The sequence below is a fragment of the Choloepus didactylus genome, chromosome 1 (genome assembly GCF_015220235.1).
Source record: "Choloepus didactylus isolate mChoDid1 chromosome 1, mChoDid1.pri, whole genome shotgun sequence".
In the NCBI taxonomy this organism is placed as follows: domain Eukaryota; kingdom Metazoa; phylum Chordata; class Mammalia; order Pilosa; family Megalonychidae; genus Choloepus; species Choloepus didactylus.
The window spans coordinates 206,142,723-206,286,901 of record NC_051307.1 but is presented as its reverse complement, the minus strand read 5'-3'; the positions used below and the strand labels follow the sequence as shown (position 1 = coordinate 206,286,901).

Here is a 144,179-nt window from a genome sequence, read left to right as displayed (position 1 = left end):
TAAATATATCACACCACTTCCTTCTGGCCTCCATGGTTTCTGCTGAGAGATCCGCACATAGTCTTATTAAGCTTCCTTTGTATGTAATGGATGGCTTTTCTCTTGCTGCTTTCAGGATTCTCTCTGTCTTTGACATTTGATAATCTGATTATTAAGTGTCTTGGCGTAGGCCTATTCATATCTCTTCTGTTTGGGTATGCTGCGCTTCTTGGATCTGTAATTTTATGCCTTTCATAAGAGATGGGAAATTTTCATTAATTATTTCCTCTATTATTGCTTCTGCCCCCTTTCCCTTCTCTTCTCCTTCTGGGACACCAATGATACATACATTATTGTACTTTGTTTCATCCTTGAGTTCCCGGAGACGTTGCTCATATTTTTTCATTCTTTTCTCCATCTGCTCCTTTGCGTGTAGGCTTTCAGGTGTTTTGTTCTCCAGTTCCTGAGTGTTTTCTTCTGCCTCTTGAGATCTGCTGCTGTATGTTTCCATTGTGTCTTTCATCTCTTGTGTTGTGCCTTTCATTTCCATAGATTCTACTAGTTGTTTTTTTGAACTTTTGATTTCTGCCGTATACATGCCCAGTGCTTCCTTTACAGCCTCTATCTGTTTTGCAATATCTTCTCTAAGCTTTTTGAATTGATTTAGCATTAGTTGTTTAAATTCCTGTATCTCAGTTGAAGTGTACGTTTGTTCCTTTGACTGGGCCATAACTTTGTTTTTCTTAGTGTAGGTTGTAATTTTCTGTTGTCTAGGCATGGTTTCCTTGGTTATCCAAATCAGGTTTTCCCAGACCAGAACAGGCTCAGGTCCCAGAGAGAAGAAATATTCAGTATCTGGTTTCCCTGTGGGTGTGTCTTAGAAAATTGCTCCACCCTTTGATGCCTCAGGTCACTGTGCTTTTCTGCCCAGCAGGTGATGCCTGTTAGCCTATAATTCTTGACTGGTGTGAGGAGGTATGGCCGTGTTCCCCCAGGCTCTGGGGTCTGGTTCTGAATAGAAAGGGCCCCACCCCTTCCCTCCTAGAGAAGACAGACCCCCCAGGTGGAGGTCATTAGCATTTCAATGGTCTCACTCTCTGCTTGTGGTGTCTCCACCCTTCCCAGAGTCACAGCCCTGGAAACTGAAAATGACTGGGGCTTTCTCCACTGAGCCAAAAAAGAAACAGGTAGTCCCCTTCAGACCCAGTCCAAAGCGACCCTCCGGCTCTCCCAGGTCAGTCGTCACCCAAAGCCTCTGTCTGTTTTTTGGGGATGCGTACCTGTAGTGAGCAGTTCACACTCGCTACTTAAAACCCCAGTTGGAGCTCAGCTGAGCTATATTAGCTTGCTGGGAGAGAGCTTCTCTCTGGCACCACGAGGCTCTGCAGCTCAGGCTATAGGGGAGGGGGTCTCACGACTTGGTTCCGCAGGTTTACTTACAGATTTTATGCTGTGTTCTCAGGCATTCCTCCCAATTCAGGTTGGTGTATGATGAGTGGATGGTCTCGTTTGTCCCCCCGCAGTTATTCTGGATTATTTACTAGTTGTTTCTGGTTTTTTGTAGTTGTTCCAGGGGGACTACTTAGCTTCCACTCCTCTCTATGCTGCCATCTTGCCCGAGTCCCCTACTTTTCCTTTTAAAGAGCTTATACCAAGATTCACATCTGTTGATGTGGGGGACATCATTCCCATGTGATGTGAGATTTCTCTGTTTATTCCCCTCCAGCTCCCAATAAATGGTTCTGAACAAAAGCATTTAGAGACCATTCCCACAGTGAACTTATGTCCCATTGAATGGAGGCCATTCCCACAGTAAATTTATGTCCCACTGAATGGAGGCCATTCCCATAATGAACTTATGTCTTATTGAATGATCAACAGGAATGATGACAAATCAATTTTTTGGGAAGGCTTCCCTGCTTCTTGTTTAGGGACATTCAACCCTAATCTCTTCAAAACAAATGTCTAAGTGAGCTTTATCATCCCTATATTAACTTAATTTAGATAAATATTAGTCACCAGAAATTTTACATTATAAATTTGGCTATGGCTGAATGCTCCAAGAAGGCCCTAATGTGCTGCAGAAATCAATGAAATGTTAACAAGCACTGACAACTTAGGAGGTGCCACAGAGGAAAGTAGAATCCCAAAAAGAATTGCACTACACAAGGCATCTCTATTACACATCAAGGCATATCTATTATAACATCAAGTTTATATTCTTGCCACTCATCTACCTACATTTACTGACTCAGAGGCACAGCCTTAGCCTAGATAGATTGTGAAATTCCTCCATATTTTAAACCTTTCCCCTCCACCCTTCCTATTCAGCATCTCTTCCCATGAAAACCTCTGCCAAGAAAGAATTGAGACTCATTTACTCAGAGGTAAAATGAACTGATACAGATCCATTTTCTCTCACTAGCAGCTCCAAAAACTCTGAAAAACAAACAAACAAACAAAAAAAAACCCACACAAACAACTTTTTCATTTGGCAGCATACCCTGATCTGAACTGACAGGAGGCTCTTTGTAGTTTTTATCCCATTTAGTGTAAATATTCATCTGCTTATGGAGAGCTGCTCCAGACCCTGTTGGTAGTATTAAATAATGTACAGTACATTCAATGCATCACCTTTCTAAAATCAAAAAAATGCCTGAATTCCAAAATATATCTGGCATCAATGATTTTAGATAAGGGGTTGTGAGTCTGAGCTCACTAGAATGACAATTGTATCAATTTGTAGTAGGTGGAAAAAGCAAGCAACATGGTAGCTCCTGGGTCTCTGCCACTGATGACAGAGCAGGAAGTGGGGTACACCTGCCCTGAAGTACTCTCCTGGACTCAGAATATCATTCTTGTAAGGGGTTTACATTCCAGAAGACCCAAATCCTGGGATCCACAGGTCAGTCATGACTTTAATCTTCAAATGGAAACAATTATTAGGATATGGCCGGGACATACTCCTTGCCTCAAAGGAAAGGCCCCAATGCAGAGCTCTGAGGGAATTTTTGCAATCCTGACTATAGAAACAGAATCTTTCAGAATGACCATGGCTGTGTGTCCTCTTCAAAGCAGCAGGTCAAGACACTAAATTCGGGTTCCCATTTAAATACCCCAGTTTGTTGATAACATGAACACATATTTGGAGGTTGAAATGAATGTTTACTTAATACGGAAGTATAACAAACATGCAAAACAGTGCATGTATCTTAAGTGCACTACAGGATGAATATTCTCATATTGAACACATCCCTGTAACCAGGACCGAGATCAAGAAACAGAACATCCTAGCCATGCAGAAGCCTCCCTCACGTTTCCTTCAAGTCATTACCATCTCCTCCCATTACCAGGAGTCTAGTTTTCCCAGTTGAATTTTTAAATTAAATTCACCCAATATTTTGCCATTAGACAGACTCAATTTCAGTGACAGTCAGGTTTCCTTCCCACCTTCTGAGAGTAGGATAGTAAAGCTAGCTGGGCAGTTGAGCCGTAACAACCAAAGTATAGGTTCTGGTACAACTGTGCGTTAGATGTACCCTAACCCCCAACTGGAAATCAAACCCTAACAGAAATATCTTTTAAAAGCAAAGCTTGCTTGTAATAAAGAGCATAGTAACTTAATTTAAACAAAATGATTCAAATGTATGTATCACTTAAAGCTTGTTAAATGTATTTTTAATTGAGATAAAATTCATATAACATAAAATTCACCATTTTAACCATTTAAGCATACGATTCAATAGTTTTTAGTATATTCACATAGTTGTGCAACCATCACCGCTATCTAATTCCAGAACATTTCCACCACCACAAAAAGAAACCCTTATCTGTTATCAGTGACTCCCCATTCCTCCCTCTAGCCATCCCTTGGTAACCATTAATCTACTTTCAACCTCCATGGATTTGTCAATTCCGCACATTTCATATAATGGAATCATGCAATAGATAGCCTTTTGTCACTGGTTTCTTTCACTTAGCAAAATGTTTTCAGGGTTCGACTATGTTGCAGAATGCATCAAAACTTCATTCTTTTTTATTGTTGAATAATATTCCATTGTGTAGACATACAATATTTTGTTTATCCATTCATCAGTTGATGGATATTTGGGTTGTTTCCACTTTTTGAGTACTATGAATACTGCTGCTTTGAGCATTCATGTACAAGTTCTTGTGTGAACATATTCTTCAATTCTCTTAGGTAAATACCTAGGAGTGGAATTGTGGGTCAAAGGTTTAACTCTGTGAGGGACTGCCAAATCGTTTTCCAAAGTGGCTGCACCCTTTTACATTCCCATCAGCAATATATGAGGGTTCCAATGTCTCCACATCCTTGCCAACACTTGGTATTTTATTTTGGGGGTTTTCTTTTTAACTATGACTATTATAGTCATCCTGGTAGTGAGAAGTGTGTATCTCATTGTGGTTACTAGTTGAACATCTTTTCACGTGCTTATTGGCCATATGTGTATCTTCTTTGGAGGAATGTCTATTCAGATCCTGTGCCTATTTTTAAATTGGATTGTTTGTCTTTTTTATTGCTAAATTGTAACAGTTCTTTGTATATCACGGATATTAGTCTGTTATCAGATATATAATTCACAAAAATTTTTTCCATTTTGTGGGTTGTCCTTTCACTTTCTTGATAGTATCCTTGAATACACATTTTAAATTTTGATGAAGTCCAATTTATCTATTTTCTCTTTTGCTGCTTATCTTTTGGTTTCATATTTAAGAAACTGTTGCCTAATATGAGGTCATGAAGATTTATACTTGTCTCCTTCTAAGAATTTTATAGTTTTGTAAAATGCCATATTATTAAATCATGCATCAATTTATGTAAGATGACTATTGTGCCAAATCTCTTTTATTATTAAGATCACAAAAGTATAAAGAAAATACACAAACTATATTTTACTTCTATCTTCTAAAGAATAATGGTTAAGAATGTAGTCACTGGCCCCACCCTGATCAAGATGGTGGAGTAAGGGAGTTCAGGGCTCTGTCTACCCACAGAAGCTTTGAACAACCAGCAAGAACTGGCAGATGAATCTTTTTTAAAGCTCCAGAAAACAGTTAAAGGAGTGCAGTAACTGGGTGAGCACTGAATCAAGAAACAGGCTACTTAAAAGCAGTAGGACCAAGGGTATAAGTCTCCCTGGCAACATGGGACATGACTCCCAGGGGTGAGCCTGGCCTTGGCATCGTGGGATTGAAAAAGCCTTCTTAACCAAAAGGGTGAAAAGTAATGAAAGAAAATAAAGTTTCAGCAGCTAAGAGATTTCAAGTAGAGTGGAGAAGTTATTCTGGAGATTACCCTTATGCAAGCTTCAGCTAGATATTGCAAATTGCCATGGTATGCCAAGCCCCAACCAACAGTATTCCTGAAAACCCTAAAGAATACCCTGGGCCCTATCTAAGACTCTATGAAAATTTTACTTAATAAGTTTATTTTTCTCAGAATCTTAAGTCTTCCAGATTGTTCCTAAGCCAGATAAGCCCTGAAACCCAGTGGTACCAGTCTCTCCAAGAACATCATCCAGGATCATTCCTCTACCCCATAAGGACAACACTCCTTTCCAGTATGAAGAAGTTAGAATGGTCATTGCCCAGATATCCCTAAAGATTGAGAGAATGATCAAATGAGAGGGAGGAGGTGTAACTGAGAAATTAGGATTTAGCAAATGATTATGACTACTGACTCATTATATGGAGGTTTCTTTTTATTTGCTAGTGTACTGGAATAGCCAGAAGGAAATACCTGAAATTGTTGAACTGTAATCCAGTAGCCTGATCTTTAATAATGATTGTTTAACTATATAGCTTGGGGTTAGTATTATTTTTACAACTATCTGGTAAGTTTGAAATTATTTCAAAATAAAAAGTTTAAAAATGAAATAAAATACAAAATAAAATAAAATTGGAGGCAAAAAAAAAAAAAAAAGAATGTAGTGAGTGTAGTCACTGGAGTAAATTCTAGATTAAGTTTCTAGTCACTAAGTCTAAAAAGATCCCTTGGAGATTTTTTCTGTATCCTGACTGAAAATCAGTATTCGAAATTATATGTGTGCATTCATTCTACTACTACAAATCATTAATATGGGGGAAAAAAAAACAGAAAACTTTGTATAGGCTGATAGAGTTTCATACCCCTAAAGCCATAGAGAAGCAAAGGGCATATGAGTGGCAGGAGAGTGTCCATCTAATGTTGAAAATATTTATTTAAGCCTGAAAAAAAAAACAATTCCAGTTACCTAATCTTTCTAAGCCTCAATTTTTCCTCTGTCATATGGAGATGGCAATATTGCCTACCTCAAAGGTTATGAGGATTAGATGTGATAATGAATACAAAGAAATAACAGCATCTGTCACACACAGTGCACTCAACAAATGTTAGCTATAAAAATTTTTATTTTAATGTACATTAAAATTATGCTTGTATGTAATTTTAATTTTTTTAATAAGACATTCCTAGGCCTTCTCTGTTCTCTCTTGCCCATAGAAGGATATAAGGTCTATATAATCAAATAATGGGTTGTGCTAAATATAAATGGCCTTGCTAGAAATCTACAGGGTTAAAGGGATGAACTGGAAAGTTTAGAGTGGTAAAGAACAAAGAAATGTTAATTTTTCCATCTCTTGGGTAATACTCTGCCAACCTGTCCACTGAGGTTTTGTAGTCAACTTTTCCAAGATATTAATTGGATACTTTCCTAACTATTCCCTTGTTTACTAAGGAGGCAGCACAATGTATTGCAAAGAGTAAGAATTCTGATTGCCACTAACCTTGTGACCCTGAAGATGTGCTTTATTTCTCTGGCTCTTGGTGTTTTATTTGTTAGAGAGAGAGAGAGAGAGAGAGAGAGAGAGAGAAGGAGTATTGGAGGCTTCCAATTTTTAAGTCTACAATTGTTTGGAACTATATTTAGACTCTCTTTTTATCTCTGTTGGTAGCAAGCAGGATTGTTCAAGCCAGCTTTCAAACTATCTGTGTGTGCTAACCATTGTGATAGCACTTTTATCAGACTTGGTTTTGGGAAGTAATCCTTAGACCCCAAAATAATTTCCCTTTCCTTATTTGACATCTTTACCCAAAAGCCAAGCACACATACATCAGGAGGGAAAGAAGGCTCTGTGCCAGGGTCACAGATGGGCATAAATGTTGACTCCCCAAGGACACCGTAAGAAATGAAAGGGGAAGAAGTGCTGACTAAACATCCAGTAGGGATCACTATGAGCCCATAGCTCAGAGGAGTTTGGGGAAGGAAGCAGAAGGCCCCTACCATTTCATAGAGCTGGTCAGCTTACATCAAGCAAAAGGTAACTAAAATAATGTTTTAAAGTTTCTGCTCTTGCCACTTGTCTCTGACACAGAGAAAAGTATTCAGATAATGTATTCACTCATTCAGTCAATATTTATTGAGAGTTACAATGTGGCAGGTACTATTCTAGGCACTGGGGATACAGAAGGGAAGAAAACTCAGCAAGCGTACATTCTAATGGGGAAGACAGGCACTAGACAAGTAGGTACGTGCATTCATACATTATGTTTTTGTATACATCTGTTAAGTGGTTTGAAAAAAAGAGAGGAGAGAGTGGCATAGAGAATTTGGTAAGTGGGTGGGGTTCAAGTTGCTTTTAAATAGGGTGGTCAGAGTGGGCTTCATTAATTAGGTGACATACATACAGAACTGAAAGAGGTAAGGAATTGAGATAACTGAATAAAGAGCATTCTGGGAAGAAAGAACAGTGAGTACAAAGGCCTTGAAGTGAGAACATACGTGCTGTATATGAGGAATAACAAGGAAGCCAGTGTGGCTGAATCAAACAACTTCAGATAAAGAGTATCAGGAGGTAGATGTGATGGGATGAGGGCTTGTGGGACACACTAAGGACTTTGGATTTTATGCTGGGCAAGATGGGGAACCATTGAAGTTTTGAGCAGGAGAGGGGAATGATCTGACTTACGTTTTAAAATTATCTCTCAAGTGACTAAGAATATTCTGTAGAGGGGTAGTAGCAGGGACACCAATCAGTAGTTCACTGCAGTTATCCAAACAAGAGGTGACAGGGACTTAGACAAGGGTGGCAGCTGTAAAGGTAATGATAAGGAACTGAATTGTGAATATATTTTGAATGAACAGCCAACAGGATTTGTCGATAGATGTGACATGAAGGGTGAGAAAAAAACAGCAGCCAGGCATGACTTCAAGTTTTTCTGGCCTGAGCACTGGAATGATGGAGTTGCCATTTCCTGAGAGAGGGAAGGTGGTTGGAGGAGCAAGCTGGAGGAGTAAGTTAGAGGGCAAGAGGGTCCAGTGACTCAGGAGTTCAATTTTGGACATAGTGATATTGCAGTGTATATTACACATCCCAAGAGGAGATGCATATATAGCCCAGGAATTCAGAAGGTCCTGGTTACGGATGCAAATGTAGAAGATGATGGCATATAAATGGAATTTAAATCCCTGAGATGGGACGGAGATCCTAGGGAGTGAGTACGTAAAGAAGAAAAGTCTGATGTCTAAGCCCTGGGGCTCACCAACATTAGGAGCATGGAAAGATAAGGAGGAAGCACCAAAGAAAACAGAGAGGTGCAGCCAGTGAGGTAAGAGAAGCTTAAGAAGGTGTCCTTAAGTGAAGTTAAATGAAGAAAGATGCTCCTAATAGTGAAGGTGAGGACTCGTGATCCATGCTACCACATAGATGAGACTTTCTGGTAAGTGAAACAAGCTAGATGCAAGAGCTACATGTTGTCTGATTCCATTTACATGAAATGTCCAGAATAGGCAAATCCATAACACCAGAAAGTAAATTAGTGTTTGCCAGGGGCAGCGGGAGGGAGGGAATGGAGAGTGACTGCTAATGAGTATGAGGTTTCTTTGTGGAGTAAATAAAATGATCTGGAATTAGAGCATGGTGATAACTGCACAACTTTGTGAATATACAAAAAAAAAAAAAAAACAATTGGACACTTTACAAGGGTGAATATTATGGTCTATGCATTATATCTCAAGAAAAAATTTTCTTAAAAAGAGACGAGGACCCTGAATTAACTACTGAATTTAGTAATGTGGGAAGCCAATGATAATTTTGACAAGAGTGGTGAGGGTTATTGAAGTGGGAATGGGAAAATATGAGCATCAATAAGGATAATAACTGTAAAAGATTGAAACACAATATGTTTAAATACATGACTTCATAATTACATTTGAAAAAATAACTCAAAATCATATTGGGGAATGCTAGGGAACAACTCTTTATTTTGAAACTAGTAAGTAAAGAATCAAGAATTTATCCTGTCCTTCCTATACAAACTGTACCATTGGGTAAATAAATAGTATATGGTAGTAAATTTCTGTTTTACAAGGTATCCCAGCTAATAAATGAAAAGAGAGTGATCCAATAGAATATCACCATTTTGCACCCCTAATAAATTAATGATCATCAACAGCTACTAACATCTCGAAAAGAGAGATAAAGAGACTTTATAAGCCTTCCGATGGAAAAACACACTACCACCTACGAAGTCGTTCTGCCCTGATGTTCTGCCCCAAATCAAACCCGTATTTGGTCAAGCCTCTAGATTTAGCTACTAATTTTTAGGAAATACAAAGGACAGGAAAATCATGCTACAGTGATGCAATGAGCAAACTACAGACTGAAAAATGCTAAAGTTTTTCTCATGGTTTCTTCAACAACAAATTACAAGTGGGGAAAAAAAGAGAGGAGAGAAATATAATAATTGCAATGAACAGACCTTATTTGTTTCAAACACTGTAAAAAATGAAATTGGAAATTTCAACATTGTCTAGATATTTGGTGGTGCTAAGGAATTATTCATACTTAAGGTATGATCATGATATTGTGATTATGGTAAAGATCCTTTTTCTTTTTTTATAGAGAAGTTGTAGGTTTACAGAAAAAGCATCCATAAAATACAGAGCTCCCACATAGCACCCTATTATTAACACCTTGCATTAGTGTAGTACATTTGTTAAAATTCATGAAAGAACATTTTTATAATTGTACAATTAACTACAGTCCATCATTTACAATAGGATTTATTGTATTGTACAGTCCTGTGTTTCCTTTATTTTTATTCTAGTAATATAATACAACCTAAAATTTCCCCTTTTAACCACATTCAAATATATATAATTCAGTATTGTTGATTATGTTCACAATATTGTGCTACCATTACCACCACCTATTACCAAAACTTTACCATCAACCCAAATAGAAACTTTATAATTTAAGTATTAACTCTCCATTCCCTACCCCCACCCTGTCCCCTGGTAACCTATATTCTAGACTCTGACTCTGTAAGTTTGTTTATTCTCATTTCATATCAGTGAGATCATACAATATTTGCCCTTTTGTGTCTGGCTTATTTCACTCAACATGAGGTCTTCAAAGTAGCCATTATCTTTTTTTTTTTTTGTAGCCATTATCTTTTTTTTTTTTTTAATCATCATTTTATTGAGATATATTCACATACCATGCAGTCATACAAAACAAATTGTACTTTCGATTGTTTACAGTACCATTACATAGTTGTACATTCATCACCTAAATCAATCCCTGACACCTTCATTAGCACACACACAAAAATAACAAGAATAATAATTAGAGTGAAAAAGAGCAATTGAAGTAAAAAAGAACACTGGGTACCTTTGTCTGTTTGTTTACTTCCCCTACTTTTCTACACATCCATCCATAAAATAGACAAAGTGGAGTTTGGTCCTTATGGCTTTCCCAATCCCATTGTCACCCCTCATAAGCTACATTTTTATACAACTGTCTTCGAGATTCATGGGTTCTGGGTTGTAGTTTGATAGTTTCAGGTATCCACCACCAGCTACCCCAATTCTTTAGAACCTAAAAAGGGTTGTCTAAAGTGTGCATAAGAGTGCCCACCAGAGTGATCTCTCGGCTCGTTTTGGAATCTCTCTGCCACTGAAGCTTATTTCATTTCCTTTCACATCCCCCTTTTGGTCAAGAAGATGTTCTCCGTCCCACGATGCCGGGTCTACATTCCTCCCCGGGAGTCATATTCCACGTTGCCAGGGAGATTCACTCCCCTGGGTGTCTGATCCCACGTAGGGGGGAGGGCAGTGATTTCACCTTTCAAGTTGGCTTAGCCAGAGAGAGAGGGCCACATCTGAGCAACAAAGAGGCATTCAGGAGGAGACTCTTAGGCACAAATATAGGGAGGCCTAGCCTCTCCTTTGCTGCAACCATCTTCCCAAGGGTAAAACTTATGGTAGAGGGCTCAACCCATCAAAACACCAGTCCCCTATGTCTGTGGTCATGTTAGCAACCATGGAGGTGGGGTAGGCGAATACCCCTGCATTCTCCACAGGCTCCTCAAGGGGGCACTACATCTTTTTTTTTTTCCTTGTTTTTCTTTTTTTTTTTTTTTTTAACTTTCCCTTCTTTTTTAAATCAACTGTATGAAAAAAAAAGTTAAAAAGAAAACAAACATACAATAAAAGAACATTTCAAAGAGACCATAACAAGGGGGTAAAAAAAGACAACTAACCTAAGATAACTGCTTAACTTCCAACATGTTCCTACTTTACCCCAAGAAAGTTACATAATATAGCAACATTTCTGTGAACTTGTTCCTACTATATCCATCAGAAATTAACAGACCATAGTCATTTCTGGGCATCCCCAGAACGTTAAATAGCTTATCTGTTCTTCTTGGATTATTGTTCCCCCTTCCTTAATTGCTCTCTATTGCTAGTTCCCCTACATTCTACATTATAAATCATTTGTTTTACATTTTTCAAAGTTCACATTAGTGGTAGCATATAATATTTCTCTTTTTGTGCCTGGCTTATTTCGCTCAGCATTATGTCTTCAAGGTTCATCCATGTTGTCATATGTTTCACCAGATCGTTCCTTCTTACTGCCGCGTAGTATTCCATCGTGTGTATATACCACATTTTATTTATCCACTCATCTGTTGAAGGACATTTGGGTTGTTTCCATCTCTTGGCAATTGTGAATAATGCTGCTATGAACATTGGCGTGCAGATATCTGTTCGTGTCACTGCTTTCCGATCTTCCGGGTATATACTGAGAAGTGCAATCGCTGGATCGAATGGTAGCTCTATATCTAGTTTTCTAAGGAACTGCCAGACTGACTTCCAGAGTGGCTGAACCATTATACAGTCCCACCAACAATGAATAAGAGTTCCAATTTCTCCACATCCCCTCCAGCATTTGTAGTTTCCTGTTTGTTTAATGGCAGCCATTCTAACCGGTGTTAGATGGTATCTCATTGTGGTCTTAATTTGCATCTCTCTAATAGCTAGTGAAGCTGAACATTTTTTCATGTGTTTCTTGGCCATTTGTATTTCCTCTTCAGAGAACTGTCTTTTCATATCTTTTGCCCATTTTATAATTGGGCTGTCTGTACTATTGTCATTGAGTTGTAGGATTTCTTTGTATACGCAAGATATCAGTCTTTTGTCAGATACATGGTTTCCAAAAATTTTTTCCCATTGAGTTGGCTGCCTCTTTACCTTTTTGAGAAATTCCTTTGAGGTGCAGAAACTTCTAAGCTTGAGGAGTTCCCATTTATCTATTTTCTCTTTTGTTGCTTGTGCTTTGGGTGTAAAGTCTAGGAAGTGGCCGCCTAATACAAGGTCTTGAAGATGTTTTCCTACATTATCTTCTAGGAGTTTTATGGTACTTTCTTTTATATTGAGATCTTTGGTCAATTTGAGTTAATTTTTGTGTAGGGGGTGAGGTAGGGGTCCTCTTTCATTCTTTTGAATATGGATATCCAACTCTCCCAGCCCCATTTGTTGAAAAGACCATTATGGCTCAGTTCAGTGACTTTGGGGGCCTTATCAAAGATCAGTTGGCCATAGATCTGAGGGTCTATCTCTGAATTCTCAATTCGATTCCATTGATCTATATGTCTATCTTTGTGCCAGTACCATGCTGTTTTGGCAACTGTGGCTTTATAATAAGCTTCAAAGTCAGGGAGTGTAAGTCCTCCCACTTCGTTTTTCTTTTTTAGAGTGTCTTTAGCAATTCGAGGCATCTTCCCTTTCCAAATAAATTTGATAACTAGCTTTTCCAAGTCTGCAAAGTAGGTTGTTGGAATTTTGATTGGGATTGCATTGAATCTGTAGATGAGTTTCGGTAGAAGTGACATCTTAATGACATTTAGCCTTCTTATCCATGAACATGGAATATTTTTCCATCTTTTAAGGTCCCCTTCTATTTCTTTTAGTAGAGTTATGTAGTTTTCTTTGTATAGGTCTTTTACATCTTTGGTTAAGTTTATTCCTAGGTACTTGATTTTTTTAGTTGCTATTGAAAATGGTATCTTTTTCTTGAGTGTCTCTTCAGTTTGTTCATTTCTAGCATATAGAAACATGACTGACTTATGTGCATTAATCTTGTATCCTGCTACTTTGCTAAATTTGTTTATTAGCTCTAGTAGCTGTATCGTCGATTTCTCAGGGTTTTCTAGATATAAGATCATATCATCTGCAAACAATGACAGTTTTACTTCTTCTTTTCCAATTTGGATGCCTTTTATTTCTTTGTCTTGCTGGATTGCCCTGGCTAGCACTTCCAGCACAATGTTGAATAACAGTGGTGATAGCGGGCATCCTTGTCTTGTTCCTGATCTTAGAGGGAAGGCTTTCAGTCTCTCACCATTGAGTACTATGCTGGCTGTGGGTTTTTCATATATGCTCTTTATCATGTTGAGGAAGTTTCCTTCAATTCCTACCTTTTGAAGTGTTTTTATCAAAAAGGGATGTTGGATTTTGTCAAATGCTTTTTCAGCATCTATTGAGATGATCAATTGATTTTTCCCTTTTGACTTGTTAATGTGTTGTAATACATTGATTGTTTTTCTTATGTTGAACCATCCTTGCATGCCTGGAATGAACCCCACTTGGTCATGGTGTATGATTTTTTTAATGTGTCTTTGGATTCGATTTGCAAGTATTTTGTTGAGGATTTTTGCATCTATATTCATTAGGGAGATTGGCCAGTAGTTTTCCTTTTTTGTAGCATCTTTGCCTGGTTTTGGTATTAGATTGATGTTAGCTTCATAAAATGAGTTAGGTAGTGTTCCATTTTTTTCAATGTTTTGAAAGAGTTTGAGTAAGATTGGTGTCAGTTCTTTCTGGAAAGTTTGGTAGAATTCCCCTGTGACGCCATCTGGCCCTGGGCATTTATTTGTGGGAAGATTTTTGATGACTGATTGGATCTCTTTGCTTGTGATGGGTTGGTTGAGGTCTTCTATTTCTTCTCTGGTCAGTCTAGGTTGTTCATATGTTTCCAGGAAATTGTCCATTTCTTCTACATTATCCAGTTTGTTGCCATACAGTTGTTCATAATATCCTCTTATAATTTTTTTAATTTCTTCAGGGTCTGCAGTTATGTCACCTTTTTCATTCATTATTTTGTTTATATGGGTCTTCTCTCTTTTTGATTTTGTCAGTCTAGCTAGGGGCTTGTCAATCTTGTTGATCTTCTCAAAGAACCAACTTTTGGTGATATTTATCCTCTCTATTGTTTTTTTGTTCTCTATGTCATTTATTTCTGCTTTAATCCTTGTTATTTCTTTTCTTGTACTTGGTTTAGGATTGGTTTGCTGTTCATTTTCTAGCTTCTTCAGTTGATCCATTAGTTCTTTGATTTTGGCTCTTTCTTCCTTTTTAATATATGCGTTTAGTGCTATAAATTTCCCCCTTAGCACTGCTTTTGCTGCATCCCAGAGGTTTTGGTATGTTGTGTTCTCATTTTCATTCGTCTCTATATATTTAGCAATTTCTCTTGCTATTTCTTCTTTAACCCACTGATTGTTTAGGAGTGTGTTGTTTAACCTCCAGGTATTCGTGAATTTTCTAAGTCTCTGATGGTTATTGACTTCTAATTGTATTCCATTGTGGTCAGAGAATGTGCTTTGAATAATTTCAATCTTTTTAAATTTATTGAGGCTTGTTTTATGTCCCAGCATATGATCTATTCTGGAGAAAGTTCCGTGAGCACTAGAAAAGTATGTGTATCCTGGTGATTTGGGATGTAATGTCCTGTAGATGTCTGTTAAATCTAATTCATTTATCAGATTGTTTAGGTTTTCAATTTCCTTATTGGTCTTCTGTCTGGTTGATCTATCTATAGGAGAGAGTGATGTGTTGAAGTCTCCCACAATTATTGTGGAAACATCAATTGCTTCCTTTAGTTTTGCCAGTGTTTCTCTCATGTATTTTGTGGCACCTTGATTGGGTGCATAGACATTTACGATTGTTATTTCTTCTTGCTGAATTGCCCCTTTTATTAGTATGTAGTGGCCTTCTTTGTCTCTCAAAACATCCCTGCATTTGAAGTCTATTTTATCTGAGATTAATATTGCTACACCTGCTTTCTTTTGGCTGTGGCTTGCATGAAATATTTTTTTCCATCCTTTCACTTTCAGTTTCTTTGTGTCCCTGTGTCTAAGATGAGTCTCTTGTATGCAACATATTGATGGTTCATTTTTTTTGATCCATTCTGCGAATCTATATCTTTTAATTGGGGAGTTTAATCCATTTACATTCAACGTTAAAACCGTGAAGGCATTTCTTGAATCGGCCATCTTATCCTTTGGTTTATGTTTGCCATATTTTTCCCTCTCTTTATTAATATCCTTTATTGTACCCATACCGAATCTCTTTAGTACTGAACCTTTCTCCAAGTCTCTCTGTCCTTTCTTTGTTTCTCTGTCTGTAGGGCTCCTTTAGTATCTCCAGTAGGGCAGGTCTCTTGTTAGCAAATTCTCTCAGCATTTGTTTGTCTGTGAAAAATTTAAGCTCTCCCTCAAATTTGAAGGAGAGCTTTGCTGTATAAAGTATTCTTGGCTGGAAATTTTTCTCACTCAGAATTTTAAATATATTGTGCCACTGCCTTCTCGCCTCCATGGTGGCTGCTGAGTAGTCACTACTTAGTCTTATGCTGTTTCCTTTGTATGTGGTGAATTGCTTTTCTCTTGCTGCTTTCAGAACTTGCTCCTTCTCTTCTGTGTTTGACAGTGTGATTAGTATATGTCTCGGAGTGGGTTTATTTGGATTTATTCTATTTGGAGTTCGCTGAGCATTTATGATTTGTGTATTTATGTTGTTTTGAAGATTTGGGAAGTTTTCCCCAACAATTTCTTTGAATACTCTTCCTAGACCTTTACCCTTTTCTTCCCCTTCTGGGACACCCATGAGTCTTATATTTGGACGTTTCATATTATCTATCATATCCCTGAGGTCCATTTCGATTTTTTCAATTTTTTTCCCCATTCTTTCTTTTATGCTTTCATTTTCCATTCTGTCATCTTCCAGGTCACTGATTCGTTGTTCAACTTCCTCTAGTCTTGTACTATGAGTGTCCAGAATCTTTTTAATTTGGTCAACAGTTTCTTTAATTTCCATAAGATCATCCATTTTTTTATTTAGTCTTGCAATGTCTTCTTTATGCTCTTCTAGAGTCTTCTTGATTTCCTTCATATCCCGTACTATGGTCTCATTGTTCATCTTTAGTTCTTTGAGTAGCTGCTCTAGGTGCTGTGTCTCTTCTGGTCTTTTGATTTGGGTGATTGGGCTTGGGTTATCCATATCATCTGGTTTTTTCATATGCTTTATAATTTTCTGTTGTTTTTGGCCTCGTGGCATTTGCTGAACTTGATAGGGTTCTTTTAGGGTTTGTAGACCTATTGAAGTCCTTATCTCTAATTTATCAGATCTACAGCTTCGTGGAGTACACTTTCTCTAACTAACCAGCAGGTGGCGTCCACGAGCCACCTGTTCTCCACAAGCCAGCTCTCCCCTGCTTAGCCTTTTTTTTGGTGAGTGGGGGAGTGAGTCTTGTGGGGCCCAATTGGTGTACCAAGCTTGCGTGTGTAGTTGGTGTTGCCTGCCCTGTATGTGGGGCGTGTTTCTGGGCAGTCGGGGAGGGGGGGTGGCCCTAACAATCAAATCTCCCTGATGATCCTAGAGTTTTAAAGCTGCTGCAATAGTCTAATCCTTCAGTTCAGTCCTGCCACAGTTTGTCTCTGCCACTGACCCACAAGTCTTTGGTATTGGCGTATGGCTCCTGAGACTTGCAAGTGGGCCCCTCTTCCAGGCCGTGCACCCCGGGTCCTCTGTTGAGGGATGACTGTGCTATGTCACAGGTGAGTGCCGTCCCCCCAGGGCAGTTCTGGGCTGCTGGGCTGTGTAGGGAGGCTCCCAGTCTGCTGAAATGATGGCTGAATGGGGCTTTGTTAATTACACTGCTCCACCTTCCCAGCTCTGGGACAATCAGCTGAGGTTGCAGGGAAGGCTAATGTCCACGCCCAGTTTTGTGGTGTGTGCCTGTTATTTGAAGCACTTCCGTCACACTGGGTTGTCTGGGGCAGCTCTGGGCTATGGGGCTGGTGATGGGCAGGAGTGTTTCCTGTCCATCAGGATGGTGGCTGTGAGCGGACACCCCCCTTTTCTTGGGAAGTTGTGGTGTTTAGTGAATTTTCTCAGCCACTGGATTATTGCCTTTTGTCTCAGAGCTCTCTTAGTTCTGCTCTTGACTTGATGTGCCCAAATTGCAATTCTTTGAAGCTTTCTGTATTGGGCTTCTTAGAGTAATTGTTTTAGAAAAAGAAGAAAGGATTAAAAAAAAAAAAAAAAAAAAGGGCCCTCCTCAGAGATCTAATGGGTTATTGAAATGCTAAGAGACAAAGCAACCAGGGCCATTAAGGAAAGGTCCACAGGGCAGAGAGATCAGCTTTTCTTCGGGATTTGCATATGCGCCTCAAGGCCTGAGCTCCGCCCTTCCCCTTTCTGTGTTCACCAGAACTCCAAAAATCCTCTGCTTTTATTTTGGAGTTTTTCGTGTTATTTTTTTTTTTCTATGCCTGTCTCCTCTCTGCTGGGCTGGCAGCTCTCAGATTCTCTGGTGTCTGGTCTCAGTCTATCTATGGTTGGAGTTTGAATCAGTAGAATGAGTTTCTGAGAAGGGCTACCACTGCAGTTCTCCCTTCTCCTTCCCAGAGCTGGCAGCCCCTCCTCCCACGGGACTGAGCCTGGCAGGGAGGGGCGCGGGTCCCCTGGCCGCAGAAACTTACAGATTTCACTGATCTCAGCAGTTCGACATTTTCATGAGTGTTGTATGAAGTATGCCCAAAGACAGATTGCTCTGTGGTGTCCAGTCCACGCAGTTCCTGGCTTTTTACCTACTTTCCTGGAGGAGTAACTAAAACTTACAGCTCACCAGTCTGCCATCTTGCCCCGCCCGCCATTATCTTTTAATAAATAATTTGCACTGAAATATTTATGGATAAAATGATATGATCATGGGATTTACCCCAAAATATAGGAAAGGAGAAGTGAGTAGAGATGTAGATGAATCAAAATTGACCATGACTGATAATTGTTACAGCAGGTGAGGAGTATCTGGGGAGTTGTTATACTACTTTCCCTACTTTTATATCAGTTTAATACTCACAATAATAAATAATAATAATAATAAATAAGGTAGAAAGAGAGAATGGGGAAAGGACCTGGACAGAGGTAATGCAGATTACTCTTTTGCAGAGCCAGTAAAGGGAAGTAGAGAAATGAGGCAGCCATTAGAAAAAAATCTGGGATCACAGGAGACTTTTCTTAAAATGGAAGAAATTCACATAGGTTTGTATTCTGATGAAAATGATCCAGTAGAAAGGGTGGGGGTAGGGGGTGGGTAATTTGGGAGACAGACATTGCTTGAACAAATGTTCTAGTGCAGGCAATATGTAGTTACCTGCAAATAAATCCAGGAACAAGGTTTCACTAACATAATGCCAGGGACAGCTTTCTTTGAGAGGAAAACCATCCTTGAGTTTGTTCTATTTAAGGGAACTGAAGAAGTGAATTAGGGTTACTTCTTTATCCTTGGTGGCGCATCTTCCTGAAAACACCCTTCTTTCTATGATCAGGCCTTAAATCAAACATGATTACTCTTCATTAATAATAATTCCACACAGCACCTACACAGTACCCTTTTCTAAAGGTCTTTCATTTTCATTTTAAAAATTATTTTCAGTTTTTTTAAGAGTAAATAATAAAAGAGAAAACAAAAATAATCAATAATCCTACTGCCCAAATACACCATTAATATTTTTAATAGAAGTAATAAATTGAAAAATAGAAGCTTCCTTCCATACTCCTATTTTTATTCCCTAAAGACAACCACAGTTTTGTTTATCTCTAGTAAATAAAATGCATATAACAGCATTTATTGTTTGAATAAACATTTATATGCAAAAACCATCATACTATAACTACAATTCTGCACCTTGCTCTTTATACTTAATAATATATTTGACAAATTTTATCAGCATATTTATTTTAATGGCCACAGTGCCATTAAAAAGAATTTGCTGTCTGGCATATTTTAGTGTCATTGAAACACATTGAGAAAGGAATGTCTCTGTTTTATAGGTAACAAAAGTGGCCCAGAGTGGGCTCTAAGACTCCATAAAAGCTTTACTTATTAAGTTTATTTTTTCAGAAACTTAAAGCTTCCAGATTGTTCCTATGTCAGATAACACCTGAAACCCAGGGGTACCAGTCTCTCCAAGAACATCAATCAGCTGCATTCCCCTACCCCTGTCAACACCTCTTTTCAACATGAAGAAGTTAGAATGGTCATTGCCCAGATATCCCTGAGGATATGACCAAAGGAGAGGAAGGAATTATAACTGAGAAATTGGGATTTAACTAATGATTATGACTACTGAATCATTATATAGATATTTCTTTTTAGTTTCTAGTGTATTAGAATAGCCAGAAAAAAAATCTGAAATTGTTGAACCCAGTAGCCTTGATCTTTAATAATGACTGTATAACTATATAGCTTTTATCTTATGACTGTGTGATTAAACCTGTGACTGACAGCCCCCTTATCCAGAGTATGGTTAGATGAGTAATAAAATATAGACATTCATAGAAAAAATAAAATTGGCCCAGAGTGAGATGAATGACGTGGCCAAGGTCTCAGGAGTTGGAAGTTGAGGCAACAGTAGAGGCTGGGTCCTTTCACTCCCTGTAGCACAGTGCCTCCCGGTGGATTTCAGAGGCTTGGATCCAAACACGTCCAAACACCCCACACGTTCTCAGGAAATTTTTCATTTGAATTAATACCATCCCAGACCCAAAGATAAGGTGTCTCTTTTTAAATCTTTTTTAGAATCATTGCATTGGGATTTTAGATTCTAAATAGAATGTTAGCATTCCAAGCCTTCAGTGTGGAAAGAGAAGACATGGATGCTCAGAGAATGCTTTTTTATTTAGTACAGTACTAAGCATTTTTAAAGGTTTGTGGTTCTTAACTTTGGGGGAGGGGGGACATGGACACTTTTAAGAATATGATAAAAGCTAACAATCCTCTTGTGAAAAAAAAGCACAGACACACAAAATCTTGCTTTTAATACCAGGGTATACGAGAATTTCTAACGGCCATCCCCAGGCCCCACATTAAAACCAATGTAATAATGATTTCATCTCCAGATTCCATAACACCCAGGTATTTCTACATTTTAAGCAATGTTACAGCAGGCTTTTAATCCACTCTAACTTTTAACAAATATTTCAAATCTTCTCAGCCTGACTGATTATTTAGGGATATCTCAGTATAAGCACAACTATCACAGACAATATGAAAACCATAAAATAGTTTGTTTCAGATTTTTAAAATAGAACAGAATTAAATTTTCCATAGGAAAAAAAAGTTATTAAATAAAAAATATATTTAAAATAAGAATTGACCTAGTTTATATAGTAATCACTTGATGCTCAAAATTTACTTACCACTGAACACAAGACCAAACAAAACGCCCATTTTGGACATGGTGGGGAAGGGTTGAGAGGATACGGTTTCTTCAGAAAATCAATTAATCATTACCTTCTGAAATATAATGAACCTCAGGGGTAGGCAAAGTTTTCCCTTTGGCTTTTGGGTGGACAAAAAGAACCCCTTACAGAAAATCCTTTCTTCTACCACCTTTTAAATCTTCTCTTCTAATTAGGATATATTTTTCTGAGGTATCTTAGGACATCACCTTCTTTGAAAGGCATAGGCCCCTACTGAAATGGAGTCTGCATATAGCACCATCATTACGTAATAACATACTGTATCAAATTGTTCTTCACATAGGAAAAACTCCCTTTAATTTCCCTTTTCTGCCAGGAGACCACCCTACTTTGCAGTCCAGAGGCTACTCTGGACTGAATGAGAGTTTAGTCAGTTGCCTAAAACATTTTTGCGGGACACTGATTACGTGCTTCAACTTGGCGGGCCTGGGCTGGGGGACCTGATCAGCCCCTGGGGAGGGTGGTGGGCACGGGCGACAGCGCCCTCCGCAGCCCCCCGGGCCTGGGAAAGTGAGGCTGGAGGCAGGCCCCATTTCCTCACCCAAAATAACACTGTTAGGGGAGGCTTGCCGGAGGGAACCGCCTTTTCCCCACCCCCTTATCTTGCCCGGACACTCCCCGTTGCCAGTGCAACTCCCATTACCACCAGTGCGCATACATTGTTGCCAGACACCGTTACCGGAGCAACTCTCGCCCCTTTTCAATCAACCTCCGCGCCCTCTCAGAACCAATCCAAGCCTTTAACCTCTACAGCTACCCCGCCCTCTAAACGCCCGATATAAGCTTGTACTCTCCCCTAATAAAGCTCTCTCTCTCTTGGTTTCTTCACCCTAAAAAGAAACGTGTCCCGCCTGTTCCTTTCTCGCCGCCCTCCATACTTTGCACGCCACCCCGCCGGGGACCTGGCCAAGTCCCCCGCCTCGCCCTCGCCTCCGGGAAAGAGCCCCCGCCGCCGGTACCCTCCAAGCAATCCTGAGAGCCTAGGATTTAGCAACCGGCCGCCACCCCCCCCCCCCCGACGAATCAACTGCGACCGCAATTTTTAAAAGGCTATTTTCAAAAATGACTCTTTTAGAATAAAAATGTATTTGCAAAGCCCATCTGAGGCACTGGGGGAAAATGCAGAAATATTAAACTTCCCACCTGGAGAATTACTGATAGTCTCACAAGCACTGGGGACTACCAATTTAGAAGGCCAAACCCTCGACCTTGGGGCTTGCCCTTATGAAGTTTGTTACCACAAAGGAGAGGTACTTATACTTGTGTCTAAGAGTCTCCCCCAGAGAACCTCTTTTGTTGCTCAGATGTGGCCTCTCTCTCTAAGACAACTCAGCAGGTAAATTCACTGCCTTCCCCATATGTGGGACATGACTCCCAGGGATATAAATCTCCCTGGCAACATGGGAATGACTTGTGGGGATGAGCTTGGCCCTGGCATTGTGAGATTGAGAAAGTCTTCTTGACCAAAGGGGAAAAGAGAAATGAAACAAAATAAAGTTTCAGTGGCTGAGAGATTTCAAATAGAGTCAAGAGGTCATTCTGGAGGTTATTCTTATGCATTATACAGATATTCCTTCTTAGTTTCTAATGTTTTTGGAATAGCTAGAGGAATACACCTGAATCTGTTGAACTGCAACCCAGTAGCCTTGATTTTTTAAGATGATTGTGTAACTAAGCAGCTTACACGATGTGACTGTGCAATTGTGAAGACCTTGTGGCTCACACTCCCTATATACACTAGATAGTGTATGGACAGAAGAGTAGAAAAATGGGAACAAAAATTAAATTAATAATAGGTGGGATGGGGGGATTGGATGTTTTGGATGTTCTTGTATTTTTATTCTTGTTTTTATCTTTTATTTTTTGGAGTAACGAAAATGTTCAAAAACTGAATTTGGTGACGGATACACAACTATATGATGGTACTGTGAACAACTGATTGTACACTGTGGATGACTGTAGTTTATGTGAATATATCTCAATAAAACTGAATTTTTAAAAAATGACTTTTTCCCCCACCATTTAATGATAAATTTAGCTAATAACTGAGGTAAAAAGAGGGAAAGATGGTAGTAGCAATAACACTACTGCCTCACTCTAAGATCTTCCCTTCCCCATTCCCAACACCAACCCTACCCTCATCTCCTAAAGAAGAAACACATGAATCCCCCTTCTACTGAGTTACCAAGTGCTAGAGCAAGAAATAGGGAACAGAAGGCCCCTGTAAACTTGAGAGATGGTGACCTTGCTGTGCAGTAGATACAGTTGAAGCAAATCCTTGAAGTCGCAAAATTCCTCTCTTCCAGTGTAAGTAGCACATGTTAAAATAGTTGGTTTTACATTTTTGTTGTTGTTTTTTGTTTATTTTGCCTCAGTTCCATTTCTCTGACTGGAAGTATTTTCTCATTTGTTGTTATTGTTCTTCGCATTATTAATTCAGTAGAAACCCTGGAGCATTAGGACTCATAGCTGTGTACTTGATTCACCCTGAAATTAAATTTAGCTTGTAATGGCCTGTAATAACACACAGGTTTCTAGGCTTAGAACAAGCTCTAAAACCAGATTCTCCCCCCTCATGGTGGCTGTTTCCTAATACAGTATTTTCCTTAATTAAATAGAGCACACAAAAAGCCACTTCTCCTCTCTAGTTGCTAGTCGAGGACAGGCTTAAACAATGTATCTGCCCCATCTAATTGCACTACTATAAGCTCTTAGAAGGCCACCTAAGAAAATAAATGTAAGAAACTTCCTATAGCTCAATGCTGGACTAGCTCACTGGGAAACTTCTGATTAACCAGCAATAGGTACTTGTCCTTGGCTAAAAAATGCCCTCACTTTTTAACATATATTCCTGGCCTCAGCATTTTTAAGTCCTAAACTCTGCTGTCCTTTAATCTTCTTGATAGCTGGCATGTGCTTAAGGATTCTTTCATGTTGTGGATGGCAATGTACCAGAAAGTGTGAACCATGGAGCCACCATCCATTTCCCAGACAGGAATGAGAGTCCCTGGCCACCAGAGAGGCCAGGCTTGGGCTTCCAAGAAGGCTGAATCAAATTCCAGAGACAAGCATTTCAGCAAAGGTACCATACTCTTTGCTTGCTGCCAGGAGCTAGACTGGTTGCTCCCTACTCATAAAACATAATCTGCTGTATATGGCCTATGAGGATGGAAGAAACCCTCATTATTAATTGAGGTTTACTATGGGTAAGGCACTAGGTTAAATTTGCCCACATTTTCTTTCTATTCTGTCTATAAGACTGGGAAGCATAATCAAACTGATGGACAATCTTAATATCTCTCTTTTTTCAGATGACAAAATAGATCCAGAAATGTTAAATGGTTTCTCCCATGGTGGATCAACTATCAAGTGGTGGAGCCAAGACTGGAGTTCATGATTGACGTACCAATTTAGAATGCTCAGATGTTGAGTGTCTTAAAGCTATCCAGGAGTTACTGCTTTAGCATATCACTGCTAAAGGGAAAGAAAGAACTTTCCTTGTTCTAAGAGCTATTACTCCAGATTGCAACCTCAAAAAGATCCATATGTTTTTCCCTGAAACAAAAACATATATAAAAGAATGGGATTTAGAATCTTCTCCCCTCATCCCAGCCTATCATAACTGTATCCGTTCACCAAGGCACAATTCCAGTTCTGTCATCTCCATTATGGTTTCTCTGAGTGGGCTTCATCTGAACACTTAGCCGTGACTACCAGTACCATTTATATTGCTTGTTTCTGCTCTTCTAACTTACCTTCTCAACTCCTAATAACCTGATGGAAATGCTAATCAACAGAGAAATGCTAAGGGGAAAAAAAAAAATGGAAAGTTCCTGGGCAGTACATAGACTGGAGCATTAGCCCCTGAGTTATCCAGCGTTGACTCTATTAAGCATCAAGGCCTCGCTGCATCCCACCTGCAGAGGAAGCAGCAACAGGTCTTCTACAGACCATTCCTCTGGCAGTGAATGTACTGAAATGTTCACCAGTGAAGCAGCAGGAGACGAAGAAGCCAAACAAGGCATGCTCCAGCCACAAAATTAAAAGCTTAGTTAATCATAAATGTCTTCCAAAAATAGTTCCCCAAATGTTTATGCCACCTGATAAAATTTTATGGGTACCAGAATTTTTATGCGTTTTTCCCTTCTTGCTTCACCAATCAGTTTTATTACCCTACTAGCAAAAAACCATCTTTCATACTTTCCTACAACATCCACCATGAAAGCTGCTAGTGGGATATCTCAGGTAAAGTACATATTACCTGCCAATGGCCCTCTAGACCAACGTTAGAACATTAGCATTGTTTATAGGGGCTGAGATCCCAGAAAAGTCCACAGGATAGAGAGGCGGAGCAGGCTTGTGGAAGGAGCACTGTGGTGACAGTTGTTGCCTCCTGCTCTATGGGGACAGTCTCTGTCACTTCATTTACCTGAGTGCCCATTTTCTCCCAGATAAAATAAGGATAGACATCTTGCACTGTCCATATCACAGGGTTGAGTAATAAAAGAGGTAATATAAATGAATGTTCTATGTAAGGGAGCATATTAAGGATCAAAGAACCAGAAACACAGTGCTTTGGTCATCATGGCAGAGTTTTATGCAGCTTATCCATTTTCTTATCCATGTATCAAGCCCTGGAACTATAGGGCTAAAATTGCCTGGTCAATTAATTTTTTACAAAATTAAACTGCCTAAATACTTATTGGAAGAAATGCGACTGTGTCCTCAAAGGTTTGTTGCTTTTATTTTCAGTTTAAAGTTAAAAATAAAGTATTTTAGTGCACCATACATATATTTGATGGTGATGATTTTAAAGAAAAACTGGACAGAGAAAAGAAAACTAGGTCTGTGTTTTTCCCTCAGCTTTTAAAATGCTATTTTCTTCTATCTGTGTCTTGGGCGACAGGTGACCCCGAAGAAAGAGGTGATGATGAGGCTACCGCCGTAGCCACAACCATGAAACTGTGCATTTGGCAGTCTGCTCTGCTCAGTTATGGAATACCGAGGTCTAACAGATGCGGCCTACCCCATATTTTCATAAAAGGTCATTTCTCCTTTGTTTCACAATATTAATACATTTACCCTCCAACAGACTAAAAAGAATGACATTGGCTTTGCCTCTGAAACCAATTCTGCACTACCAGTCTCCACTTTGAAAAGACAAAAACCAAACACTTCTTTTTTATGGTCAATGATAACACCCTTTTAAAAAGATCTTTCTAGTGAATATCAGGAAAGATTATGCTATTCAAAATTTTAAAAATCAGTCAACTTATTTTCTTTAGGGGGAAGAAAAGATTCCTTGCTTATTCTAAGATATAGCAAAATATGACATTAAGATTGCCTGTCAATTTGATTCAACAGGTATATTTCTAGCAAATACAAGCTACAAGGCTCTGTTTCCTTGGTGTGATAGGCCTTTCAACAGATCTCTTGTCTGCTTTCTATACATGAGGTAGCTCAAACCTCAGAGATTCACTGACTAAAGAGTTTAAGAATTTTAATCACATATATTCTATTGTTGTGAATTGTGGATGGGCACTTACTCCTCTCAAGTCTTGAGGTTTGGTAGATTACTTTAAATGCAAGAATCCGTAGAAAGCAGGAAATGTCCATACTGTAATGCTGCACCTGAGTAAACATATTTCCATTACCTTTACTAAACCACAAGGCAATTTAGATCAAAAACAAATAAAAGGGAATGCAGGGGTGTTGGGCTTCCCCACCTTGGTGGTTGCTGATGTGCTCACAGACATAGGGACTGGTGGTATGATGGGCTGAGCCCTCTACCACAGGACTTGCCCTTGGGAAGACTGTTGCTGCAAAGGAGAGACTAGGCCTGCCTATAATTGTGTCTAAGAGTCTCCTCCTGAATGCTTCTTTGTTGTTCAGATGTGGCCCTCTCTCTAGCTAAGCCAACTTGGCAGGTGAAATCACTGCCCTCCCCGCTACGTGGGATCTGACACCCAGGGGAGTGAATCTCCCTGGCAATGCATAATATGACTCCCGGGGAGGAATCTAGACCCAGCATCATGGGATGGAGATCATCTTCTTGACCAAAAGGGGGATGTGAAAGGAAATGAAATAAGCTTCAGTGGCAGAGAGATTCCAAAAGGAGCCAAGAGGTCACTCTAGTGGGCACTCTTTCACACAATATAGACAACCCTTTTTAGGTTCTAATGAATTGGAATAGCTAGCAGTAAATACCTGAAACTATCAAACTACAACCCAGAACCCATTAATCTCGAAGACGATTGTATAAAAACATAGCTTATGAGGGGTGACAATGTGATTGGGAAAGCCATATGGACCACACTCCCCTTTGTCTAGTTTATGGATGGATGATAGAAAAAATGGGGGAAGGAAGGAAAAAAAAAAAAAGGCACCCAGTGTTCTTTTTTACTTTAATTGTTCTTTTTCACTTTAATTTTTATTCTTATTATTTCTGTGTGTGTGGTAATAAAAATGTCAAAAATTAATTTTGGTGATGAGTGCACAACTGTGTGGTGGTGCTGTGGACAGTTGAATGTATGCTTTTTTGTATGGCTGCATGGCATGTGAATATATCTCAATAAAAATGAATTAAAAAAAATAAAAGGAAACTGACACTGTATGATCTCATGTGTTTCATTATTAAAGAATGAAAAGCCATCAGTGGAAAATGAAGATAGGAAAGAAGTCACTAAATAAAAATCAGAAAACATTCTACATGAAAGCATCCATTTAAGTCATCAATACTTAGGAAATACATGATTTTTAAAAAGTTTTAAACAAAAAGCCCCAATTTCCCCCCACAATCCCTTAAAACTAAGTTAGATCTATCACTAGACCACTTACACTATTTTTCACCATTTCCCTAAGCATCATATTCAATATACATCCTTTAAAATACCTTACAAAAAAAAAAAAAGACTTAGCAATGTCTGAAAGGTTAAAAAGACTTTAACAGATAGCCTTTCAAAACTAGATATAGCTCTTTAGCAAGCAGTTTGGCCACTAGAAGATTTCATATAAAATACTGTCTTTTTCATACAATTTTACCCAGAAAGACATTTGTATTGTATGATATGTTTTAATGCTACATCTTTTATTTTGCTCTTTTTCCTTGTACTTATCTACAATCTAAGTAAAATAAAACTATGAATATACAGACTATACAAAATGAGATTCCATTTGCTTCACATTTTAACATTACCTTTCTATACCATCTGCCTCCGGATTTTCCATAAAAAATCTTTTGGTTTGTAAATCTTCATCTTTGTCAAAAGACAGTTTCTAGAGCTTCAGAAAGTTGTCACGCTAATACAATCACAAAATGAAATGCCATAGAGCAGCTTAGGAAGACATAGGAGAGCAGGTATTTTATTACATTTCTGTACCAGATCATTGTTTCTAGGAGGTAATCCATAAATTTTTAATCTTTCTAGTATTCTTAAGCAATGTAAAAGAATTGCTGTTGACCTAGTTAAACAACTTCTATCACAGTAGTGGCAACAATTTTATTGTGCAAGAAAAACTGGTTTTTCTGTTATCTTTGGGGTTAATGCTTATTGAATGAGAAAGCATAATTTAAGCTGTTCTCTTTAGATAACGAACATTGAGTTCTCCTTCAAGTCCCAGATAAGGTAGTATTCCTTAAATTCAAGGCTGCAGGAAACATACAGATGACTGAATGGGTTTTCATATTGTGACAGTTGATCTACAGTAACTTACACAGTTTCAGCAATTCAGAATGATTTTTAATGTATCCCATTTAACACCAATTTCTATGTTATAAGTGAAATTGAGTGGAAAAAGACTTTTTAAATACTTGGGTCCTCAGGATAAAAGAGTTCAAGTTATTCCACAAATCACATCAGTGGTTTATACAAGAAAGATTCCCAATGAATCCAAGGTTGGTTTTGTTTTAAGTAGACCGTATGTTGGAGATCCAAGTTAAGACAATGTGCAAACAGAAAAACAGAAAGCAAATGAATCTTTAAGTATGTAACATTGTGGTTTTACCTCTAACTGAGAGGGTACATAATAAATAATTCATCCTTAACGGTTGTTTCCATGCAAATTCAACCATAGGCATTCAATAGCTTATCAATATACCCAGCCACTGAACAATCAACTTTGGTATTTGAGGGAACTAAAACTAAATTAATTAAATGCATATGTAAGAATGATTACAATATTAATTTTACCAGATAAATATATATTAGTAAATGAATAATGGTAATATAAGACTAGAAGCAACCCAGAACTAAAACTGGGAAGATACAGAAAAAGTCTATAGGTTCTGATATCAGTACTTCTTACATTTTCACATGAATCTGGAAAGTCAACAAAGGTTTAAGGTTTCAGAGTCGACACAGCAGACATGTCTTTAATCAAACTCTTCTTATTGAATTGGCCTAAGAAATACTTGTACTTTAGAGAGGCAGAATTAAAGGAACTTTGAGAGTTATCTGTGGAAACATTCATGGAAAACTGCATTTTAAATGGCAGCCTCCCATTTCGACTTAGCAGGTGCTATGCAATTGCAAAATCAATTACCTAATGGTATAAGCAAAAACATTTTTGGTCTTTAGCCACTTTGTGATTCTGCAAATTTGTGCCTATAAGTGATTACAAATGTGCAGCACTGGCTGGAGTTCTTCTAAAAATTGTGTCTTATTGTCAAAACACAAAGCAGTGTGTTCTGGTAATTCATATGCTTAATTTTCATTTTATTTCAGGAGACTGAAATTTTATTGCTGACTTTCTAAAGGATCTGGAGCAATGTAATTAGTTGGGATAGGTAGGACGTGGTAACAAAGAGACCCTAAGGTACATAATCTCTCAAATTCAACAGTCTCCTTCTCATTCACATAATCTCAAGCCCCTGGTCAGCAGGCGGCTTTCTTCCGTGTGGTGATTCAAGGGTTCAAGCTCTTTCCTTCCAGTGGCTCTCCCAGTTGGAACAGCCTTGCCCTTGTCTGTACCCAGCCAGTAGTAGGGGAAAAGAAAACGGTGAAGAGGCAATCTGCTTGGTAAAGCCTTGGCCTAGAGATAGCACACAGCACTTCCATTAACATTCCACTGGCCAGAATTGGGTCATAGGGCCATACCTAACCACAAGGGAGCTCAGGAAATGAAGCCTGTGCATCCAAGGCAAAGGAAAAAAAGATAAAAGGAATGTTGGTGAATAGCAAACATCTCTGCCACAGGCCAGTCAACTAATCTTCTGTGCCTCTGGGCTCCTTCATTTTCAAATGGGTGACAATTATATACAACCAATACCAATCTTAAGAGGTTGTGAATATTTATACAGATTGTGAATATCAATACCTATGAAACACTTTGAGTTCCATGGATAAGCATTTTATCCATTGAATATATTGAGATTGTTTATGCCATTGCTGCGCTATTGTTACTTAAAACGTTACACTGGGTTAAAAAAACAACAAAGAACTTTCTACCTAAGAACATTATCAAGAAAGCTATACTAAATGCAATCCTGCCTGGCAATAATGAACTAAATGGTGTTCTCGTCTCATGTTCTTTTATTCAAGTTACATTACACCAAATGAAACCAGCTATTTCTTTCTGCCTGGTTGGAATCTTTAGTATTTTTCCTGTAGAACTGTCCAACTAAACTAGTTCACCTATCAGAAATGTAATTCTAGAAAACTACCAGCATCTTTTAAAATACTTTTATAAAGTAATATTTTAAAGTACAGAAATTTGAAACCTTTCTGGAGAAACTGAAGGAAAGTATTACCATCCTAAGTATCTGATAAAGACCAGGTAATGAAATTTATATGAAGTCCATAACTTTTTGGATATCAATCATGTAAAATAAATATCGATGATGAAACAACAGCACAAGGATAATGAATGTCATTTACGTGTAGCCAGTGTAATTTAAGAGTGTATCAGGCAAAATGATAGTAAGATACATGATCTGCCTGGAAGCCAAGGCTAGAAGATGCTAATCCCAACCAGCAAATGAACCATTATATGACCTTGGGAAAATTAGTTTATTTTTGGTTTCTCCGCCTAAAAAGGAAAATAGTAATAAGCAGGTAACTTTTCTGGAATAAATCTTAAAAATCAGAGAGAGAGAGGGACGGAGAGAGGAAATCAGACATGGCAAAAGATGCAAGATTGAAAAGGTGCTGAATGACGGTTCTGGGGCTACACTAAACTAAAAACGTGTTTGCTTCAGGAAGCATAGAGCCTAAGAATCAAAATATACTAATACAAACAAGTCAGACATCATTTTTTTTTAGCACTTATGACAAACAAATGCTTTGCTAGATGTGGAGTTGGAACAACCATCCCTTTTTTCAGGTGTATGAGACTAATTAAACAAATATGGAGCACCATGGCGTCCGGCTGCAAGATCGGTCCATCTATCCTCAACAGCGACCTGGCCAACTTAGGGGCAGAGTGCCTCCGGATGCTGGACTCTGGGGCCGATTATCTGCACCTGGATGTAATGGACGGGCATTTTGTTCCCAACATCACCTTTGGTCACCCTGTGGTAGAAAGCCTCCGAAAGCAGCTAGGCCAGGACCCTTTCTTTGACATGCACATGATGGTGTCCAGACCAGAACAGTGGGTAAAGCCGATGGCTGTAGCAGGAGCCAATCAATATACCTTTCATCTTGAGACTACTGAGAACCCAGGAGCTTTGATCAAAGACATCCGGGAGAATGGGATGAAGGTTGGCTTGGCCATCAAACCAGGAACTACAGTTGAGTATTTGGCACCATGGGCTAATCAGATAGATATGGCCTTGGTTATGACAGTGGAACCAGGGTTTGGAGGGCAGAAATTCATGGAAGATATGATGCCAAAGGTTCACTGGTTGAGGACCCAGTTCCCATCTTTGGACATAGAGGTTGATGGTGGAGTAGGTCCTGACACTGTCCATAAATGTGCAGAGGCAGGAGCTAACATGATTGTGTCTGGCAGTGCCATTATGAGGAGTGAAGACCCCAGATCTGTTATCAACCTGTTGAGAAATGTTTGCTCAGAAGCTGCTCAGAAACGTTCTCTTGATCGATGAAATCTCAGCGAGTCCAGTGTTTCTGCTCATGAAATCTCCTTTTTATTGGAAAACAAGAAGGATGTCTACTAAATCATATTGCAGTTGAAACTGTGCTGCTTTTCTGAGAAATTAATTCCACTGACTAAAATCTATTGTGCATAATGTTCTAAGAGGTTAGAAATTCATGTGTATATTATAACTACATTTTTTAGTGGAGAAATTTAAAGATTAGTATGGTAAATACCATTTTTACTGGGAGGCTTGATTTTTATAAAGAGTAAAAGTATGGCTGCATTATTGTTTTAAACAAAAATGTGTCTAATGCCTAAGGGAGGCATATTAGCTACTATAAAAAAAAGGATTTTGTGCATTTCTCAAAGAATTTTCTATTTGTCAGCTATTTTCCAGAAGCAAAAGAGGTCTTTATGTTTTTACTGTTTCATGTCATTTGTGATTTGTGTTTATGCTTAATACTATGACTAGAATGGAACTTATGAAAAATATAAGCATGGATCTGGCTGGAATGGGATACCATATTCTTATGTCACTTAAAATATCTATTTTTCACTTTTCCCCTTATACTTGATGCATCAAAACAATTTAAAAAAAAAAAGTATTAAGTCCAGGGTTTTCAGGTGGTCTGTGATCTATTCTAAAATGTAAGCATAGATTTTATTGGGGTTTTTTCCCTCTGGGTGCCGAAGGTGCAGGCTATAACGCAGTGATTTTTTTTTTCCCCTTTCTTAATCTCATATACCGTTCTTAAGGACATCAGATAGTGCTGTTATGTTAACACTGAGTAGAAAGGAAAAGGAAAGCCTCTATTTGGAAGTAATATGGACTTGAATCCTGATTCTGCCCCTTTCCAGGTATTTGACCTTAGCAGGTCAGCCAGTCTCTTTGAGCTTCTGTTAAGTCAGTTGTGAAATGAACTTAATTAAAACCTTGGCAAAGTTGTGTTGAGGATTAAGAGGTAATGATTTATATATAAATATTCCAGTAATATTCCTAGAACTTACATGCATAATATGATGTAGCTATCGTTACATCAGTTTAAGTTTTGTAGGTTACAAAGTATGTTGATGCAATGTCATTAAATCTACAATTCACTCCTAAGAATGGTAGAACAGGTATTTGTTCCCCTTTAAAAAATGAAGAACAGGTGGTACCCTGGAGAGGCTCCATTAGGGCACAGGATTTCTGGTATGTACTGTTTTAACAAATGGAACCCTTGGGAAGTGGGTTAGGAAAAGGAAGCTTCTTTTACTTAGCAGTTTTATTTCTGGTCTGGCTTTACCTTGTAGCAGAATCAGATGGCTGAGAATATTCTGGAACTAGAGATCCTGGACCCAAGGATATATATTTTATCACTCCAAGACAGACCTTGTGGGCTAAGAGATAACAGAGGCAAGAGCTAATCCATAAACAAAAAGTTTTACTACTGTTTCCCAAATCATACTTAGACAACAATATATATCAGTCACTTGCTGTGTAAAAATATGGCAAGAAATAATGGGACCAGTGTCATTAAACTTTGTTACTATGAACTTTAAGAAATAAGATATGAAAAACAAGAATGTTAACATTTAAGCGTAGAATAGAGCTTGCTTTTGTTTTTTGAAACAAGAATTTGTTTCATAATTTTTGTTTGTATTTTGGCTTAGGAAAGGGTTGTGCTATATAGGTGGTGGTTTAATCAAATCAGACAACACAGGGCATATAGAAATAACTTTAATTAAAAACTTACATAGAAGATTATAATATGTGACATGACAGAAAGATTTGAGTTTATTTGCCCGGACAACATGGGTTTGTCCGGCTTTTGTTTTCTTTTTCTTTAAAAATAAATATACAGTGAAACTACAAGCAGAAATTTGTCAGTTTTGAAATTTGAATTTTTTTCCCCTTTAAAGGGACCAGTATAATATCCAATCCTTAACAAAAACTTAGTGTTAAATCCCACAGACTAGGCCAGCTGGCCAAGATTGTCAGTTACATGTGTAATACAACTTGAATAACATTTTTTACATGAGAAAAAGTGATTCATATAAAGTTGCCCTCAACTTCCACATAGAAAAAATGGTATAACTTCAAAAAGGATTTTCTGTAATATACATTCTTCAGTATCCAATATTGAAGCATTATTTGAAAAATTTTAAATCTCTAGGATGCAAGTCGGAATACATGTTTATTTGAATAGAATAATATGGCAAGGAATGACCAGATGAGCTAGAAATATAACATTTTAATTTTATACTGAAAAAAAAAAAAAAAAACAAAACAAAAAAAAAAAAAACAAATATGTATTAGGTCTGGCCTCTGTGGCAGGCACTGTGCTAGGCACTGGGAATGGGATGATAGATAAGACAGACATGGTCCCCATTTTCATTGAGCTGATGAGACAGACAAAAGATAAATAATTAAAATAAGAACAACTTGCAGATAAGTTCTGTGAAGGAAGTGAGGAAATGAGCCATAAGGATATCAGAAGGCTATCAAAGGGCAGAATGTTCAACAAGGGGGGGAACAGAAAGTACAAAGGCCCTGAGGCAAGAACAGTTTGGTATATGTACAAGGAATAGCAAGGAGGCCAGTGGGCTGGGATGGAATAATTGAGGGGCAAGTCATAGAAAATGGGAAAGACAGCAGGAGGTGTCTTAGTTAGGGTTCTCTAGGGAAACAGAATCAACAAGAAATATCTATAAATTTAAGATTTTATAAAAGTGTCTCATGCAACTGTGGGTATGCATGAGTCCAAATTCTGTAGGGCAGGCAGCAAACTGGCAACTCCAATGAAGATGTTCGATGAACTTCTCAGGAAACGAACTGGCAACTTTGATGAACTCCTCAGGAAACGCTTTGCTGGCTAGCCAAAGAAGTAAAGGTCCTCTGTCTCGCTTAAAAGTCTTCAGCTGATGATTGGATTAAATCCAGCTGGCTGCATTCTCTCATTGTGGAAGACATGCCCTTAGTTGATGTAATCAGTCACAGGGCAGCCAACTGACTGATGATTTAATAAATAAGCCTTCTGGTTTATTAATCAGCCACAAATGTCCTTGCAGTAACAGGCCAGTGCTTGCTTGACCAGACACCTGGACACCATCACCTGGCCAAGATGACACATGAACCTAACCATCACAGGAAGCTAGACTCAGCAATGTCTTACAGGCCACGACAAAGACTTTGAACTTTACTGAGGAGAAACTGGAAGTCTGTGATTAATTGACAAAGTTATACAGCTAGTAGATTTGGAAAAAAACACCGATCGCCTGACTTGAATTCCAGTGTCCTTTTCACTGGACTCCATAGTTTTAAATGGCAAGTTTTATTTCTTACCACAAAGCCTCTCGAAGTGGGGAAGAGGGGGTGGATTGATTGGATTTTTAGGTATTCATTTTTTTAATTATTTTTAATTTTTTAAAAAATTGACATACATGGGACACAACTCATAAGTGACTGAGGGTTACTCCTCAAAATCAAAAGCTTCTGTACCTCAAAGGAATTTGTCAAAAAGGTGAACAGGCAGCCAACCCAATGGGAGAAAATATTTGGAAACCAAGTATCTGATAAGAGTCTAATATGTTGCATATATAAAGAAATCTTACAACTCAATGAGCATAGTACAAACAGCCCAATTATCAAGTGGGTAAAAGATACGAAAAGATTTCTCCAAAGAGGAAATACAAATGGCTAAAAATCACATGAAAAAATGTTCATCTTTACCAGCTATTAGGGACCACAATGAGATATCATCTCACACCAATAAGAATGGCTGCCATCCAACAAATAAGAAACTACAAATACTGGAGAGGATGTTGAGAAATTGGAACTCTTATTCATTGCTGGTGGGACTGGTACAGCCACTGTGAAAGACAGTTTGGCGGTTTCTCAGAAAACTAGATATTGAATTACCCTATGATCCGGCAATTCCACTCCTTGGTATATATCCAGAAGATGTGAAAGCAGTGACACGAACAAACATTTGTACACCCATGTTCATAGCAGCATTGTTCACAATTACCAAGAGGTGGAAACAACCCAAGCATCCTTCAACAGACGAGTGGATAAACAAAATGTGATATATACATACGATGGTATACTATGCAGCAGTAAGAAGCAACAAGGTCTTGAAACATGGCAACATGGATAAACCTTGAGATATAATTCTGAGTGAAATAACTCAGAGGCAAAAGGGGAGATATCATATGTTACCACTTCTGTGAACTATCTGAACAATGTAAAATCAGTGTCTTATAATGTAAGCATATTGAGGACCTAGTGATAGACAGTAGCTAGTAAGGGGGAATGATAGTCTAAAATGTTCAGATATGCTAATGATAGTAAATTCAAAGGTGTGGTAACGGATAGGGGTGATGATTGTTTGTTAATAGGATTATAAGTATCAGAGCTGTATTGAAGGTAAATAGGAATGAAAGGGGTTGTTTAAAGGCATGTTTTTCACAGATCAGCACCACAAATATAGACAGGTGCTTGCATGATATACCTCTAAGGTATGACACTGGCACAGAGAGTTGACAACAGAAGGGTACAAGGGAAAAATCTACACATTGTGTACTAGGGACTATAATTAATAGGAATACCATATTCTATAAAAGTTCCACTCACTAAGTTTATTCGTAAGAAACTTAAATCCTTCAGAGTGCCCCTCTGCCAGCTAAGTTTCGAAACCCAGAGGCAATAGCCTCTTCAAAAACATCAACTAGAAATGTCCCCTTTGCTCATAAAGTTGACACCCCTTTTCACCATGAACTGGTTAGGGTGGTCATTGCCTAGACATCCCTGAAGATCAGGAAAGTGAGTAAACTAGAAGAAGGGGTAGTGTGCCAGTTTGGTGTATTATGTCCCCCAAAATGCCATGTTCTTTGATGTAATCTTGTAATCTTATTTGTGTTGATTAGATTGTAAGTCTTTGATTGAGTGTTTCCATGGAGATGTGACCCACCCAACTGTAGGTGATAACTCTGATAGGATAGTCTCCATAGAGGTGTGGCTCCATTCATTCAGCATGGGCCTTGATTAGTTTACTAGAGCAGTATATAAGCTCAGACAGAAGGAGAGAGCTTGCTACAGCCAAGAGGGACACTGAGAAGAACGCATAGGATCTGAGAGAGGAGCTGCAGATGAGAGACAGTTTGAAGACGGCCGTTGAAACTAGACTCTTGCTCTGGAGAAGCTAAGAGAGGACAAATGCTCCAAGAGCAACTGAGAGTGACATTCTGAAGAGGAGTTGCAGTCTAGAGAGGAACTTCCTAGGAGAAAGCCATTTTGAAACCAGAACTTGGAGCAGACGCCAGCCAAGCACCTTCCCAACTAACAGAGGTTTTCTGGACACCATTGACCATCCTCCAGTGATGGTACCCAATTGTTGATGCATTACCTTGGATACTTTATGGCCTTCAGACTGTAACTGTGTAACCAAATAAACCCCCTTTATAAAAGCCAATCCGTTTCTGGTGTTTTGCATTCCAGCAGCATTAGCAAACTGGAACAGGTAGCAACAGACAAGATGGAATTTAACAAAGGATTATGAATACTGAATCTTTACATAATTTTCTTTTCCTTAGTTGCTAGGGTATTAGAATAGTTAGAAGCAAAAAACTGAAATGGTGGAACTGGAACCCATAACATCCTTTGAAATCTGTTCTGTAGCTACTTGTTAAATTGTAATTTGAAAGTTACACCTTTTTATAAATACATTAGTGTGCCAGTTTGTACATATTGTGTCCCCCAGAAAAAGCCATGTTCTTTGATGCAATCTTGAGGGGGCACACATATTAGTAATGGTTCAGTGTTTCCATGGAGATGTGGCTCAATCAACTGTGGGCAAGACCTTTCATTGGATTATTTCTATGGAGGTGTTGCCCCACCCATTCAGGGTGGGCCTTTATTGGATCACTGGAGTACTTTAAAACGAGCCACACAGGCCCAGACGCAGAGCAGCTGTGAGTGACATTTTGGAGAGCAATTGAGAGTGACATTTTGAAGAGCAAGTGCAGCTAAGAGAGGACAAAATGCCCCAAAAGCAACATTTTGGAGAACACCATTTTGAAACGCCACCTGGGAGCAAGCAGACACCAGCCACACGCCTTCTGAGCTAACAGAGGTTTTCAGGACACCAATGGCCATCCTTCAATGAAGGTGCCCAATTCTTGATGCCTTGCCTTGGACACTTTACAGCCTTCAGACTGTAACTGTGTAACCAAATATACCTCCTTTATAAAATCCAATCCATTTCTGGTATTTTGCTTAACAGCAGCATTAGCAAACCGGAACATTTAGATTTCACAGTAAGTAGATGACTGAAACTATGGTACTATAACTCCTAAAAACTTTGGAAATTTCCTATATATCTACTAGTAGTTAAATCATACTTTGAAAGATAGTACTTTTTTGGATATATATTTCATAATAAAAAAATAACAGAGACAAAAAAAAAGTGACTGAGGGTTATTCAGTGTAGACAAATCTCCCTCCCACATCTGACCTCAGCCATCCACCTCCCCTCCCACAAGTCTCTTGTGTGGCCTTAAAGGAGTTGGGTTTTAAAACAGCATTTGTTCAACAAATTTACTGAGGGTCTACTTTGTGCCAGGAGCTGTGCTAGGTACTGGAGACCTACCAGACTAAAATAAAATCTTTGCTCTTTCAGAACTTATTATCTAAAAGACACAAGAAAGGGCTTAAGGTTTGATTCACAAATATAAGGCAAAATTAGGCTTCAGGGTAAATGAGGATGGTTTTCATCTCCAAAATATTCACTCTGTCTTTAATATATCTTAAGAACTATATCAGTAAAGGGCATGAAAGTCAATATTAACATGTTTGGAGGCATGCAAACATGCTTTATGAATGACTTTTTATTCAAAATATGAAAACCCTGAAAATAGCTGGATGTTCTTCTCTAGTGCAACTGAAAACAGTAAACAAAAAGGAAATGTCTTATTTTAAGAAATGAGTGTGTGAAAAAATACTAATCTGTTTCAGGTAAGCCTTCTGAAATTTGTAACAGGTGAATGTACTTTTATATTCTACCTATTCAAAAATATATACTTTTTTTAAAAAAATTAGGGTACAGATTTTTAAAACAGTTGATTGAAGGCAGGTAAAGGGGCAAAGGGCTTCTAGTCACTGAGAGAAAGAAAGGTAGCCAGGCTGTGGAGGAAAGGATCCTGGTATAGGAGGCAGGAGCCCTTGGATTCTAATACTGGATCCCCTCTGACCACTGGGTGACTTTGAGCCAACAATTCCTCCTCTAGGGCCTCAATTAAATCATCTGTCAATGAGGGTGACCACATTTTCCCTACCTCACCACTGGGTTGTTAAATGAAAGGGAGTCCTTACCTTTTTCTCTGGTGAATTCCTACTGATCCCTGATGCTCCAAATCAAATATCATTTTCCAGGCCAGATGGAGTTAGTGGCTCCATCCCCTGGGTTTCATAAAAGTCTCTAGCATTATCCCTGTTTCCTTGCATTGTCCTACTTCTTTCAGTTTCTCCCACAGCCAGAAAGTTGTCTTAACAGACTTTGGAACTCCCAAGGGGAGCCAGTTCACAATTGGGAGTTCAATAAATACTTGCTTAATGAAGGGTGACTGAAGGATACATGACCCATTGTCCGCATTTGTACAGGCTTCTTACAGGATTCTGCACAGAATGTTAAGACATAAAGCCTCTTTCAATTAACACATGATCCTGGGATGTAAACTCATAAATAACAATACAGATATTTATAGTGCTATTTTGATGAAATTATCTTTTTTTTTTCCTTTCAAAATTTTTCCTCAATTCCGTTGGGATATCTTTTCATTAAGAAACAATGTTGCTTTTAAACAAGTCTGGGCGACAGAGCTCACTGTGGTCTCTGCGCCTTATTTTATTCTTTCGCTACCAACAACACGTGACTCTTTAAAATGCCTTAAAATGTTCAACAGATGTTTGCCAAAAGAATGAGTGATCTTTTGAATCCTCTAAATGATGCACGATAAACTCACGCCTTTATGTGGTTCTTCCCAGGACCAGATAGAAATATTTACGTGGAACCCAGACGAGGAAAATAGGGAGCAAAAGTAAGCAGGAATAGAAACTTCTGTGAAGTTTCAGGAGGAATAGTTTGGGTTTTTTCAAAAATTTCCTTCAGAAAACACCAAGCTGTTAACGGTGATGATCTGGTGAGAGTTGGGGTAATTTTCGGGGTCTCCCGAAAATTGTGTGCTTCTAAACAGCCCGTGGCATTCCGCATTTCCACTGCCGTGTATTCGCTCTGTGGCCCAGGAGCCCTTCCCGCGCGCGAGCCCAAGGCGGGCTGGGGTCGGTCTCGGATCTCGTCTGGAAGGAGCCCTGAAAATGCACACAGGCGTCCCTGATCCTCGCGTAGGGACGTTTTTAGACCTCGGAGAGGAAGAGCCCGGGAACCCCGCCCGTCAGTTCCGTCGCACTACGTTGGACACGGCTCCGAACGGTTGGATAAAGGGAATCTGAAGAAGCCGGAACCTGGGGCCCGGAGTGCGCGCGCAGCGGAACACAGTGGCTGCCACCCCGCACCGCAACAATTAGAGGCGGAAGTCGAAGGTACCGACGCACCTGGGGAAATTTGCCTCGACGGCACCTTCCGGTCCTCGACTCCGCCCCCACCGGAGGGGCTCAGCTCCAGGATTCAAGATGGAGTCGTTGAGTCGAGCTGGGCAGGAGATGAGCTTGGCGGCTCTGAAGCAGCACGACCCCTACATCACCAGCATCGCAGACCTCACGGGCCAGGTTGCTCTGTACACCTTCTGCCCTAAGGCCAACCAGTGGGTGAGTGTGGTCTGGCCGCGGAGGAGGCCCTCTCGGCCCCCGCCGCTTCTTAAAGGGGCCGCGCAGGCCGCCGTCGTGGGAAGGGGGTCGATGAGGGAGGCCAGGGTGGCGTGAGCCAGGACAGGGACTGGCGAAGTGCGCGGCGGGAGCCGGAGTCCGGTCAGGGGCGCCTGGGGCTGTGGGAAGAGGAGCGAGGAAAGTAGGCCCGAGACATCTTGGGAAAAGCCCGATGGAGGGAAGGGTTACAGCAGGGTCGAGATCTTGGGGATGGGTCCGAGGATGTGAACAACCTGCCTTCTTTGAGGTTGTGTGGGGAGATACGAGACCCGTGGAGTCAGAGAGGTGCCTGAAAGGTTGTCTGAGGCTTTGAGGAATATTAAATAATTTACGTATACTTGATAATAGGAAATAAACACTCCTTTCCTCCTTGCAACACACAAAAATGAGAGCCCCCTCCGCAAAGGTCATTTGGATTTAAAGCTTGAAATCCAGTTAGTTTCAATTCTTGGAAGAGGAGGGTGGGAGTGAGTCCAGCTTTGATCGAACTACACTGTATTTCCAGAGTTTTGGAAAAGATTTCAAGGCAAGAGAAGGACTTGCATGTTATCTGGATCCCCTTGAGACCTTTGGAAAGGAGAGCCTGTAAATATGTTCTTTTTCCAGCTGTGATGCTGGTGATGTCACCTCTGAGTATACATTTTGGTTTCTTTGCACGGGAGGGGTTCAGAAAGGTTCCATTCATTCTAACTGACTTTCCTTTGTTAGCCCCTGCTTGAGGCTTTGTTTATTTAAATAATTCTCCATTTTCTTATAATTGATCCTTCCTAATTAACCCAGTTATAGGCATTACACCTAGAAAATAGTCTGTAAATATTTGTTGGATTGAATTCATCTGTAGCTGGCATTCATATTTGCAATTAAAAATAAGACTCTAGGATTCTGGGAAGATGGTGGCATAGAGAGAAGTGGAAGACTTAGTCTCCCCCAGAACAATTTATAAATGAACAAAAAAACAGTAAATAACCTGGAATAACAGCGGGAGACAAACTTGACTGCCCACTCATCATCCACCAACCTGAATTGGGAGGAATGTCCGAGATCATAGCATAAAATCTGTAATTAAAACTGCGGACCCGTGCTGAGAGCAGAGAGCCTAGAGCCGAGAGCCGCTCCTTCACGGAAGCCGCGCTGTGCACTCTCTCAGCCCAGCTCCAAGTGAGGTGTTAATATTAACTGCTCAATGCAGACAGCGAATCCTCAACAAACAGACAGAGGCTTTTGTTGACAACTGACCTTGGGAGAATCAGGGGACATATCTGCCTCAGGATAGGGAGCCCAGAGGATCGGGTGCTATATCTGGCTGACGGGTGAACCTGGGAGTTTTTCTGTCTCTCTCTCTCTCTCTGGAGAAAATCTCAGCCCGCAAGGCATTGCAGTAAAGACAGCCTCAGACATTCTGCATTCTGAAACGAGCTGAGAGCATGCCGCAGCACGGCCCGGAGGCCCAGGGCTTCCTTTGAGGGATGGCGCGCACTGGTGACGTAGCACGGTATTCCCTCGGATGAGCTCCTGGAGGATCGTGGCTGGGAGGGGGGACCTGCTTGGAGAACCCAGGGGTGCTACGCCAAGTCCAGTGGTTTGTAGAGCAGCGAGAGAGGGTCTGGGGCTGAACTAAAATGAAGGCTTAGACTCTTGCGGCGGCCTGGAATCTCCTGTAACCAGGGGGATTTGAACATTAGAACTGCCCTTCCTCCCTGGCCGCCCGTACACACACCCCACATTCGAGGCCGACAGCTCCAGCAACACACCCAAACTGAGTTCTTCAACTGAACCCACAAGAATCATTTCCCCACACACCGTGGGAACAAGGTTGTGAACTGACTTGAGGGATATAGGTGACTCACCAATGCTGTCTGCTGGTTAGTTAGAGAAAGTGTACATCACCAAACTATGTCTCTGAAAAATTAGATCAATAACCTTTTTTTTTGTTACAAACTTGAAAGAACCCTATCAAGCAAAACAAATGCCAAGAGGCCGAAAACAGCAGAAAATCTTAATGCATATGATAAAACCAGATGATATGGAGAATCCAACTCCAAACACACAAATCAAGATTTCGGAAGAAACACTCTACCTCACACAAGTAATCAAAGAACTACAATCGAGGAACGAAAACATAGCAAAGGATTTAAAGGACATCAAGAAGACCATGGCCCAGGATATAAGTGCCATAAAGAAGACCCTAGAAGAGAATAAAGAAGACATTGCAAGAGTAAATAAAAAAATAGAAGATCTTATGGAAATAAACTGTTGGCCAAATTAAAAAGACTCTGGATATTTACAATATAAGGCTGCAGGAAGCTGAACAACATCTCAGTGTCCTAGAAGTCCACAGAACAGAAAATGAAAGAACAAAAGAAAGAATGGAGAAAAAAATCAAAAAAATCGAAATGGATCTCAGGGATACGATAGATAAAATAAAACGTCCAAACTTAAGACTCATTGGTGTCCCAGAAGGGAAAGAGAATGGTAAAGGTCTAGAAAGAGTATTCAAAGAAATTGTTGGGGAAAACTTCCCACACCTTCTACACAATATAAATACACAAAGCATAAATGCCCAGTGAACTCCAAATAGAATAAATCCAAATAAACCCACCTCAAGACATATTCTGATCAGACTGTCAAATACTGAAGAGAAGGAACAAGTTCTGAAAGCAGCAAGAGAAAAGCAATTCACCACATACAAAGGAAACAACATGAGACTAAGTAGTGACTACTCAGTGGCCACCATGGAGACGAGAAGGCAGTGGCATGGCATATTTAAAATTCTGAGAGAGAAAAATTTCCAACCAAGAATACTTTATCCAGCAAAACTCTCCTTCAAATTTGAGGGAGAGCTTAAATTTTTCACAAACAAATGCTGAGAGACTTTGCCAATAAAAGACCTGCCCTACTTCAGATTCTAAAGGGAGCCCTACCAACAGAGAGATAAAGAAAGGAGAAAGAGATACAGAGAATTTTAACAGACATATATAGTACCTTACATCCCAAATCACCAGGACCCTCATTTTTCTCTAGTGGTCACAGATCTTTCTCCAGAAGGGACCATAAGCTGGGACATAAAACAAGCCTCAAGAAATTTAAAAAAAAAAAAAAAAAAAAAAAATTGAATATACTCAAAGCACATTCTCCAACCGCAATGGAATACAAATAGAAGTCAATAATTTTTGAACTGTAATCCACTATTTACTTCCTACATGATAAAAATTACACAAACTCTAAGGACAAATCAGTGGTTTTGAACTCAATGTAAAATATGTAATTTTAGACAACTATATAATGGTAGGGGAATGAAGGAGTATAGGAACATAGTTTATGTGCCCTATTAAAGTGAAGGTGGTATCAAAGAAAAAGAAGATTGATAGGGATTTAAGAGGTTAATTTTAAGCCCCACAGTAAACACAAAGAAATTATCAGAGAATATAACCATAGAGATGAAAAGTAGAGTTTGGGTTAAGAGAAATGGGGGAAGGGGCAATGGGGAGTTGAGAAATGAGTGTAGGGTTGCTGTTTGAGGTGAAGGGAAATTTCTAGTAATGGATGGTGGGAAAGAGCAGTACAACATCCTAAATGTGATTAATCCCACTAATGGAAGTCTAGGGAGGGGGTGGAATGGGAAGATTTAGGCTGTATATATGTTTCCACAACTGAAAAAAGACAGTCTAACTAGATGACAATTGAATGCTAAGGATGAACTTGGATGGGATTGGAGGACAGAGGACAGGTGCCTCAAAGAGACACAGTTGAGACATAAGGAAAAGGAAATATAGAATGTAAGCTTTGTATCATGGTTGAATCTCTTATACTTCTTAGCTGCGCTTAATGGAATTACATAAAAGAATGTTCTTGTTCATGGGAAGTATATACGTGAATTATAGTGTATGTTCAAGGATGTGTGCAGCTAACTCTCATATGATCAGAAGACAGAGCAATAAATGATGGATGATAGGGAGGGAGGGAAAGAAATAGCAATGTGACAGCATGTTAAAGTTGGTGATTGAGCTGTCGGGGGGGGGGTCAGGGTATGATGGAATTCTGTGTATGGGGCTAGTATTGTTTTTGCAACTATTCATGTAACTTTGAATTTATTTCAAAAAAAATTAAATAAATAAAAAAAATAAGACTCTAATCTTAGCAAAACTCTGAAGGGTTATCATTGTAATGTGCCCCTTAAAGTATAGTACTGATGCAGAGTATAGTTACCACTAATTTTGTGAAAATTATTTGACATTTGTAAAGTTAATTGGGAAAAAGAGAGGTTTCAAAATCTTGGTTTAGTTTATTTTCTTTCATCCGCCTTCTGGAAGAGAAGGACATATGGAAAGCCTCAAAGAACAAAATTATAGATTTTTTTTTCTTTTTTTAACAGTAGCTGTTTTAGACCTTGCCTTAGTTTGGATTGTTATAGATCATTTTTCTTTACTTAGTCTACATATACATTTGTGGTCAGGCACAAATGTGGATTGCAGAAAAGTGGTGAAGACTTTGGGGCTGGAACTTTTTACTAACAAACTTTTATTTCTAGTTTTTCACAAAGATTTTCGGTACTTTGGAATTTTAATTGTGGATTTCTATTTTAAATATGAAATACAAGCTATAATAACCTGAATTGAAAAATAAGCTGCCATTGTTTATTTGAATCATGGCACTTAGAGTATAACCAAAATCTTTTCTTTCTCAAGTGGATTTTAACTTTGCACAGTGGAATAAGATGAGCAAGTCTTCTTTTAATGAAAGACAGTTATAAAAAAAAAAAAAAAGTCTTTAGGAAAATCTCATAATGATATTTAAGCTAGGGCAGTGTTACTGGAAGAAATCAAGATGGTAGTTTTTTTAATCCCAACAAGTTGATATGACTAACATTTAAAATTTTTCTAATAGTTTGTTGATTACATTAAAATATTTAGGTTTAACCTAGATTGTGAACTGCAGGCTTATATGGTTATTTCTTCTTTAAACAGTGTAACTGTATTTAAAACCTAAGTATGCTCTTGTCTAAGCAAATGAAGATGGTAATGAGTTGTACTTCCTTAAAACATTTTCACTTTAAGCTAAAAAATTCTGTTAATTATTTTTAAGAACCACAGTAATTACTTTGTGGTTTCAATGTTTATGATTCTTCAGCAAAGCTCTAAAATTAGCAAACTGTGTTTCACAGTAATTCTTAACTAACCACAAAATTTGTTGCTCTTGAAAATATATCAGAATCTCCAGTGATGAAACAAAGTATCCTGTGAACTAAAAACTTTCTCTTTTTTACTATTAACTTGGATAAACTTTGAAAGTGTAGAAACTGCTGTGCACGGGACCTTGGCTTTAAGATTAAAAATTCTTGCTAAAGTATTTTAGCTTAAAAAAAAAAAAGTGAAAACTAATTCTATCATATTCTCCTTTAAAAACTAAAAAAGAAAAAAAAATGCTGCAGATACAGACTTCTTGCTAGATAAACATTGCATAGGCTTATATATGCATCAATCCCATCGAAAAGAAACATAAGAAACTGGTAACAGTGTTTGGTAGAGTGAGAGGGAGACTTACTTTACCTGTTCAAAGGTGATTAATTTTTAATTAAATAAAATAACTTGATCTGGAAAATGAAACAGTTCTTCCCTGTTGGGACTATTTGGGTTGGATGATAGGGGGTTGGGGAGGGGCAGTGACAACTACTAATAGACTTATTGTCTATTATAGGAGAAGACTGATATAGAAGGGACCTTATTTGTCTATCGAAGGTAAGGTTTTGTTTTGAAAATATTGGTTTTTAAAAATCTAGTGGTAAACACTGTCATATGAAATAGTTCAGTTCTCTCATACAATTTTCTTTGGAACATTCCTGTTTGTCTCTTCAGGTTTTCACCCAACCCTAGCTGTGACATCCTAACCAAGTCACCTCCTTTCTCTGAGCTTTCCTATAATTGAGAATAAACAGAACCAGAACTTACTTAGGAGCCTAGCAAAACCATCTCAAATAGAAAGCATTTTCTAGTAATTGAATCTTAAAAAAGATGCCTCCCTTCCTCCTTCCTCCCCGCCCATATTAAAAAGAAAGGAAAGATATGGTATATGGTTAAGAAAATATGGTTAAGAAAAATATAGTACATAGCCTGGCTCTATAAAATAATGTAGTTGAGAACAAGTTTGTCTTCTATGATTCTGATTCTGGTGCTGTCCTCTTTTCATCTCACCCCCAAAAGTTCTGGATGTGTACAATGTCTTTAGCAATTGAACTTTTAGTTTGCTCTAGTGTTCTTTAGAAAACCTGAATTATTCATAACTGTATGTTATTTTCAGCTTCTCTGAGCATTAATTGCTATCTTAAAAGTGATCAGTTTGTAAATTGCAACTTTGTTAGGCAACTTTTGTGGCCTAAAGGTGACATGGTAATCATGAATTACTTTTTTCCTGTATCCCTTTAAGACCCCTTGGTTCTAAAGCCTTAGGGAATCAGCAGGAGTTATTACTGAAACTAGTTATTTTCCTTTCCTTTTTTTTTTTCCTTATTTCTTTTTTTTTCCATATTATGTGTACGTTGTCTTTTAAGAATTTCCTTTCTCCATTGATGCTAATTTAAAAGAATTTGTCAGTTCCTAAATTTTGATATAAAGCTTTGAGATCTCATCTAAACACATCTTTTTCTTCCTTTAAATGTAAGTGCTTTGGTATTTGTACAACAAGCTCTTCTTTCTTAGGTATTTTGTTCCCTCTTATTCATTATTCTTTTTTTAAAAAAAAAGTCTTTATGCTTCACCCACTTCATTACATTTCATTACTAGTTTAAAGAAACTAGTATAAAGAAATATTTCAACTGTTGTTAGAACCTTGATATCTATAGTATTTGGAAAGTACTTTCCTGATCTTATTGTTATAATGCAGATCCACTGATTGTAAAAATTAAGATTTGGTGTAAGTGACTTAGTAAAATTCATGTAGTCTAATAAAAGACTAATAGTCTAATATTACTATTATGGTGTTAGTCTAATAAGAGAAGACCAAGGAAGTTCTGTCTGGGAAATGTGAGAACATTTTATGTGCTTTGGATACAGGTATACCAGTATCTCAGAATATCACTTTTTAGAAACCGCTTAGTATAGAATAAGCCTTGGTTTGGAGTCAGAAAACCTGAAGCTATGACTCTGGGCACAGGCCTTAATCATTCTGAGCTTTTTTTCCTGATATATAAAATAGGATTCTAATATCTCCCCTATGTATTTCACAGAAAAATGAGAAAACTGAAGTCCTATGTATGTATGAGGAGTGTCTAAAGGATTGTGTGCTGAATCCCCCTGATCTGGGAACCCAAAGATGTCTTTACTGTAGGAGTCAAGGCATTATCCATCTAATTCAGGAAGACTATGTAAATACCTGTTTGGTGCAAGAAAAATAATTATTGTACTGGTGGGCAGTATTATTGTAACCATTCCTATACCATATTTTATATAAATGGTACTTTCATTCAGCACGTATTTATTAAACATTTACTGTGTCAGTTCTAGGTTCTTTGGCTACATCAGTGAAAAAATAAGACACAGTCTCCACCCACATGGAATTTCCAGGGGACTGAAGGATGGAGGAAGACAATAAATATAAAAAATATTCTAGTTCTAGTGGGGGAGAAATCCAATAAATATAAAAATAATAAGTAGTATGGAAAAAGAAGGTTTAGAGTTATTGAACTTGGGTTCCAGCATTAAATAGGGTAGCCTAGGCAGGCCTCATTGAGGTGATCTTGAACAAAGGCTTGGAGGAGATGAGATAACTGTGCAGATTCTGGGGGGGCAGTCCAGGCAGAGGCCTTCAGGTGGAAGGATTGGGGGAATGGCAAGGAGCCCAGTGTGGCTGGAGGAGGGAGGGCAAGGGAAGAAGCACAGGAGATAGGTCCAAGGGAGGCAGATCAGGTAGGGTGATTGTAGCCTTAGGAAGGACTTTGGCTTTCACTCTGAGGGAGTGAGTCCTTTGAGAGTTCTGAGCAGGGGAGGGACATGACTTAAGTTTTCTGTTTATATTTTTAAGTGCTTGAAGTATTGTGTAATGTACTAATGTATTCATTCTGTTTGAAATGAAAATTGAAGCATTTCTGCAAATTAAACAGGAACTATAGATGACTTCTCTGTTTTTTTTCCTTCTATTAAATTTAAGGTCAGCTTCACCTTACCATGGTTTTACCATTGTGAATCGACTGAATATGCACAATCTAGTTGAACCAGTGAATAAAGATTTGGAATTTCAGCTCCATGAACCATTTCTTCTATATAGAAATGCAAGCTGTGAGTATAACTGTTTTATTACAGTTAATATATTTACATTTAAGTTGAGTGACTAGTTTCTGTCAACACATTTTTAGAGTTTCAAATTATAATAAAAAATATAGTCTGTACTTTTTTTATTTAGAAATGAGTTTCTTAATAAAAAAAGAAAACAAGCCTTTTATATATGACTCTGGACTGGATCTAGTAATGGAGGAGAAAAGAACATTATTGGCATACACAAAAAAATTGGAATATGGACTGTAAGGTTTATATCAATGCTAAATTTGAACCTGATAACTACTTGAAGTGGTTACATAAGTGAATATCCTTGTTCTTAGGAAAAGTACATGGAATATTAAGTGTTCAAGGAACATGATGTCTAGAAAATAGATGGATGGGTGGAAAGAAAGAAAGGTGGGAAGAGAGGAAGAAAGGAAAGAAAGAAACATAGGTGTAGCAGGATGGAGCTGAGTGTCCCTGTGGGCATATGTTGGAGTTCTCTGTATGGGTTTTGTATTACTTCTGCAACTGTCCTCTAAGTTTGAAATTATTTCAAAATAAAAAGCTTTTTAAAAAACTTAAACCAGCTTCTAAAATTGAAAGCACTCTTTTGCATATAATAATTTATTATTTTAGTTAACTAGACTGATTTAGTATCATCATATTCCTATTGTTTGTTTTATGAAAATAAGTTTCACTCTTTTGTTTTTGTTGTGACACTGAATTACTCAGTGTTAATGATATAATAACTTATGTGGGGTAAGCAGGCAGTTAAGTTGATAGAGATTCAGAGGTGAGTAACCGCTACTCAACTGGTGAGTTAGGATTATAACTGTTTCTTCTGCTTTCTAGCCCAGGGTCCTTTCATGCATTTTACAGACTCTAATTATGATTGGGTACAGTCAGCGATGCCAGAGTGGCCCTTTCAAGGAAGTACAGTACTTCCTTGAAAGTAGTTGGTTCCTGTATTTCAGTATGGGTACACAAGGACAGAGGAAAATCAATTTGTTTGTCATTGACTATAGGAATACCAAAACCAGTAATGGTAGCTATTGTCTAAAGCAATTGCTGGGGAAATGTTGCTTCTAATTTAAAAAGTTACTGCATTTGAATTTCACTTGACTAGGAGGTAGCTAGAAGGAGCTGCCTTCAGTATAAAATATAAAAACTACTAGAAATTATACTCTCTTAATTCCCTGAAGGAAAAATACAAGGACTTGTTTTAAAGCTGGAAGCCCCAAATTCTTCTCCCTACCTCACTTTTAAGTATTTAATTGAAATAGGATCTATCTCTTCACTTCTCAGTAAACTGTCCAGGTAATTACCTCTCTGAGATTTTAAATTCTGTGGGCATATTAGGAAAGACTTTTAAGTACCTATAAGTTCAGGTGGATTTTTTTAAGCTAATGCTATTCTATTTTAATGAAATCAGAATAACTTCAGATGACTGTTCATCTTTGTGCAAAACATTCCATTAAAGGAGAAACACAGATCCAGTTTTTTTTAAAAGTGAAATTTGCTTAGGTCTTCTCTTCACTACCTGGAAGCTTAATCTAGATATTGCTCCTGGGGTAAGTTTGATTGTTGAAGTAGTCAATGGGGAAATTTATCGAGGCCCTTGGACCTAACCACCACTTAGTATAAGCCTGAATTGATCATACTGTATTTCACAAGTACAGGTTCTTGTGAAGTTCAAAGTATTTTAATTGAACTATGATTAGTCAGAACTTTTAACTAGTCAGACCTAAATTGTCTAGAAATATTTCTGTAATCCATTTGTGGAAGAAATGAAGACAAATTATTAGAAAACAGGCTAGTGTTAGGTTTTGTTTTGTGAAAATCTAGCAAATATCTAGAGTGTGACTGGAGTCCGCATCAAAATCTCAGTGCTCTGTAACTTCAGTGCCACTATAGTATCGTAGATTAATTTGTTGTAATGATGAGATAAGACTTTAAATATTAGGAGTATTTATTATGTTAGACTAGTGTTTGGCATAAAAGTGAACAAATGCATTTTATTTTAGAAAGGTTGAAACAAAGGTTTCCTTAGTTGAACAAAACATTTACCCAAGTCATTCTGTTCCCTGGTTAATTGAGGGCACTGAATCATCTCCTAAGGCCCATCCAGTTTCTAATATTGTTAACTAGAAACTTAAGAACACATCAGCTTGTTTCAGACTACAGAAGGGCATGGAAAGGTCAAGAACAACAGTGTGGGTGTGTTAGAAACAGACTAGGAAAGAAGCTTGGGAAAATAGAGTATTTAAAGGAATAGCTATATCCTGGGAAAGTGACCAGACAGCATGAAGTGATTCTCTTGAATGTTTCGTCTGCCTAGTCTTAAAAGTAGAAAATGATCTGTCAATTCAGCAAGCTACAGACTTGTTTAGAGATTTGTTCTTTTAAATAAAAAGTTAATTAGTGCCTGTACATACAGGTAATTATGTCTGATTTTGTGGCTGCTCCCCTGTTATTCTCTTGTGCAAATTACCACCACAATCCCTGACCCATTTAATTTAAGTTACACCTTCAGGTCCAACTTTGTCATTCAAACCAATTCTTAGAATTAATGTAATTAAAAAAGTGAAGGTATAACTTTTTACAGTTCTAGTTTTTTGTTTTTGTTTTTGTTTTTGTTTTTGTTTTAGTTATTCGTTATTTATACAAAATGCCCATCCCCTGCTCCTCCCCAAAAGGTAAAATCTTACAGAGAAAATGCTTACATTAATCAAGGGCTTAGGTTTGGTGACTGTTGAGAATCTTTCAGAAGCCATATATTTTTATTCTGTTCAAGGGCCTTTTGCCTTTTGACAACCACAAGACCCCAGTGAGGTTGCATTGAGGGTTGGGGAGGCTGCAGATTCTGTAGTTATTGAGCAACAATGATGTTCCTAGCACCTTATTTCTAATTCCTGCTTTACACATGAGGAAACAGAAGTTAGGAAAAATTGCTTATGAATCACAAAATTAATAAGTAACAGAGACAAAATTCAAATCTAGGTCTGTTGAGCTTTGAAGCCAGGGTTCTTTACAATGTTCAACAACAATAAAATGACATACTTCATCAATCCATATTCTACAGCAGTGCAGTCCAGTAGAATGCTGCAATGATGCCCAGACACATATGGCTATTGAGTACTTGAAATGTGGCTAGTGTGACTGAGGAATTGAATTTTTAATTTAGTAATTTTAAATTTAAATAACCATATGTGGTTCGTGGCAGTCGCCATGGAGATCTAGAGCATGAATTTGTGCTCTAACATACCCTTGGCTGTGCCATACCTGAAGTGAACAACCACTTGGGAAGTTTTGGATAAGCCTCCCATTTAGTCATTCCTTTTTGAAATTTAGAAATGATTTCTAGAGACAGTGGCTGCAGCAGATATCCCCAAGGGTGACTTTACCATGGTAATGCGTTCTTGGCATGAAATTTAGCTTGCAGACAGAAATTCTCTTCTAGGCTTTGCCATTTTACCAACTGTAACCTTGGATAAATCACTTAAACCATTGACCTGACTTGCTTCTTAAAAGGGCCTCATATATGTGAAGGTATTTTGTCAGGCACAAATATAATTATTGTAGATTGTGTCTCCATCTTGGACTGAAGCCAAATTTGGTTATTAGTGAGAGAGTCATAGGGACTTCAGTATTATCTAGGTTCTCTTGTAACCCTGGCCTGTAATGTGCTTCTTCCCATCCCTTCTTACCAGCACTATGGACAAGCTAGAAGCTATTTGTTTCACTTTACAAATATTATTTTCAAACATTGTAAGGGCCTTTGCCTGTGGTATGATAAGTCGAAAAAATATGTTTGTTAAAAACGAGAAATCTTGTTACTATGCTTTGAGGGGACAGATTTTTTTAAGCCCTTCGTGGGAGCAAGTCTAATCAGAGGCACATGGTGTTACTTTTTATCAGAATACTGAAACACATAGCACCCTTCAGGTTAAAACTTTTCATATTAATATGATATTCTAATCTATGTACACTTCTTCCTAAGAAACACTGGTGTTAATTTTTATCTTATCTGTGATTAGTTTAAAACCATAGTTCTGCTGTGTAAAGAGGCTTTACCATTAATCTACTGATTAATTTTCATTTGTAAATAGAATCCATTTTACTAATTAGGTTATAAAACCATTCTTAGGAGACTCTTAAACATCTAAGACTTCAGTGGCATAGGCACATCAAATCTCCCCCCTTCAAACATTTAAAATGCTATATAAAATATTAAATGCATAACTTAGCCAAAAAGGGATTAGGGGACATTTCCAATGGGCCAGGAACAGAGCTAAACTTTTTGTAAAAAAAAGCGAAAACTGAAAACTAAAATAGAAAGCATATGAGATGCATCAGGCAAATATTAATCAAAAAAGGCTCATACATGATACATTTTAAGGCAAAAAAAGCATCACAGGGTTAAAAGTCACCATATAATAAGAGAAATAAATTACCTAGAAGATAAAACAGTTCTGAACTGGTGTGTACCTAGTGTATACCAGAATTACAAATTGAAATGTGAAAATCTATAATTATACTGCAAGATTTTAACAGGCCTCCTCGGTAATTGACAGATAATGCAGATGATTTAGTAAGGTTATAGAATATTTAAACAATATAGTTAATAAGCTTGATCTAGATAGACATGTAAAGAACCCTCCTTCCAGCAATCTGGAATTTTTCATTTTTTTCAAGTGCATATTAGAACTTTTACAAAAATTACCACATGTAGACCACAAAGTAAATCTGCCCAAATACCAAAATATCAATATTACATAGACCATGTTCTTTGTCCTTAGTGCAGTTAAGCTAGAAATCAGTAACATAATCAAAACAACCCATAGATGTAGAAATTTGAAAACATTCTTCTAAATAATTCATAGGTCAAAGAACATGTTCCAATAAAAAGAAAATATTTAGAATTAAATATTCATGGGAAATCTTATATATCAAAACTTGAAGTTTCTGCCAAAGTTATATTTAGAGGGATGTCTATGATCTTAAATACTTAGGTTAGAAAAGAAGAGTGAATTAATGAAGCAAGCATCCAGCCCAAAAAATTAGGGAGGAAAAACAGTAAAACTGAGTAAGGTTGAAGGAAAATAAAAATGAGTAGAAATTAATGCAATAGAACAATACAATGGGTCAACAAAACAAAAAAACTTTTATGTATACCTTGATTGGTCCAATAAAACGAGTGAGAGGAGGTATAATAGGCAATGTTAGAATTAAAAATATATATATGCAACTACAGGTAGAGAATATACATTTAAAAAAAAAAAAAAAAACCACTGTAAAGAACTTTTGGCTTGTAAGTTTAAAACTTAGATGGTATAGACAATTTCTGAGAAAAACATACAGTGTAACAAAACTTATGAATAAGCGGATCTGAACAGACTTAGAAACTATAAAATAATTTGTTTGCTAATTTAAAATCTCCTCCATTACATCTAATGAGAATGCTGAGAGGAATGTTATATTCAGTAAATGGTACTAGGACAGTTAGTTCTCCGTATGGAGAGCAGCTTCTGAAAAACCAGATAAAAGATTTATACTTTTCATCTTATCATCACAGGAAATTTACTAATCTCTACAGCCCACTCTTCTGTGGTGAGGAGATTGTTATCCACCATTCCTTCATCAGGTGTTTGGTGAGCACCTGCTATAAGCAACATACCTCATTAAGTATGTTTCTGTTAGAAAGTGAAATATTTTCACCAAGACAAGTGTCAGAAGTCCCTTGATTTCCCCTTCTATAAATACTTCCAGGAGTGAAAGTAGTAACCTGGAATCTGTTCATTGATATATCTACTTACCTTGTCACTTAATTACGGAATGCCCCAAGAATATTCTGTAAGGTTGAATTTTGAGCAGTTATGGTGTTTGTTTTTTTTTTTGATCTGAACCTGGATATGTGAAAAGCAAACAACTTTTTTTCTCTCTCTTACAGCCAGCAGTCTATAATATAACCTATTTAATTGAACATATAAAGTTTCATAGTACCATCAAGCCCTGCAAAATTGATTCTGGCATTTAATGAATTTCCTTTGCAATAACTATTTCAACATTGCCTTCTACTTTGTTTTTAACCAGAATGACTATTTAACCAGATGCATGCCTTCATTCAGCAATATTTATTGAGTATCTGTCAACTTGCTAAGCATTTTACCAGGTGCTAGATGGTATAAACTAAAACTACAATGTGCTTTTTAAGAATTTTATTTTTAGTCCTTCATTCCTGTTGGGGTTTTTTAGAAAATTATAAATAGACATCATTAAAGTGTTTTAGAGCTACCGGTGTCAGAACTCTGCCTTCCTGGTAAGCGTCAAGACTCTTAGTGATATATACCTTTAAGTTAAGCCCAGAACTATGCATATTTATTTTCAAAAACAACCCTGTTAATGGATGGTAAAGAGTAATCATTTAAGGTCTGTGATTTAAGAGTTATCAGTTGTAAATTTGAATGATTACGGTAGTAAGAGTGAAAATCTGATCTTCAGAGAGACAGTGAGTGTATTTATTTACATGCTTTTTTTTTTGTCCTGGTTTTTGCAGCAGCAATACTGATCCATTAATTAGAAAAAAATATACATTATAGAGTTGCTTTTCTTAGACAAAACTTTATTTAGACTTACATTATGTCCTCTGGTTGCTCTTTTTACTGGAGGGTAATTATATTAACAAGGACCACGCTTTGTGTTTCCTCCACCTGGCACCTTAAAGCACGGATCCCTCACTAAATATCACTGCTCATATTTTAAAATGTTTCACATAACCTAAAACACTTCTGGAAAAATGAGCAGAGCCCTTTTGTTTTCCAAAAGAACAAATATATCCTGAATTTTATTTTTACCTTGACATTTTTAAACAGTAATGTAAAACAGTTTCAAAATGATTATATGTAAGTAAAATCTAATCTGAAATTTCTTGAAGAAAATGTTAATGCCATAGCAGTACAGTATATTGTTCTTTAGTCTCCTTAACAGGAGACAGTTATCACAAGTACAATTGAAAATAAAAATATTATTGCTCATTTTTAAGAACTTACCTCCAAAGGCCTGCGAGAAGTACCTCTTTGTTTCTGCTTCACTTACAACTTTTCCTTTATATCGGGCATCAGTCTCTTGATAGAGAGCATTTTTAATTAAAGTTAGGTCACTAGAAAAAGTAGAGAGATTCATTTCCATAGTTTGAAAATGCAGCTGCCAATGGAAAGTTTTAGTGAAATAAATACTGTAGTGTGTGCTTTTTTGTTCCTCTCCTTGTTCTTTCTCAGTTCACGGGCAAGACTCTGACCAGTAGAGTTGATAGGTGACTGTTCGCGTTTGGTGTGGATCTTCAGGCTTAAAGCACAGTGCAGGAAATTTCCTTCCAAGATAAGTTATGACTTGTGAAGTCAAAAAATGTGAGCTCTACCTCCATACTGAAACTGAAATTTAAAAACAGTAAGGAAAGTTCCACAGTTCATTCTTTGTCATCTTTGATTTCAGAAGAGTGCTTCTTAATTAGCCTGAAGAGAAACCACCAGTCTTCCACCATCAGCTGCAGCACTGATGTGGTTGGTATGATTCTGTAATCAGTGAAGGAGTAAAGGTCTGTGGCAACTGCATTAGTCTGGTCTTTCTGGACCAAGATAAGGAAAGAGACTTGCTGTTGTCACATTTGTCGATTGAAGAGGTCAAAACACCATGAAAACAAAGTGGCTTAGGCTCCAAGGCTTACCCGGTGACACTTGTAAGTCAGATGTTTTAAAAATGTGTTGTGTTTTCCATCTTGTTATAGGCTGCTGCCTAGTATTCTAGTAAATCCTCTCTCAGGTACCTCCTGGGCAACATTGTGAGGCCATGAACATTTCATTATGATTTACTAATGATTACAGGCATTTTTTCCCCCTAATGTAGTGGCAGTTTTTATCTAACCTCTGGGTGATCTTAATTGTAAAGATTTAAAAACTTAACTGTGCACAGTTCATCTCTTTTGGATAATTGTTATGATAAGTACTTAATATTTTAATGCTTTTTCTTTTGGGAATTCACACAGGAAAGCTAAGTGGCAGAATTTTTTTCTTTAATTATTGTAAGAAATTTGTTAAATATGTATGTATATAGGTTTTCACCTTGTGTTTACACAGTAAAGTTCAGTGTAGAAATACAGATTGAAACAGAGTAACCACTGGTCCAGAGAGCTGAAGTCACTTGAGAGCAGGCAGAATAAACCTTAGGAGTTTACTCTGAACTTTGAGGTCCAGTGCCCTGGAGGATCCACACAGTTCTGAGCACCTTGCAAAGTCATTGCTTCCAGGCTTGCTCACCTTTTTCTTTTTAGCTAAAGGAAGTCATGGGAAAGTATTTGTTACTAACATTTAAAAATTAGGATATTTTATACACACACACACACAAAGCTGGATTTCTACGTTCTTTTCTCATGACAACATGGCATACCTGACCACACAGTACTTGCATACCTGCAAACAATTAAGAGTCAGCTCGAGTTCTGGTGGGACATGCCTGCCACTGCCCATCACTGATCCCACCATTCCCTGAGGTCTCTTACACCCCTGTGGGCATCAGAGTTTACCCTGGTTTAGATGATCTCTTGGTAAACTGGTAGAAAAATAATGTAGAAGAGGAGTTATGGAGAGGAGAGGACATAGTTTTTACACTACTATCTAACCTAACTATTCCCCACAGCCCTAAATGTAGATTTCTGGAAGCCCAGGTAATAGGAACTCAGCTCCATGGAGGCCAAGGGTCATACTTTCCAGCCTTTTGTTGTCCCCAATAGTACACAGAAAATAATAATATTTATGTGGGACACTGGAGTGGATGGAGCACCAGTCGGGGTTGGGCAGCATTTTGGCACACCCATAAACATTTGCAGCACACACTTACGAAGCACTGCCTTAGGGAGTGGCATGTACTGGCTATAAATTCTGACGGCAGAGGTAAAACCCTAGTGTGAATAACCATTTTATTTGGTGCTGCCCATCATTTAAGAATAATAATTTAATGAATAGGGATGATCAATTATGATATTGTAAGGTTTATTCTTCTAATCTCATTGAAGAAGTTCAATGGTTATTTCATGTGTCTGAATCTTATACTGAGATTAGTGAGCTAAAAGAGGGGCTATGGAAGCAGTTTTGCTAGTATTTTCCAGACTTGATTTAAATAAGAGAATGGTACCAAATTTTAAAATAATAAACTGAAGAACTTGCAGAATAGCATTTTAAAATTGCTTGGCCTGCTTCTTTTGATCAGTGTTCAGTAAACAGAAAACACATTTTAAATTTTATAAATTAGACTCTTTCTACCATGTTAGTATTCAGTGGTGTCTGTTCGAACTGATAAGCTTCTAAGTTCATCATGTCACATTTACCAGCCATGCTTATAGGTACACAGCATCTCCTCACCTGCCTAATTGTTTGCCACCTACAGCAATCTCCTGCTGTAATCCCAGGTCAGTCAGTGTGTGTGTTCCTGTACCCAAACCCTCCACCCCTACAGCCTTTCTTCTCGCACTCTTTCCCAACCCTTTGATGTTCGTGGGAGCCGCAAGCTTATGCTTGCTTGTCTTAAAGGAATTACGGGTCAAGGCAGAGACATTTGCTTTTTTACTTGTCAGGGCAGACTTATGTTTATGTAATCTATTCCATTTTTTAATTACGCTTACAACACTTTTCATTATGTCTAGAGTAGATATTGTTGGCTATATTCAAAGCCCATTTTCTTGTTTTTGTTTCCTGGGGTAAGGGGATCTTTGTCAGAATCATCTTTAGAGCCTTCATAACTCTTCACACTCACCAGGCTTTTTCAAGCCCCTTATTCTGCTTGGCACCATACTGAGAAAATCTCCAGTATCCTTATATCCTTTTAGAAAGTAGGTTGGATCTAAATAAATTTTCAAAAAGGCATCATGTGCATGAGAGTGATTCCCAGCTCTTTTTGTGTCATTTCACAGCATCTCTAGAAGTCTCAAGAGGTTTTACAAAGTTTCCTAATTAATTTGGATTTTCTTGATCTTATGTATGCCATATACCACTAAAGATGAGAAGCTGAATAAAGTGTAGCATCAAATCATAATAGGCTGTTGGGTCTTCACACAGAGCTCCCTGGGGAAATGGCACACTCTTGCCTCTCAGCCTTCAAAACGTTCTCCATATTAAATAATCTAAATACCTTTAATCTTTGTCATTGGTCTTATTCTTCATATTTTCTAAAGAAAAGGACCTTCATTTCAAAAGCCAGGGAAACATTTAATTTTGAGTAGTCTATCTACATCTTGCTATTTTTTCCACAGAAGTACAACGTAAAGGCCGTTAAATGTCCTATCACACCTGGTGGCTTTTCAGTGACTTGTTTATACAGCATGACTTACTTGGGTCAACCATTAGTGGTTCTGCTGTATGGTGGGTGTCCAGTAACTATTTGTTCATGTTCATCTTGTGAAAAGCCATTTATAAAACAGAGTGCAATCATTACTTACCATGGTAAAATAATAATGTATCACCAAATCTCTTAATCCCCTATGGTATAGTTAATCAGGGAAAATTATTTCAGGATGTTTCAGCAAGTGATTTGTTGGTAGAATATGTTGGGCCTTAGAGTGTAAGTTCTCTTAAAGGAAGAACACTCAGCTTTGGTTTAAAGACAAAGTCCTCTGAGGTTTTAGCTATCTGGTGAACTTGTCTGTCTTTCTTCACAAGTGACAATGACAGGCTCAATGGCAGCTCCCTGGACCTTCTTGCCACTTGCCTGCACCGAGCATTTGATATGCTGGCAGACAGAGCTAATTCTTGGATGCGTGTCTGAACCTCTACAGGTCTGCTTTTGGCAGAATCAAGTGTGACTCTTATCCTTTACCCATTAAGCTATCATTATGGCTTTCTTATCTTTATTTCTTCTGCAAACATGCCTTTGATAGTGTTTGGCTCTTTTTTGGCAGTTTATTTGATAATATACAAAGGTGGAAGGCATGTGTCTTGTTTCTAAATTATATTGTTTCTTCAGAGGAAAAGGGGGGAACTTAAGATTTGTCATAATAAGCTAACAGCTATGATGGACTTATTTCGATTATCAATATAGAGTTCTTTCCTAAGTTCAGTTTAGAATTCCCTATGATACAAATACTTAATTGCCTCTGTTTGGCACTAAAAAAATCTGTGTGCTCCTCTCTTGAACCTCATTTATTGCATATCATAAACTTTTTCTCATCACTGTAAGTTGTATGGATGTGTTCAAACATATGTAGTTTATAAGGGGAGAACCAGAAACTTTGGCATTTGGATTTTTTTGTTTATGGGGTGTTCCTTAGCCAAGATTGGAAGAGGCATACTTAGAAAACGGTGGTTGTGTGTAATTGCCATATATGGAATCTTTTCAAAGCCCCAATCTGATTTACTTTATGTTGGAGCAAGCCTTAGCTGCTGTGAACATAAATAAGACCCTGCAGTAGATAATGCTTAATAATTTTCTCCTCTGTAACAAGAATGATTCTGCACTCCTTCCACTGAGATGTCAAAGCTAAGTTTAAACTTATGTCATGTAAAATATTCTGAAATACTTGTTCTTCATTAGGCTTTGATTCTCTGTGAAGCATTGGTAACATTTTGAAGTTGTATTTTCAGAGGAAGCACTGTGAAATGGGTTCTGAGTATGGGCAGCATTTCACAGCAGGTTGAGGGCTCAGAGACTGACCGGGGTGCCTTAGCATAGTGCAGTCACCTGGACCCTTTGTGGACAGCAGGGCATGTGGCCAGACATGGGGTCCTATTGTCAATTTAGGGTAGGTTGTGATTAGAGATTTTCCTGCCAGAGAAGCCCCCTAATGAACAAGATTGGGAAGGGGGGGGGGGTCTTCATTCATTAAAATAAAGCCACTCACTCTCCATATCAATAATGTTTTAACTAATTCTACAAGGATAAGAAAAAAAATCAAATTAAACTTTTATTTCTATTGGAAAGGGGACTTTTAAAGTTGTGGTTTTTCTGTGAATTTTTTTGTGGCATAATGGCCTTGATTCAGGGTTAGGCAAATAATTTGCCATTAAAATAGCTCTTATTAATAGTGACTTTCTTTATCAAGTTCAAATATTAGTTTAAAAAGGTTTTTAATTTATTTAGAATTTCATGTGCTAGCATGTATATTTTCTATAGGCTGTCATATCCTTTTAGTGTGTAATTTCTAACTTACTCAATTTATAGAAAAGAGATTTATTTAAAGAAAGCCTGTAATTATAGGCTTGCTTTTATGTGTTGTTTTAGTCCTTGAGCATAGTTGAAGCACTCATTGACTTTCTTTTTCCATGAAAAATTTCATGTTATTTCAGCTAATGAGGAAATGGGTATATAATGGCAATATTACTGGCCTAGAAGTGAGAAGATCTGAGTTCTAACTAGAGTTCTGAGACTAATTTTCTCTTTGATTTATTAATAAGTTATTTAGTCTTTCCCTGAGCTTCAACTTTCCTTTCATAAAAAAGCATAATGAGACTTATGGTCCAAACAAGATAGCACAGGCTTGTTTCTCCCTGCTAAGAGCAGCTATAAAACCTAGAAAAAAAATGTTAAGAGACAATCAAAGGAAAACTCTGAAAAATGGAAAGAAGGAGATGATCTTGTTAGGGACCCAGGCCTGGAGGCAAAAAGGAAAAACACAGCAGTGGATATATTACAATCCCCCACTCAACAGAAGGTGACCCAGGACCAATATTTCTTGACCCCCAAACTAGCAATAGAAGGCAGCCCAGGCAGGTTCATTTCTCCCCTGGAATCGAGTATGAGTCATGTCAGCAACACCCGGCAAGCCCAGCAAAACCAAGCCCAGCAGGAATTGTTGGAAGTCCTGCTAACAGTAAGTGGCTACCAAGGGAGTGCACTCCCTCCCTACCATGAAAGGTAGGGGGTAAGGAGGAAAAGCAAGGGGGATCACATCACTACAAGCCTGCCTGACCTGGGAAGCATTCATTCTTCATCACTGCAGGCCAGCGACTGCCCCACATAAAGGCACCAGGCATCCCAGCCACAGGTAACTTCTTCACACCCCTACAAGCAATGGCAGAGAGTTCTACTAAGTTCCCACCTCAAGATAATAGAAAGTGAAGAGCAGAATAAACCCAAATCAAGCAGAAGGAGAGAAATAATAAGGATAGGAGCTGAAATCAGTGAAATTGAAAATAAGAAAATAGAGAAAATCAATGAAATTTAAAGCTAGTTCTTTGGGAAAAAATAAAAATTGATAAGCCTTTAGCAAGACACAAAAATAAAGAACAGGTACAAATACCAGTATTAGGAATGAAATAGGAGATATAACCTCGTATCAGTTTTCATGCAGCCATTAAAAGGATACTAAGGGAATGCTGTGAACAACTTTACACTCAAATTTGACAACTTAGGATAAATGGACCAATTCCTTGAAAACAACAAACTACCAAAACTCATCCAAGATTAAATCGATAACCTGAATAATCCTACAACCATCAAAGAAATTGAATTCATAATTTAAAAGCCTCCCCCCAAAAATTCCAGGGCAAATAGCTTTCAATTGCTTCCTGAAAATAAGAGGAGGGAACCTTCCCATGATATCAAAATAAGATGAAGACTGTATGTAGTGGTTTGGAGTTACATACTCCAGAAAAACACGTTCTTAAACTAAACCAGTTCCTGTGAGGTGAAACTATTATAAGTAGGACCTTTTGATGAGGCTACTTCAGTTAAGGTATGGCCTAACTCGATCAGAATGGGGCTTAATCCTATTACTAGAGTCCTTTATAAGCAGAATACAATTCAGAGAAAAGTCACACAGGGAGGAGCCAGAAGCTAAACACCAATGGAATCCAGAAGAGAAGGGAGAGGCCAGGAGAGGCTGCCAGGTATGTACATAGCTGTGTGACAGAGGAGTCAAGGACCAAGGATCACTGGCTGTCGGCCCCAGAATGTAAGCCTTTGGGAAGAAGGCATGACCTTAATGATGCCTTGATTTGAACTTCAACTAGCCTCAAAACCAAGAGCCATTAAATTCCCACTGTTAAAGCCAACCCATTGCAAGATACTTGCTTGAGCAACCAAGGAAACAAAAACATGGTACCAAGAAAAAACCCTACAGGCCATTCTCTCTCATGAACTTAGCTGCAAAAATCCTCAACCAAATATTAGCAAATCAAATCTAACAACCTAAAAAAAAAAGAATTATGCAGCATGACCAAGTGGAATTTATTCCAGATTTACAAATCTGGTTCAATATTCAAAAATTAATGAATGTATCCACCATATTGGTGGCTAAAGAACAGTTCATATGATCATGTCACTGTGGTATTAGCAGAGGAATGACACATGAAGAAATGTGATAGGATAGAGAACCCGGAAATAGGCCCACACAAATATGCCTAGCTGATACTTGACAGAGACAGAAAAGCAATTCGATAGAGGAAGGATTAAAAACTTTTGCTCTGGGAAGACCTTATTTAGAAGATGAAAAGACAAGCTACAGATGAGAAAATAGTTTCAAAACTCATATCTGACAAAGGACTAGTATCTCAAATATATTTAAAAAAACTCTCAAAACTCAGTAAAATGTCCATTTAGAAGGAGCAAGTGACATGAACAGACATGTCACTGAAGAGAATATACAGATGGCAAAGAAGCACAAGAAAAGATGTTCAACATCATTAGCTATTAGGGAAATGCAAATTAAAGCCACAATGAGATGTGATTACATAACTATCAGAATAACTAAAATTAAAAATAGAGACAACAACAAACTTTGGCAAGGATGTAGAGAAACTGAATCACTTATACAGCCATTTTGTAAAATATTTCAACAGTTATTAAATTAAATATGCAACTACCATATGACACACAGCATTTGCACTTTTGGGTATTTAACCCAAAGAAATGAAAACTTATGTTCACATAAAAACCTGTACACAAATACTCATAGCAGCTTTATTGATAAAAGCCAAAAACTGGAAACATCCTAGATGACCTTCAGTGGATGAACAGTTAAACTGGTACATCTGTACTAGGGAATACTAATCAGCAAAATAAAAGAAAGAACTATTGAAACACGCAACAACTGTGATGAATCTCCTGGGAATTATGGTGAGTGAACAAAGCTAATCCTAAAAAGTTACATACTGTATAATTCCATTTATAGAACATTCTCAAAATGACAACGTTATAGATATGGAGAACAGATTAATAGTTGCCAGAGGTCAGGGGCATGGCACGGGAATGGAGGAAGGTGGTTGTGGCTGTAAAAGGGCACCAGGAATGCTTTGGGTGATACTGTTCTGTATCTTGACTGTATTAATTGTACTGTAGTTTTGTAAGATGTTACCACTGGGAGAAGCCAGATCTCTCTGCTTATTTCTTAAAATTGTATATGAATCTGCAGTTATTTCAAAACGAAAAGTTTAATTTATTCAAAAAATGTTTTTTAAGGGCTTTCTTTGTGCTCGACACTATAGCAGGAATAAAAAAATGATAGGGAAAGTATGATCAACCTAGCACTTCAATTTTCATCTGTAAAAAAAGTCGTTCATAGGATGGATCTGGAATTGTATTTTTTAAAGCTTTATTTTTGCTGTAACATAATTTTAATTCTAGATTTTAGGTATTATTAAAGACTCACAAAGATTTTGGTATTTGATCAGCCAGTTAACTTGATTTTCATTAATTAAAACGTTTTTTCACTTGGCGCACATCATACAATCAGTGTTTAGCTTTAGTTTAGTTGGCAACATTTTTTCTTCCTTAATGATACATAAAATAATGGTGTATTTTAGATCTCGTGGAGTCTTAGGTTTGATGGGATCCAGTAATAATGTCTAAAACCAACTTATTTTTGCATTCTTCATCTGAGTATTTTACCTATCCTGATTTTATTAAACAGAGTTTTGGGGGGGAGGCTTTTTTTATTCCTGTAGAGGGACTGTTAACAGTTTAAGGGTCCGCTGATAAATTCAGTGATATTCCATGGTGATAATATATTCTTTGCATAGACCCAAATGTTGAAACCTCATTTCCCCTCATCTTTATTTTTCCTTTGTTTTTCAAGTGTCAATATACAGTATCTGGTTTTATGACAAGAATGACTGCCACCGCATAGCCAAACTCATGGCCGAGTAAGTATATTACTCCATAGATATAATGAATGGTATATGAGGTGAAAAAAAATGACTTTTTCTCCTACTTTTCTTTGTTAACAGAGTCTGATAACTTATTACCCAGTGACTTCCTATTTGTCAAAAAGTTGGAAGACAGAAAAGCTTAAAGAAATCTAAAATCATGCGTAAGCCTTTACCCCCAGCATTAGCATTTCGATCCGTTTCCTTCCAGTCTTTTTCTCTATGTGTTCATTAGGTTGATGTGTGTAATTTTTTTTTTTTTACAAAAGTAAGATCATATTGTACATCCTGCTTTTCTTGTCAGCAGCATTGTTCCAGGACATTAAATAGTTCTCTAGAGTATTTGTAATGACTGCATTGTTCCCACTCCTATAGACAGATCATAATTTAGCCACAGCTTTGCTGTTGAACATGCGTGTTAGGACTGCTAAGCTCCCCAGCTCTAGAAGATATCCTCTACGTCCAGTTGGTTCAACCTCACCACTAGATACAGTGTCTCTGGTTTAGGGTCTGTCCAAATTTCCACTGTAACAAGTGGTGCTGTGGTAGCCTGATAGAAAAATCCATGGTTAATTCCTTGAAGTGTACTTGTTTTTGACACAGACTCTAGGTTTAGCAGTCCCACAATTCCCACTAATGGATTGTGTTCAGAAGATTTTGTGAGTCAACACCGTGGGAGTTGAAAAGCAATTTCCATTGAAGTAATGTTCTGAATGGTGGCTCCTTTCTCAAGCTGGCCTGCAGAAGCAGCTCCTCATGTGGCTTGTCTGTGTTGCTGATACTTCCAGTCTGGGTTCAGGAATCCTAGGACCCTGTGGTGTTTGTTAGAAGGGCCTGTGTTGCTAAAGAGCTCTGGTCAAATGCTAAAATAGTGTTTTCTTGAGCACTTCTGTTTCCCTTTAAGTTATTGCTTGATCTTCCTCAGAAATGTGGACCTCTCTTCCCCCTCTGTCAAATCAAAATTCCCTTTTTTCTCATGCAAGGTTTTTGTCTACATGTTTGGATGAAAACCATTTTAATTTTTTCAAGCAGTCTAATTTTAAACTAATTCCTGTAAAAGTATAAATGAGTGATTAACTCCAAAACCTCAGTTCCAGATTTATTTGCATTTTAAAACAAGGTGCTTATGGCTAAGACCAAATTTCAATCCAGGACAACAAACATGTCCAGGCTGGATGTATACCAGTCTCCAGCTTTGTTGCCTTTTCTCTTCAGAGCACGCAGGGTAGGCCATGCCATGATTATAAATGTGTGTGCTACTGAGGGCATTATTCCATATGAACTTGTAATTACTCATATTTCCAAGTGTGTTATCTCATAAAACCACACTTTCTTTTTAGAACACCTTTTCTGAAAGATAAAAACCTGTTTTAAACAAAGCCATTTATTTTTGCAACTGTCTGATTTTGTGTTTTGGGGTGAGAATTTTTTGTAGTTGTGAAGGTGGCAGAGAAGGCAACTTGCTTCTGGTTATTTGGAAGTTGTGGATTTATTGATTCTTGGTTATCCAGAAATCCAGAATATTTTTTTAAAATATCTAGCTTCACAATATATTCATATATAGCCCCCTTTTCCTGCAAATTGCAAATCTAGTTCTTACAGCTAGTAACAGATATTCAAAGGAAATCATTTTGAGCTTTTTTTCTCTATTACCCTGATAGAGAAATGCACCCTTAATGCATGGTAAATGTAGCTGGAGACTGACAGCCTGTGAAAATATTGTATTGAACTCAAATTGGAATGGAGAAATAGAGGCAAGAAGCAGAGCAGGAAAAGAACAGCATTTAGGGTTCTTTGGCTAGAAATGCCCCAAGGAGGACCATTTGCTTAAAATTTCAGCTTGTTTAACTAGAAGCTAGAGAGGAATTAAAAGTGATTAGAGAATGCTCCCCTGAAACTGTTGAAAATTGAGTTTTCAGGTGTCTGGCCTATTTATCGCTGGAGAGAATACCTTGTATGTTTAACATTAACTTTGTGATGACTTTCTGGTCATCAAAGATAAAATGACTACTTTTTCTTTGGTATAAGTCTTATGGCACATAGCTTTTGTTTGCTATATATATTTCACAGTCACCTCTGCTAACCAAAAATGTAGGTAAAACTCTTTGGCATATTGTGCCTCTAAATAAATGTGCCTGTCAGTGCCCATTTGATTAAATTCACTTTTTTGATAGCTGCACTGTAATAAAAAATTCTTCAAGTAAAATATTGATTCATTCCAGAAGATGTTTATAAAAACTAGAAGCTATGTAGGAGAGCAAGTGAGCCTCTAGAGCTTCTAGACCTGTGCTGTTTCTAAATTTGGAAATTGTTTTTGGGTGACTGGCAGTGGCAAAGTTGAAAATCCACTAAACTTAGAAAATGTTAGCTCTCCTTTTGGAGAAAATCCTGTCTGCAAGAAACAGTTTTTAACAATGACACTGTTTAGTGATTTGCCTACATGGACTGTAAAATTTGGAAACTTGTGGAAGTGAGCTTTATTCCTAATCTTACATTCTTAGAGGAATAATTGGGTGTTTGAGAGGAAGGGAGAGAAGCAAGGTCATTGTCCACAGAGTATGAACCCAAAGGGGCCTAGATTCCAAGCTTACTCAAGTGAGAGTCAGTCCCATGCCAACCCGATAGCTTCTGCTTTCAGCAGTAGTAGGCTTTGTAAGGTGGCCTGTTCCACAGGCAAACAGCAGTGATGATTAAAAATATTCTTCTTTGAAGCCAGAATCGCACATCCAGTCCATGTTCAGGGCAGAGTTGAGTACCAGCATGGACAGGGCAAGCAGCATGGCAGGAGGTGGATGGAAAAGGTTATGTGACAAGAGTCCTTTTGAAGCTGGGTTCAGGCTGGTGTGGCCTATGACTGAGTATTAAATAAGTCATTTTAAATAGTTTTTTTTTCCTGTTATGTTATCATATAGTGTTATGTTAATTGTGGAACATGCAGAAAAGTACAGAAAAAGAAAACGAAATTTATCAAGAAATAATCAATGCATATCTCTCTAGTCTGTCTTTTCTTTCAAACAGGTCTAGTTGTGACAATATAGTATTTATTTTCCAAGAATTGATTACCAATATGGATATAAAATACATTACATTTATTCCATTTGACCTAATCCTCATATCCATACCAGTCTTCTTTCAGTCTACCATAATGTCTATGATTCTACACTGGTTTTAGAGGAAATAATCCTATTGAAAGCTGTAAGAATCTAGAGAAACTACACATTACCTTAAAAGTGTCATTTTCCTAATGGAATCCTGCTTCAAGGGAAGATTCTCTGGTCAAATAAAAGTTGGGAAAATCAATAAGACCACCCATCTTGGAGAATCACAATACACTTCAACGTGTTAAAAACTCAGAATGGTTCTGTTGTGGAGATGTCTGTTCAACATTGTTTAAGCCCTTGTTTTCAGTAAAACAATCTAGCTGTGCTCCACCACCCTCCACTACCCCCAACTGTAACACCTCCACAGGAGTTCCTGGGCAGTGAACTGACACTGACTGGTGTTTTCTTTTTCTATTCCTTTTCCTGTTATTCCTCAAAAATAAACCTTTCCCTACTGAAGTTTTTTTACTGCTTGTCATCATCACTGTCTAGAAAGTTCTTAGTTAATACAGATGTGGCTATGTCCCTAATGTTTTATGGCAGGTAGGCCCATTCAGTACACTTAGGACTGAAACCTGAATGAATCCTTTTAGGGAAAAAAAAAGTTGCCTTATTAAAAAATTTTTGTAAATGATTTCAAGCTTGAAGAAAATACAAGAAACAATGTAACAAATATCCATGTTTCTTCCTCTTCTCTTTACACCCAGCTTTCTGCTTTGCTATATAACATTTTGATACATTTCACTCTACTTCATTCAGACCTTTGTTTGCACTAGAGAGGGTATATCCTGAGAAATGAAACCCCACAGGGAGATTTGAAGACCCCAGCCCTATCAGTGGCATTCTTAACCTGTGACTTTTCTTGCTTTATTTATTTTCAAATGAAGAATTAACTTACACAGCACCAATCAAAACAAAGAGCATACCCATGAGCACCCCAAGCTTTGTCGCCTACTTAATGATTTTTAAGGGGGTGAATGAGGAGACCTTTTGTTTGCCTTTAGTGTTTTCGGTAACTTTTGAAGATTTTCCAGGAATCTACTCTTTCTTTCTCCTTGCTAGTCCATTTTCAAATTTATTTCACCAATTACTTTGACTGATTCTGATATTTCTTCTAGGGAAAAAAAAAAGAGAAACCTTCAGGAGTTTTTAATATACCTATTTCCACCAACCCTAAGAAAGAATTCTGTATTTTTTTTCTTTTTTGTCCTTCTAAAGATGAATATTGATTGGCACTGTTTTAAATGAGAATGGTGAAATGGTAAGTTACGTATTCTTGGGATGAAGTAACGAAGGCTCTGTATTTTGTATTGTGAGGAAAATGTCATCTTGTGACACTGTTATTGTATCCTTGGAAGATAGATACTAAAAGAATTCTCAGGTCAGATTATGTCTAACAAGGCCTTTCTAAAACATGGTTCTCCTCCTCTAGAGTGGTAGAAGAGGAGACACAGCGATCCCAGCAGGCTGCTCAGGATAAGCAGAGTCCCAGTCAGGCCAATGGCTGCAGTGACCACAGGCCCATCGACATCCTGGAGATGCTGAGCAGAGCCAAGGATGAGTATGAAAGGGTGAGACTCTCTGGGTGCTGACTAGGGAAGATGGGGAGGGGAGGAGGAGGCAGGTCATGGACTGGGGGTCACCTCCAGGGCAACAGAAGTATTTGCTCAAACAGAAATCATGTGTTGTAGTAAGCCTAAGAGATAAGGAAATAAATCTGCTTATCTCAGAGTAGTTGATTTTGTCAGGAAAAAGGATGCTCTTTTTTTCTTCCTGTAAAATCACTACAGGAGAAAGTAGATTTGGAATGCCGAAGTTAGACTGCTACAGGTAGTTCTGGAAAAGCTTCATGCCTCTTCTTCATTCCTGCAGTCTCTTTTAATATGCTCACTGGGCTGAGGAATTTGTGTAGGTATCTACACCTTTGACTTTATTATGATTTATACCCCATGATATTAAAAGAGACATTTATGGTCTTTCATTGGTGATGGGTGCACACCCTTCTTTAAGGAACTTTACCCAAATGAGAAGCTTCTGAAATTCCATTTTTTCTTCCTCTTCTCTTTACATTTTATCTTGTTAAGTTAACTGATAATATTGTCTTCCAAAAGCTGTATAAAGTGGATGCTGGAGTACATTTGTTAGTTTATTCAACAATGTATTTATAAGTTGTCTACTTTGTGCCATGCACTCAGTGGTTTTCAAAACCTTGTGGCTATGGAATTGTCCTAGCTTTTGACTTGACATCAGCACCTTGAAGTCCTACACTTTCTTGGAGTGAGACTGAAGGTTTCCACTGCACTGTTTCAGCAGAATTAAAATTGTCACCTGACTTCACTGAACATTAGGTTGATTGCTTTTCTTTCGTTTCTTATTTAATCCTTTCTTCAACAAAAGTAAAAAGAGCAAAGTTTGGAAAGCACTATCTAGGGTTATATTGTCCAAACAGTTTTATTATGACACTGGCTTCAAGGTTACTAACACAAATGATCCTTGAAAAAAGTTCCTTGGTCAAATGAGTTTGGCTTCTCCATTCTACATACTTTTGGGTCTTTACTATGGTCAGTACTCTGGGAAGTTCCACAGTAAAAAAAAAAAACGGTAACTCTAGTTCCCAGATTTATTTGACCACAGAACCATTTTTCATCCACTACCCAATCTGTCTGGTAATGGCCTGAGGGACTTGCTGTCCCAAAACTTGTCCCACATGTAGAAGGCAGTTCATGGCTCTGTCCTACGGAAAGCTGTGGGAGAACAGTCAGGCCATGCTGCCTGAGGCACAGGATTGCTGGCCATTGGACATACAGTGCCGTGTCTGGGACCATGAAAAGTTGTTTCCTAGAGAAGAGGGGATATTTGTATCCATATAAGCAGAGGAATTCTTAGTGCCACATGTACAGCCCAAGATAAAATGCATGTGCAGAAAGGATCGAGGAGACCCTTATGCCTTAGACTGGAGCTCTTCTCCAAACTCACTGTATGGATAAGCCCTAAAGGAAAGCACTTGCACAAATCAGTCTGCAAAGGTGGGGAAAGGTGTTTTGTTTTGGGTTTTTTTTTTTTCCCCTTTTTTGTTTTTTGGTTAGCTCCTGGCAGTCAAGGAAAGCTCTGTCAAAACACTAACTGGATACAAACTTAAGGAACAAATGCCTTAGAGTCTAAATGCCAGGATGACACATTAAAATATCAAAATATCCATGTTTCAACAAAAGATTACAAAAAGCGTTAGAAACCATCAATGAGGAAGACCACACCTGGGCCATACCAGACAAAGACTTGGAAAGAATGGTTCTAAATATGCTCAGAGAGCTAAAGGAAAACATGGACAAAGAACTAAAGGAAATCGAGAAAACAATAGATGAATGCAAAGAGAGTACCAATAGAGAGGTGGAAATTATGAAAAAGAACCAAACAGAGCTGAAGATAATAATAACAGAAACTTAAAATTCCCTAGAGGATTCAACAGAAGTCTGGAGCTAGCAGAAGAAAGAATCGGAGAATTGAAGATAAGACCATTGAAATCATTCATTCTGTGGAGCAGAGAGAAGAAAGAATGAAGTAAAGTAAACAGAGCCTGAGAAGCCTGTGGAACACCATCAAGCATACCAATAGATGCATGTTGAAGTCCCAGAAGGAGACAAAAGAAAGGGGCAGAGAAAATAGTCAAAGAAATAATGGCTGAAAACTTCCCCAATTTAATGATATACTTGAATGTATACATCAAGACACTAAACGAACTCCAAACAGGATAAACCCAAACAGACCCACAGCATGACATATAATCAACCTGTCAAAATGCCAAAGATAAAAGAGAGAATTCTTAAATCCCCAAGAGAAAAACATGTCATATACAAGGTAGCCTCAATAAAATTACGTGCCGATTTCTCACCAGAAACCATGGAAGCAAGAAGGCAGTTGGGGTGACATACTTAAAGTTTTAAAGGCAAAAAAATTACCAACTAAGAATTCCATACCTGACTACACTGTCTTGCAAAAATGATTAAGACTTTCTCAGATAAACAAAAGCTGAAGGAGCCATGACCACTAAACCAGTCCTACAAGAGATGTTAAAGAGACTGCAGGTTGACAGAAAAGGACAGTAGACAAGATTGGAGCCACATGAAGAAATAATGATTTCTGGTGAGGGTAATGACATAGGTAAACATGAATGCCAGGACCTTTGTATTTTTGGTTTGTAACTCCACTTTTTACTTACTATAGGATCTATAAGGCAAATGCATAAAATGTAATGATTAATCAGTAGTTTTGGACTCATGACTGAAATTCCATACTTTGAGTAGGGTACTTAAAGGAATTAAAGACTATTTGAAAATAAAATCTCTCTATAGTAAGCATTTTCTTTTTAGATGCTAAAGTTTGTTTTGACCAACTTTCCCTATTTTTAATGTAAAGAAAGGCAGTTGAAACTACATTCCTGTGCAGTTGGCCCATTCTGAGTTGCTTCTAGCCACAGGAGGTAATTCTAGACTTGAGGGAATGGGAGGGGCAGTGTTGTTTGGTTGATTGGTTTCAGCTGAATTGCAACAAATTAAGAAAAGCCAGATTTCTCTCTTCATAAAAAATAGGAGCTGATAGTTTTCTTACTATGTAAGCAATACATATTAATTATAGAACATTTTATATTTAATAATCACAGTGAACAAATAAGGGGAAAAAAACATAATTCTACCATCTAGAAATAATCACTGCTAATACCTCATGTATCCTTCCAAAAATATGTAAAAGTATGTCCTACTGTGTGTGGTATGTTAGTTTTATTAAATGCTTTTTTGTAACCTTTTTTCCCCCATAGAACAGTATCTTTTTATGGACAATAACTATTTGTCTCTACCACTGATTTTTCAAATTATCACTGCAAGGGTTCTATAGTGGTATGTGAGGGGTTGGCCAAGGGGACAGATTTGGGGCTTCATCTCCCACTTCAACTGAAGCTTTTCTCCGTTATCTACCTTATTGTTGTTACCTGTCTCACTGGGAACCCCTGTAAGGTTTCATGTAGGAAAAAGAAAGATTTTTGAGAAAAATAATATGATGTAATAGCTGTGCTGTATTTTTCCTTCCATGGTTTATATAAATGATACCCCAGGTTTTTCTAATTCTTTTTATTAAGAATATGGCAATATATTCTTAATGCTGATCTTCATGTCCTAATGCACTAATATTTTCTTAACATAAATTACTTGAAATGAAATTGGTAGATCAAAGAATTTTGACATTTTTAAGGTTTTCATCAAATATTGTAAAATTATTCCCCAGAAACTTGGTCTGTGATTGTCTGTGTCCCCTAATCCTTACAAACACTGTGTACTATTATTAACAAACATATTTAAAACCTCCCAAGAAAGACTCTGCACAACTGTTAAAAAAAAAAAAAAATTGAAATTCTTGAGAACTTTTAAAGAATGAACAAGTGTCAAAGCTTATGTTTAAGTTAGGTATGACATAATACTCAAATGCCCCATGAGCCAGGTAGGTCATGTTAGTAAAAGAAGCCAGGATCGAACTAGAGCAAACTGAGACCTTGTACCCTGTGTGAAAGGATCATCTGCAGCCCAGCTCCAGCCAGTTACTGACAGATGAGCTAGTGTTGCCAAGTCAGCCAGTTTCTCTCTAAAAATGACAAATCTGGGTTTTTATGTGAAACTCTCAATGTTTTAAATGGTTCTGAGCATTTGTACCTCCTGTTTTAAGAATTTGTTACAATGTTTTGAGTTTATGTTTTCTGTAATACAATGTAATTGTTAATATTGGTTGATGGTGATGTGGCACAAAGGAAAGTGTGTTAGAGCATTACGATATTTCATAGACTTTCACAGACTATTTCATCTCTGTTCAAATGAGTAACACTGAGTAAATGATGTTCTGAAATGATAAAGATTAAGTCAATTAATAGAAAAAAAAAAGCATGTTCTCCAATAGATGAACATTTAAGTACATATTTCCAGGCTAAGCACATACTGTGTAATCTCAAGAAAATCTCTCTTTCCAGACTGTGGTTCAGGGGGGTTTTTTGTTAATAGCCTTATCTCTTGATTTTCTTAAACTGTTTTTGGTGTCTGTTAAAACAAGGATAATGCTCACCAGATGCTAGGTCTGTTAGCCATAAATAACTTAGTTGCTGAAAACTCATAATCCCATATCCATGTAGTGATCATTTTTTGAGGATTCCTTTTTTTTTTAATTTCAAACTTACACAACAGTTGCAAAATAATAAAACCAATATAAAGAACTCCAATATGTCCCCTCCCCAGGTACCCAGATTTGCTCATTTTAACTTTGTGCCACATTTATTATATCATTCTTTCTGTCTTCTAAACATTTGAGAGTAAGTTGTTTATATTATGCTCTTTGAGATGTAATATTAACATGTATGTTTCCTAAGAACAAGGATATTCACTTTTGCAGCTACCTTAAGTACAGTTATCAAGTTCAAATAATTTAACATTGATATAAAGCTTATAATCTATATTCCAGTTTTTTCATTTTCCCAGTAATATCCTTTCTTCATTATTAGATCCAGGATCATATATTGCATTTAATTGTCAATGTCTCTTTAGTCTCTTTTTTTAATTGTGGAAACATATTCCACATGAAATTTCCCATCTCAACCATATAATTCAGTTGAATTAATCACATTCACAGTGTTGCACAGCCCTCACCGCCATCCATTATCGAAACATCCATGTAGTAGCATGTATCAGAACTTCATTCCTTTTTATGGCTAAATAATATTCCGTTATAGGTATTTATCACATATTGTTCATCCATTCATCTTTATCGACATTTGCTGCTATGAACATTGGTGTATGAAGATTCTTTTTAAGAACAAAAATATTTTCACTTTTGGGGTCATACAAGTTAGGAATTTTTAAGTACTGTTTAACAACTATTTTGTCATCTCTGGCAAAGTGTAATTTAATTTATAAAAATATATGTTGATTTTAACAAATGGTGTTAAAACTTTTGGACATGTGATGAATGCACATTTATATGACGATACTGTGAGCCATTGATGGTATTCCTTTAATGGATTATATGGTGTGTGATGTATCTCAGTAAAATTGCATTTAAAAATAAAAAGCTATTGGACATCCATCTGCAAAAAATTCAACCTCAATCTAAATATCACACCTTATACAAAAATCAACTCAAAATGGATCATAGAGCTATATGTAAAATATAAAACTATAAAACTTATAAAAAGAAAAATATATCATATGACCCAGCAGTATCACGCATAGATGTTTGCCTTAGAGAAATGTAACTTTTTTGTCCACCCACACAAAAACCTGTACACATGTGTTTAGGTAGCTATATTTATAGTCAAAAAAACTGAAAACACCATAAAGTCCTATGGGCGAATGGTTGAAATGAACCATGATACATTCATACAGTGGAATAATACTGAGCAATAAAAAATAATAAACTATTGATATCGTACAACAGCTTGGATGAATCTCAAAGGCATAAATGCTGAGTGAACGAAGCCAGTCTCAAAAGATTACATGCTATATGATGCCATTTATATGACATTTTCAAAAAGACAATATTGTGGTAATGGAGAACAGAGCTGTGGCTGCCAAGAATGGAAGGGGAGGGCATGACTAATACATGGGGGGTGGGAGTTGACAGGATGGAACTGTTTTGTATTCTGATTGTATGATGGTTACACAAATAGAACTGCATACCCCCCCAAAAAAGTTAATTTTACTATATGTTAATTTTAAAAATAAAGTAGAAAAGAATATGTGCTAATGCCATCAGCTTTTCCTTAAAAGTGTGATAAAAATAATTTTGCTAACTGTTGTATGAAATCAAATGCCAACTTTCCAGAAATTTTATTATATAAGCTATTTACATGAGAATCCAAAGCAAACATTTCAGGAATTTTTTGCTTGTTTTTAAAAAATAACGTCTCTGATAACCTCAAATACTGTTTTGTAAACCAAATGATAGCAGTTTTTTTCATGTGATAATAATACATTTTGTTTCTTTTCTTTTCTGTTTTAAAGAATCAGATCGGTGACTCAAATATCTCCAGCCCTGGGTTACAGCCAAGCACTCAGCTCTCCAATCTGGGAAGCACCGAGACTCTAGAAGAGACACCCTCTGGGTCACAAGATAAGGTTTGTACAGCTAAAGCCCTAGCTTTGTCCAAGTTAACAAAACAAAGACTGATTTTTTTTAAGGATTTTAATGCAATGTAACTTTGATTTGTCACTTATCTTTCAAGGTACATACATGCAGCAACATCATGATGTGTACCCTTTTCCTGTTGCGCATAATCGTCATTCATCTCAGTTTGCAGGAGCCTCCTATCTAGTCTCCCAACTTTTACTTTTGCCTTAGCCATTCCCTGACCTGTTTTTGTTTTTAAATAGAGTATTTGTAAGTTTACAGAAAAATCATGCAGAAAATAGAGTTCTCATATAACCCCCCACACACACACACATGTATGCAGTTTTCCCTATTAATAACATTTTGCATTAATGTAGTACCTCTATTACAATTGATAAGTTTTATTATAATTATACTATTAACTGTAGTTCATAATTTGCATTAGGAGTCATTCTTTGTATTGTACACTTCTTTGTTTTTTTGGGTTGTTTTAAATTTTTATTCTAGTAACATATAAACCTAAAATTTCCCATTATATCTGCTCTCAATTATACAATTCATTCATGTTAATCTCATTCATAATGTTGTGCCACTATCACCGCTATCCATTACCAAAAGTTTTCCATGACTCCCAACAGAAACTCTAAAGGATTAGCTCCATGTTCCCTACCTCCGTTCTTTTTTTTTTTTTTCTTTTTTGGCGGGGGGGTGGGGTGTAGGGGTAGTGGTAACATATAACACAAAATTTCCATTTGTATCACTTTCTGTGTACAATTTGGTGACATTAATTAACCTTACCTATCTTAAACCCAGCAGCAAAAATCAATCTGGAAAATCATAAGTCAGATCATGACATTCCTCTGCTCAAAATTCTCCACTGGTTTCCCATCTCACTCAAATAAAAGCCAGGATCGGGACAGTGGTCATGAGGCCCTGATCTGACCCCACTACCTCAGGCCTCAGCTCCCTCTCTCACTTAGCACCAGCCTCATTGGCTTGCATGCTCTTTTTCAAATGTGCCACGCATGCTCCTGCCTCAGGACAGACCTTTGCACTTGCCATTACTGTAGCCTGTAATACTTTCCTCCCATATGTGTCCTCCATATAAGTGAGACAGTCTTCTGACCACCCTCTTTAAAATAAGAATTCCCCACCCCACCCCCTATTCCTGTATTCCTGCTATGCTTTGTTTCTCCCTAAGACTTCTAGGTTGACATCATTTGTATTTTTCTTGTTTATTCATTGTCTTGTCTTTCCCTCACCAGAATGTAAGCTCCATGAGAAGTCAGTTTTGATTGCTTTGTCTGTCATTGCTGCATCCTCAGCTCCTAGCATTTTAAATATTTGTTGAATGAATGAATTCTCTTTATAACTGATGGCCTGATAAACATATTTTTCATGATCAAGTAAAACCCATAATTTTTATATTAAACTTTATTTTGAAATGATTTTAGATTCATATGTAATTGTAATAAATAATTCAGGGGGACCCCATGTACAATTTAACCATTTTCCCACTGATAACATCTTGTAAAATATAGTACAGTATCACAGTCAGGATAATGGCCTTGATCCAATCCCCTGGTCCTTGGTCCAATTCCCTGCCTGCTTTACAAGTATTCATTTGTGTCAGGGTGCATGTGTTTGTAATTAGTTTCTTTAACCATTCAACTGATGAAGGACATATGGGTTGTTTCCAGTTTGGGCTATTATGAATAAAACTGCTGTGAACATTCATATACAGATTTTTGTGTGAACATAAATTACCATTTTTGGGGGATAAATGCTCAATACTGCAATTGCTGGGCCATAGGGGAATTGAATTGTTTTAGTTTCATAAGAAACTGCAAAACAGTTTTCCAGAGTGGCTGTATCATGTTACATTCCCATCAGCGGTGTATTTTATTTTATTATTTTTTTTTTTTAATCTTCATTTTATTGAGATGCATTCACATACCATGCAGTCATACAAAACAAATCGTACATTCGATTGTTCACAGTACCATTACATAGTTGTACATTCATCACCTAAATCAATCCCTGACACCTTCATTAGCACACACACAAAAATAACAAGAATAATAATTAAAGTGAAAAAGAGCAATTGAAGTAAAAAAGAACACTGGGTACCTTTGTCTGTGTGTTTGTTTGTTTCCTTCCCCTATTTTTCTACTCATCCATCCATAAACTAGACAAAGTGGAGTGTGGTCCTTATGGCTTTCCCAATCCCATTGTCACCCCTCATAAGCTACATTTTTATACAATTGTCTTCGAGATTCATGGGTTCTGGGTTGTAGTTTGATAGTTTCAAGTATCCACCACCAGCTACCCCAATTCTTCAGAACCTAAAAAGGGTTGTCTAAAGTGTGCGTGAGAGTGCCCACCAGAGTGACCTCTCGGCTCCTTTTGGAATCTCTCTGCCACTGAAGCTTATTTCATTTCCTTTCACATCCCCCTTTTGGTCAAGAAGATGTTCTCCGTCCCACGATGCCAAGTCTGCATTCCTCCCCGGGAGTCATATTCCACGTTGCCAGGGAGATTCACTCCCCTGGGTGTCTGATCCCACGTAGTGGGGAGGGCAGTGATTTCACCTTTCAAGTTGGCTTAGCTAGAGAGAGAGGGCCACATCTGAGCAACAAAGGGGCATTCAGGAGGAGGCTCTTAGGCACAATTATAGGGAGGCCTAGCCTCTCCTTTGCTGCAACCATCTTCCCAAGGGTAAAACCTATGGTAGAGGGCTCAACCCATCAAACCACCAGTCCCCTATGTCTGTGGTCATGTTAGCAACCATCGAGGTGGGGTAGGCCAATACCCCTGCATTCTCCACAGGCTCCTCAAGGGGGCACTACATATTTTTTTCCTTGTTTTTCTTCTTTTTTTTTAACTTTCCTTTCTCTTTTAAATCAACTGTATGAAAAAAAATTAAAAAAAAAAAAAACATACAATAAAAGAACATTTCAAAGAGACCATAACAAGGGAGTAAGAAAAAGACTACTAACCTAAGATAATTGCTTTACTTCCAACCTGTTCCTACTTTACCCCAAGAAAGTTACTTAATATAGCAACATTTCTGTGAACTTGTTCCTACTATATCCATCAGAAATTAACAGACCATAGTCATCCTGGGCATCCCCAGAACGTTAAATAGCTTATCTGTTCTTCTTGGATTATTGTTCCCCCTTCCTTAATTGCTCTCTATTGCTAGTTCCCCTACATTCTACATTATAAACCATTTGTTTTACATTTTTCAAAGTTCACATTAGTGGTAGCATATAATATTTCTCTTTTTGTGCCTGGCTTATTTTGCTCAGCATTATGTCTTCAAGGTTCATCCATGTTGTCATATGTTTCACAAGATCGTTCCTTCTTACTGCCGCATAGTATTCCATCGTGTGTATATACCACATTTTATTTATCCATTCATCTGTTGAAGGACATTTGGGTTGTTTCCATCTCTTGGCAATTGTGAATAATGCTGCTATGAACATTGGCGTGCAGATATCTGTTCGTGTCACTGCTTTCCGATCTTCCGGGTATATACCGAGAAGTGCAATCACTGGATCGAATGGTAACTCTATATTAGTTTTCTAAGGAACTGCCAGACTGACTTCCAGAGTGGCTGAACCATTATACAGTCCCACCAACAATGAATAAGAGTTCCAATTTCTCCACATCCCCTCCAGCATTTGTAGTTTCCTGTTTGTTTAATGGCAGCCATTCTAATCGGTGTTAGATGGTATCTCATTGTGGTCTTAATTTGCATCTCTCTAATAGCTAGTGAAGCTGAACATTTTTTCATGTGTTTCTTGGCCATCCATATTTCCTCTTCAGAGAACTCTCTTTTCGTATCTTTTGCCCATTTTATAATTGGGCTGTGTGTACTATTGTCATTAAGTTGTAGGATTTCTTTATATATGCAAGATATCAGTCTTTTGTCAGATACATGGTTTCCAAAAATTTTTTCCCATTGAGTTGGCTGCCTCTTTACCTTTTTGAGAAATTCCTTTGAGGTGCAGAAATTTCGAAGCTTGAGGAGTTCACATTTATCTATTTTTTCTTTTGTTGCTTGTGCTTTGGGTGTAAAGTCTAGGAAGTGGCCGCCTCATACGAGGTCTTGAAGATGTTTTCCTACATTATCTTCTAGGAGTTTTATGGTACTTTCTTTTATATTGAGATCTTTCGTCCATTTTGAGTTAATTTTTGTGTAGGGTGTGAGGTAGGGGTCCTCTTTCATTCTTTTGGATATGGATATCCAACTCTCCCAGCCCCATTTGTTAAAAAGACCATTATGACTCAGTTCAGTGACTTTGGGGGCCTTATCAAAGATCAGTTGGCCATAGATCTGTGGGTCTATCTCTGAATTCTCAATTCGATTCCATTGATCTATATGTCTATCTTTGTGCCAGTACCATGCTGTTTTGACAACTGTGGCTTTATAATAAGCTTCAAAGTCAGGGAGTGTAAGTCCTCCCACTTTGTTTTTCTTTTTTAGAGTGTCTTTAGCAATTTGAGGCATCTTCCCTTTCCAAATAAATTTGATAACTAGCTTTTCCAAGTCTGCAAAGTAGGTTGTTGGAATTTTGATTGGGATTGCATTGAATCTGTAGATGAGTTTGGGTAGAATTGACATCTTAATGACATTTAGCCTTCCTATCCATGAACATGGAATATTTTTCCATCTTTTAAGGTCCCCTTCTATTTCTTTTAGTAGAGTTATGTAGTTTTCTTTGTATAGGTCTTTTACATCTTTGGTTAAGTTTATTCCTAGGTACTTGATTTTTTTAGTTGCTATTGAAAATGGTATCTTTTTCTTGAGTGTCTCTTCAGTTTGTTCATTTCTAGCATATAGAAACATTACTGATTTACGTGTATTAATGATGTATCCCGCTACTTTGCTAAATTTGTTTATTAGCTCTAGTAGCTGTATCGTCAGTTTCTCAGGGTTTTCCAGATATAAGATCATATCATATGCAAACAATGACAGTTTTACTTCTTCTTTTCCAATTTGGATGCCTCTTATTTCTTTGTCTTGCCGGATTGCCCTGGCTAGCACTTCCAGCACAATGTTGAATAACAGTGGTGACAGCGGGCATCCTTGTCTTGTTCCTGATCTTACAGGGAAGGCTTTCAGTCTCTCACCATTGAGTACTATGCTGGCTGTGGGTTTTTCATATATGCTCTTTATCATATTGAGGAAGTTTCCTTCAATTCCTACCTTTTGAAGTGTTTTTATCAAAAACAGATGTTGGATTTTGTCAAATGCTTTTTCAGCATCTATTGAGATGATCATTTGATTTTTCCCTTTTGACTTGTTAATGTGTTGTAATACATTGATTGATTTTCTTATGTTGAACCATCCTTGCATGCCTGGAATGAACCCCACTTGGTCATGGTGTATGATTTTTTTAATGTGTCTTTGGATTCGATTTGCAAGTATTTTGTTGAGGATTTTTGCATCTATATTCATTAGGGAGATTGGCCGGTAGTTTTCCTTTTTTGTAGCATCTTTGCCTGGTTTTGGTATTAGATTGATGTTAGCTTCATAAAATGAGTTAGGTAGTGTTCCATTTTCTTCAATGTTTTGAAAGAGTTTGAGTAAGATTGGTGTCAGTTCTTTCTGGAAAGTTTGGTAGAATTCCCCTGTGAAGCCATCTGGCCCTGGGCATTTATTTGTGGGAAGATTTTTGATGACTGATTGGATCTCTTTGCTTGTGATGGGTTGGTTGAGGTCTTCTATTTCTTCTCTGGTCAGTCTAGGTTGTTCATATGTTTCCAGGAAATTGTCCATTTCCTCTACATTATCCAGTTTGTTGCCATACAGTTGTTCATAGTATCCTCTTATAATTTTTTTAATTTCTTCAGGATCTGCAGTTATGTCACCTTTTTCATTCATTATTTTGTTTATATGTGTCTTCTCTCTTTTTTATTTTGTCAGTCTAGCTAGGGGCTTGGCAATCTTGTTGATCTTCTCAAAGAACCAACTTTTGGTGATATTTATCCTCTCTATTGTATTTTTTGTTCTCTATGTCATTTATTTCTGCTTTAATCCTTGTTATTTCTTTTCTTCTACTTGGTTTAGGATTGGTTTGCTGTTCATTTTCTAGCTTCTTCAGTTGATCCATTAGTTCTTTGATTTTGGCCCTTTCTTCCTTTTTAATATATGCGTTTAGTGCTATAAATTTCCCCCTTAGCACTGCTTTTGCTGCATCCCATAGGTTTTGGTATGTTGTGTTCTCATTTTCATTCGTCTCTATATATTTAGCAATTTCTCTTGCTGTTTCTTCTTTAACCCACTGATTGTTTAGGAGTGTGTTGTTTAACCTCCAGGTATTTGTGAATTTTCTAAGTCTCTGATGGTTATTGACTTCTAATTGTATTCCATTGTGGTCAGAGAATGTGCTTTGAATAATTTCAATCTTTTTAAATTTATTGAGGCTTGTTTTATGTCCCAGCATATGATCTATTCTGGAGAAAGTTCCGTGAGCACTAGAAAAGTATGTGTATCCTGGTGATTTGGGATGTAATGTCCTGTAGATGTCTGTTAAATCTAATTCATTTATCAGATTGTTTAGGTTTTCAGTTTCCTTATTGGTCTTCTGTCTGGTTGATCTATCTATAGGAGAGAGTGATGTGTTGAAGTCTCCCACAGTTATTGTGGAAACATCAATTGCTTCCTTTAGTTTTGCCAGTGTTTCTCTCATGTATTTTGTGGCACCTTGATTTGGTGCATAGACATTTACGATTGTTATTTCTTCTTGTTGAATTGCCCCTTTTATTAGTATGTAGTGGCCTTCTTTGTCTCTCAATACATCCCTGCATTTAAAGTCTATTTTATCTGAGATTAATATTGCTACACCTGCTTTCTTTTGCTTGTAGCTTGCATGAAATATTTTTTTCTATCCTTTCACTTTCAATTTCTTTGTGTCCCTGTGTCTAAGATGAGTCTCTTGTATGCAGCATATTGATGGTTCATTTTTTTTTATCCATTCTGCGAATCTATATCTTTTAATTGGGGAGTTTAATCCATTTACATTCAACATTAAAACCGTGAAGGCATTTCTTGAATCGGCCATCTTATCCTTTGGATTATGTTTGCCATATTTTTCCCTCTCTCTATTAATATCCTTTATTGTACCCATACCGAATCTCTTTAGTACTGAACCTTTCTCCAAGTCTCTCTGTCCTGTCTTTGTTTCTCTGTCTGTAGGGCTCCCTTTAGTATCTCCAGTAGGGCAGGTCTCTTGTTAGCAAATTCTCTCCGCATTTCTTTGTCTGTGAAAAATTTAAGCTCTCCCTCAAATTTGAAGGAGAGCTTTGCTGGATAAAGTATTCTTGGCTGGAAATTCCTCTCACTCAGAATTTTAAATATATCGTGCCACTGCCTTCTCGCCTCCATGGTGGCTGCTGAGTAGTCACTACTTAGTCTTATGCTGTTTCCTTTGTATGTGGTGAATTGCTTTTCTCTTGCTGCTTTCAGAACTTGCTCCTTCTCTTCTATGTTTGACAGTGTGATCAGTATATGTCTCGGAGTGGGTTTTTTTGGATTTATTCTATTTGGAGTTCGCTGAGCATTTATGATTTGTGTATTTATGTTGTTTAGAAGATTTGGGAAGTTTTCCCCAACAATTTCTTTGAATACTCTTCCTAGACCTTTACCCTTTTCTTCCCCTTCTGGGACACCAATGAGTCTTATATTCGGACGTTTCATATTATCTATCATATCCCTGAGGTCCATTTCGAGTTTTTCAATTTTTTTCCCCATTCTTTCTTTTATGTTTTCATTTTCCATTCTGTCATCTTCCAGGTCACTGATTCGTTGTTCAACTTCCTCTAGTCTTGTACTATGAGTGTCCAGAATCTTTTTAATTTGGTCAACAGTTTCTTTAATTTCCATAAGATCATCCATTTTTTTATTTAGTCTTGCAATGTCTTCTTTATGCTCTTCTAGGGTCTTCTTGATTTCCTTCATATCCCGTACTAGGGTCTCATTGTTCATCTTTAGTTCTTTGAGTAGCTGCTCTAGGTGTGTCTCTTCTGGTCTTTTGATTTGGGTGCTTGGGCTTGGGTTATCCATATCGTCTGGTTTTTTCATATGCTTTATAATTTTCTGTTGTTTTTGGCCTCGTGGCATTTGCTGACCTTGATAGGGTTCTTTTAGGGTTTGTAGACCAGTTGAAGTCCTTATCTCTAATTTATCAGATCTACAGCTTCGTGGAGTACACTTTCTCTAACTAACCAGCAGGTGGCATCCACGAGACACCTGTTCTCCACAAGCCAGATCTCCCCTGCTTAGCCTTTTTGGTGAGTGGGGGAGTGAGTCTTGTGGGGCCCAATTGGTGTCCCAAGCTTGCGTGTGTAGTTGGTGTTGCCTGCCCTGTATGTGGGGCGTGTTTCTGGGCAGTCGGGGAGGGGGGGTGGCCCTAACAATCAAATCTCCCTGATGATCCTAGAGTTTTAAAGCTACTGCAATAGTCTAATCCTTCAGTTCAGTCCTGCCACAGTTTGTCTCTGCCACTGACCCACAAGTCTTTGGTATTGGCGTATGGCTCCTGAGACTTGCAAGTGGGCCCCTCTTCCAGGCTGTGCACCCCGGGTCCTCTGTTGAGGGATGACTGTGCTATGTCGCAGGTGAGTGCCGTCCCCCCAGGGCAGTTCTGGGCTGCTGGGCTGTGTTGGGAGGCTCCCAGTCTGCTCAAATGATGGCTGAATGGGGCTCTGTTAATTCACACTGCTCCCCCTTCCCAGCTCTGGGACATTCAGCTGAGGTTGCAGGGAAGGCTAATGTCCACGCCCAGTTTTGTGGTGTGTGCCTGTTATTTGAAGCACTTCCGTCACACTGGGTTGTCTGGGGCAGCTCTGGGCTATGGGGCTGGCGATGGGCAGGAGTGTTTCCTGTCCACCAGGATGGTGGCTGTGAGCGGACACCCCCCTTTTCTTGGGAAGTTGTGTTGTTTAGTGAATTTTCTCAGCCACTGGATTATTGCCTTTTGTCTCAGAGCTCTCTTAGTTCTGCTCTTGACTTGACTTGCCCAAATTTCAATTCTTTGAAGCTTTCTGTATTGAGCTTCTTAGAGTAATTGTTTTAGAAAAAGCAAAAAGGATTTAAAAAAAAAAAAAAAAAAAAAAAAAAACGGCCCTCCTCAGAGATCTAATGGGTTATTGAAATGCTAAGAGACAAAGCAATTAGGGCCATTAAGGAAAGGTCCACAGGGCAGAGAGATCAGCTTTTCTTCGGGATTTGCATATGAGCCTGAGGGCCTGAGCTCTGCCCTTCCCCTTTCTATGTTCACCAGAACTCCAAAAATCCTCCACTTTTATTTGGAGTTTTTCGTGTTGTTTTTTTCTATGCCTGTCTCCTCTCTGCTGGGCTGGCTGCTCTCAGATTCTCTGGTGTCTGGTCTCAGTCTATCTATGGTTGGAGTTTGGATCAGTAGAATGAGTTTCTTATAAGGGCTGCCACTGCAGTTCTCCCTTCTCCTTCCCGGAGCTGACAGCCCCTCCTCCCATGGGACTGAGCCTGGCAGGGAGGGGTGCGGGTCCCCTGGCCACAAAAACTTACAGATTTCGCTGATCTCAGCAGTTGGACGTGTTCATGAGTGTTGTATGAAGTATGCCCAAAGTCAGATTGCTCTGTGGTGTCCAGTCCACTCAGTTCCTGGCTTTCTACCTACTTTCCTGGAGGAGTAACTAAAACATACAGCTCACCAGTCCACCATCTTGCCCCGCCCCTCAGCGGTGTGTTTTAAATAGATGATAATTTAAACCAGATTTTGTATATTACATTCCCAAGTTCCATTTTTACTGTATTCAGATTTAGGATCCTGAAGATAAAACATATTAAAAGTGGTGCTATGTAAAATTTAATTTCTTAAAAATACATGTTTTTGTTTTTGTTTTTGTTTTTAAAAAAGACCAGGGTACTTATCTTCCATGGATGTTCAGTGGGCCAGTTTATCAGCTGTGGATGTTCAGTGGCCAGTCACTTCCCCTTCTGAATCATGAATCACTTCTCTCTTCTTTTCTGAATCGTGAGGTTAAAGGTTCTTACACCACCTAACTCACAAAGTTGTGAGACCCAGATGAAGAAATGAACAAAAAAAAAAGAAATGCCCTAAGCCCATAAGCACTGTCCATTAGGAGAAAAGTGAATAATGCAGCACACAAGCCACAGATGCTCAGCCTTTTGACAAAAGCACGGGTGATGGATCTGTGGACATACAGAATTCAGTGTACTAGGGAAGTGACCCATCTAATCCCAATAGAATGATGTTGTTGATAGTCTTCATTTCTCACATACTTTTTAAAAAACATATTTATTGTCTTACGTATATACAACATAGAATGTCCCATTTGAACCACTTTCATATGTACAAGCCAATGATACTAATTATTCGCAGTTTTGTGTTACCATCACCACCTCCCATACCAAAACATTTCTTCACCCCACACAGAAACAGTGTACCCATTAAGCAATAATTTCCCATTCCTTCTATCCATCCAGCCCCTGATAACCTCCAATCTACTTTCTGCCTATGAATTTGCACATTCTAGCTATTTCATGTAAGTAAAATCATAAAAATATTTGTCTTTAGGTATCTGGCTTATTTCACTCAATATGATGTCTTCAGGGTCCATTCATGTAGTAACATGTATCAGTACTACATTCATTTTTATGACTGAATAGTATTCCATTGCATGTATATACTACTTTTGTTTATTTTTGTGGGGTTTTTTAAAGCAGTTTTATTCACACACCATATAGTCCCTCCAAGGTGTACAATCAGTGGCTCTCAGTATCAGTGACTTTCAGTATATAATCAGAGAGTTCTGTTTTCTTCACCACAATCAATTTTTTAACATTTTCATTGCTCCAAATAGAAAAACCCCATCCCTCTTACAGCCTTCTGTTCTTGACACTTAGCATTGGGCTAGCACCTTCATTACAATCAATGGAAGAATATTAAAATATTACTGTTAACTATAGTCCATAGTTTGCATTTGCTGTATTTTTCCCCATACATATCCCTTTTGTTAACACCTTGTAATAATGGTATACATTTATTCTTATTCATGGAAGAACATTTGTATCTTATTTGTACTATTGACTACCTTTGTCATCCACAACAGGGTTCACTGTATTATACGGTCCCATGTTTCATCCTCTAGATTTCCTTTTAGTGGCATACGCGACTCCAAACTTCCCCTTTCTACCACAATCTCACACATAATTCAGCGCTGTTAATTACACTCACAATAATACCATTATCTCTATCCATTTCCAAACATTTGCAAACAACCTTAATAAAAATTCTGCACAAGTTAAGAATCATCTCCCCATTCTCTACCCTTATTCTATCTTCTGGTTACCTATAGTCTAGATATTAACTCCTTGCGTTTGCTCATTATAATTAGTTCATATTAGTGAGGTCATACATTACTTTTCCTTTTGAGTTTGTCTTATTTCACTCAATTATGATGTTCTCAAGGTTCACCCTTATTGTCACATGCATCAGGACTTCATTTCTTCTTACAGTTGAATAGTGTTCCATTGTGAGTATATACCACATTTTGTTTAGCCATTCATCAGTTGATGGACACTCGAGTTGTTTCCATCTTTTGGCAATTGTGAATAATACCACTGTGAACGTCAGTTTGCAAATGTTTGCTCAGTTCCCTGCTTCCAGTTCTTCTGAATGTGTACATATAGATATAGATATAAATTAATACAGATATAGATATATACCTCGTAGCAGGATTACTTTAGTAATGCTGCCATCTGTTGCTGAGAAGCAAATAATACTGTCTAGCCTTAATATTAAATTCCATTACAGTTTCAAAATTCACTTATTAAAACGCACTGTGGGACTGTTTCCCTGTTGTTTGGCTTGGTTTGGTTTTTTGCTTCAGTGTGTTCAGTCCAGTGACGAGGTGGGAAATCTGACATGGACATCATAAATCCAAACAGAAATATGAAAATCTCTAAACAGCAAGAGCTGTGAGGTGAGGAAGGACCTAAGTAGTACCTGATAAGATGTATAAGAATTTTGTTGTACACCATACATACTGTTAACTCACTGTGAATTCCATTTCCCAAGGGAAATGGTCAGACCAACACTTGATTTAAGTGAGGCATTACAAAACCTAGAATCCAGTCTTTGAGCATATTCAGACATGAGGAAAGAATAAAATTTCATTTTTTCTGTGATTAATGGAAAATGAATCTGTGAATAATTATGCCCAGCTATGGAAGAATGCATTCATTTTTCTGAGCATAGGGAAAGAAGAAGTATAGGAAGTGTCCTCTCAAATCCAGAGACCTATCTGAAAATCTTCGAGGGCTTGTATGGAGAGGTATACTCTGTTCACCCAGGCTCTTGTGGCTGTAATTCAACTAGGTAGGTATTTCCAAAAGCTCATGAATTTTGACCTGTAGCTACCTCTTAGTTTTTTAAGCCTCAGCTGCACCTCTGATTTCCAAAAATAAATAGCGCCATCTACTTGATTCGTAGCCTGAAATTTGCTTAATTGCCATCTCAGCACGGTAGCATAATGGTTAAGAATGTGGACTGTATTGCTAGAACCAGGTTGGAGTCTGGTTCTGTCAGTGTGCTTGGGTATATGATGGCAATAACAATCATGCTTACATGATTAATCAGATTAGTCATGAATTTAAAGTTTTTAGTGTAGAGCCACCTTAGTATGTAGGCAACTGCCCTACACGGTGAGCACTCTGCTATGATGTCTCCTATTGCCATCACAACTTCATTCCTTCTCATGTGTGAGAAGACATCTGAAACCCTAATGGATTACTACACACCCTATTCTATAGAAGGTTTGAGAATCTGTTCCTGGCCTGGTAGAAGTTGTTGAGAAGCAGCATGAAGTATTTCTGTGTAAATGCTGATATGTGTATTACATATACATACATATATAAAACAATGTGTGGTGAACAAGATCCTCATAATTTGCATAATAAAAATTACTGTGGTTTTCCTATACTTTTTTTATTTTGCCAAGCAATGTTGACCATTTTGTTCTAAAATATGTATAGAAAGAAATTATCTCTGTGCTCATCAATAGACATTTGGTGCCAGGGATCCAAAAGTGAGTAAGTCTCAGGTCAGCAATGGGGAGACAGAACCTGTGCACCTCACTAGAGTTTTATATGACCTGGACGGAGGGAACAAGAATTCTGTCCCAAGTGAAAATTCATTGTCTATGTTGACTTGCATTGAATGTGTTTAAAATGTTACCATTGGGGTTTAATCGACAAACAGCTATGTGCTTGATGATTCCTTGCATCAGGGAATGACAGTGACTTTTTTTTTTTAATTCAAATTTATTGAGATATATTCACATACCATACAATCATCCAAAATGTACAATCAGTTCACAGTACCATCATACAGTTGTGCATTCATCACCCCAATCTATTTTTTGAACATTTTCCTTGTACCAGAAAAAGTAAAAATAAGAAATAAAAGTTTAAAAGAACACCCAAATCATATCCCCCCCACTTCCTCCCTATTTTTCGTTTAGTTTTTTGTCCCCATTTTTCTACTCATCCATCCATACACTGGATAAAGGGAGTGTGATCCACAAGGCTTTCGCAATCACGCTGTCACCCCTTGTAAGCTATATTGTTATACAGTCATCTTCAAGAGTCCAGGCTACTGGTTTGAGTTTGATGGTTTTAGGTATTTATTTCTAGCTATTCCAATGCATTAAAACCTAAAAAGGGTTATCTATATAGTGCCTAAGAATGCCCACCAGTGACCTCTTGACTCCATTTGGAATCTCTCAGCCACTGAAACTTTATTTTGTTTCATTTCGCATCCCCCTTCTGGTCAATAAGATGTTCTCATTCCCACTATATCAGGTCGATACATTCCTGGGAGACATATCCCGCGTTGCCAGGGAGATTTACCCCCCACCCCCACCCCAGGAGTCACATCCCACGTAGGGCAGTGAGTTCACTTGCCAAGTTGGCTCAGCCAGAGAGAGAGGGCCACATCTGAGCAACAAAGAGGCACTCAAGGGGAGGCTCTTAGGCACAATTAATAAGCAGGTTTAGCCGCTCCTTTGCAGTAATGAGCTTCATAAGGGCAAGTCCCATGATAGAGGGCTTGGCACATCAAACCTCCAGTCCTCAGTGATTGTGAGATCAGCAACAATCCAGGTGAGGAAGCCCAACACCTCTGCATTTTCCCCCAGCTCCTCAGGGGGCCACTGCATATTTTATTCTCTGTCCAAATTACTTTGGGATGTGACAGGGTCATTTTTAAATAGCCCAGCCTTGGTATCCCACCAAGTGATTTTGTTGTTGTTTTGTATTGTGGAGGTATGATATTCTAGAAGGACTCAATGAATTCTTAATATCCCAACAGAGATTATTTGGCATTTTTTTAGAAAGCATCCAAACATTTTTCGTAATTGCTATTAAGACTTCATGGTGTTCACATAATGATGGTAATAGCCAGTTCCCATTTGTTAAATGATTTTTGGTCACCAGACATTAGATTCAGAATTTAATTTTTACAACATCCCTATGAGGTAATTACCACAGTGATCTTGATTTTTTAGATGAGGAACTAAATAGAAAGATGATGTCATTTTCTCAGGTAACAGAGCTAGAAATTGAACCTAGGTGTCTTTGATTCCAGACCCTGAGCTCTAGTTTTTCAGAAGTAAATTGGGAGGAAATGGAACCTTGTAAGATCTTTGCATATTTTTACATCCACAGTTTGTGAATAAATGTTACTAGTGCCTTAAATTTGAAGTGAGATTCTAAATGTGGAAAATCCTTTAAAGTGCTAGAAAGTATTGTGAAAAGACAGTCTTACTAGGTCACTCTACAAAATTATTGGTGGAGACTAAATTTGCTTTTTGGAAATTCTTTGCCTTAAACAAAAGCCATTTGTCACATTAACTTGCCATGGTATGTTATGTCAGCTTTTTAATATTAATAGAATTCTCTTTATTGAATATTTTCTAAGATATAATGGTCGATTGAGCATGCAGTTACAATTTTTGCGACTTGAGGAGGCTGCTGCCTTTTCCTCTACAACAGTTATTTCAAACTGCCCTGCCCCCCCTTCACCTAGCAGATACTGTCCCCACGCCAGAGAGAAAATACAAAATGGCACTCCCCTAACTTTGTGTCCCTCCTGCATGCCATGGAAACTCTCCTGTGTCCTTAGTCCGTGGTGCTAGTCTCCTTTCCCTCTGACTTGAGACCCTCCTCGACAAAGGGGATTCCTTTCCCTCCACCCCTACCCCTCAAGTTCACTGCCCTGCAGGTGAGCTCCCTCTCTCCTGTATGCTAACCTTTCTCCCTCTGGGAGACCTTTGGGAGACAGCATTGTCGAGCCTCTGCTGAGTACTTACTGAATCTGCGTTACAGGGTGGTGGTGCCATTGCTTGGGCAGGCAAGTCCAGGCAGGAAGGAGGGCAGGGATCAGGGAATAAATAAGAAAGATGGTCTTGGAGGAATTCACTCTCTACTGTTGTTATGATGAGAGCCAATGCAGAACAGACACTTCGTATGTGCTGGGTTCTGTACATTTAAGCATCCCAATGATCCTCCCTACTTTACAAAGGAGCTGAGACTCCACAAGGGGAATGACATTCCCCAGTTACAGGACTCAGAAGGAACAGAGTCTGGCTGCCCTTGGTGCTGCTTGAGGCCCCACCCCTTTGTGGTCCCTGCCATCTTTGTCTTGTCCCCGCAATCTTCTGACACTATGCCTTTGCTCCTTTAACTTTTATTACCATTTTTGTGTCTTAACTTTCATATCAGTACTTCTGGGTCACTTTCTACAGATTCCAGAGGTCCCACAGAGACCTCCACTTCAATATGTTCTAAACTGTGCTCATCTTCCCCCTCTCTCCATCAACCTAGCAGCCTTCCTGGTCTTATTTACCCAAGCAATGGCACCACCATTCTGTACCCGGAAAAGAGGTTGTCTCTTGGCTCCCTTCCCCCAGCTGGCTTGCCACCAACTCTCTCCCATTCTAACTCCTCAGTTTTATCCTCTTCTGTGCCAGAACCTTAGTGCAGACTCCATTATTTCTTTGTTGGATGCCTATACTGCCCTCAGTCTCACCCCTCCAGTCTGTCCTTGACATGACCATCAAAGTACGCATCCTAAAATATAAAACTGAATGGGTCATTTCCTAAGTGTGCTGCATTGCCCTCTAGATAAATCCAGATCCCAAGATGCGTCTCAAGACATTCTGTGGTCTGGCCAGTGCTTCTGTCTTCCCTCCATTGCCTCTCCTCCTCCCCAGCCTCTCTGACCCTGCCCTGCTGAGATACTTGCAGCTCCCAGGGTGGCTGTGCTCTCCAGCCAACTCATCACATCCCTCCTCTCAGCTTAAGGTCCTCGTTGCTGTCTGCCTCCTTCCCTCCCATGGGGCCCTGCAGCTTTGCCTTTGGAGAGCCTTTAGCACTAGTTGTTCTTCCTTGACTCTTTTCTTCACTCCTACCCATCACAGCACAATGGCTGGCATCTGGTAAACTCAGTAATTATTTGACAAACAGAAGAAAAAACATTTGCCTAGGGGTGGGTGGGTGGAGTATGGTTTCCTGTAGAAATCTGATCATACTATAGTGCTATCACCATTAAAAGGCAGTGTACCTTGGGGCCTAACAACTAAATAGTCCACACGCATTAAGAATAAAACCATCAGTCAAGGCCGCCTGTGTTTTCTTAGGTTTGTCTCAGTAGAACAATAGAACATAAGCTCTGTCAGAGTAGGACTCTTTTTGTAACTCCCCACTATGTCCCTTGGGCCTGGGTCCAAATAGGACCTGGCACTCTGAGTATTCAGTAAATAAAGGTTGAATGAATATGGCAGTAGTGCTTGTTGAAGATTGAGGAAGGTTAACAAGTGGAAAGCATGCTATTTTTCCTTTAAATAGTTGCAATGGTGTAAATAAGCCAATTTGCTAAAGTATTACATAAATTTTAAATTTTCAGGTTTAAATATTTTGCTTACATTATCTTAAGGATTCTCTGATTTGGGGGTAGGAAAGGGGATTGGCCTACTATAAAAGATAATGTTAAATTTAGTTTCCGGTATTTGGGACCCAGTCCTCAAGGTGCAGTGCCTAGTTTTTTATCAAGAACAGTAGAAATAAAGGTAGGATCATTTGATCGGCACTTGGCCCCTCTGTCCTCTTGAGTGTCATTTTCCTACCTGTGTTACTGACATGGGACACTAGGCACAATTAGTTTTCTGACAAGGCAATTGCCCCTTCCTTTGCCTTATATCCATCAGCCAAGAAAAAAAAAATGAATTCTAACACTATCGCCTGGAGTCCTTAAAATTTGAATGTTGTTATTAATGTGGATTTCTATCAACCTGCTTAGGCAGACTAGATACACCTCGGCCTTTAACCCTTGGTACATTTTCAGTTTGTTCCGTTCCCTTATTTTCAGACTCCATCCATCCTTGCTTTTTTACAAACTATTTTGGTGATGGTACAGACGTTTTGTTATGCTGGCTTGCAAGAGATTTCTTTCATTGGGTGGTTTGATTTGTTTTTCAGTCTGCTCCATCTGGACACAAACATCTGACAGTAGAAGAATTATTTGGAACCTCTTTGCCAAAAGAACAGCCAACAGTTATAGGCCTTGATTCAGAAGAAGTGGAGAAGCTGCCGGGAGATGCCTCCCAGATGGAACCCAGCCCATTCCTACCTTTTTCCTTTGAGCAATCAGGAGGGACCGTTCTGTCAGAAAATCTGGGTGTACCGTCTGCTGCCCACCACTCAGTCCAGCCTGAAGTCACCACCCCAGTGCTAATCACTCCTGCCTCCATCACACAGTCTCATGAAAAGCATGCTCCAAGCTATACGATCCCATTGAGCCCTGTTCTCAGTCCTACTCTACCAGCAGAAGCTCCTACTACACAGCTTCCCCCCAGTTTACCTCGAAGCAACACTATGATGCAGGCAGTGAAGACCACGCCTAGACAGAGGTCTCCACTCCTGAATCAGCCTGTCCCTGAGCTAAGCCACACTGGTCTGGTTGCCAACCACAGCCCCTTCAGGACCCCCTTGAACGTGACAAGCACAGCTGGTACATCCCTCCCAAGTGTTGATCTTCTCCAGAAACTCAGGTTGACCCCACAGCATGACCAAATACAGACACAGTCACTCGGGAAAGGTGCAATGGCACCCAACTTTCCTGTAGCAGCTGGCCAGCTGGCCACACCTGAAAGCTTCATAGAGCCTCCCTCTAAATCAGCAGCAGCAAGAGCAGCCGCCTCAGCCTCTCTGAGCAACATGGTGCTTGTTCCCCTTCAGGTACTGGCAGAAGGGTGTGGGTGGACAGGGTGTGTGACTATAATTGAGTGGGATGAAACTGCAAAGATTTCAGTTTTAACCAACATCAGTAAGACTGATGTTGCTTTAAAGAGACAACTGTTAAGTGTTTCAGGGGCTAGATAGAGGAGGTAAGAAATCCTGTTGCGAACAACCAAATAATCAGTAAATGGTGTTAATAGTTCAATTCCATTTCACAACACTGTTTGAACTGATAAAAACTAAGAAGCCATATAGGTATTTTAGGATTTTTGTTTGTTTGTTTTGTTTTGTCTGACATTTCTAAGAGTCCTCGTTTGATTTGACCATAGATCAAAATTATCCAAGCTTTGTTTCATTCCCAATTCCCTTAGTACTCTCACTAAATGTCTGTTTTGTGCCGGGCACACTAGGGGTACCATAAGAACATCCTAGATTTGGAGGCATAGGATCAAATAAAGCTTCCCGGTGAAACTGGTATTTAACCCAAGATCCGACGATTCAGTAGAAGTTAGCCAGATCTTTCCTATAGATGAGAAGAGTGTTTGAGGCAGAGAGAATATAGCATGTGCAAAGGCCTGGAGATGAAAGGGAAGGGCATTTGAAGAACTTAAAAAACTATAGTGTAACTGAATCTACTATGGAAAGAAAGATGAAGGAGTAGGTGTTGGGAGATGAGCAAGGCTTTATAAATTGTGTCATGGAGTTAGAACTTTTTTTTCAGAGCCCTGAGGAGTCTTTGAAGGGCTTTGAGCAAAGGGTGACATGCTGGGAAAGGGAAAGACAGGAAAAAGTTGACATATCAGGAAGCAGGTTGTGGCAGGCACCCAGGTTGAGCTGGTGGGGCCCTCAGTTTGGGAGAGTGGACAGGTGAATTTGTTAAGACATATAGTTAGTGGAACTTAACAGTAGATCAGGTGTGAGGGGTGAAGAGGTTTATACTTCACAATAATTCATAAGGTTGGTGAATTTACAGATGAGAAAATCAACTCAGACAATTAAACATCACACAACTAAAAGGGAGTGGAATCTTCTACTCTACAACAGCATTGGTTTCCTTTTTGAATTTTAGTCTCATGCTTTTAATAGTAACAATTATAATCCCCAGTCTTAATATTTTACCAAATAATAATTGTATATCATCTTTTAATTAATAGAATATTTGTTCTATTCCTTTGATACTCTGTGCAGAAAGAGAGGAAACTTAGTATCTTCGTTACATCCTTATATTATCATTCTTTGTCCATTTCTTCTGGGGTGTGTAGTATAAGGAATATACTTCTGCAGTATAAGGAGAGAAAATGTTCAGTTCAAGAGATAGGTGTGTGGAACTGCTGCCACTATTCATTTGCTCTGGAGGTGCAGTTACCTCTACAGCTTTGGGAGATTGCTGCTCTCACCAGATTGTGACTTCTGGGACAGCACTCTGCTCTCTAGCCTGCCTCCTGGCAGGGGAAGCTTACATGTATATACATTTTAATTTACTTGGTGGTGTCTAGGTTAGGACCTGGGTCTTCACTGAGTTCTAATGAATTTGCTCTGCAACAAAAAGTTCTTTCTCTACCAATGAATGAGGAAAAAATTTAGCGTGTAGAAGTGTGACTCTGAATGAAGACTGCTTAGTGCTTCCTGTTGAAAGTTTAAATCATCTTATCAAGAAGTATCACGCTGCCAGGATCTCATTGCTATAAAACTCAGCAGCAAAAATGTACCCGGTGAGCTCCTCTGTTATTCAACATTGTACTGGAAGTTCTAGCCAAAGCAGTGAGGTAAGAAAAAGAATAAAGGGCACACAAATTGGAAAGGAAGAATTAAAGCTCTTCACTATTTACAGATGACATGATCCTACATATAGAAGGTCCTGAAAAATCTACAACAAAGCTCCTAGAGCTAATAAACGAATTCAGCAACATCGTGAGGTACAAGATCAACACTCAAAAAGCAGTAGTGTTTCTATAGACTAGAAATGAACAATCTGAGGAGGAAATTAAGAAAAATTCCTTTTATAATTATAACTTAAAGATTCGTATATCTAGGAATAAATCTAAGTATGTAAAGGACTTATACATGGAAAATAATAAAACATTGCTAAAAAAAATCAAAGAAGAACTAATAAATGGAAAGACATTCCATGCTCATGGATTGGAAAACTAAATATTGTCAAGATGGCAATTCTACCAAAAATTTACAGATTCAGTGGAATCCCAATCAAATTCCAACAGCCTTCTTTGCAGAAATGAAAAAAGCCAGTCATCAAATTTTTTTGGAAATGGTAAGGAGCCCTATATAGCCAAAACCATCATTATAAAAAATAAAGTTGGAGGACTCACACTTCACAGTTTTAAAACTTATCAAAACAGCATGATACTGAATCGAATTGACAGTTCAGAAATAGACCTTCACATCTGTTGGTACAAGAGTGCCAAGCTTACTCAGTTGGGTGGGAAAGAATAGTCTCTTCAACACATGGTCTTGCAAGAACTGGCTATCCTTATGCAAAAAAAGTGAAGGCAGACCCCTACCTCACATCATATACAAAACTAACTCAAAATGGATCAGACACCTAAGAAGAAACAGGGCTGTAAAACTCCTAAAAGAAAATGTAAGGAAGCATCTTAAGGTTCTTGTGTTAGGCAGTGGTTTCTTTGACTAAACCCAAAGCACAAGCAACAAAAGAAAAAATAGATAAATGAGACCTCATCAAAATTAAAATCCTTTTGTGCATCAGAAGACTTTATCATGAAAGTAAAATGATAACCTACACAATGGAAGAAACTATTTGGAAACCACATATTGATAAGGGTTTAATATCCAGAATATATATATAAAGAACTCCCACAACCCAGTAGTAAAAAGACAACCCAATTAAAAGATTGGCAAAAGACTTGAATACACATTTCTCCGAAGAAGATATATAAATGACCAAAAAGCACTTGAAAAGATGGTCAACATCATTAGCCACTAGGGAAATGCAAATCAAAACCACAGTGAGATACCACTTCATGCCCACTAGAATGCTGCTATTTTAAAAATGAAAAATAATTGTTGGTGATGACACGTGGAAACAGGAACACTCATTCATTGCTGGTGGGAAGATAAAATGATGCAACTATTTTGGATAACCATTTGGTGATTCCTTGGAAAGTAGAATTAACCACATGACCCGGCAATCCCACTTTTAGGTATATACTCAAACGAATTGAAAGCAAAGACTTCAAACAGATATTTGCACAGCCATGTTCATAGCAGCACTATTTACAATGGCCAAAAGATGGAAGCAACCCAAGTGTATGTGTGACACAAAATGTGGCATATACATGTAATGGAATATCATGCAGCTGTGAAAAGGAACAAAGTTCTGATACATGGTACTACATGGATGAACCTTGAAGATAATATTGAGTGAAATAAGCGAGACAGAAAAGGACAAATATTGTATGATCTTACTGATATGAAATAATCAGAAGAAGCAAATTCAGAGAGTCAGAAACTAGGAATACAGGTTATCAGGGGCTGGAGAGGAGCTTAATTGGTAAGGAATTTCTTTTGGGTGTGATGGAGAAGTTTTGGTACCGTCACAGCATTGAGAATGTAATTAACACCACTGGATTATATATCTGGATTGTGTTAGAGGGGGGAATTTTAGGTTGTATGTATGTTACTAAATTAAAAAAAAAACTTTTTTTTTTTAAAGATGCCTGGGCTGCCTCCTGTTAGAGATAAGGGTTTCAGCTTTTTTCTTAAAGATCCCTTCAAGGGCTTGTATGCACCCCCTTTTCTCTGGAAACTGAGGAAGGGAGGCTGTCCCAAAGTTTGACCATGTGGTCAAGTCATTAATTGCATTGTCACAAGTCCCTGTCAACCTCTTCCCCCAGGAATCTAGAAACTCGTTAACATCTGAAGCATTACTTATTGCTAACCTGGATTTTTCACCACTAACTAGAAAATCTTAGCAGAAACCTGCTACATCTGTTCATCTTTTCTTTTTAAATATTGCAGTCTATGCAGCAAAACCAGGAACCTGAAGTGTTTGTCCAGCCTAAGGTGTTATCTAGTGCCATCCCGGTAAGCATTCCCTTTTTCTGAAGAATACATTATGTATTTTTAAGTTCTTCTGCTGGATATGAAATAAAACGTTGTCATCTTAGTGTGAGGTTTTAGCTTTCAGTCGTAGACCTATCTCAGGTGCCCTCTTCTGGGCCAGGCTCACTCAGCTCACTGAGTTCACTGCTGTAGGTTCTGTACGTCTGGAGTTATCTCTCGGTATGGATGTGTTCCCTGACTGTGTGTATACAAGGGCAGGGTCAGGCAGAGTGGGCACTCACTCCGTCTGTGAAGGGGCAGCTGCTGAGAAGAGAGTATGTTGTTCGATTTCTGTAAGTAGAAAATATTCTTTGCCATGTAAGAGCTGTGATGTCCCACTTAACAGAGAGCAAAGTCATTACTCTGCTGCAGTCCTCTCATTGGCTTTCCATTGCTCTGAGGACAAAGCCCAAGTGTCATGACATAGCCTCCCACATCTATCCCTTGCTAGTCCTCCCATGCCTCTTTTTTAAAAAAGTTGCGCCCCCCACCCACCCACCATCCTTGAAAAAAACATTTTCTTTAGGTCCATGAATGTAACTTCCCCACTTCCCTTTGAGCCTTTGCACTTCTTGAATCTCAGAATTTAAACCAAAGCTAACTTCTGACTAGTCTTGTTAATTCCTGTTTTGTGTAGCTTGTCCTATTACATGGTGGTTAGTAGGAGCATTGGCCTTGCATGGCACCAGAAAACAACATAAATGGCTCAGACCCAGAAACCACACCCTTAAAACTGTGACAAACTCTTCACTATTTTAAATTAGGAGAATGACAGGAGAAAGAGAAATGGAGATCTTTGTTGATTCTATCAAATGTGAGAATTATTAAAAATACTAATTATTACTTGTTTAATGTATTCAGACTGTTAGTCGTAATTGGCCTAAAAACATTTATAAATGGGGGAAGGAGGTGGATGTTACTTTTATTTTTCAGAAATTTTCCTATAATGGTTCCTATAATGGTGTAATAAATATATTGAATGCTAAAGAAGAAACTAATGCTTCATATAACTGGATTTTTTAAATTCTCATTTTTTTATTGAACTATAAGGTATAATAAAATAATCCTTACAGTTATTTCTCTGCCCCTCCTCCCCTATAACTGGACTTTAGATTTTTAATTTATCATAGGATTGTTCTCATGCTATGGCTTGTTTATCATGTTTGCCTTCTGTGATGATTGGAATTGATTTCCAATAACAACTCTGAGACCTAATCAAATAAATGCGCTCTTCATCCTTCAGCCAACAGAAACTTTGTAACCAGATGTAAAATGTTCACATCTGAATGTTGTTTACCTACACCCAGTAGTGAGCACTTGTCTCTGCATTCCAGTCCCATGCTGCTTATGCCTGTTATCAGGTGTTCCCTACTCTGGGCCTGACTGCTGGCTTCTGCACTTTAATGTACAGTGACCATTGTTCCCCTGCAGGTTGCAGGCTCCCCACTGGTTACCGCAACCACTGCAGTATCTTCAGTCCTGCTGTCCCCAAGTGTTTTCCAGCAGACAGCTTCAAGATCTACAGACTTTGAGAGGAAAGCAAATTCCCCTTCTCCTCTAACTGTTGGAACATCAGAAAATCAGAGAAAGCCTTCCGTTATCCTCAGCAAGTCTCAGCTCCAGGATACATTAATACATCTTATAAAGGTATGCACAGTATCAATTTAGTCTCTGATTTTTCATTTTTTAATAAAAGAAAGCAAATTTTATAAGTTCTCCTTAGAAAATCAGTTCATAGAGTAAATTCAAAAGACTACCTTTGAGTAATGTTTCTCTCTTCATGCGAATACCCCTGGTAGAAAAATACCTGAAAGAATAAACTCTAAAATTTTAATCATGGTTGATTATCTCTAGGTGGTGGGATTAATTAGGTAATTAATAATTAGTTGTACAAAAATTTATACAATTTTTTTCCTAAACTGCTGTAAAGAAAGTAAGTTAATGAGGTTGTCTTAGTTTTCCAGGCTGCTATGACAAATGATAGGAATTCATTGGCTTAGTTTCAGAGGCCACAGGTTTGCTTCCTCTTGGGACCAGTAGCATTCTGGCTGGTGGGAAATCCTGGAGTTACTTGACTTTCCTGTCACATGAGAGTGCCCTCTCCTTGCTCTTCTAGTTGTGACTTCTGGCTCCTCCCCATGGCTTTTTTTCTGTGACCTTCTCTATAAGGTTTCCAGTAATAGAATTAAGACCCATTTTGATTCAGTTTGGCCACACCTTAACTAAAAATAACATATCCAAAGGTCCTATTTACAAATGGGTTCACACCCACAGGTGGAGGGGTTAGGACCTGAACACACTTTTCGTAGGGGGCATGATTCAGTCTCCAACAAAGGTAAATGTGACATTCCATGTTCTTACAATCTTTTCCAGAATGATTCCAGCTTCCTCAGTACGCTTCATGAAGTCTACTTGCAGGTTCTTACCAAGAACAAAGATAACCTCAACCTTTGACTGGAGCAAAATAAAGCTGAAGGCAGTGTGTTGACCTCAGAAACAAATAGGCCTCATTATGAAAACTTCTAAACAGAACATTGAGTTTTGAGAATCCTGAAATTGAGCCTATGAGAAAGACACTCATTCCTTAAGAATGTTTTCCAAGTGACGTTCTCAGTGATAATGGAGATTTCACTGTGAAGCATCACCAGCAGATCTTTATTTTAGGGGGGAAAAAGAGACCATTTATGTTATATGAGTGTTTTCATCAGATGTAAGCAAGAACGTGAAATAAGGAGTCTGATTTTCAGCTTGCTTTCACTTTTGAGGATTTAGAGAGGAGTAGTCACCAGCTTTTACAGCAGTTAAAATTCAGCACCTTACCCCCACCTGCCCCCCACTAGTCATGGGCCTTTTGGGGCATTAGGCTGATGGTCAAGTTCTGGACAGAGAAGAAGTCAGCTTGGCGCAAAGGTAGCTTCAAATTTTAGAGGTCAGAAGTTTAAGCTGGGAAATTAGGACTGATTTGTTCAAGTGAAGTATATTTTAGATGAATGCCCCATTTGGGCCTTACAATTAGTTCTGAAATTTCTTAATTGTGTTTTGTTTTTAAGCATCCCTATTCCTGCTTTGCAGCAGGCTACCATCACCATCACCTTGTTACTGTTTGAATCAGACCCTGTCAGGCCCTCTTAGGCCCTGTGGTGGTGCAGAAGCTAGGCATGTCATACCTTTGGAGCAAAGGCTGTGGTTGGTAAAGCCTGAATCTTATCAGAAATCTTCATTTTAAGGTAAATTCTCCAGTGGTTTTGAAAGTGCTAAGTTTTTATGTGAAGCAAAGCCTTATTTTTTTCTGTCTAAATACCAGTTAAAAATCATTGTTGATTGTTTTTCTTAACACTTTGACAGAGGACCAATGGACCAATATGATAAAGCCATTCTGGTTCCATTCCTTGAGAGTATTGAGAATAGTTTTAAAACTATGCAGAAAAGGGAGCTGTTATTCACACTGCCCTTACTTTGTTGTAGAATATGGATTTCTTTTTTTAAAGTGTGAAATTCAGAACTTTACCAATGTATTCCTAGGCTGTGAGTGCTTTTCCAGCCCGAGGTGTGAAAATATGTAAAGATGCTTTGTTATGCTGCTATTGATCTGCCATGATTTATATTTATTCTTTAATGGCATGTAATGGTGATTAGTAATATTTTAATGTAGATTTTTGATTTATTTCAGCAATAGTATTTTAAGATATGCTTTGAATGAAAGTGTCTTTGTTTGTATGATACAGGTCATTTTGTAGTATTTAACCAATTAAGATGCACTGCTTACTTTTCTGAGCACTATTTAATGATGGGGTAGAAACCCAATCGGCTCAACCAGCTAGCATAAGGATTAGCTGTGAATAATGCTGACAGATGTGATTATTCCTTGGGAATAATCATTAAAGCTTTAATGGTAACTCAATCATAAGTCCATAGATTTTTCTAACTGAAATTTAGAAAATTACTTGTGAATTACATACTTGTTTTAGTTTGGTCTTAGTTGTTTTAGCATAAAGAATACTTTGATTGGCTTTTGTTAATCTAAATACGCTTCTTGAACAACTTTTGTGCTTCTCAATTTAGTATCTTATTGCTGTCTACCTAGTTATGTGTGAATTGTGCTGAATTCAGGGAAGCTTCTAAGTTCTCATACTCAATTAGGAATAGTTTTTAAAGATAGTGTGTAAATTCAGCAGCCAAAATGAATTGTTTGTGCATCATCCAGGAAATAGAAAGTTATAGTAAGAGAGAATTGCTGACACAGGAGATGGTTTGTTGTCTCAGTGGGCTTTGGTAAACAGAAGAATCAAGGGATTCTTGTTATAATAGACATTTGAGATGAAATGATGCTTTTGAGTATGTATTATATTATGAAAGAGTTAAAGAATATCTTAAAGAAGGTCTATAATCAAATCTGTTAATTTTCACCTTTTAATCCAAGGGATGAATATGGTAGACAATAGAATCTATGATAAGGTTTCCCTGGTGTGAAACTAAACTTTTAAGTGCCCAAGTCATGGAGACTTGAAAAGGGTAAATCTGTTTCAACTCCCAAATTTGTATATTCCAAGCATTTGCTTAAAATTCAGAAGCCAGAAGTTCACTGTCATGATTCCCAGGAATTTCAGGCCAGAATGAGTCCCTAGAGAAGCCAGGCCAAACCTGGATAGTTGCAGTTGAATGACCCTGGTCCAAAGGTCAGAGTTCAGTTGCCTTATTCCTCAGTCATGCTTACTGTCCAGAACCCTACGCTAGCTTAGGTGGCATGTTTACATTGCTTCAGTGTCTTTACCGGAACCTTAGTTTAAAACCTTAATTGAATAAAAATGGACACCAAAAAAGAGATGCTTCCTGCTGGGTTTTGCAGAACCACAGAAGTCCTGCATTCAGGCCATTCTTTCCATGTGCACTCTTGGGTCTGGGTACAAGCTCTGGGGATGAGCAGCCCAGAGCTTGGAGTGGAGGTGTTTCTGGGCATCCTTGATGGGTGGGCTCTGTTCTTTTTGTTGTGATTACTGTGATGTCTTTGAATGGACTCACACACCTCCCAAACAGCCTTTTTCCCTTAAGGCATCGCTTTGTGCATCTCTTGAGAGATTTGTAAGGTATGGAGGTTGGCCTAATTGACTTTGAATCCTAAAGTTTTCAAGGGACTGTCAGTGTCAGAGAAGCATTTCATGGTGTTTGCATGTGGAGTGTCCACAACTTACCTTTGAAGCTTATGAGTTGCCATCACAGGGAGTGGTGATTAAGAACCCAAGCTGACCTGGATCCTTCTTGCTCAGAGGATGCACAGTCTTTAGTTTAGAATATATCTGAATGGATTTTGCATGTCAAGCATTTGTTCTTTTTCTGGCCTATGTTTTCTTGTAAAAATTATAAACCCAACAAATCCTCTACTAGTTAAATATTTTTAAACCATGCAGCTTTATTACTCTTCTCTCCAAAGAATGTAGCTTGGAATTTTCTCATTTTGGTAGTAGCAGCTGCAACTGTCATTGTATTACTAATAATACAGTGTGAAATTGAAGGTGCCTAACTTCTTCAAAAACAAAATCAGTCATCATACTGTGATTCAAACATGGAAATACAGAGTAATGGGCGGTGGCACAGGCACGAGTGGGTTTAGTCCATGTGAATGAAGCAAACTGAGGAATCACAGGGACGTGTCTTGCATTCTTGCTGCACATTTGCTGTTGAGCACGTTTCTTACCGACCTTTGGTTTTCTTTAGTTGTGTTCAAGGTACCTTCTGGAACCCTGTGCTTTCAAGTGTCTAAAATCTCAAGATCTGAAGAAAGTAAAGCAACTTACACTGGGCTTTCTAAAAGCCATACTTGAGAACATTTCCCTGAGTAGCTAGGGCCTCGAGGAGCCTGTTTTTCAGCAAATTCAGCAGGAGAGAGATGTGTGCAATGTTTCAATCGGTTTTGTATTTAACATCTTCATTAAAAATGCTGAGATGCAATATCATTCACGTTGAAGTGGGGAAAATGCAAAATTGTATTTCCCTTTTATCTGTATGATTTCTTAAGAAACGTGTTTTTTAAATATGTGTTCTAAATGGTTTTTTATTCTGTATTACTGCTTTGGCCATGTGGCTCTCATGACTTTCAATGGACCAGATTTCTCAGCTTCTTCAAATGTGGGGCTGAGAAGCTCTGGAATTACAGCAAAATTTTTGTTCCATGAGCCGCAGTACTGCATCATTAACATTTTTAATGGTATGGATTTTATACCATCCATGTATGTTTGCAAATATTAAGTTATTACATGTTTTAAAATGAGCATTTTTCATCCCAAATTTTATATGTTTGCAAATATATTTTTTTAATAAAATTTCAAAACCAAGTTTTAGCACCTACTAAATTTTAATTGTGTTTTTATTTAATTTGTAGAAATAGGAACTTTTGAATATGTTGCTGCACTTTGCCAGAGCCTCATTCTGATGAGATGGGATGGGGTGAAGAAACAAAACCAATAAAGAAAACCCACCTCTACCCATTCCCAGGCTGGCCAGCAGAATTAATTCTTAGATCTGAAGCCTCTGAGTACTGGAGCCCATTAAACAAATGAGCACTTCTCGCCCTAGCCAGCATTAAATGAATACAAGTGGACATCTAAGGAACTCCACTTAACACCCAGTAGACGGTGCAATTCTACTGATCATGACCAGAATACTTCTATAGAGGACTCTACAGTCCAGGTCATTCCCCAAATCCACTCAATTTATGTTTACTGAGCCCTTAGGTGCCAGGTGTCTTGGATGATAAAGGGGGAAGGAGAGAAAGAAGGCCAAGAGAGAGGGATAGAACCCCATGGCTGGCAGCTGTCCAGGCTTGAGCTCACACTACAGCCTTCTCTCAGAGGCTGAAACTCTGAAGGAAAATGATGATTTGACATCAGCCCTCTACAACCCAGGAATGAGGCACTCTTAAAAGACCAAGAGGAGGTGATTGCAGGACAAATTGAGTGAGGCCTAATGGATCTTGCAGGGCTGGAACATGCAGGTCATGCATAATTAGCCCTTAAAGCCCTTTTTTTTAATAAACAAGTTTAAAAGTAAAACTCATTATGGAAAATAAAGTTTAAAGAAAAAAAAAAAAACATTTACTCATACCTCTTCCTAATAATCACAGTTAACATTTTAGTATATTTCCAAATGAAATTTTCTAAAATGTTTGCTGTACCTGCCTGCCTTAGAATGAAACATGCTAACTCTTGCTTTATGACTATTTTATACATACACTGCACACCAGTCATGAGTAATGCATGCTCATTCAATGTTTATAAATTGCTTTCCAATTATTTTATTGATCACACAATAACCCATTTTAGTGAGGAGGAAGTTAGAACTCAGAGTGATTGAGGGATGTTCAAAGGTTGCATTTTTAAGCCAGTGGTGGATTGAGGACCTGGAACCAAGCAGACTGGAGAGCAAGTCTAGAATTCTTTTCTTATCACGCCTCCTTTATAAGTTATCCTAGACTGCATTTTTATAGTTACTGTAGATCACTCATGTTACCACTGTTACTAAAAGCCAGAGTGATCTGCTTCTCATTTGCTTTTAATCATGTCATTACCTAGGAAAGCAGGTAACCAGGTTCATAGGGATTTCACGGAAAACTAAGGTCGTTAGATCCTCAAAAGAGCCATAGAGTTTCCTCTTCAATATGAATTGGGTGGGTTTGGTTTCTTAGTTTATAATGACATTTTTACTCACTATTTACGGATCCCAGTTCATAGAATTTAAGTTGCTAAAAATCTCTTCTCCAAATAAGGAGTGTGTGAATAAGGGACTGTTAAGATTTCTGGGAAACAATGTTCATCCCAGAGAACTATCAGAAACCTTCCCAGTCCCGTCAACTGGATGAGGAACAGAAACTGGGCAGCCAATTTGGCACTGAGGGAAGCTGCCTCCAGATGAAGCTAGGCCCTTGGAAGGCAAAAGGGAGCAGCAGCATGAAAAAGCCACTGAATCAAACAAACTCTGAGGCCCATCCCACACTTCCATATTTTAGACAGTGCAAATTGGGTTATCTATTACATGTTACGTGAAGAGCCTTGATGGGTTTCTAAAGGGGAAAGATAAATTTAAGGTTACAAACTTTACAGTTTGCTAAATGGAGTGGGGCAAGAAGACAGCTGCCATGCTCACACATGCATACAGGGTATCTGTGCTGTGGCAGGAGGGTACTGGATCCAAGACCCACATTAGCTGTATGCTCATCTGTTTCAAATTCGCCAGGCTTAATTAACCAAAAGTAAAGACAAGTCATATGAGATTTCTTATAACCAACAGGGAGAATGGCTTAGGAGGAGGGGACACAATGTGACAGTCACGTCATGTCACCAAGTTCAACAGTTGTTTCAGATGAGCTTGAATAAATTGAAGTGCAATTCAAAAAGTAATCATAACTGACATTTGTCGTGCACTACACACTTTGTGTGCATTCTCATTTAACCCTCTCCACACCCTGAGGGGAGATTTATTCAGAGTGCATCCTTGGGAAAGGGCCACATAACACAACCCCCGTCACACACATGACATGGGCTTCCTGTCACCCCGAGAAGGGGAAGGGACATTGGCCATGGTTTGGCTGATACCAATCTACAGTCTGAAAAGGGACCCAGTTGGCCCACGAGCCCAGAAAGTGGAGCCAGAAAGTTGGCCACAGTCCACAGGAACTGCTCTCTTCCTACCAGATCCCTGTCACCATGGAGCCCTGACACTGCCTGAGCCCTAACAAGGCTCTAAGGAGGCATCCTCAGCAAACCACCCCCCACTTTCTGTGGAGTCTCAACAGTGGTGCCCTGACCTGACTTCCAAAGCAGATACTGAACCTGGCCCCCAACTGTGTTTTGCCATCAAGTCCCCTTTTGTTGTTTCTATCTCTGATGTGTCCCTGCCCCCAGAGATGGCCCCTCCCAGGTGTCTCCAAGCAGGGGTCTTCCCTCTAAATAGAGTTGGCTAATATCTTCATCCTACATGCATTGAGAGGCGTCCCCTACTTTTGTTTGACCCACTGGCCCTTCAGAAAGGAAATGAGACTCCAGGGATTGGATGTAGGCAGTAGCCCCCATTTCACAGCAGTAGCACCTGCCCTTTCTTAAACAAATATTTTCTAATTTCCCCTCTGCTATCCTGATCTGAAATGACAATGTAACCTACTGCCTACACACAATTTTTAACTAATACCCTGATTCGCAATACAAAGGAGAAATGTAGCTAATTCATCATGAAATGTTCCATATTAAATATATAAATGCTTGACACCACTCACAAATTCTCAAAATGCTCCCATGAAGAACTACTGGTCACTGACACTTCTCCCTACCCCACTCAAAAGATCACTGCCCTCCCACAAAGATACAGCAGAGCCGGGCGTGTCCAGGGCCCAGCACACCTGAAAGTCAGCCTCTCCAAAACCCCAGCCCCCTACGTCCTCAGCCCTGCCCCGCCACAGCCTGCAGCTCCTGGCTCTCACCTGCTCCTCGCCCTGACTCACCTGGGCTCCTGCTGGAAGGAGACTGAAGATCTCTTTACACTCCAGCCCAAGATGGCAAGGTTATTAATTAATCTTACAGGAGGACTTTGGAGCCTTTAAGTGATGGCCTGGAGCACCATGGCTAATGGCTTAGCACCTTTGATCACCTCAGGAAAAGGGCCAGAGAAAGCTAGGCAGGCAGGTGGGAGAAGAGACAGAGACACACAGCTTCATTAGTCCCCCTCATCTCACCCTTGGGGCTGAGGATCTGGCTCAAAACTACCACACACACACATTCCCCATTAAACTCTGTGCTCCTCAGGGAACCAGCCCTGCTTGGACCCCTTTGTTCCTGCCATATGGCGCAGAATAGAGGTGCAAGTCACTATTTGTTGAAAAAATTAATCTCATCCTCACAACCCCCTGGGAGACATGGGTTGCTACCCCATTTTATAGAATAAGGAAACTGGCGATTAAGTAATTGGCCTAAAGCAATCAGCCCAAGTTCACCCAGCTAGAGAGTGGCAGAGGAGAGGCATGAGTTGAACTGGACTCGTGCACACCACTTCTCTCTGGGTTTGTAGAACATGAAGAAAGCTTCTGGGCCCCTGAGAATTTGGACAGGTATTTTGAAATGACATTGGCATTGATCCCCCCAACAGGACAATTGATGGGTTCAAGGGCCTGCTTCCTCTGTTGTGATTAGAGGACTTCCTCAATCCTGCATGAGAAGAGGGCAAGGGCTGCTAGGACAGTGGCCAGGTGGGGAAACTGACGCCCAGATTGGGAGATGGGAGGTAGACACAGCCCTCTTTTCCCCTCCACAGTCAGCACTTCACAAAGATGCAGCTGCTTCCAGTTCAGAGTTTGTAGATTTGAGATGTGTTTATGGCTTCAACTCCCCCCTCACTCATGCCAGCTTCATATTATTTCAAAACTTGCTGTCCATGGTCACCTTCTCCTTGGAGCCTTCCCTGATCTTCAGCCTCAGCAGGTAGGAGGCCTGTGAACACCTTAGAAACAAGAACCAACACAGGATCACCTTTCTTCCTGGAGCATCCGGCCAGCGGGCCCAGCACACGGACCTTGGTAAGTGAACGAACAAATGAACCAGTGAACAAATGAATTGATGCATGAACCAAGGGATCAATGACTGGCAAAAACCATTTCCTTGTCCTAAGTGACCAAGAGCAGCAGCACAGTGACATGGAGCAAATGCTTTTTCCAGGCCTCCTCTGAGTCACCAGAACAGACCTGGCACCCAGCCAACTGGGTGTGGTGCTAATTCTGGAGGTGGGCTCTGGTTTTATGTAAAGATCCTTCTCATCTTCTCACCTGGCCTTTGGAGGGAGGCGCTGTTAAACAGTTTTGAGGAGGGGCCTGGCTCCAAGCAGTAACTCCTCCTCAGGCCTCTCGCCAGAGCTCTTTAGTCCAACCCTAAATAACCATCACTTCAGTTATTCAACAACCATCCCAGGAGAAAAACCACTTAATCTCCCCACAAAAGCTTTAATATCTGTGGGAACAAAATAGCCACCTCCACCAACCCTGCCTTCCCCAGGAAAACCCAGGAGCTGCCAGAAAAGGGGCCAAGGATGAAGATCTCACCCAGGCCCCCCTGCAGAACCCTAAGGGTGTCTTGCTGGTCAGTGGCACTGCCCCAGCCCAGCCCAGCCTGGCACAGCGCCCCAGGGAAGAAGTTCATAGGGGCTCTAGGGTGTTCCCTCCCTGCCCAGGGAGGTGTCTGGGCCTTTGGTAGAGCTGGGCTGCCAGGATCTGGCACTATGACTCAAATTGCAAGCTATAATGACTAGGCACCTTTTCTTTATGTGCAGAAAGCAGGCCTGGTGGTGTTGCTTGCCACTCAGGAGTGCTAAGTCTCTCCAGCCTCAGGCTTTCCGGGGTGACTCGGAGGATTCACCGACTGACTCAGGCTGGTCCTGGGATTGGTCGGGGACAGGCAGGGTCCCGCCTGCAGTGGCAACCAGACAAAAACTTTCTCTCCCAGAAGCACAGTTCTGGCTGGAGTGAAAGCATAAGTATCCTTTGTTACAGTACAAAAGCAGATGCAATGCAAATGTCCTTCCTCTAAGCCAGTAACTATCCCTCATGAGGAAAGGTTAAGCAGCACTGTAATCTGATCTAAAGCAGGTAAGAAGCAAGGCCAAGTTCTTGGCTTTATTTACGTCATTTATATACATGGGTACAAATTAAAAAAAGACTGCAAGGAAATACCGAAGTGTTATCAGTATGGATCTCTTGATAGAGACATGATGGGAGATTTAAGTTCTCTTTGTATTTTTATCAGTCAGGGTTCAACCAGAGAAACTGAACCGGTAGACATTAGAAATGTATTGCGAGGAATTGGCTTATTCAATTTTGGAACCTGGCTAGGCGAGTCTGAACTCTGCAGGGCAGGCCATCAGGAAGGAGGGGCTGGACTCTTGGGCCTGGGGTGAGTGAAGCTGCTGTCCAACGGGAGACATTTCTTCTTCTAAAGGCTTTCAACTGACTGTATCAGATAGACCCAGATCCTCCAGGATAATCTCCTTTACTTAAAACCAACTACAATGTGTAATCACATCTACAAAATATCTTCACAGCACCACCTAGATTAGGGTTTGATTAAATACCCGGGAACTGTAGCCTATTTTTCTTAATTTTCCAAATTTTCCACAAGGAATATGTATGTGTTATGTTTTTTAAAAGCAATAAATGACAAAAACATGAGAGATTATTTTACACCATTAGAATAGCTAAAATGAAAAACAAAAGACAATAACAAGTGTTGGTGAGGATGTGGGATGTGGGGAAATTAGAACCCTCTTTCATTGCTGGTGGGAATGTAAAATGGTGCAGCCATTTTGAAAAACAAATTGGCAGTTGCTCAAAAACTTAAACATAGAGTTACCATATGACCCAGCAATTCTGCTCCTAGGTGTAATTGAGAAGAATTGAAAACGTATGTCCACACAAAATTTTTTGCATGAATGTTTATAACAGCATTATTCGTAATAGCCCGAAAGTGGAAACAACTCAAATGTCCACTGACTAATGAATAGATAAACAAAATTTGGGGTATCCATACAATGGAATATTATTCAGCCATAAAACGACATTACTGACACATGCTACAACATGGATAAAACTTGAAAACATCATGCTAAGTGAAAAAAGCCAGCCAGATAGAACTCAAAAGATTCCATTTATATGAACTATCCAAAATAGGTAAATCTCTGGAGACAGAAAGTATATTCATGGTTGACAGGAAATGGGAAGAAGGGGGAATGAAGAGTCACTGTTAATGAGTATGGGATATCTTTTGGGGATGATGAAACTTTTCTAAAATTAGATCGTGATAATTGCACAATTCTATGAATAAAGTAACAACCACTGAATTGTACATGTTAAAAGGGTGTATTGTGTGGTATGTGAATTACATCTCAATAAAGCTGTGATTTTCTTTTTAAAAGCAACAAATGAGAAAGGAAGGAGGAGAGAGAGCTGTGGTCTCTGTATGGCTGGCTCCCAGCAAAGGTGGGGAGCTGGTGAGTGTATCTCCTGTCTCCAGGTGCCCTTTCCCCACCTCAGCCTACCTCCCATGAGGCCCTTGCCTGGTGCCTAGGGCCACAGAGTCAGCAGATGAACTGGAGAAACTGAGATGCAAAACTCCTCTCAGAGTTCTCGCCTCTCTCTGCCCTTCCCCTTCCTTTCTGGCCAAAGGGATCCAATACCTCCCACCCGCTGCACACCACTGCCAGGAAAAGTTCACAGGCCTGTGACCTGAGGGTGAGAGCAGCCACCCAGCCCTGCTGAGCCCAGTGGAGTCTGCTTCCCCTAGGCAGAGATGGTCTCTCCTGTTCACCGACAGAGCCTGGCACTAAGGATGCACCCAACGTGTGTGGCCAGAATGAGCCCGTTTTACAGATGTGAGGAAAGCAAGACCCAGAGAAGGGATCTGCCCTTGGCCACGCAGGTCTCCAAGTTCCTCCACTCTCTCTCCTGAGCTGGGACCTCTCCAGTTAGAGGCAAAGGTGACTGAGGAGAAGAACCAGACTTTCTAGTGAGCTCTTTGCCAAACATGTAGCAAGAGCTTTTGAAGGGTTGCCACACTCAGACCCAGCAGTTTCCCATTTAGAACTGTCAGAGGTAACCTGGCAGGCAGACAGCGATTTTTGTGCCAAAATGTTAACTGCTGGGTCATATAGAGTGGTGAAAAGCTGGCAAAAGCCCAAATGCCCATCACTAGGGGATGGTTGGAGGACCTAGCCCTGTGTCCAATACATGGCTAGTAACAAGCATGCCTTTGAAGAATTTTTAAAAGACAATGGGAAAAAGTAGGAGAAAATAATAGGTACATTTGATATGATCCCAACACTATGTTAAAAAAAAAAGAACCCACTAATAAAACAGTAACAAGCACATACTGAACAATGACTCTACCTGCTTTTCACCCTGGCCTTACCACTTGAGATGTTCCCCTCCACCCCCATTCTCCAGCCCCTCTCCAGACCCTGACCCCTGACCCTGTTGATTTTCTTCATAGCAATTATAATGAATCAATAGTTGTCAAAGGAGCAAAAGCCTTTCACAGTGGGCATCCTTGGGTGGTAGGATTATGTGTGATTTTAGTTTACCTTAAAATTCTCTGTACTTTCCAAGCCTTTACAGTGAGCATGCTTTACTTTTATAAACAGAAAAGAAGAAAAGTATTAAAAACAAAAATAAAATATGTCAATACAAAAGAAACAGAGACACAGTGAGTGAGTCAAGCTGTGTGATCTTGCCTTCTTAAGGGCAACATTATCAAAAGAGGCATTTCACACACAGAAAAATGCTTCTGGAAGAGAATTTCAGCCTTTGGGAGGAAAGATGGATTTATCAAAAATCAACCAACCTACAAGCCTGTGAGCACCGGTGGGTGGGTGCAGGCCAGGTCAAACTCCCATGAGGACTCACCCAGGCCCCTTCTGGGGTACGATTCAAGGAACATATCCTGAGGGCCCAGATTGGGGTGTTGGCTCCACTGCAAGCCCTGTGCCTGCTTGGGGCCCTCAGCACCCCGCCCAGGCGTGCCCAGCACCCTGCCAACGTGATGCCTAGCACTGTCACTCAGGAGTGCAGCTGCTCAAGGCCATTCATGCCTCACCAGTGCCTGCTTAGTGGACCTGCAGGGGCACATCAGGACAGCTTTGCACTGAGTTAGAAAAGCAAGGGCAGGCAGGGCCTACACCACTTAGCATCCACTGCCCGAGGGTTTGCTCCCAACCCAAAAACATCCAGGACAGCAGCCTAGTTTATGAAAAACAGGGGCAGCCTTACATAATCATAGGAAATCAAGAGATAAAGTGCATTCATAAAACACCACCCCACCTGACCTCCACAGTATTTTTTCAAAATGGAATTTTGTTTAGCTTTTCTTTCTGATGGTAAGTTAAACACATTCACTACAGCTAAATTCCAACAAAAGAGAAATGTAAAAAATAGAAACCGAAGGTCCCCCACAGGCCCACCCCCCAATGTGCTAAGCTGCACCTTGCTTCTACTCCATTAAGAACATATCATGGACATCTTTCCACCACATACTGGGCTTTAAATGCTTTACCTGCTATACCTCACTCAGCCCGATGGGGTACCCAGCAAGGCATTGAATCCAGGTTTGTCCAGCTCCATAGCCCAAGATCCTAACCGACTCACCAGTGTTTCCCTCTGGAGGGTCCCCAGACACCCAAAACAGAATTGTGTAAGATTCTATTAGAAATGCAGAGTCCCAGGTCCCACACCACAGGTTCTGATTCAGAAGGTCAGATATGGGGTCCAGGCATCTGCATTTTTAACAACTGTTTTAAGCAATTCTCATGATGCAGCCAGCTAGAGGATTGTCACATCTGTTTGCTGGGACAGTTAAGAAGCTCCATTTCCCCATGGGCCCTTCCGTTTTCAGTCCCCATGTTGACATACTTTACAGGGTGGGGATCTTGATTGTATAAGCAGTTTCACCATAGCTAGCTGAGTAAACCCATTTCTCAGGAGGTCCTGGCCCCCTCCAAGCCCTGCCCTCCACCATCGTGTGGGCATGTTTGCAGGTGGCTCTTGCCTCGGGATCATCTCCAGGCACAGAGTTCCCATTTGAAGGACGTGAGTGTTGTGTAGGACTTTATTGTGGGAGCCTGGGCCTTCGTGTCCCAGGATCAGTCTGGCTGCCCAAGGCTGAGCAGCAGAGGAGCTGGAGCTGGGCTCTGCTCTGTCTTAGCCAAGGCGTGTGACTGTGTAAGGAAGCCAAGAAGATGCCACGGTGATGTCAGCCTGCACGTGCCAGGCAGGGAAAGACACATGATTTTGGGGGGTACATAAAGCTTCAAACCACCACAGACAACAAGAAGGCCAGTGTGGCTGGAGTGGGGTTGGGAGTGGGGGATATTGAAGAAAGAAATGGGAGAAAGATCAGAGGGGTAGAGTATGCAAGCCATGTAGGGGCTGCATTTTATTTTAAGGGTAGAGGGAACCAATGAGGGGTTAAGCAGGAGACCAATAATAGTTCTCTCTGTCAATCCTGGGGAGAGGACATGGGAGGCTGAAAGAGGATGAGGGGGCAGGGAGTGAGATGGCAGCCAGAATCCAGATGGGAAGCTATGGCCAGCAAGAACCCCAAGATAAGCAGCAGCTGCCCCTGTGGTCCAAGTCCTGTGCCACCATCAGAGACCAGAGTGGGTACAGAATGGTAAGGATTAGTCCTATTGAACAGATGGGAAAATTCAGGCTTGGAAAAGGAAGCCGCTGCCTAAGGCCACAGAGGTGAAAGAGATTTGGAAGGGTTCCTTGAGGTTGTGTCCTCTCTCACCAGACTGCGAGCAGCCTGAGGGCAGAGGCAGGCCTCTGAGTATAGCATACCCTGGGGACACCTCATTCCCAGCCCAGCCTGCAGCCCTGGCCAGCTGGATGCTGATGGAGCTGGCCTCAGGCAGGCAGGCCTCTGTAGGGTGCTTGTGCTCTGAGAAGCAGGAGCTGGGTGCTCTAAGCAGCCACGCCTGGAGTCTGACTAGGCATCTGGGAGCCAGGCCAGCCAAGGAGTGGCCTGACCTGGCCTGGCCTGGCTCTGCCTCCTCGTCCTGGGCCAGCTCCCACCCAGGGTGGAGAGGGATGTCACTCACTTTCAGTCCATTGTCCCACATGACCGGGAGCTGTGAGTGAAGGTTGTGCAGGCAGAGAAAGGAGATACAGGTACGGCCTGTCCACTGGTGTCTCTCCCAACTATCTCAGGGCTTCAGCATCAGGCAGACCTGGCTTAGGCCTTTGACCAGTCACAATTTGAAGAGCTAGCCTTTATCTCTCCTCTGCAAAAGGAGTCTCCCCCTCTGTAAAATAGGCATCATGACAGTGTGGACTTCCCAGGGCCCATGTGTGTGGTGTGGGTGTGTGTCTGGAAAACAGTCCCTTCCCTACCCCCTACTCTGGATAACCTTACTCCCTGGGAGGTATGGAGTCTGATAAGAGGAGTAGGCACTCCTGTCTGTGGACCTGGAGGCAAATGCCATCTTCTTCAAGAGCCTGCAGTGCTCCTAGGCCCTAATAAGTTGTGAAGGGCCTGCCCTTAGTAATTTCTCAGTAAACATTAGCTGGTATTATCATTACTACTGCTACTATTACACTCATTTTCAGAGTCCCCATCTCCTTTCACAGGGCCCTGGGCCTTGGGGCTGGGGCTGGTGGCTGGGACCGAGCTCCACAGCTGTGAGGCCTAGGAGACCCGGGTTCTGTCACCCCTCCAGCCCTGTGATCCTGGTTGGCCTTGCCAAATCTGTTTGTGCATCTGGAAAACGAGACTAACAATGAAGCATCCTGGTCAGTTCCAGCCAGAACTGTATGAGGAAGGAGTATGGTCTGCAGTGAAGCTGCAACTGGGCCAAACTCGGAGAACACCTGGAGTTAGTTTTATCATTTGTGCGTGGTTGATACCTGCAGCAAAGCGCGCAGCCTGATACACCGAGAGCCCAAGCCTAGGGCCCGGCACCCTGTACCTGTAGCTGCATGACAAATGTCAAGGAGAGGTTACGCAGGTGGACAGCGCTCGGCTGGGTTCCGAGCCGCCGGGGACAGCGGCAACCTCTCGAGCCTCGGCTTCCAGGTCCGCGCAGCAGCCGGGAACTGACCGCGTCTGAGAACACCGAGGCGGGGCGGGACGCGCGGCGCACGGCTGGCTGGGGTGATCCCGGCGCCCCGCCCCATCCCGCCCTACTCCCACCGGCGGGTCCGCGGAGTCTTAAAGCGCCCCCGCGCGGAGCCGGACCTCGGCCGCTGCCAGTCGCTGCCGCCGCCTCGGGGTCCTCTGTGTCCTCGTCCTCGCTCTCCCCATCCTCCTCCTCCTCGCCCAGCCGCGCCATGGAGGCCTACCACAAGCCCGACCAGCAGAAGCTGCAGGCCCTGAAGGACACGGCCAACCGCCTGCGCATCAGCTCCATCCAGGCCACCACCGCGGCGGGCTCCGGGTGAGTGCGGGGCGCGGGGGCCGGGCCCGGCGGGGCTCAGGAAGAGGGGAGGGAGCCATTTCCGGCGGCCACGGTCGCACCGGGCGCGCCGGCTCCGGGTCGTGCTGCACGATGCCACCACGAGGAAGGCGGCCGGGGGCACAGTCAGACGGCGGAGGCGCGCGGACCGCGGCAGCGCGCCTCTCAGGGCCCCAGTCCGGAGGCCTCTTCCGCGGTGCCGGCCGCTTCCGTCTCTGCTGCCCGTGCGCCTCAGGCGGGTTCTGCCCCTTGCACTAGAGCGCAGAGTGCATGCTCGGAAATCACCAAGTCCCCTTCTCCGGCCGTGCCGCGAAGGCCACCATTATTGCACTGTCACTGAGAGCACGCGGCCCTCTTAATCCCCCTCACAACCGCGTGTGGGGGCCACTGGTACCTTCCGCCTTTCAGACGGGGAAACTGAGGCTCAGAGTTTAAGCCTGTTGCCCCAGGGTACACACAGTGTCTGCTGGCATTTGAAGCGACCCAACTCTGGAAGCCTTTTGTAGCCCCTTATCTCTGAGGGAGATCTGGGTTCACAGGTGGGTGGCAGGGACTGAGTCCGGGCTTTCTCTCCACCTCCACTTTCCCCTCCTACAGTCACCAGCCAGCCTCCTGGCACCTTTGGGTTGGGGTCTGACCTGGGAGCAAGGAAGTGCTGAGATGGGGGGGGGGGGATGGCGGGAGGAAAGTGGCCACGTGGGTGCAGAAACCTTGCACCTAGCAGGAAGGGGAGGCCTGAGATCTGATCTGGGGTGAGAGAGGAGGAGGGACCTGAACAGTAAGTGAAGGAATGACCCGTTCCAGGGCCCCAGTGGAGGAAATAAAGTCCTGAGGGCAGGGGCACCCATCCTCCAAGATCCTTTCCCCCAACCCTACTGGTTCAAAAGGTGGATAAATGCTGTAGCTGATCCCTAGGAGCAGATGGTGATAATAGGTGATAACTGGTTGAGAGTGAGTTACTTCAGGGCCTGTTTCCCACTCTGTAACATGAGGGCAATAAAAGCACCTACCACACCACAGTAGGGTGGTTGCAGGGATTCAAGTGCCCCACTTGGGGCTTTAAGGGCTGGGTGGGGGGTAACTTGGCCAGGTTTCCAGGGACCTTCTGAGCTAAGCTGTGTACTTGGAACAAAGACAAGACTGACTTCTGGCCAATTTCATGAGGGTATATTATTAAGAGATAAATCTTTTTTGCTCTCCAGGGTAGGTACACACCCACCTTTGTGCCTTTAAGACACCCGGTTCCCTGTAAGAATTAGACTCTTTGGGGCTGGAGGCCAATTCCCTTCTACCCTACCTCATGTACACTTTGGACCCGTTATCTCTCTTGGGTTTATACCAGTCCTACCCATTGCATCCAGAGACCCAGCTTGCTCCCAGTACACCCTTCCCCAGCCTGGCACATAGTAGGTCCACAAACCTTGTATTGCTTGCTTGGTTCTGCCAGGTCAGCTTCCCTTGGCCAATTCAGGGGGGATGGTCATTTACTCTTCAGGTCCTTGTTGAGCCCTACTGTGTGCTAGGGGCTGTCAAACTAGGTCCCTGGAGATCTAGCTGGGGAGACACAGCAAATACCCAACTAGATAGTATTACATGTCTGAACATCTCACAGTGTAAGATAAAACATGCAGACAATTACAGGATGGCTGAATAGGTAAATAGGGGTCCCTGTAACACACAAAGCATTCTTTATTGCTAATATGTGCTAATATAATATTGTCTCATGTATTCTAAGAAAAATCCTATGAGTCAGATTCTATTATATTCACATTTTATAGAAGAAGAAACTGAGGCTAGTATAAGTGATTTGGCCAAGCTGATAATCGGGGACCGATCATACTGCCCAGTGGAGGGCCTGAGTTATTGGGAAGACTTCCTGGGTGGGTGGGCAAGATGACGTTTATATCAGGTTGCAGAGAATGGAAAGAAATTGGAAAGGGAAAGGTCAGGTGCAGCAATGGCTGGGATATCAGTTCAAAAGGCATTTTAGGGGAAATGAAATAACATTTCCAACTACAGGGGGCTCCCAAGGGGGTCAAGTGGGTCCCCTGGACCTTTGTTAAGTCACTAAACTCTGATTTCCATCTGAAAAGAGAAAGATTCTGTATTTGGGTGGCTTAGGGTTACATCCTTGTTTACATTGTAACACTTTAGGGATAAACTAACTGACTGAACTCAAAGTATCCATTTGCAAAAGAAAAGAAAGCAATGATTCATGCCTGCTTGTCTGTGAGGGTGTGTATAAAAGATGCAGGAAAGAAGTATTTGAAGAATTCAGGAGGAAGTAGCATGACTCTGCAACTCATTTCAAGAAAAGTTGTGAAAAGTGTGTGCGAAGAGTAATAAAGGCGGTTTTCTGATTTCTAGGATGTTTACATTGACGCCTTCCCCAATGGGAACTCTACTGCATGGAGAGAAGCCTGAGTCCCGTGGTCCTGGCCCACTCTGGGCTCCAGTCACAGCCAAAATGACCATCCTTGGATCGAGCATTTTTACAGGGGCACTGTTAGTGTGGCCCTTTCTCTGGGGAGCTTACAACCCTGGTGGCAGAACAGAATTTTATTCAGATCCTTTGGTGGCTGCCCACTGAGGCTGCCAGGCAGGTTTCTGGATTTGGTGACGGTTTCCTATATCACTGACCTGGTATGCAGTAGACCTTACCAGGCCCTGGGAAGTACTATCCTCCCCAGTATGAGGACACTGGTCTCTGTGTTGGGTAGGGGCTGGGCCTGGCAGTGGAGAGACAGAGCCTTCATAAAGGGCTTTTTGTTGAGGTAGCACCCACAGCGGCCGGAGCTTCTCTGGGGTCATCTCCATCCACGTGCTTTGGAAACTGTGGCCAGGGTCCAGCTCCTCCAGGCTTTAAAAAAATGAAACCCCAGTGGCCTTCTCTGAGGTAGCCTGGATGCTGACACTGATAGTAAAGATTCCTCAGTTCTCACTTACCAGGATGCTGTCCATACAGTCCTCAGGGTCCCCTGCAGAAGCTGTCAGAATCCCTGTGCAATCTGGATATGAATGCAGTGCTACAAATGGGGGGTGGAGGGATGGGGGCAGGGGTGGTCTGTGCTTTAACCTATGGCTGTTTTGGAAATTGCTAGTGGGTTTCATCCAGACCAGGAGAGTAACATCTGGTCAGACCTGGCTAGTGGGTATGAGGAGACCAGGAATCTAACCCGGCTCTTCTTGGAGGGACTATGGCCTTGTCAGAAAGACCATTCCCTCCCAGAGCCTCAGTTTCCCCATCTTTAAAGGTGAGGCCCATAGGTGGTTTGCAAACAGGGTGCCTCAGTAGTGAGGCTGGGGATGGCAAGTGAGCAAACTCTGGGGTCCACCACCTGCCATCAGTTTTACCTCAAGGTGGTTCTTGTGACCTTGAAGTGGCTGGAAGTGGGGACCCCTCTCCCTCCATCCAGTTCTGGCATGTGGGGAGTGCTTTGGCTGAGTGCTCAGATGGCCCCTTCATGGCCCAGGCCCTTGAGGTCTCTTGCACCATGCAGGTCCAGCTTCTCAGAACAGAGAGCCATCTGCCCCAGCCTGTTTCTCCCCTTGGGGCCCCTACCTCCCATCCTGGCCTGGCCTTCGCTGAGGCAGGAGCGAACCCAGCTGAGATTGCCCCCGCAGCAGCTGTAGCATTTCCCAACTCAATGTGGAGACACCTGGCTGCCCTGGAATGATGTGATTCTTTGCCCGAGTGACCTCTGAACTCAGCAAGGCTGAAGGCCAGTGTTTCTTGAAGCTGGGAATGAGGTGCAGTCCCCCTGGTTAGGGTCGTGGCTTCCTGTGAACTCTGACCACACTCAGGCCCCTGCCACAACTCTGACCCCCGGACTTTTCCTCTGCTTAGGCATGTAGAACCTGGCCCTACAAAATCAGGAATGCCCTTGCTGCCAGAGACAGTGGTTGTCTGTCCAGGATGCCCAGAACTCTCCCTGCTAGGTTCAGAGACCCCCTGAGGGCAGGGTCCTACACAGAGTCCTCAGACAGACTCTGCTCTGGGCCCTGAATGGGGAGGCAGTGTCCATTCAGAGCAGGGTGGGATGTGGTGGGAGCTAGGTGGTTCTGTCAGCAGCTGGGTCTGGCTGACTGTTTGGACTTCTTGCTTAGCAGTTGGTTGCATTCATGGACTGGATGCAATCTCTGAGGGCTGCGCAACTGGTGAGGAAGTGTGGACACCAGAGTACATCCTCTGGGCTCTCTTAGCACTTTTTCTCCTCCTTTATAAAACAATTCTTTAACAGCTTTTTTGAGGTATAATTTATGTATGAACCTTACATGTATTTACATACAATTCAGTGATTTTTAGCACATTTACAGAGTTCTGCAACCATCCAATTTTAGGACATTTTTATCACCCCAAAAATATCCCTCATGCCCATTTGCAGTCACTCCCCATTCTCAACCCCAACCCTGACATTCCCACCAGCCCCAGGCACCCACTAATCTACTTTCTGTCTGTATGGATTTGCCTTTTCTGGATATTTCATATAAATGGAATCATGTAGAATGAGGTCCTTGGAGTCTAGTTTCTTTCATTTTGCATAATATTTGAAGGGTCATTCATGTTGAAGCATAAAGCAGTACTTCATTTCTTTATTGCCAAATAGTATTGCATTTTAAGGATATATACCACATTTTGTTTTCCCTTTCATCAGTTTTTCTGAGCATTTTGCTTTTTGCCTTCGCTCTGCTGCTGGCAGGCACTGTGACCTTGGGCAAGTCACTTCCTCTTTATGACCCTTAATGCCCATCCTCAAAATGAAGAGGCCCTCTGAGACTAATAAGAACTAAGATTTACTGAGCAATTGCTATTTTCTGTGCACAATACTAAGCTCTTTACATATAAAGTACCCCATCCAATCAGCTTCTATTATTTCCATTTTACAGTAAGAAAATTGAGGCTCAGAGAGGTCACTTTCCCCAAGGTCACAGAGACAGGATACATCAGTTATTCATTTGTGCCCTCAGTTTGTGCCAGGTGCTGTTCAGGCCTGAGGAAACAATAGTGAAAGGGCTCAAAGTCTCTGCCCTCTCAGAATTTGTACTGCAGTAGGACAAGACAGGCAAAAAATAATCACATTTAGATAGAGGAAGTGCAACAACATGGATGAATCTTGAAGACATTTTGTTGAATGAAGTAAGTCAGACACAAAAGGACAAATATTGTATGAGCTCACTTATATGAAATATCTAGAATAAGCAAATTCCTAGAGACTGAAAGATCACAGGGTACCAGGGGCAGGGAATGAGGAGTTAATAATGGGTACAGAGTTTCTGTTTGGGGTAATGGAAAAGTTTTGGTAATGGATGGCAGTGGTACATGGTAGCACAACATTGTGAATTGTAATTAATATGACTGAATTGTATACTTGAAGGTTGTTAAAATGAGAAATGTTATGTTGTATAAATATTACCACAATAAAATCATTTTTAAAAATTACCACATAACGTCAGGTGGTGGCAAGTTTGAATGAGGAGGAGGTCAGGGAGGACTTCTTGCAGGAGGTGACGTGGCCGTTAAAGAAACTGAAAGAGAAAACCAACCTGAGGTCTGGAATCAGGCAGGAGCCAACTTGGGCAGTTCCAGGAACAAGAAGAATTAGGGCTGCTTCTGAGTTCACTTCTGCCCTGGCATCCTGGGATTCTCTCCTAAGTAGTTTTTAAAAGAAACTTATACCTAAAAAGTATATAAATAATGCACATATATTTGTAAACAATGAACCTTACATGTCGCTACCACCTACCTGAAGAACTAGGATGTTAATAGTACTTTAGAAGACTTGTGTGTCTTTCTCATCTCCCACTCCTATAAACTTTGCCTTATCATTCCATTGTTTAAAGTTTTTTGACATTTGTAGACATTCATAAACAATAGGCTTGGTTTTCTGTGCTCTACAGATCCTTCTACAATGTACTGTTTGTGAGATAATGTTGATGCTGGATCTATGTATGAAGTGTTCACTCTTAACTGTTGTGTAGTATTCCATTATATGAACATTCTGCAATTAATCTATTCTATTGATGGAAACGTGGTGGCTCCCGACAGTCCCCTGCATGTTTCCTGGCACATACCTGTAGGTTTCTCTGGTTATATTCCTACGAGTGGAGCTGCTGGGTCTTAGGGAATATGCATCTTCGACTACTACTTTGGTAATGGTTAAAAGATTACTCAAGTTTTCTATTTCTCCTGGAGTTAATTTTGGTAAATTATTTTGTCCTATAAATTTTCCTGTTTTCAAATTTATTGGCATCAAGTCATGCAGGGTATTTTATCTTTTTAATCTCCAATGCATCTGTACTTATGCCCCACATTCTTCTTCTAACATTGCCTTTCTTTTTTTCTTGATTGTCCTTGTCAGAAGTTTGCTAAATTTTTGGACATTTTTTGTTTTTTGTTTTTAAAGAAGTAGCTCTGGCTTGGATTATTTTTATTGTATTTTTGCTTCCTATTTCATGAATTTCTGTTCTCTATGATCTTCTCTCTAGTATCTTTGAGCTCATTCTGTTTTTCTAACTTTTTAAGTTGAATCTTAGCTGTTGTTTTCAAATTCTGTGTTTTTACTTTCTTCTTTGGGTACCTATTCCTTCTTCATACCATATTTTATTCTTTTATATTTTTAAGTGTTGGGAATTGCCTCGGTGAGGCCATTATAGATGCTTGGCCTCCCTGGTTTGTTCATGTGTTGAGAAACCATGTGTAAAGACTCCCTGTGATTTAGCCCCAGGTGTGTGTATGATGGGATGGGGGCACTTTGTTAACTGATGTTTACATCCGTTATCTCTTGAAGAAGCCCCATCAGAGGGGTAAGGGATGTTCTCTGGCCTTTTCCTACAGGGAAAGCTGTGAGTGGGAAGAGCAAGCATAGAGGGATGAGCAGAGACCTTCCTGGCGGTGGAACGTCTGGAAGAATGTGTCATTCCAGAGCGGGGGGAGGTCTTTGAGAAACTTGATGTGGGCCTAGCTCTAAGCTTACAGCACTTCCTTCACAGACTGGACTAATAGGACTGAAAGTGTTCATGCTAAGAGCAGGGTTTTTGAAAAGATTGTCAAGTGTCCTTTGACCCCAGTGCATCACAGAGTGTAGCTACATAGTAGAAGCTTGAGAAATAAAAGAACTTGTTGAGAATGAATGAACCTGGTTAAAAAAACAGGCACTGCATTTGGAGTGACAAGTCAACGCAAGATAGTAGGATAAAGCGCTCTGTAGCCCCCATCTCAGCCAAAGTGTAACACGTCAGCCAGGAGACAGAACAGAGGTTAGTGTCCAGTCGATGACACAGGTGTGTCATGGGGCAGGGCCTCCACCTGGAGTCATCAGGCTCAGGGCAGGCTAGAGTTGAGGAAAACTCAGGCCCTGAGGCCACTGACTCTATATGCCCTTGGCCCTCTAGTAGGTTGACCTTGAGAGTAGCTGTGGCCTGTGTGCTCAGTGCTTTACAGTTTACAGAGCCTTATCTCAAAATCCTTTGCTCATTCCTTCCCTCCCACTTGCCCTGTGGCCAGGGTTGGCGGCAGGGGGCAGGGGGGTATCACGGCCCCAGCCTGAGGATGAGGAGTTGGGGTCACTGAGGCTTGGCAGCTGGGCTCCCAGCAGATAATGGTGGTTAGCGGTGACCCAGGCACTTTGCATGCAGTAGCCCATATCCCCATCCTGGGGCATTTTGCTTCCACGCCCATCTGGGGTGGAGTGGGGAGGACACATGGCCCCTAAGGAGCCCTCATTTTACATGGTTTTGGAGCATGCCTGGATGCAGGATTGGGTAGGAATTCAAGTATTGCAGGCCTGCCTCGTGTGGGCTTAGCAAAGGAAGGGTTTAAAATCAACTCCTTTTCCTGTTTTTCAATTTCTGATCTCTCTCTGTGGGTGACCTTCTCCCTGCCCCCCGTCCACTCTTCCTGGGCATGCTTCTGCCACCGGTAGAAAGCCATTTCTCCCCAGAGCCCCGTCTTGGTAGCCAGGTGGGAATGTCCCCCTGGGGTCGTGAGGTGAGCTGGGCGGGCAGAGCCTTGTCTTCCTTCTTTCTCGTCTAAGTGGTTTGGCCTAGTGTCCACCCACATACTTCTCCAGCCCGTCCTCATGACAGAGGGATGACTTTTGAAACAGGATCTCCCCGGGACAGGGCTGTCCTCGGAGGTGGAAAGGGCAGCTCAGCCTGACTGGTGTTGATTGGGATAATCTCCCAACTCAACTGAAGTTTGGCACTGGGGACAGAGGATTTGGGGTCCTGCCCGTCAGGAGATGGTTTCTTGTTTACATTTCCTCGCCTCCCTCTTTCAGGTGTAGTCTTTTCCCCATGACCAGGAGATCATAGAAATGGTTAAGTATAAGGTGATTGTGTGCCGGGAGTGTGTGTGTGCTAACCCAGCATGGACGGTTCTCTAGATTTCTCTACTAATGTGTCTGCGCTGGGAATGACTCATCCCTAACCTCATGGGGGTGCCGATCAGGGGAGGCGGGAGGCTCCTGTGGGCCCCAGGTGCTGCATGTGCCCTTGGGATTGGCGTTGGGCTGTTTTGGAGAGCAGGGCCCCAAGGAGAGTGGGGTCAGCAGGGTCAGAGGGTGGAGCTAGCCTGTATGGCTGGAGAGGCCCAGAGGCACATGCCCTGAGGCTGACATCCTAATAAAACCCAGCAGACCCCAGGGCTTCAGGCTTAACCCGGTTTCCAGTGTGCCCTGGCAGAAACCCCAACCTCTAGCCCACCTTCTTGGGTTCAGGGGCTGGATTAATCTGGTGGGTCCTGGGAGGCCTGGACAAGTCTCATCTCTGAGATGTAATTCTGGCTCTTTCTGTTAATTCCTTTCCCTGGTGGCTGTTCAAATAACTAATAGTGCAATTATTAGAACAAAAGGCTAATAGAAGGGGTCAAGGGGTGCCCCTTGACCTACCCCTCCAGGGGCATGCCTCAGCCCTTATCCATAGGCAGAAGGGATTTTTATTTTTACATGGTTGTAGCCCTGGGAGAAAATGAGATTGTGTTTTGCTTTTTAAATTCTGCACCAAAGCATGCTTTCAAGTTGTTACGCAAGTCCCCAAAATATCCACTTAAAAAAGTTTCCGAGCCCAGAATGCTGGTGTAAAGCCCAATTTTTCAGACAACTGAACTCATGTGTTGAGGGTGCTGGGGGAGGGGGTGGTGGTGTGGTAATTCTGTGAGCCTTGGTCCCTTACACCCTGCCCTGTGAGCTTGTGGACCCAGACCTCTGAGGGCCTGGGGGAGCAGGGTGCCCTCACAGATGGGCAGAGTCCTGGGCAGTCCCAGTGGACACAGCTCACTGGCTAGTGGTAGAGGCCCCGTGGTTCCCAGATCCTCCCCTTGGCTATTGAATCCTGCTAGGAGCCATGAGGTGGGAAGTGGACTCCAGCCCACACCAGCTGCCCCCAGCCATACTGCTCTTAGGCTGAGTAGGAGGGGGCTTCCCCCTCCTTCCTTCTTACTCTAGTCGAGTCCCAGAATTTTTCAGTTCCTATGAGTCTGAAGGTCTGGGCTGGTGGCCCTGGGAGGATATGACAGCCCCTGGCTGGCCCAGACCCAAAGCCCCCAGCAGGGCCCTCCTCAAGACTCCTTGCCACTCCCCTAGGCAGCAGGAGCCCGTGGCTCTCTGATAAGCCAGGCTTGTGGCTCCTCAGTACTTGCACCCCCAGGTCCTTGTCCGGGGCCTGGGGTGAGCACAGTCGGTCAGGGGTCCAGGGCCATGACACGTGTGTCCATTTTCTCTCCTGGGCCGCAGCCACCCCACATCCTGCTGCAGCGCCGCGGAGATCATGGCTGTGCTCTTCTTCCACGCCATGCGTTACAAGCCCCAGGATCCCCGGAACCCTCACAACGACCGCTTCGTGCTCTCCAAGGTAAGAGCCTGCACACCTGGCTGCCCTTCACCTGGGACTGGAGTTGCCCTGGGACGGTGAGAAGGTGCTGGCAGCCAGTGCTCTCTAGTCCCAGCCTTGGCCCACCCTCCCCCATAGCACATACCATACAAACCATTTGAGGTATACAGTCACTAGTTCTGCCCATTTTGGGTGTTCGTAGCCAGAAGTTGGTCCAGGTCTGGGGTTACAGCTTTGTGGCTTTCCACACGCCAGCACCCGAGACCACGGCTTGCTCCCCTTGGGCTGGTGGCGAACCACAGCAGGGTTTTGGATGGGGGCACCATGTCCTGCCCTTCCATATAAGCATCACAGCCACAAGCCATGCTGCAGGGGACTCCTGGCACCCCAAACTCCACCTGCCCTCAGACCTGGCTCTGTGACCTCTGGTCTCTTGGGGCAGGCATTAGCGTTTGGAAGTCCATCCAAGTCCATTAATGTGCCAGAAGACAGGGATTAGGGCGGCCAGCTGCCTGCTGGAGTTTTGGCCCATCTGGTTGCACAGCTGTGCTCCCCCTGCACCTGTCCAAGTGCTGGCCCAGCCTTGGCTGTGGGAACTTTGGGCTGAAAACCAAGAGGCTGGAGAGAGATGAAAGGAGGGAAGTGGCCTTCACTTGCTTCCTCCCCTGAAATGGAGACCACAGCGGGCCGGCTCTGCTGGGCCCCAGGTTTCAGTGTGCAAGGGGAAAAGCCCCCAGGTGTTGGCTCCCCATTTGACCCCTCCTTCCACCATCCATCCTCTGGCAGGGCCACGCTGCTCCCATCCTGTACGCAGTCTGGGCTGAAGCTGGCTTCCTGCCCGAGGAGGAGCTGTTGAACCTGAGGAAAATCAGCTCTGACCTCGATGGGCACCCAGTCCCGGTGAGTGCACCCCAAGAGCCTCATAGGCCTCTGTCCCCACTTCCTGTTTCCCAAGGTGTGTAGGTTGGGGGTGGGCAGGGGCACCCACTGAGAAGTTGAAGGTGATGAAAGGCAGATAAGGGTGTCATGATGAGGAAGGAAAGAAGTGGGCCTTTTTGGGGCAAGTTGCATTCACCCCCACGCTGGTGCTGAGGCGTGAGGCTTGAAGCCCCAGCCAGTGGCCCTGTGTTCACCCTCAGGGGGGCCTCCCCCCAAGCACTGAACACCCAGCTTCCCTTCCCCACTGAGCTGGCCTGGCTGCTTAGAGGGATCACTATGGGAAGTGCAGTAGGATACTGGCAACGCCCCAGGAAAGGGGCCTCGGTTTGCTCCTCAGGGTGCCAGCTGGCACCCCTGCAAATGTTTGGAGATCATGGGTTACAGCAAAAACTGTCAATCTTCAGTGTAGGCACCTGCTGGGGCCAAATGTTTTACATTAGTTTTATCATGAACCCTCCCAGCCACCCTGTGAGGTGGGTGATGTGGACTCCGTTTACAAATGAAAGAACTGAGGCTCAGAGTTTCAGTCCCTGGCCTGAGGTCACAAAACTTGGAAGCGGGCAGAGCTGGGATTTAAAGCCCTCCACCCAAGTCCACAATTACTGCGTTATGAGAGTAAGAAATCACATCTTGGGCGGAGGCTGCCGGTGACTCCCCCTGAGCCTGCCCCACTGTGTCCAGGTCGGGGGTGAGGCCAGGGTCCTGGGAGGCAGGGAGGGGAGCACAAGGCTCCCTCCTCTCCCGTGCGAATGACTGTGACCCTCTCTTGTAACAGAAACAAGCTTTCACCGATGTGGCCACTGGCTCCCTGGGCCAGGGCCTCGGGGCTGCTTGCGGGATGGCCTACACAGGCAAATACTTCGACAAAGCCAGGTAACACCCCCACCCCAGCCAGCGCCCCGAGGCACTTCCTCTGGTCTGCTGGGTCTAAGGTGTGTGTGTGTGTGTGTGTGTGTGAGCCTATTAGGGTACCACCCCACAATGAGCACCTACTGTGTGCAGGCTGCTCCTGACAGGAAGGAGGGGTCCTGAGATGCTCCCCAGGAGGTGGGCTGGGCTGGGAGGCCCTTCCAGATCCCTCTAGCTTGTGCCCATGTCAGCGTTTGCCTTCATGCCTAGCTGAGCTTTGGGGCAGGCTCAGCGACACCTAAAACTGACTCACTATGAAGCCAAGAGAAATGATCACAAAGAATGGAATGTATTTTTAAGAGCATTTTATTTGATGCAGAACCGGAGATGTGAGTTAATCATTCTCTACAGTTGCTTGAGATAATTCCCAATGAAGTGTCGTTTCCTGATCCTAACATAATGGAACAAGCCAGTGTGGGGAGAAGGGGTTTAGCCAGGTCCCCAGAGCCCAGGGTGGCTGGGACCAGGTTGGCTAAGGCCCTTGGACTGCACCTGGGGGGTGGCAGGGCATCGGGGGTTATCAGGCTGAGCCAGGCTCCTGGAAGTGGCATCCTGATAGAGCAGGCCCGGGCTCGAGGCACAGTTTGTCCCAGCCAACCAGGGAAGTACACCAGGCTGGCTCCCTTTTCACTTTTCTTTTAAACGATTTTTTTTTTCATGTTATAAAATACCTGCTCATTTGAAAAAATACAGAAAGCTATTTAAAAGGATTAATATTTTCCTCATTCTTAATTCCTCCTTCCAGATTTAAACTTCACAATGTATTTCCCTCATGTTTAATGTGAAAAAAAGTCTTACAAACTTATAATCATAGCATTTATACAATTTTATATTCCGCTGTTAAAAAAATCAGAACATTCTATGATGAGCTTTTTCTGACAACATTAACTGTTGAGCGATTTGTAATGATTGCATAATATTCTGTTGTAGGACCTGCTGTAATCCATCTAGCTGGTCCTTTGTTGTTGGACGTTTAGGCAGTTTCCAAACAGCTCTGCAGCAAACACAGACCCTCTATTTAGGGTCCCGTCTGTTCTTGGTAGTTCCTGACTGCAGGCTTTCACAGTCCCCACCCCAAACTCTTAACTGCTCCAGGCAATACCAAGCCTCAGAGCTAGCCCAGGCTTCTGCGGGGGGCCCTTTCCTCCTCACAGCCCCCTCCCCGGAGTGTCCCCTGGGCACCCTCCTGCCTGAGTCCATGGGCCACGGCAGGCCAGCTCTGCCCCAGGTCTCAGTCTGAGGCTACACTGGGACTCCACTCCTGGCTCTTTGCCCCAGTTCCACTTCCTGGGAAGTGGGTGTGGGGTTAGGAAGGCAGCCAGTTTGCTTCTCTGGAATCTCCTTGCTTCCCTGGAATTTCAGGTTCCCCAAAGGCCTCTCTGGCTCAGCCCTATCAGAGGGTCCGCTACCCCAGACCAGAGCCCCTCCAGGGTCTCAGGTACAGGACCCAGTCTCAAGCCGATGGGGCCTCTGTGAAGTGTGAGCCCTGAGGTCATGGAAAGGAAGGCACCAGGCAGGAGATTTGGGGAATCCCTGCCTGGTCTTGGCAGCAGAAGTGCTGACTCATGCTGACAGCTCCCTGGCTGTTTCTAGCCTCTTCCTCCTCCTCCTACAACAAGGCGACCTGAAAGCCAAGCCGGGACTGCTGAGCCTGCAGCCCACACAGGGCCCTTTTCCTGCACCAGTAGGAGGGCAGCTGTGTCTCCTCTGAGCCCATCTGGGCCCCAGCCTCACTCCCTGGGGCCAGACACTGAACACTGGACAGGGAAAAAGGAAGGGTCCCAAGTCCTGCCCACTCCTCACCCTATATGCTTTGCTAGATAGAGCAGCAGGGTGGATGGAGTCTGGGCTGGGCTTGAATCCTGGCCCGGCCATTGCCCAACAGCCTGACCTCACACAAGTCCCTTGACCTTTCTAAGCCTGTTTCCTCACTTGCGTGTTGAAAATAACAACTGCATCTCCCTGGTGGAGACAGTACCTCTCCACAGGACCAGGCACCAGCCCTGCCAGAGCTCCTATGGTTATTGGGATTATTGTTGAACAACCCTAGTGGATGGGGTTCTTGTTTTTATGCCGCTGCCCCTCAGCGCCCCCACACCTCGCCTCTCCTGCAGTGGGGGTCAGAGCCCCTGAGCTGGTCTCCCTGCCTCTAAACCCACCCCCCTTCGCTCTACTCAACCCAGTGCCAGGGAAACGTCCATCCACCTGGAAGTTGTTTCCAAGTTCCATGTTTTTATCCTTGAAAAGCTCCTAGTTGCCTGTGTTGAGGGGAGAAGGCCCCTGAGGTGGGAACAGGAGCCGGCCATGGAGCCTCTGGAAAGGCCCACCCTGGCACCTGGTGGTGCCCAATGACCGCGGCCCCGAAGTTCCCACCTGCGTGCTCATTGTCCCACCTGGAGGCCTCCTGCCCTCGATGCTGCCTGGAGCAGGTGACAGCAGCAGTGGGATGTGGGCCTCAGGCTCCCCTTTCCCTCTGTCCATCTTCAAGTCCCCAGGGCTCCTCCAACACCCCTGGCTCATGGGAGGGTGGGCCAGAAGCAGCCCAGTGCCAGCAGTTTGCCTGCTCATCCACTCTTCCTCATCTCCCTCTTGCCCTATCAACCCCCATTTTTTGGATGTTGTTGGCCAGGGATCCCCGTGGTCTTAGAGCTGCTTCTTTCAGGAACTCCCGACAGCTTCCTTCTTAGCTGCTTCCTTTTAGGGTTGTGGACTTGGAGACCTGTGACACGGCTGTCCCTTCCATGTCAGTGCCATCCGTCTCTCACTTCTCTTGCCTGGGGAGCAGCCCCTTTGGGGGGTATGGGGCTGGGGGCATGACAGGCCCAGGGGAGAGGGGCCGGCCTCAGACCTCGCCCCTCTCTGTCCACAGCTACCGTGTCTATTGCATGCTGGGCGATGGGGAGCTGTCGGAGGGCTCCGTGTGGGAGGCCATGGCCTTCGCCAGCATCTACAAGCTGGACAACCTTGTCGCCGTTCTGGACATCAACCGCCTGGGCCAGAGCGACCCGGCCCCACTGCAGCACCAGATGGACGTGTACCAGAAGCGCTGCGAGGCCTTCGGGTGAGTGCAGGCCCATGGCCGAGCATGGTCCTGGCATGGAAAGTAGTCGCCTGTCGAGGCTTTGCAGATTCAGGAGCTGAACTTCTGTCTAAAGATGGTCTCTGGGCATTTTCAGACTTTTGGCATTAGGGCTTAAGGTGGCAGGTCAGGCAACCAGCACAGGTTTGTGGACTGAGGCCCAGTTTAAGTGGGTTTCTTTTTCTGGGCAAACCGTGTTCGTGTGGCATGTTCTCAGAGCTCTCACATACATGATCTCACGTGACCTCACTTTGTTCTTGGGGGAGGAGGGAGGAGTCTGAGCAGGTGTGCAGGGGCTCACTCAGAGAGGCTGAGTAAGCTATTGAGGGGTTTGCACGTCAGTCTGGTGCCCATGTCCTATGAGGAGAAACAGGTTCCCTCTCCTAGTGGAATGGGAATTAGGGCTTTTCAGACGCCTCGCTTGAGCCTTGAATAATGATTGTGAATTCTGAGTCACATGTTACAGAACAAGGAGGTTGATCTGGGTGGGGGTCGCCAGAGGCCCTCACTTCCATGTCCCTCCCTAGCCCCCAGTACAAGCCTCTCTGCAGTTGGGGCCCTGAGGGACTCAGACCCCAGGGGTATCCTTGAGGAAGCTGTGTTGGACTCTGGTGAGGTGAGCCAGGCTGGACCCTGCAGGGCGGTGAGGGCCTTTAGGCCTCCAAGCCTGCCCTTTGCAGATGGGTCAGTGCGTGAGGGGACGCCAGACTAACGGGGGAAAGTCGGGGTTGATTGTGGTAACCAATTACACAGCAGACTTGGGTTTCTTACCTCTGTTGAGCCAAGTACCTCAAGGACCTCCCCAAGGCCACACTGGGCTGGACACTTGGACACTTGCATTGTTCCAGGGGCCTATGTCCCTCCCTACCTTTTAGCTCTGGGGCCAGATTTCCTAAGTTAAGTCCAGGCTCCCCACTGACTACCTTTGCAACCTTGGACAAGTTGCTTGACCTTCATTGTCTTCACTTACTTGTCTATAAAATGGGGGCAATTACAGAGCCCACCCAAGGGGTTGTGGTGAGTCTTGAGTGGGTTCATATGTGTAGGCAGCTCAGCACACCACCTGCACAGAGCAAGCACCTGGATGGGTGGGCTGTTATTTTTATTTATTATTTATATTCCAAAAAGAGTCTCACAGGACTGCTTTAAAGAGAAAGGCTTGACAACGTGGGCCATTTTATAAAAGTTTTCAGCAGTATGTTCAGCTTCAGCATCTATGGAATGTTCAAATGTGTCTCCCAAATAAAATTCAGGCCAAAAATTCATCAAGAATATAATAGTAGACAGATTCCAACCCCAGTAAATTACCCCAAAATAGTTCTCCATAGGAAATGAATAGAACAAGAATGAAAGAGACAATAAATGAACTAAGCTTTGAATGACTTAAGAAAGTGGAGGAAAATGAGTTCAAAGTGAAATAACATGAAAAGAGAAAGAAAAGAAAAAAAATTAAACCCAAATTGGAAACAGGAATATGTTAGGCTTCCCAACTCCCCCAGCTCTTTTCCAGATCACAGCTGGGAGCTGAGCGAGGGCAAACCCTCACACGCCAAGTCAGACCTTTCCCTGGGCGTTGCCCCTTCCGGTTGTTGAGTTCCAGCCGCCTGGCCCTTGCCCCATGGTGTCATTCTCCTGCTCTCTGTTCCCAGCTGGAACAGCATCATCGTGGATGGACACAGCGTGGAGGAGCTATGCAAGGCCTTTGGGCAGGCCAAGCACCAGCCAACAGCCATCATCGCCAAGACCTTCAAAGGCCGAGGGATCGCGGGTCAGTATGCACCGCCTGCCTCCCCGTCCCTACCCCGCACCGGCCCCGCGGCCAACTGGGTGGGGTTGGGGAGGAGGCTCACGCCCTGTTCCATTCCTTGTGGCTGGGGAAGCGCAGGTCCTTGGCTGCCTTACTGAGTGCACCTGGGCTCCAGAGAAGAGGAGCAGGAGATTCCCGGCTCCCTGGAGATGGAGGGCCATTCTTGCTTGCTTGCAAGCAGGCTGTGGCCTGGAGCAGCCATACCACGTAGGGCCTTAAGGGCTGTGGTGTGAGGGAGATGGCCTCCAGGGATGGGAAAACTGAGCAGGAACTTGTGTTTTCCCAGTGCCAGGCTTGATCCTATCCTCCCAACAACCCTGTAGGATTGGTTGTTGTCATTTTGCAGATGAGGAAACAGGCTGAGGGAGGTTGAGTTGTGCAGGCGACTCAGTGGTCAGTGAGGCTGAGCCAGGATTTGAACCCAGGTAGGACTGGCCTTGAAGTACCAGGCTAAGGAGGAGCTTGGAGAGGATGGCCTGTGGGTAAGGAGAAAGGGCCTGGTATGAGCTCCCAACACCCCCACCCTGTCTGGTAATTTGCAATTTCCTTGGCAGCACTAGTTGGTTGCTCTAAGATGAAGGTTTGATGCTAAAAGCTCCAGGAGAAGCTGGAAACCCAGGTTCTCCCCAGAAGGAGAATGGGGTACCCCTTGAGTGATGGAAAAGCACTTAGCGGAGGCCCATGTGGCCTGGGAGAGTTTAGGAGGTGCTTCCTATGCTGGGCCTTAGAGCAATGCAGGCATAAATTGCTCCCCAGGACGCAGGATCCAAGCACAGGCTCTAGACCCCCAGGGCTGGGCTGGCCTTTGCCCATTTTAAAGATTGGGAAATGGGGCTAGAAGTGGTTAGGGATTTGCCCAAGGACGCAGGGAGTCTGGGGGAGCTAGGGCACCTAAGTCCAGGCCCTGTGCCATGTGCCCCAGCTTCCACCCTCCACCCAGGGATCACAGCTCCCCCTACCTGCAGGGCCCCAGACATTCACTACTGTCCAGAAGATGGTGTTGTGGCTCTTGGAGCTTTCTGGGAGGGGGCAGACGTTGAGGTGAGCACTCTTGGGGTGCCCCAGACTGCCACAGCCTCAGTGCCACTGCTTGGCACGGAACCCTCAGGTGTTGCACCCCGTGTGGGATCTCTGGAAACCTCATGACAGTCTGTGAGCTGCTGGACAGTGCCTAGGAGGGTTGATCCTTGGCTCTGCCTGGGCTGCTTGACCTCCAGGGACAGGGATGCTAAGCAAGGCACTTGGGGTGGGCACGCCTGGGTGCTGCTTCCACACCAGGTCTGCTGCTTGTCGATGCAACAGTGACCCTGGCAGTGCTCACCCTGCTCTGGGCCTCAGTTTCCCCTTCCACTGCCAATATCCCTCCTAGCCCAGCCAGCAAACTGAGTCTGTGATTTCTACAGCAGACCCTGCTCTGTGTAGGCTTGAGGTGGGAGGTGACAGGAAAATGGGAGGTGGCAGGTGGGGTGATGCCCACGGCCTGCTCCCCTCCCCAGTCACTGTGAGCTCCGGGGTACCAGGCAGCTATTCATAGGGGCCTGTCGTGTGCTGGGTGTGTGGGTCCTGCTCAGCATGTCTTCCCTCTCACAGCCCTCTGTGATGCCTAGTGATGGGCCCTGCTTGTCCTGCCCTCGCCAGGTGGAGGAACAGCCCCTGGGAGCACCTTCTTGGCCCCTCTTAGAGCTTCTGTCTTATGGGTCCCTCTGCCCTCCTGTGTTGTACCTGCAGGGATAGAAGATAAGGAGTCTTGGCATGGGAAGCCCTTACCTAAAAACATGGCTCATGAGGTCATCCAGGAAATCTACAGCCAGATCCAGAACAAGAAGAAGATCCTGGTAACTCCGCCACAGGAGGACGCCCCCTTGGTGGACATCTCCAATATCCGCATGCTCACTCCGCCTAGCTACAAAGTTGGGGACAAGGTACAAAGTTGGGCCTTGCTTTTCTGGACCAGCTGAGGGTGGGGTGGCCATGGTTCTCTGCTCCCAAGGCTGTGGCCAAGATGTACTTTCCAGAGGGCTGGGAAAGGGGGCTGTGGGCTTTAGCTGGGAGGAGAGGGAACCCTGAGGCATCTCCATTGTGACCACTACAAATATAGGGGGCACAGTATGGTTGATAGGAATTATTTCTAAAAGTCAGTGAGTTCAAGGTGGGAGGCTAAGTCTGAAGCTGCTGCCAGCTCCTTCATGGGGATAGCCAGCTCTGGAATTACCCATCTTTGACAGTTCAGGAGCAAAGGCTCAGAGAGGTCAAGGAACTTGCCCATGCTTACACAGCAAGCTGCTGCCAGAGCTGGAATCAAAGCCTGGGGCTCCCAAGTCCCTACATCCCTGGTCCATTGGGAGCACCTGCCCAGTGTGACCTCATCAATGCAGTTCGATGTCAGGCTGTCAGACACCCAGGGCCTCAGTTTACTGCCCTGCAAAGTGGGGCAGTCTCACTGGCCTCTGACACAGGGGGTTAGGGAAGTTGGGGTGTTAGGACATCTTTTGCAGTTTGGACAGCTGGCCCGGGAACAAGGGGCTCCAGGGATTCCCAAGACGTTCACTGTAGATGTTCTCGTATACACCTCATAGAAGTTAAAGGTTTCAAAGGACCTTGTGCTATTGGGGTTATTTTTTCTGCCCCAATTTTTGTCCTCCCTAAAAGATGTGGCCTCCCAGAGGCTGATCAGTCTCCCGGCTGCAGCAGCAGCGCCCCTGCCCCGGTGGTGCTCAGGGCATTGCCTGCCCTGCTGGCTCAGCTCTCCCGCCCCTCCACACAGATAGCCACCCGCAAGGCCTATGGGCAGGCCCTGGCCAAGCTGGGCCACGCCAGCGAGCACATCATCGCCCTGGATGGGGACACGAAGAATTCCACCTTCTCGGATCTCTTCAGGAAGGAGCATCCAGACCGCTTCATTGAGTGCTACATTGCCGAGCAGAACATGGTGGGTGCCAGAGGTGGGCAGGCAGGTGGGTGCAGGTCCAGCTGCAGCCATGGGGCTGAGGCCTGTGGGTGAAGAGGCAGTGCTGAACCCTCCTCCTTCAGGCTGCCATGTTGGCGATACCGTGTGCCCGCTGTAGGCCAGCCTTGGAGACCACAGGAACAGCTAGGACCCAGCACTGACCCTTGACCTTGAGTAGCCACAGAGGGTGAGGGTGTCACACCCACGGGTACAAACCAGGGAGCAAAACAGGGCCATCAGGTACATGCAGGAGGAGCTGCACCTGGGCTAAGGGTGGCGGTGAATGGACCTCTCTGGGGAAAAAGGGCTTTCTGAGTAGAGGTTTCAGGCACAGCAAGGAGGCTGGAGCCAGGGACCTTATATGCACAGGCTCTGGGCCCCCACCCTGACGGATGGCCGATGAGGAAACTCTGTGGGCCCCTGATATGCACACAATTCGGGGAGCAGCCCCTGGTCAGTAACTGAGACTGTCAAATAAGGAACGGTGTTCTGTCCTGTTTTTTGAACTATCCCCTTCTCCTGACCAAGGAGCCCAGCCGGGCTTGCATGCCTCCAGGGACAGGGAGTGTCCTTGCTTTGCAGGCTCCTGGCTGTAATGGGTCCACAGTGCTTCCACCAGCTGAACCTAAAGTTGTCTCTGTGGCTCCTCGCCTTGCTGGCTGGAGGGCTGGGAGTCCAGACTAAACTGGCAGGGTGTAGGGGCTAGGAAGGCCCCTGGGTGTCAGGGAAAGGGGGCTTGTGTCAGCTGTGGGTTTGGGAGCCATGGAGGAGGCAGCTGATGTACAGCACTCAGTGCTTCCAGTGAGGGACTTGGGGCTGCCACCTCAGGCCTGGGAGGAGGGTTTGGGAGCACTGGGCTCTGCAGAGACCTGGATGCTGGACAGGAAGATCGGGGATCAGGGACTTTCAGAAGCCCAGGAAGGATGGACAATCCATGACCAAGCTTTACCGTTGGAAGGGTAAAGGGTTTGGCCATGGCTAGGAAAAAACATTCCCCAAGAAAATAATTGATAGAACTTTTCAAGTCAAAGGAGTTTGGTGTTTAGAAATGAATACACGGAAATCACTGCACGGGAGGAGGAGAATGAGCTAGTAACTAACTAATGAGTAAGTTACTGGGATTCCAGACCCTTCCCCACTGCCTCTTCCGGCGCTGAGCCTGCTCCACTCTGCCCCCAGGTGAGCATCGCCGTGGGGTGTGCCACACGCAACCGGACGGTGCCCTTCTGCAGCACATTCGCAGCCTTCTACACACGGGCCTTCGACCAGATTCGCATGGCTGCCATCTCCGAGAGTAACATCAACCTCTGTGGCTCACACTGCGGCGTGTCCATCGGTGAGTTTGTACCTGTAACTTCCCTCAACCCTTCAGACCAGGAGGAGTGGGATGGAGCAGATGGGGGCTATTATTTCAGCTTGTCCTTCCTCACACTCCAGGGGAAGATGGTCCCTCCCAGATGGCCCTGGAAGATCTCGCCATGTTCCGGTCACTCCCCATGTCGACTGTCTTTTACCCGAGCGATGGAGTGTCTACGGAGAAGGCAGTGGAATTAGCAGCCAACACGAAGGTTGGTCAGCAATGGCTGTTTGTTCTTTCTCATGCTGGCAGCTGGCTCTTTCCAAGGTGGCAGAAGGGGAGGCCAGCATGGAGGCACAGGGCCGGTCATTCACTGCCCCCAAGCAGTGTTTCCTGGCCTTGCCTCTGGTGTTTGTGAAGCTTGTGGACGTTAGACTAGGGAAGGCGGATACAGGCCTCCATGACTGCCACGAGGTCACTGCACTCTTTCTCACTGTGTCCTGGCAGCCTCTGCCAGTTGACACTTGTCTGCCCTTCCTGAGATGGGCTCTCCAAGACAGAAAAAGGAGCTAAGCAACCCGGTCCAGATCAAGAGCGGCAGACACACTGCAGTAGACCAGAGGGCCCCAGTGGTTCCCATTCCGAGGGCGGGGGCAGTGCAGGTGCATTCTCGGGGAGTAGCCCCACCTGGAGGTCGGTCCACCTGGTAGGACGGTCATTTTTGGCCTAAGGCTGGCAATGTCATCAGGCAGTTCCCAGGAGGAGTGTTTAGGGAAGTGCAGTCTGCAGAGAGCAGTGGAGTCCTTTCTCCCTGCTAGAGGGTGGCTGGGATGAGGTGAATGACAGAGACACCTCCATGAGGTGATGGGGTGGAAGTTGTTTAAAAAATGGGAAGGGGTGGCTTCTCTAAAAAGACATCACTCTGCGAGGCTGGATGTGCTGTGCCCTGTGGTCCTCAGTTTCCCCATTCTGTCCCAGGGCATCTGTTTCATCCGGACCAGCCGCCCGGAAAACGCCATAATCTACAACAACAATGAAGATTTCCAGGTCGGACAAGCCAAGGTCAGCACAGTTCACGCCCAGGGGACCTTGCCAAGCCAGCCTGAGCCCTTCTTGCTGAGACGTAGCAAGCTGCCCTGGGCCTAGAAGTCGGGGCCTGCCCCAAGCTACCAGTCCCCTGAGCCTCACTGTGCCCTGCTGTGTCACCCCCAGGTGGTCCTGAAAAGCAAGGATGACCAGGTGACTGTGATCGGGGCTGGCGTGACCCTGCATGAGGCCTTGGCCGCTGCTGACTTGCTGAAGAAAGGTGAGGAGGGTAGGACTCAAAAAGATCCAGGCAGATTGCATACTAGGTCCGTCCTGGAGGGGAGAGAGACTTATCTAATCAAATGCTGACAGGAACACAAGCCACCCTTTGGGTGTTCACCATGTACCCAGCAGGGTGCTAAGTCCTAGGGCTGCAGTGGCCACTGTCCCTCACCCACAGCCTTAGGGTTGAGGCACCCCAGCATGGTAGTTGGGACAGAGGCCCTGGAGCCAGGCAAGGGGTTTGAATTGCAGCTTGGCCAGGCTCTAGTTAAGTGAGTTATTTCCCATCACTGTGCCTCGGTCTCCCCATCTGTAAAATGGACATGCTGTCACCTTCCCCATGGGGATCCTGGGGATTCAATGAGACCCAGCACACTGACAGCCCTCATGTGTTAGCTACAGATACTGCAAGGGAGACTGAGTCACAGAATCACACAACAGATGTTGCATTTTAGCTGTGCTGAGCAGCACCAAGCAGAGGGCAGGTGGGTGGGGCAGAAAGGACCTCAGGTGCGAGTAGGAATTGAGGAACAAAGAGGGGGCCAAGAGCAGCCCAGGCGGAAGGAACGGGGTGTGCCGAGCCTCAGGAGCTGAAGGGAAGAGCAGGGAGGGCAGGAGCACCCATGGGGCCATCAGCCCTGTGCAGGGGTGCAGGTTTTATCCTGAGATCCAGGGTGGGCAGGGTTTGATTTATCCTCAGGAAGTCATTCTGCTGGGTTTTTGCCTGACTCTCTGGCGTCATACCTGTGGCTACAGCCCCCTCCCCATACATCCTTGCCTTAGCCCCCCACTCTGGCTTTTCCTTCAAAGGTGTGCTGGGGAGGATGAGGGAAAGCCCCCCGGGGCCCCCACACTCTGCCCAATGTAATGTTTGTTGGCTGTGAGCAGCACACAGCTGGCCCAGGGAGGCAGAGGAGAAGGGGGGGCACGCCCTCTTCCCTTGACCAGGTGCTACTGAGTCAGGCAGAACCACAAAGGGGAAGGTGAGGGAAGGCTCCCCAGAGGAGATGGTGAATGTAGAATGTGGGGGGCACAGGGTCACGGATGAGCACAGGAGGAGGGCCAAGCCATGAGGGGGGGCTTTCACAGCCCTCGGGACCCCCCACCCAGGGGGCCCGTTGAAGGGCAGACTGGCCCTGTCCCCCCAGCCACGCCCCTGTGCCTTCTCCCCCCACAGACAAGATCAACATTCGCGTGCTGGACCCCTTCACCATTAAGCCCTTGGACAGAAAACTCATTCTCGACAGTGCCCGTGCCACCAAGGGCAGGATCCTCACGGTGGAGGACCACTATTACGAAGGTAATGGGGAGTCGGGAAGAAGTGGGGGCCAGAGCGTCTGAGGGCTGGACGAACCTCCCATTACCCGGGCCCCAGCAGGGTGGCTGTGGCCAGAGAACCCAGAGCAGCTGGGATGCGGCCTCTTAGCAGGGCTCGGGCCTGGCCTGGTGCCAGAGCTGGATCAGCTTTGGGAAGCCCCTGCCACCCAGGAAGCCAGCAGGGATTCCCACCTTGCTGCTAAGAGTGGGAAAGGTGGATTGTGTTGTACAGCATCAAAACTAGGGGAGCATTGTTGAATATCTGCCTTTTACGAGTCCATCATGAGGCAGCCCTGCACAAGTATACATCGTCCCTTCCTAGGAGGCCCAGGGGAGGAGATTGGCTTAGATTCTGGGGTCACGTGCAGATGCTGGTTCGCTGATAGCTGCCCACATGTAGGCTTATTTAAAAAAAAAAGAAAAGGAACAAGATTGATCAGTGGTGGTTGCTCTGGCTATGGGAGTGGCTAAGGGTAGTATATATGCAATCTTTGCCAGCCTGTTTTAGGGGTGTAAACTCAGAGCAGGCTCAAAGGGCCAGGGATGAGCCAGGGGCTCTGGGGACCCGTGTGCTGCTCACCCTGAAGCCACATCCCCTGACTCCTCCCCTTTCCCTTACCCAGGTGGTATAGGTGAGGCAGTGTCGGCTGCAGTGGTGGGTGAGCCTGGCGTCACTGTCACCCGCCTGGCAGTCAGCCAGGTACCGAGAAGCGGAAAGCCAGCTGAGCTGCTGAAGATGTTTGGCATTGACAAGGACTCCATTGCGCAAGCTGTGAGGGGCCTTGTCAGCAAGGCCTAGGGGGCTCATGAGGTGCAGGGGTGGGGGTCTACACATTCCGAGAGTTTCTGGTCAAGGTGCTCAAAGACGTACTGAGAGTAGTAGTAAATATATGTTTTGAGAAAAATGAATCAGCCCCTGAAATGTTTTTTTCCATGAGGTGGATGCAGCCAGTGCTGGTTCTGGGGAAGAAAGGCAGGGGGAGAAGTAGGGGAGCTGGCTCTTTTGGCTCTGAGCCAGAACCTGGGCAACCCAAGGCGCTCTGGAATCACCTAAGAATTCCCCAAGGCCCAGAGTCTGCCCTCAACTGTCAGAACTGCCACCACCTCCCAAGCACCATGAAGTTACATTCACCTGCAACCTGCTTTTAGCTGGAAGTCTGGAAGCCTGTACTGTCACCTCTGCAGCCAGTCTGGTTCTGAGGGAAGCTGGGGAGTGTCCTTACTGTTTGGAAGCATCCAGGGCCCCTCAGGGTCACTTATCCTTCCCCAGGCCCCACCGCCCTGCAGCCTGAGATCTCCTGGGGTCAGGAGGTTCATTTGCTCCTTATCACACTTTAACCAAATATCTCAAAGAAGCAAAGAAAATCAGGGCAACCCCTGTCCCAGGGAAGAAGGTAATCCTGTTTGACAGCCGGAGCAGCAGTGGTGGAGAAACAACATGAGGGTTCAGCCCCCACCCAGCCCTATAGACCAGAGGCCCTCAACCCTTCGTGTGCAGAGCTGCACCCTCAGACTATTAAAATGCACATCCCTGGGCCTCGCTGCTGAGTCTGGGGCTCTGCTTTTGGCAGCTGGCCCAGGAGCTCCTGATGTCACAGCTGAGAGCTAATGTAGGCATGGCAGTTCCAGCACCCTACCCACTGCTGCTGCTCCCAGGTGGTTTTCCTCATTCCAGGACCACATCTTATTTCTCCCCTTGCTGGTCTGGTGCCCTGAGCAGGGATTGGCCCTGCTTGTGAGGTCACTGGCATAGACCTTTGTACAGGCCTAGGACAAGCTCCTGGCCACTGGTGCCCTCCCCAGGAAACCCTCAGAGCCCTTGGGGAGGACAAGACATATTTGCAGACATGTCCTTTTATCCACCTGACAATTTGAACAGAATGAACCAGTCAGATCCATGTTCTGCAAACTGCTGTCCACTTGGCCACTAAGCCAGGTTTGTCCATACAACGGGTTCTGTGCCTGCATTTGACCCAAAACCAATCCCAGAGAGAGCTGGGAGAGGTAGGGGTGGGTGACACAGGCCAGTCTCAGGTGCCAGAGGGCCTAGGGAGACAGCCTGGGGCCTGCTCTCCACCTCCAGACCAGGCTTCTCAACCTGTAACACTGAGTGAGTAGAGGGGTGAGTGTGGAGGGCTCTAAAATATGCCGATGGAGGGCCCCACCCAGACCAATTAAATCAGACACTGGAGGCTGGTGCTGGGGCATGGGTGTTTGTAGGAAGCTCCCCACAGGAGCCTAATGTGCAGCCAGGTTTGAGAATCCCTCATCTGATGGAGACCTGGGGACCAAAGATGAAGCCGGGGATGTGGGAGGACCCCAGGGCACCAGGGGGAAGGGAAGGGTGGGAAGAGGAGAAAAAGGTAGAATTTACCTGAGGCAAGTTCAGTGAAGGGAGCGAGTTGGCTGTTTTCCCGAGACCTGTTCCAGGATGCCCACTGTCCCTGTGGGCTGGGACTGAGTCGCCAGTGAGGGCCTAGTCCTCAAAGCCACGCTGCCCTGGGCCCTTCCCAGCCTCTCCCCCAACTCGGTCCCAACTCATGACCGCCCAACGCGACTCTGGCCAGAGAAGCCTGAGTCAGGGTGGATGGCCGAGGGCACCAGGCACTGCAGGAAGCCCACCCTGGGGAGAAGGAGAGCGAGGAAGCCCTGCCTTCCTGCCCGGGACAGGGGCAGGGCAGTGGGGAGGAGGGCGGTTCTCAGCCTGGAGCGCTGAGTCCTGACACATGATATCCACCCCACCCCAGTATAATAAAAAGTAAAACAACAGTAGACAGATGGTAAGTTCTGGGGCAGCAGCCCCTGGGAGGGAGCTGGGTGAGCGCCACCTGGTGGTCATCCCTGGTACTGCGATGCCTCAAGCTGACAGTGGCCAAGTAAAGCAGAGGTTGGGGCGGGAGGGAGGGGCTGCAGGCTGAGTGCTGGGCAGCAATCAGCCACCAACAGTGAGGAGCAGAAGTGGGAAGGCAACATTGAGTACCTCCTGCAAGCCAGTGCTTTTACAAGTATGCATCTTACCACAACAGTATTGTTCCCATTTTACAGATGAGGTAATACTGCAGCTCCAAGGAGGCATCATTTGCCCTATTTACAGTGAGTAAGGGGCAGAGTGGGATTGGAACCCAGGTCTGTGTGGCTTCAGAGATCCCAACTTCTGTGCCCTATTTACTTTGGGGTCCCCTGTAGAAGGGTTATGCAGGATGATGGGAATGAGGAGTGTGAAGGGAGCAGATCCTGTGTGGTTAAGTTGCCCCTGGTCCCCAGAGCCTCCAGGCCCTCACAGAAATTTCTAGAAGCAAATGGTAGGATAAGGGCACCCAAGCTGTGGGCACAGGCCCAAGTCTGCAGAGAGGCTGGGGTGAGCTGGCTGAGCCTGTCTCCACTGAACAGCCATGGCCCCAAGGCTCTGGGCAGCCCTAGAAGATGGGAGGGGCAGCTGCCCTCTCCCCCAGCCTGCCTGTCTCTTGCAGGCTGACACAGCTCACAAAGGAGAAGACAAAGGCCAGGGAGAGCTGGCCATTTGGGGGTTTGTGCAGATTTGGGGGCAGTGGCAAGACCCCTGAATCAATTACTCATTTACAGTCCTGGGACCCCCAAGGTCACAGGAAACTGGGACACTGGGGGATCCCAGGGGTCATGGCAAGACTCTGAAGACTTGGTGCGGAATGTGCCAGAGACCCCATCAACTGAGCCCTCATGGGAGACTGAGGAACCTACCATTTTTCCCTCAGCCCCTAATCAGGGAAGACAGAGGCCTAGAAATTTGGGGCAGACTCTCTGAGTCACCATGTCTCCTCGGCCTGACTGACCTCTCAGCTGGGGGTTGGGAGGGTTGGGGAAATTGGGGGCCAGAGAGGCCTCATGGCTAAGGCACCCGAGGAGGGCCAAGGCTGCCAGTCATTTGGCCTCACAACAACCTCAGGGCAAACTTCTGGTGCCCAGCTGGCAGAGAAGGGAGACTGGAGGCCACTGTTCGTCACACCATCACACAACCATGTGATGTGA

At 41.9% G+C, this 144,179-nt stretch overlaps 3 protein-coding genes and 1 long non-coding RNA gene across 4 annotated transcripts; 3 read left to right on the top strand and 1 right to left on the bottom strand.

Moving 5' to 3' along the window:
• The first annotated feature begins 31,223 nt into the window (after positions 1-31,223).
• LOC119505545 (ribulose-phosphate 3-epimerase-like) lies at positions 31,224-32,004 on the top strand. The gene has a single exon (XM_037798372.1). It carries the CDS (start codon positions 31,225-31,227, stop codon positions 31,909-31,911), a length of 687 nt encoding a protein of 228 aa, XP_037654300.1. The 5' UTR covers position 31,224; the 3' UTR covers positions 31,912-32,004.
• Positions 32,005-40,538: 8,534 nt separating this feature from the next.
• DCP1A (decapping mRNA 1A) lies at positions 40,539-105,796 on the top strand. Its single transcript, XM_037798336.1, has 10 exons — positions 40,539-40,707; positions 46,459-46,499; positions 48,904-49,031; positions 65,071-65,137; positions 69,674-69,812; positions 76,275-76,388; positions 93,935-94,693; positions 98,690-98,755; positions 100,205-100,420; positions 101,147-105,796. The coding sequence occupies exons 1-10, from the start codon at positions 40,573-40,575 to the stop codon at positions 101,225-101,227; spliced, it is 1,746 nt and encodes a 581-aa protein (XP_037654264.1). The 5' UTR covers positions 40,539-40,572; the 3' UTR covers positions 101,228-105,796.
• A 2,488-nt stretch (positions 105,797-108,284) lies between these two features.
• Positions 108,285-116,355, bottom strand: LOC119505477. Its single transcript, XR_005210747.1, has 3 exons — positions 116,258-116,355; positions 110,058-110,261; positions 108,285-109,324 (listed from the first exon to the last, which is right to left on the bottom strand). It is a non-coding gene; the product is annotated as an uncharacterized LOC119505477 (long non-coding RNA).
• A 142-nt stretch (positions 116,356-116,497) lies between these two features.
• Positions 116,498-141,083, top strand: TKT (transketolase). The gene is made up of 14 exons (XM_037798275.1): positions 116,498-116,725; positions 126,475-126,592; positions 127,358-127,471; positions 128,286-128,383; positions 131,289-131,480; positions 133,148-133,266; positions 135,034-135,227; positions 136,070-136,234; positions 137,432-137,588; positions 137,690-137,820; positions 138,528-138,611; positions 138,762-138,855; positions 140,035-140,157; positions 140,798-141,083. Exons 1-14 carry the CDS (start codon positions 116,619-116,621, stop codon positions 140,971-140,973), a joined length of 1,872 nt encoding a protein of 623 aa, XP_037654203.1. The 5' UTR covers positions 116,498-116,618; the 3' UTR covers positions 140,974-141,083.
• Positions 141,084-144,179: the final 3,096 nt, after the last annotated feature.

Bases quoted from the DNA above. Each gene is read 5' to 3' on its own strand.
- LOC119505545 (XM_037798372.1), top strand. From the start codon at position 31,225: ATGGCGTCCGGCTGCAAGATCGGTCCATCTATCCTCAACAGCGACCTG.
- DCP1A (XM_037798336.1), top strand. From the start codon at position 40,573: ATGGAGTCGTTGAGTCGAGCTGGGCAGGAGATGAGCTTGGCGGCTCTG. The intron at 65,138-69,673 runs GTAAGTATATTA...CTCCTCCTCTAG, and splicing joins ATAGCCAAACTCATGGCCGA to AGTGGTAGAAGAGGAGACAC. The intron at 76,389-93,934 runs GTTTGTACAGCT...TTTGTTTTTCAG, and splicing joins CCTCTGGGTCACAAGATAAG to TCTGCTCCATCTGGACACAA.
- TKT (XM_037798275.1), top strand. From the start codon at position 116,619: ATGGAGGCCTACCACAAGCCCGACCAGCAGAAGCTGCAGGCCCTGAAG. The intron at 133,267-135,033 runs GTCAGTATGCAC...TTGTACCTGCAG, and splicing joins CAAAGGCCGAGGGATCGCGG to GGATAGAAGATAAGGAGTCT. The intron at 136,235-137,431 runs GTGGGTGCCAGA...CTCTGCCCCCAG, and splicing joins ACATTGCCGAGCAGAACATG to GTGAGCATCGCCGTGGGGTG.